Source organism: Antrostomus carolinensis, unplaced genomic scaffold (assembly GCF_000700745.2).
Source record: "Antrostomus carolinensis isolate BGI_N321 unplaced genomic scaffold, ASM70074v2 scaffold15818, whole genome shotgun sequence".
NCBI classification, from domain to species: domain Eukaryota; kingdom Metazoa; phylum Chordata; class Aves; order Caprimulgiformes; family Caprimulgidae; genus Antrostomus; species Antrostomus carolinensis.
The window spans coordinates 13,531-157,709 of NW_010335227.1; the positions used below are offsets into that span (position 1 = coordinate 13,531).

The 144,179-nt window shown below is 37.8% G+C and overlaps 1 protein-coding gene across 1 annotated transcript; it reads left to right on the top strand.

Annotated features, from left to right (window-relative positions):
• Nucleotides 1-11,858: 11,858 nt before the first annotated feature.
• On the top strand, nt 11,859-111,838 carry SUCLG2 (succinate-CoA ligase GDP-forming subunit beta). The gene is made up of 10 exons (XM_029086613.1): nt 11,859-11,994; nt 41,433-41,532; nt 41,660-41,750; nt 47,550-47,702; nt 48,681-48,770; nt 51,198-51,294; nt 56,005-56,166; nt 57,644-57,786; nt 103,853-103,973; nt 111,397-111,838. The coding sequence occupies exons 1-10, from the start codon at nt 11,913-11,915 to the stop codon at nt 111,510-111,512; spliced, it is 1,155 nt and encodes a 384-aa protein (XP_028942446.1). The 5' UTR covers nt 11,859-11,912; the 3' UTR covers nt 111,513-111,838.
• Nucleotides 111,839-144,179: the final 32,341 nt, after the last annotated feature.

A 144,179-nucleotide genomic window follows, 5' to 3' on the forward strand; every position in this document is an offset into this window, starting at 1 on the left:
TATATCCTTGCTTTATTATGTTGCATTAGAATAATCACTGCTGCCTGACGATGGAAGAAAAGAGTTTCTCTTAACTAAAAAAGATAAGATGACTAAATATACCTTCTTTAGCTTTCCAGTTAAAATAGCTTCCTTTTATAAAATTGACATGTTACTAGTTCAAGAAAGCTCTTCCCTTTATTTCTTTGACGTTTGTCACCATCTTGATGTTTCCTGCTGTGATGCACTGTGATTCCTACCTTCCTATCTCTGTTTTGCAGTGGCTCCTATTAAAAGAACCTTGCAACATGACAAGAGAAATTGGCTTTTTCTTGAACTACGTGAAAGTCTTCAGTGAAAGATGTAACCAAGTGCTTGCTTTGGTTGCATGAAGTAGAATTAAAATGGTGATGCAGACACCTAATATAGTAATAAAAAAATAAAACCCCTTTGTTTTAAACTGTAGACTTCTGAACTATATATTTTCTGGAGTGTTACTGTTCTCTACAATGAATTGCAGTGAATTTGAGTAATTGCTTCAGAAGGAAATGTGCAGTTGAGTTGTTTGCATGTAGTTTCACGTTGTCTTCCTCAGGCTTGGTTTGCAGCAGGCAGTTCAGTTTAGTGTCCCTGCTGGTCCTGCCCTCACCGCTGCTCTACTGATGTGTCTCTTGCACTGGATCTCATCTTTACCTGGTCCTCTGGTGGGTTGTGTCACCAAGCTAACTGGGCAGTAAAAGAAGCTTTCTGCTGGATTAGCTCCACTTCAGGCTGGGGGATGTGAGGGAGGGTGTAGGAGTGAGCAGCTGGGGGGTTGTGGTGGCAGCTAAACTTGGGGTCATCTGAGCAGAAACGGGAAACCACAGCCCTGTGGTAATGTCTTCTTCCAGTACTTTGGCTTCTTGGTTTCTAGTAATACAAAGCACTTGGCTGTTAGAGGGGCTGTATAGCTGAGTGAGGGTACATCACCAGTACAGTGATGTACACAGTGCTGGTGAAGTCTACACTGGTGGCAGCTTTGGCTGGAAAACTGCGTAAGGCAGCCGGGTGTAACACAGCTTTAGTTCTCCTGGATTGTAGAAGCACACAGGGAGCAATTGGTCAATTGTTCAAGTGTGCTGCTATTTAAATGTCATGAAACTGCCTATGGATTGAGCTGATAGACTTCTCCTTCAGTCTAAGCATGACCTGAGGGTGGATTAGTGTTTTCAGAGGCTTCACAACTGCTCAGTTTTAAATAAGCTCATTTGGGTAATTGAAAAACAATATTAAGGCAATGCCAGGCAAAGATTTTCCAAAATAGGATTTAACTTTGGGCTTTTCTGTCAAGATTTGCTCACTCAACATAATGTCTAGATTTTCAGTAACGTGGACTTCTGAGCAAAAATGGTTACCTGTTTCACTCTTTGGAAATTTTTAAAGTTTACATACTTAAACAAAACTTACACTTTCCAAGCTCTTGTCCATCCTCTCAACTGTTTGTCTGAGACTCATTTTTGTGAACAATTTAATAGTAGAAATCCTAACAATAATATTAGCCATGTTTGTGCTCCTTTTATAACCAGGCCCCCCATTTTTTATTCTTTTGTGCATATGAAGAGAATAATTTAGATATTTAGCACAGACATCTTATTTCAAAGAGTCATATAGCTGGTAGGAAGAGTAATAATTGTCCATCAGAACAGACTGTCCGGCTTTAGTAAGCAACGTTGTAGTGGCATATTTCATATTTGGGTTTTTTTTTTTTTCTCATTTGAAGTTGAGAGTTACATAAACCTTAACAATTCTAGCGACAGATCTTACTCATTCTGAAAAGTAAGTGTATGGTTCAGTAGTATAAAACACTAAATTGCCCCTACAGTTTATTGATCAAAATGTTGTAGCCTTTCAAGGACTGTGAAGTGTGATTTTATTTCTTTTTTCTCCTCCTCTCTGAGACATACTGCATTTTACTGACAAGATATTTTGTGTGATGTATTTTAAGTAATAAATTTGGGACTAGAAATTATAACTGGAGTTTGTGTGTTGCCTTTGTTTTAATTCATTTAAAATTAATTGCAGTTTATAGGAATAAATAATGGAACTTAACTCTTGAGGTGTTCAGCTGTACCTGTGAAAGATTTTACAATAAGATGCTGATGTTTAACGTTGAGATTGCTTGCAGTGTTTCGATACAAATTATAACAAGAAATAATCAGTTCCTCACTGCTGTGGACAAAATTTTGGGAACCTTATTTTTTTCAGAAGTACACTCGACGTCTTCCTAAACTAGCTTGCAGAATCAGTTTATCCTTTATAAAGGTATCTCAGATGTCTAGATTGAGACTTTGATCAAAATTCTTAGTGTTGGATGAAGCTGGTGGTCTCTGCTGATACCAAAGGGACATGGCTGCCACCTTGTATCTAATTAAATTGAGCAATTTGGGATGCTGATGGAAGATAGTTTCCTCTGTGGCTGGTTAAATAGGATGGTCTGAATGCTAACTCCTGCTTTGGAAAATTACTGATTTGTGGTAGCCAACAGGACTTTACTTGGGAAGGACATTTGCTGTCCTGTTTTCCATAATGCCACGTAGGAAATGTGACATTAATCATCTTTGGAGAGAAGAGGATGTGTGGTTTGACTTAACATGGCAGACTCTGTGGCTGATCAGTCTTACCATGAGTCTTTCAGTTTTCTTTTGTGCTTGAAATACTTGCTTTGATACAGAACAAAGGGCAGTAATCTCTGTGTGTTTGCTTTTTGTGACTTAGACTTGTGATAAACTTTTCCTATTTAGTGTAGTGCCCTTTTTCTGAATTTTTGTTTCTTGTCAGGCTAACTCTGTGGATACTTCCTCTGCGTCAGCACTGCCAGCAACCTGAAGTAATTGTTTTAGTTTGTTTTCAGTGGCCTATGTGGTATATTTCAAGTATATGACCTAATAAAATGTACCTGCACCCGAGGTGATTTATGTCAAAGTGCGCATTTAGTTGTATTTCTGATGGTTCCTTTTTGGTAGGAACTTCTCTTACAACTTTGTCTATTACAGTAGCTGTATGTCAATAAATATAATAAAGGTTTATTTCTTATATTGATGAATGGTGTGCTGTTTCATTACTGTCATCTTTGTGTATCTGTTTTCTTTCATATGCACTTGGAATTGTATTACAGGTCAGAGCACATAAATTGAATAAACTGTAATACTATAGAATGTGTTGGGTAAGCAAATAGATTTTTCTGGTTAGATACTTTTATTTTAGATAAGATACACTAAACACGTTTCCTTTTTATTTTGGGTACAGGATGTATCTAAAAGGCTTCCCCACAGACATCACAGTTTTTTCTCCCCAGTTGACTTCCAGCATAACCATTACAATATAGTTCATATTTATAAAACTTGATACTATGTACATTTGACATAAAATTTGCATTCATGCAGAGATTATTTGTTTTGGTAGAGCTGTTTTATGCCGGCACAGGATCTATTAGCATCGTTCCAGCTACATTACTTTAGTGGAGCAGCAGAAGGGGAAGCAAGATTATGCATTTATTTGACCAACTGTACTGTCAGGTGCTTTTAAGAGATCCATCTTTGTTTTTTGATGTTAAAACTGGCTTCCGTTCATACTATGAATGAAAAGGGAATGTTGGATGTCACTAAAATGTGTCTTCCTTTTAACAGTTGTGCAATAAAGTGCATTAAGCTAGACTGATGTAAATAGTAGAGCTGCTCAAATTATCTAGTTCTATCAAGGGATGTTCACTTATCCCAGAAATTTGCTTAGTGGTAGTTCTGTGGTTGGTGGTTTTGTTTTCTTTAATCGTGCTGATTATCACTGCATTCTCTTCCCCCAGCTAGAATTATTTTTCACTTTCCAAAAATATAGACTCGAGCTGAAGAGACTTGCTAAGAGAAAATAAGTATTTAAGGTTAGAGATTTTTAAAATAAAATTATCTAAACATACTTAGTCAATGTGGATGCTTAGCCAAGGTAGTTCCATGTGGAATTAGGTGTGAAATTGCACAAAAGTTTTTTGAAATTCATTTTCTTAAGACCAACAGGTCTCAGTTGTAATAGAGATCATAATTTGAATCTTTGGTTGTTTGTCAGACTTGGCCTTTCAGATCTTTTTGTCAGTTTCTTCATATACTTGTTACAGAAGAGTGTTAGTGGTTCATGCATTTGTAAAGAAAATGTGTTGCTTAACAGTTAGAATTCTACAGATAAGTATTGAGGTGTGCCTGAAAATGCTACTCTCCAGCCCTTGTTGCTATTTTCAAAAATTACTTTATTTTGCTCTTTGGAAGAATGCTATTATCTTGTAGTAGTATTTTATTGGATTGAAGGGTAAGTGCAAAGTTACAGTGATTGGTAATAGTGCTGGCTAAAAATGTTCCCAGCACGAGCTTCAGTTGTTCTGCTGTGAGCAGATTTGGCTTCAGGAAGATTTTTTTACATGAGTGCATGTTGTCATGGTGTTTTTCTGGTTGTTTGTTAAAAGTTTTTCTCTTTATCTTACCTGCTCCAGTGTGACACCATTTGATACCTGCTGCATACATGTTATACAGCAGTAGTTATGTGAAATCATCAGTCTTGGAGCCCAAGGAGGGGGACAAAGAGTGAAAAAATCATTATATTGTGCTTATACCTCCGCATATAGGTTCAGATGAAAAATAATCAGTAGTCTAGATTGATGAAGCTTGCATTACTGCCACTGCTCTTGTTTTGTGCTTATATGGAACATTTATTTCTGAGCAGAGTTTCACTGAAGTAGTTAACATGCAATTTGCAAACTTCTTGGCGAGAATGTGAAAACAGTTTCTCCTGTTTTTATGTGTGTGTGTTTTCTTTTTTCAAAAGGAAGCACTCAAAAGATACCTCCTGGGTCATCTGAAAGATGTTGCACATCAGAGTAGTTAAAGCTGCCTGCATATATAAGGAAAAAGACATCTCTGTTGCAGTGTTTTCTAAGTCGTCTTGCTCATATTGAAGCAGATTTCTGCTATAAAATGTACTTGTAGTTCCACTCCTGTTTAGCTGTGTTGTTACCATTTAGCCTGTATTATTAAAATAATGCAAATTATTTTTTGCTGCCATGTGACAGCTCAAGAATTGGCAAACTGAGTAGTGGAAGAATAATGCAACAGCTCTCCAAGTACATTATTCATGCAGAGCTCTTTGCATTTTATTAAAAAAAAACCAAACCAAACAAAATGAAAACACCCAACAACAAACAAAAAGGTGGCAAATTAGAGATTATTCAGGCTATATGAACAGTCACATTTTTTTTTCTAGCAGTAGTCAATAAACTACTGATACAGTTATGTGACACCTGGCTTTATTAAGATGGTCAGAAAGAGATGTTTAGTTTCTTGATGCATATGCCACTGATTTTAATGGTGCTTTACATATATAATTGGACCAAACGTGGTGTCTAGTTATATAAAGAGGTAACTTTGAACAGAAGGCTTGTTCAGAACAAATGATGCAATTACTAGTAACAGTAGTTTTCTGAAATCATTGCCAGTCTATAGACTTTTGGACCGTAGGTAACAAAAATCTTGGGGGTGAAGAAGGGAGGGAAGATTAGAGGTGAACCCCAACCATATGAATTCTTTGTGCTTTTGGAAAATGCCAAGTAATTCTAGCCAGCAGGAGAGAATCCAGTGTGAAACTTGTACTTGATTAAATAATTCTGCCTTCATCTCGCTTTGTGTTGCTGTTCGATTGAGGCCTTTCACTCCACTTATTGGAGTTTTGGGATTTTTGATGCTGTTGTCAGGCTCTAAGAAAATGTTATCAGTTGTAATAGAATCCTGTTTAAGTATATTAATCTCTTTGATAAGCACTTATGTTAGAAATTTAATCTTAAGAAATATCTTATTAGGAAGAATTTAATTCCTCTTTAAAACTTTATTATTTTAAATAATAAATTATATAAAACATGGATATGTGCTACTAGTGATGTTTTTCTTATTTTTATGCATGGATTTATTCTTAAAGTTTATTTGTGATTTAAAATAAAAAAAAAAACCCAAACCCTTTCAACTTATCTGGTATATCTAAATCTCAAATAAGAGCTACTCTTGATCTACAATGTGTATATCAAGGCACAATACACATAAAGAACTCATATGAAAGCTAGTTGTTTTTTTTTTTTCCTTTGTAGTAATACAAGGTCTATTGGATGTCTTCAGCAGAACCGTGAATGATATTTATTTTAGCCTTTTAGGCTTTCAAAAGACTAAATCCTTTAGTTTGAGTTTTTCTTTATTCCATGAAAACATATTGTCTGCGTTTTCATTTAGGCTCACTGGAGTGATTTTAAGTTGTTTTTTTGTTATAGAAACTGTAGCTAACATGCCAAGAAGTAAAATGCCACTAAAAAAAGGTTTAGAAAGATGTATTTAAACCTGCAGCCCCGCTTTGGGCTCTTCAGAGAGTAAGTTAACTTTCAAGGTTAAGGTGGATTTGTAATGACAATGTGTGTAAGTTCAGTAAGATGTTTTAAAACTTTCTTTGTTGTTAGAAAAAATGTCTTAAGGATAACAGAAAAATGCCACGAATGGAAAATTTTGTAGTTCTTGCCTGTCATCATCACACAGGGAGTCAGGTTTTACTAAAGTCTGCGTATTATTTCCAATCTCTTCTTCACAGGCTGGTAGGGCAGAATATAGTCCTTGTACTCCAATGCAACCTTGCAATGAAGAAAGAGATGAAACACAGATATTTCTTAAACTGTTGGAACATAGTTTATTTCAACTGTAGACAAAGCTGCATGGAAAGATCTCTGAGATGTACGATGTTTTCCAGTATGGTTTTCTGACTAGTATATGGGGAGAGGAGATAAAAGTATTCAAGCAGGGAATAAGCTGGGAATAGAAGGCGGCGAGAATCAATAATGAACAGAAATTCTTAAAAGGGAGCCTCTGCTTTCCTGGGCTTCAGTTTCCCTTTTACTTGCTTCCCTCCTGCCCCTTTTCAGATTGAAATTATTTGTCCTGATGGTAATTTACAACCTAATTCCTTGGTCTGTCTTTAGTGAGAGAGAGGACTGCATTGGTGAATCCAGCAGTGCTGCTCAGTGCTGCTGAGAGGAATTAAATTGTCGACAAGAGTAGAGCTACCGAATGGGAAAATAAATAATACAAAGGCTCGTGATGCTGGAGTTGATTTCTGCACTGTGTTAAAGTGTCCTCCTAATAAGTCTCAAGGGGAAGGGATGGATTGTGGCTGCCTGTAGAAGACTAGGTATGGGAAATGGCTTTCTTTCAAAACTTTGCAGACTCTTGTCTGGTCTGTCTGAAGGCTGTACCTCTGTGCAGCAGCACTGTTATGGTCAGTCTCAGGTGTATGTTTATCTGCAGGATGCATGAAAATTTATAATGCCCAAGAAACTTGGGCTATTTGAAACCCATCTCAAATTATTGTGAATGTTTGATTTAAATGTATTTAAGAGGGTTGGGAACTTCATCTGGCAAGGATTTTTCAAGGTTCTTGTACTAATTGATTATTTTATTGCTGTCCCTTTTAAATCATTCAGACACATATTTATTGCAACCAAAACATCTTTGAGTTGCAAAGAATAATCTGTTTACTCACATTTCTAACATCTCATGGTCACTTCTTGTTTTTGTGCCTGAAGCCTAAAATGCATATGTTTGCAACTAGTTTGCTTTTTCAAGTTGGTCTTGAAAGAGTAGTTGTCTTCACAGATTCAAAGCTTTTGCTTTGTTTCATCTCTTGTAACTCCTTTATTTTGCTTGCTCTTCTCAAGACATATGGTGTGTACACTGCAAGTCCTTTAAAGCAAATTTTTCATGTTCCTTGCTCTTCAGAGCTTCTAATACAGACTTTGTCACAGTTGGTTTCTTAAATATATTGTACTCCTGTATACAGTGGTAGGCTGTACTAATTCATTTTATTGAGTAGTTCATTCACAACCAGGAGTTTGTCTTTTGTGGAAAGTCTTGATTGAAAGTCTTCAGCTGGCACTCAGTAAGATGATCTGTCTTAGAGTCAGGTAATATTGGAGAGGAAAAAAAAGAGTACGTGCTTACTGACGTTAAGTTTGTAGGGTTTGCTTTTCTGTGCCAACAGTGCGTGGCCAGATCTTTGTTTCGTCACCCTTAGGACTGCTTTGACAGTTCTTTCAAGTTAATTATTCTCTTACTTCCTTTCTGTGTTCCTCAGACCTGTCAGGCTCATAATTTATGAAGGAAATATTCTCATAATCTCTTAATATTAATTGTTTAATTTTTTTAAGAGAACAGGCCTATGTCCATATGCTTCTGTATATATGCACTGTATCTATCATATGATTTTTAACATCTCAGCAGTGGTTTGGAGTATCCCTGTGGAATGGTTTGAGTTATATTTTTAAGTTGTAAAACTGATATATGCCAAAAGCTTTTGTAACATGCCAAGAGGGTGGTTGGGAACAGAGCTTATTGCAGGTTCCTGTTGGAGCTCTTAGGCTTGCTTTACTCATTAACTAGGCTGGAGCTGAGTTAGCACTGGAGTTTGGCACAGCGGATGGGTGGCACCGGACATGACCTTTCTTCATATAACAAACAGAGCTTCAGCTGCTTTTCTTGCTGCCATCTCTGTTCCCCATCTGTCATGTGTTGTGAGTTATCACTGGTGGCCTTTATTAGGTGGTGGCCCTTTGCAGTCCATGTTATTTGAGGGTCCTTAAAAGATTTTATTACTTAAGCCTTGCTGGTTTGAAGTAACAGCAGCGATGTCTGTTGACACGCTGTGCTGCATTGCGCATTCCCTAACTACCCAATTCCTACCTGAACTGGAAATTTGAAAACAGGTTGTGTTGAAAGAGGCTTTTGTCAAACAAAAGCAACAAAAGTCTGCCCCAGAATAAGATTGTTTGAATATTTTCCATTTTGTTTATTTGATTTAGATCAGTTTAGTAACACATACATGTGAAACTGATTTATTGTTCTAGATGATGAATGAAAGCTGTTTTGAAGACTTCTTAAATTGTAAACCCAGTGACCAAAATTTTATCAGCTGTATTACTGAGTTGTAGAAAACATTATGTAAACCAGTTAGTTGTAAATAAACACTTCAGCACAAGAGAAAAATAAATTGTAAGTAAACATATTTAAATATTTAAGAGAAATCCTTAGTAAAACTTTTAACTCAGCTTCTTATTTAATACGGCAACTTTAACATTGTTTTTTCTGTATTTATTTAATTCTATCCAAGATCAGCTTGACATGTCTCAAAGATTTATGAGTATATAACAGATGAGCAAAAAGTGTTCTCAAACTTAGTGTAGACTGATCCTTTGTTTCAAATCAACTTCCAGCTAAAGAAAAGTAACCTTTCTTCTCGGAAGTACAGATACAGAATTTAAGTATAATTGATTTTTTAAATTGAGGTATTTTCCTTTCAGATTTAAATTGGAATTGATTATTTTTTTTAGTTTATTTTATTTTGGTACAAGTCAATCCACTTTAACTGAAGGTGTGAGCTTATTTTTCTGAACCCTGAAAGTCAGATTAGTATGTTCTTTTTGTTGGTAAAGAGAAATGGATTGAGAAGTGTCTTTGCAGGTGTTCTCCTGTAGCACTGAGCTTTGAAGGACGACTGTGCACATCAGATGCAACTTCTAACTAGAGCAGAATGGCAAAAAAGCAGTTAGTGGGATGGAGATGTGTATTGGTTTTTCCTCTTTCCTCCCCTCCCTCCCTCTGCAAATGCGGTCAGCTTCTGATCCCCTTCTGGATGTTTTTTTTCACTGGTGCTCTACAGCTGAAAGGAAGGTCTTTGGAAATGTATTTTACTCTTGTGGTAGTGGTCAAATAACACGGTAGTAAGCTCCTGGCTCCCTCTGGAGATTCAGGTGATGCTTCTCTGCGTGTGTGTGTATATACCTATGGATTATATGCATGTATCAATAACGTATTCTGAAGTCCTTGTAATAAAAATAATATTGTTGTTATGAGGTAGTAGAGAAACAATGAAAAAGAGAAGGTTATTGATTGTCAGGGGTAAAACTGGTATTTTCTCCAGCCATGCTGAAAGCTCTCTGTAGCTTGATAGAAACTAAGGGCTTGTGGCATCAGCTTTTGGTTGAAATTCTTTGTCCATTTTTTATATGAGGCTAGAATTAACCTTCAGAGTCCTCCTTCGCTCTTGGTGTTAATCCCTTTGTGTAAATGATCATGTAGTAATAGCTGTTAGAGCGTAACAGACAACTTCTAACAGGAAAACAAATTAAATGTCAACAATTATGGAAGTGACTTTAAATTTTGACCCTACATTTGAAGGCATTGCATAAATGTAATAACATACTGTCTGTGAATAACATGGAGGATTATAAAACCTACCTGAGGTGCCTGTATGATGCCTACAATTAGCCATAGGGCATACTGACAATAGGTTGTTTTATTCTTCTAAAATATGTTAACCAGGTTATGGTTAAAAGAATTTAAAATGTGTCATTCTGAGCTCTTTGGAACTGTTTAAGTTCTGCGGGAGACACTTTTACAGAAAACATGTGGTTATATACTGTAAAAGATGGCTTTTGTATTTCCTTTCTGCATCAATCTTTTGTGCTGTGTTTCAAAGCAAGTAGGAACAGAACGGAGGTTTGCTTTTGATACAACACAGCATTTAAAACTCTAGTACTGTGAAAAGGGTCTGTATTATTGAAAGACTTTAGCATGGAGGCTTTTTGTTTCCAATATAAAGCTGCATTAGAATAATATTTCTTTATCATGCTGTTAGGGATCAAAGCATTAGTATAGTAAATAATCCTCTTTGTCTAACATATTTAGATATGTTATGCTAGCTTGCACACTGTGCTCAAGTGAGCACAGCAAAAACCAAGAACTTCAGCAGAAACCAAGAACTGATTGTGGGCTGCCTGCAAGTAGGACAACAGTTTGTCTCTCCATGTGGGAAGAACATCTTTTGTGGCACAAAATGAGATTATACTGTTGCCAGGAGTCAGCTCCACCTTTGCCATTATACCATTGCCAGGAGTCAGGGACAGCTCCTTGACTGCTGCTTTTCTCAGTAACAATTTACCCTGTGTCCTTTCTTAAAATCATTCAGTAATGATCCTGTGGCTTTTATAGTGTCTGTACTCGATGTTTATGGCCAAGACAAACAAATGTGATGTCTCTCTGTGTGTGTGTAAGGTTGCCATATCTTTGTATCCATTTTTATATATATATATATATATATGTATGTGTGCACAGCAAGTATCTCAATTGGCATGTTGTGAATGGAAGGTAAATTCTTCTCCGACTCTTGTTGTCCTTGCATAGCTGACATGGTTGTGCTAACATCCTCAATAAAATATATTTAGAAGTGCAACCAACTAAACATAGATAACAGACCACTAAAAATACATATATTAATATATAGTTTCCTACAAGGAAATTTCCTACAAGGATGCAAATTCCATATTAATTGTTTTTCTTTTCAGATATACTGAGAAGCATATAAAAATTTAAGTGTGAATAAGGATATTTAGCATGAAGCAATGAATTTGTTTTAAGGTGACAGTCTGATGGTATTTTTATAGCACAGGATAACATAAAAACATAAATAGACTTCAGAGTTCAAGCCAAGTTTGTCAGTCTGCATTAATATTAAATGCAAGAGGTTTTGTCTAGCCAAGATCACCTAGTGAGCCTTGTGTAGCTTTTTAAAAACATCTTTAGCTTTCAGAGTACTTTGAATGCCCAAATGTTAAGAAAAGGCACTTAGGTAAATCAATATGTATTTTTCCTTTTCTCTGAAACAATGTTGTTTAACTGCTGGTTTGAGATAACCGTGAGGCTGAAGGGCTCAGTTGGCTGTCTCATGAACTGTTCTTAATGAGCGTTGTTATTTTCCCCTCTCGTTTTTTCTAGGCTGTTCAGTTAACCCCCAGACGATGGCTGAACCTGCAGGAGTACCAAAGCAAAAAACTAATGGCAGACCATGGGGTTACAGTTCAGAGATTCTTTGTAGCTGATTCTGCAAATGATGCCCTGGAGGCTGCTCAAAGACTAAGTAAGTTGACTGATAATGGGAAGAATCTGCTTCACCAGATAGCAATCTGGAAAATAAATTGCTTTCTAATAAGTTGTACACAATCTTCAAATTGATGCTTATTGAAAAGGTTTGATATATTAACCAGACCATAAATATATGCTTAATTTAATATGTCAACAACAGTTTATAAGAGCAATATTTCTTTAGAACTTTATCTCTAAAATGTTTTGTATGCAGCATGTAACATGAAGTCTTTAATTAACATTATTTATGTCATTTTGATTAACTCAGAGTTCAGAATAACATGAATGGTTTCTGAGGAATATTATATGCTGTTGTATACTTGATATAACTTAAGGAACTGAAGTCAATGAACTTACATAAAAAGTTATTTTCAAATAAAAATTTTCTCTGTTAAAAAGCAAAGGAAGAAAAAGATTCTGAACTTTCTTTTTTGGAAGATATTCAGAACCCAGTTGAGTGCAGTTCTCTTTAGCTGACCCTGGTTTGAGCAGGTGGGTCGGACTAGGCAATCTCCAGAGGTCCTTGCAACCTCAACTGTTCTGTGAGTCTATGACAATATAAAATATGTAGGAGATAATTACATAAATGTTTGTTTGTTCATGTGTATATTTGTCCATATGGAGAGAAAAAAAGTGAATTGAGTTACCTGCCATCACAAAAGGACTTGACAGTGGCTGGAAGAGATGACTGACCATGCTTCTGGAACTTCATTTTGGTTCTCTGGTGAACATAAGATGATAATGTGGGTCAGAAATGAATTTATGTAATACTTTTTCTCTCAAAAGGAAATGCCTTCAAGCAAGTTTCTCATCCAACACTAATGCTGAAAGAAGTTTTCTACTTTAAGTTAATAGTAGTTTGCATAGTTTTCCTCTTTTCATTTAGCTTTTGTTAATGTATCGTACGTCAACATGCCAGAGCACAGACATTACTGTAAGTCTGATTGTGTAGTAACAGGAAGGTTTTCTGTTTTATGTTTTACATAACGTACAAGCCACTTAGTTAAATGCATTTCAGTTTTGCACACTAGAAAGTAAATTAACACAACTTAATCACATCAAAGATCTCATCAGACCTCAAGTAGCTGAATAGCATTAGCATAATGGCTTGCTAAATCTCTATGACGTTATTAAGGTGATATATTTTTCAGTAATCAAAACCTTCTTATGTCAACCAGTGTATTTGAAATTATATTTGAAACAAAAACACTAAATGCTACTGTAATGGTCATTTGGCAGTGCAAACTGAAAAATGCTGACAGAAAGCAAAGGTCATAGAATTGGAGGCTTTCCTCATGTCTGGATGTCTGAGGAATACAAGAAATAATAACTGAAGTTGTGGCAAGTTTTTCACAACTCTTATAGCACTTAAGGTCTCCTCTTCAACACTGAACTTATAAATGGATTGGTTTATCCAATAACTATTACTGTTCTTCATCTCTATAACTATTTGGAGAAATAAATTACTCCATGAAAGGCAGTGAACCTTTTCTGTTTTATGATGCCACGTTTATTTTAAATAACCTCTGTAGCTTAACTTGCTTTGCAAATCACAGAAATATTGGCCTGCAAAAAAACCTGTTGAAGTTTGTATAACCTGAAGTAAAATATAAAACCAAATTAATTACTTGTTCATCAAACTTTAACAGATAAATTGTATATATTTTAACTGGGTTGGCTTGTTAACACTTCAAAATATTATCAGCCAGTGTACCTTTCTTCATTTTATGTAATTGCGTTCAAGCATGCTGCATTGCTGGGCATTAATGAATTGTGGTTTATAGTGTGGAAGCTGTTTCATGTTGAAATGATTTACACACTCCATTGATCCACTAAATAATTAACAACATTCTTGTAATCATTCTGATAATGTGCTGTCCTTGTACTTCTAACACGCACTTTGAAAACTTAGCATCAAGAGCACAAATTTTGTTGCCATGGTCATTGTTGTTCCAAGATTTCATCAGATTCATCTTCTTTATGATCCTTCAGACTAGTAGTATCTCTGTCACTCAAGTTTATCTGCACAATTTGATATGGGCTGCTATCTTTTGAATACGTAACCACGCAAAATAAAAAGCTCTGAGTGAAACAAAAAACTTCAGTCTACAGGAGGCACAAGATATTCCAAAATAAAATAAGCAATTGAGGTAGTTTTGGGATCTTCTTGATAGACAGGCGTTCTGCAGTAAAACATGGTGAGAGGCAAATCACCCCTGCCAAGTCCTGCTCAAAAATCTGGTGGTTTAGATACTGTGTGCCACGTTGCAGCTGTCCTTAACTTTAGTGTCTGCAAACAAGACAGGATGCTTGCCAATGTATTTTTAAGATGTAAATAGAATAAAGTTATCAAAACTTGAAAGTCAAAAGTTCAATATTTTTCTTGTGAAAGAAGGTTCTTTCTACAGACCTTTCATCATGAATACAGGAGAAACGGTTATTTTTCTTTATAATCTTACAGCATTACATCACTCACATGGGTCTGTGTGTGTGACAAAAGAATACAGATAAAGGATAGAAATTCCTGACATGGAGGTCTTTACAGAGTGTGGTATTCAGAAATTAATTTCACAATTTCACTATATAATAGAAGCTTGACAGAGCTGTCTGTACTGCTGCAGTGCCTGTGGTCACCAATTTTGCTGTTATTGGATTTCCTGTTCATGCAATGGAAAGAAATGGGATTAGATCATTTTTGTTGCTGTCTTTGCTTGTCAGGAAGGTGTTAATGCATGTGTTCTTGAAAGGGTTTGCCTTTACCCAGTATCAGCAGTTTTGTTATAGTTTGCTCATTTCCTCTGTTGCTCTCTCTGTTTTTATTAATATGTACACTGAATATTAATTTTCCGAGAAAGATTTTCAAAACTCACCAACAGCACAAAAAGGAATTTTTAATGGAATTGAAGGGCTGGGTTTTTTCTTTCTAAGTTAAGAATGGCAGATGTGAAGAAAATTAAAATGACATCACTAATATTGACTTCAAAAGAAGTTGTACACAATAAGGAATACAGAATTAGGCCCCAAGGAATTAATTACCTTGTACATGCTAAGCATTTTTCAGGTGTAACTCTTGTAGAGAAGGCAATATTTACAGAATACCAAGAAATGCAGTTATAAACTATTTTGTGTTTCATGTTAAAATTCCTGGGTTTTCAAGAGAGGAAAGAAAAAGATGTTGTGGTGTTTTGCTACATCAGTATGTCATTGCTTGATCTGCCATCTGAAGAAACACAACCTGAAAGCAGGATCTTACAGTTCTAACGCAGCTGTTTAGCCGAATAAAGTGAAGTATTTGGGAGCTGAGTCTTTGTCTGAAAAAAATGATCATCTGGCTGTTCCTACATTGTCTCACAAGTCTTCTGATCTGTTTCTCACTTAATGCAGTGGTATATTAAAGGCTTGTTCATCCAGCAAAGGCATTTCCTTTCTTGGTGTTTCTTTTCCTTATACTGTAGTTTCGATATAAGGAAAATACATCCTTTTTTATGCATACATGTAGCCAGACTATTAGGGTGTGTGTGTTTTCATTGCCTGTATTGGGCAGATGCAGTGTGCATCACTTCAGGGTCCATCACTCTCTCTAGCCTTCCCCACCAGAAGCCCTTAAGTCTGCTTCAGCTCGTGTGCTCTTCTTTATGTTCTACCTGATGGAGCAATTATTAAGAGAACCATCATTTTAAACTTGAAGGTGGCCAAAGCTGAGAGGGATTATAATTATGCTGGAGGGTGTTACTATGTAGTGTCAATTGGCTCTTTGAATCAGTAGAGGACTTACAGAGGTGGTTGAAAATGCTGACAGTCCTAAATGGATGCTGGAAGCTTGGCATACTTTTCTCTTCTGATTTTTAACAAAAGCAATAGAGTGCTGCCCATTGCCACTTAGAGTGTTTCATTACATTTAGGAATCAGTCAGGTGCAGTGTTCACACTCTATCACGGAGAAATGCAATTGAATTGAGTGCAAGGCTTTTATTCACTCTTCTTTAAAAAAAATGTATAACAAAATATAGTCTCTCCATATCCTATTTCTATTGCCTTATGCATGAGGGAACTCATAAAATTTGGCTTTGGACTAAAGGCATGCTTTTTATAACAGGCTGAAGAGGTAAACGTGTATTTTGTAAAGAACAGAAAGAGGTTTATTGAAGCCTCTTTCCATAAGGTCATTTACCTGTCACCTATTATTCACCAGTTTTTAGAATATTGAAAGTGCTCTCAGTCATTTGATCACCAGTCTCCTTCCTACCTTAGCCCACTGGCTTTTTTCTTGGCTATGTTTAATCTAAATGGAAGGCTGCATTTTTAGATGCTGTTTTAGATCTGTTATCTGAAAGTTCATCTCTCCAGTACAAGTTGGGAAAACCACTTGATAGCACTGTATGTGTAGAACAGATCAAAAATTGATCTTTAGCTTGATAATATCCTTTTTGCATAGATTATGAAGAAATTCTTGGTGATAATGCTGACTGCATTTAATCTATGTGTTTAATTTATATTAGGAAAAATGAAAAGATTCTTGAACCTGACATTTCTGAGGCTATTAGAAATGTGAATTTAGGTTCTTTTTTGTTATACCAGGAAGAGCTTTTCTATGAGAATCCTCTACGGACCAGCCCTCAGTTAAAGTTATCTAAGATAAGTAGCTTAATTTACTTCTTAATCTTTGAGTTTGTTGGCTACTTAGCTGATCTTTTTTTTTACTGTCATCATGTACTTTGTTTGTGTGATTTAATTTCTTTTCTTCTTCTCTCCATCAGGATAGGTAGAAGAGGAATTACCTCCTTCAGTGTTTCTGTGATTTCCCTATTTCTTTCCATTGTATGGTTCACTATAGTAATAATTTTTCACCTGTGCTTAATGAGTTATCTTCCCCCCCCCTCCATGTACTTAGTGGTTGTAACTAGTTATTTTTGAGAGGCCTTGGATTATGCTTCCCTGCATATGTTGAAAAATCACAGTTGCTGAAATAGTGTTCCATGGAGCTGTACACAACGAACTTGCTCGCTGTTAAGGAACTGCTCTCCCATAAGTCCTCTTATTTTCTCTGACAGCTTTTATTAAAGTTCTTTATACTTAAATTACAGCTTTCTGAAACTATCCTTTCAGGCAAAATAATGCTATAAGTTGTTGACTAATATGATTCTATTCTCAAATGGGTAAGTATTTAGAAAACAGCCTTTTAAATTTAATAGAAAACTAGTGGTGGATGAGCTGCCTTTGGACCGTGTTCAGCATTATTGAGCATGAGAATTTCTCTATTGCATTTAAGCAGGTTTTCAGTTAATGGATTTTGCCTTGTCTGAGTAGTGAAATCTAAGACTAGAGGGAATCTGCATTTTCCTGCAACTTCTCAATAATAGGAAATACCTGTTAATACTTTGTGTTTTGTCTTTGCAGGCACCTCTTGAATGCACCCATTTCATAACTCCACAAAATTTGCCAATGTGTGTGTTTTTAATCTCTTTCTGTCCCTTGTCCAATTTCCTATTCTTTCTTATAGCCCTTTCTTCATTGTATCCATTTCCTTCCTAATACCATCTTCCACTTTGAGTGCTGATTGAGAAAAGCCTCTTCCTTTTTTGTGCTAAAAAGTCAGTTATATCTTACCCTACTTAAAACAAATATTTAGCAGTTGACTACAGCTAAAAAGCCACTGTGTGCATACTGTTTTGGTTTTTTTTGCTTGCTAAAGTGGTTTGCTTAGACCACTGTGGTCATAGAAATTAATGTTTCTGTGTATGATCAGAAAACAAAAAATGATTGCTAACAATCAAATAATATTTTTTCTGTATTTTTTTCACTTTGAAATAGTTTGATTTTTGGAAAAAAAATTCCAAGTGTAGTTGTTGGGCCAACAGTTTTTAAAATTTCAGTCGTGTCTGAAAATGAAGAAGATAATAAACTAGAGTAAAAGTTAAGAAGGCAATGCCTTGTTGCTGTTGTTTGAAGTAATTTTTTTGTGGGAGGCTTAATAATCAGTATGTCAGTGCTCCAATTTATTTACCCCATCTACTGAAAAAAAATACTGAAAAAAAATCAGTCATGGAAAATCGGAGGGGTTAGTAAAGGTGTTAAATGGCTGTATTCACTGAAACCTGCTTTTCTGAGGGTTTTGTTAGAAAGTTGTGGCGAATTTGCTGTGATACAGCCATAGTGCAAGGCTGGCTGTACCTATTTGATAATAGCTCTTTTTGTGGACATTCTTCATTTCCTCTCAGATTGCTTTTTAGTGCTTTAACTTAATCTGTCTTGGAAGCTAAACCACACAAAGCTACAATTGAGGTGGAATTAGGGTTTCCATTTGAGGATTTCCTACACAATGGCATTTTGCACTGTTGTGTGCCAGGACCTTTCTCCCTGGACATGAGTCCTAAAATACTCCTGCTTTCTCCTCTTTGCGTCCATGTTTTGTTTGGTTGGTTTTGAATCCTGTAATTCCTGCTTGTTGTCTCTCCCCCTTACTCCCCTCCTTCCTCTGGGTTTTGTGCTAAGAAACATTATTTCACAGAGGTTGCTGCTAAGTGGCAAAATTTTAAGCACTGTTTAAGCAGTGCATTATCCTTGGTAAACCCAGCAAGGGGACTCTCACATAGCTTTGCTGCTTGCCTTGTTCCCCTTCTTCAGCTTCCCAACTTCTTTCCACATGAGCCTTTGGCATCTGTGTGAAAAACAGGCAGCTGTCTGACAGCACACGCATTTGTTGGTAATGGCCACATGTTTTTCATCCTGCACGCCAGAAAAACACGCAGCAAAACTTGCAGCTTGCCAAACTGTGATTTGGAGTTTTATTCTTTTTGAAACAAAATTAATAAAAGATTTTGTTGAAGCTTACCAGTGGGTATCGTGTTGTTTCAAGTTGAGCCTTTCTGTTTCAAGTTAAATTAAAAATTGTTGCTTTTTTAATATTTTAGATACGGAAATTCTGTCAAGGTCTCATGAGGAATTACAGAAATAGTTAATTTCAAATGCGTTGTTATGAAAAACAAATCTGTTTTGTTTTTCTTATCTGTTCCCTTTGTTAGAAAATTACGTGCTGAGTGTGAGTCAGTAAATATAAGCTTGAGACTGCTTACAATAGTTGGGTATTTTATAACCATTCTTTGTCACCAAATGTCTTCATACTCAATAAATTTATAGTAATATGAGTAATGGCTCGGGGGCTAACAAATCAAAATCTCATTTTGGATGTTTGACACTAATGTTGTGCTGACTTATTGTTCTGTGTTGGATTTCTGATCAAATTACCCAAATAGCTACTTGGAAGTAACAACACAAAGTAAAAAATACTCTAGAAAGGGGCTACTGAATTTTATATTTAATGTGTGCTATAGAAAGCAGTCGTTTACAAATTCCAGTTGTGTTAAATATATTAGTGGATTTTTGTTTATAAAAGAAGGAAGTGACAAAAACCGTAACTCTTGATTCCAGAATTTTAACAGGCGGTAAAAAAATGTAACATTTCATAAGGAAGGTACAAGATGACTCTTGGTATTTATTCCTGACTTGTCACACCATATTTTATAGTTCTTCAAGGTAGTTTTGCAACTGCAAAACAATAACCAGATGCGTAATTGAGAAGCAGCCGCATGAAATTTTCATTTTTTTATGCATAAAATCGGAACCATTAGGCACACTTTATGTATAAGGTATGAAACACTAAACAACATGGTTTTCTCTGCAGTACTAGCAGCTGTGTAAGGGAGAGAAATCACACCTTGTACATTCTCTAGATGCCCATCTGCTTCTAGATATTTGGGGACTGATTACTGAAACCTTTTTTTTTTTTCTTTTCTGTTTCTTTGTTTTTCCTTGTTTGTTGCTCTGGCTTGCATTGAAATGTATGTGATAAACCATTTGCTGTGGTTTAAATTTTTAAAAACCTGTTGTAAAAAAACCACCTGTGACACTAAATAGACTTCTTTTTTTTGTTTTGTTTTTTTTCCCCTCCCCCAAATCACCTGTACTTATAGCTGCTGTTTTTATCTGAATGCCACAGCATATTGTCTTCTGGGAATGTTTGTTCCTGATGGAAAATAAATGAGTTGTGCTGTTCTCTTAGGATTCTGCCATCACTGACAGTATGTGTTTCAAGGCAGAACTGAATCAGAATTTTTCATTTGATAGAAGGTACAGCACTGTTGAAAGAAATAGCAAGTTGTTTGAACAGTCATTTAGTTGGCACTTGTATTTGAACAAACTATGTGGGCCAAAGTATAAAATAATGGTTATTGTCCAGAAGCCATGTGTCACTTTAACTTGAGAATTCTCCTATTTTCTATGAAGACTGATATATGTATTTATTTAAAATAAATCTATGTATTGGTAGTTCCAATAGCTTAGCACATTTTTTATAACAAATACAGCAAATATTATAGGTTTAACTTGTGATGGAAAAGATCAGATTCTCAGGTAGCAGTCTGCAGTTTTTCCTCCCTGGACCTCATTACTAGGGCTGTATTGGTTGAGTGATCTTTGGAGTGACTGTGATCAGCAGAATCACACTTTCCTTTACATGATATAAACCCTTACCAGGGGACATGTTTTAGGTATTAATTTTGAAATACTGTTTATTAGTTAGAAACTTGAAATGAGATGACAAAGCTTGTGAGATTGATGGGTCTACACTATGTAGTGCTGCATCTTCTATGTGATCAGCCTGTCAGTATGTAATCCCTTTTATAAGGGTGTCAGAAACATGATGGACACTTATGTCTGTAAAATGTGGGGTGTGGGGTTTTTATTTTAAAGCTTTTAATGGAAGTACGAGTAACAAAATCATGTTGAATTGAATTAGTAAAAAATCTAAGAGTAGAATGATGGCAGTCTAGACTCAAGGATAGTTTATAATTAGCCCCTTTTTGAGGGTCTCTTAGGTCCTACTAGCAAAACTCTTTCATATGGTCAGTAATTTGGTAGTAGTTTATATGAAGAAACAGATCATCTCTTCCCATGTCCATACTGTGGACATTCTTATGCTTGAAACTGATTTTATTTGAGGCTATGGTTTCATCTGCAAAGGGAGCAAATATGACATTAGCTCTGGTTACCCCCTCATCGCTCCTAGGTGCATGGAGAGACCACCTGTAGTCAGGCCTGAGATGATTGGCACGGTGAAGAACAGGAGGAACTGGGCTACATGTAGAGCGCAAAACTGGGAAACTTTACAAACGGTGAAGTTTTGAGTAATGCTAAGTTCCTTCAATTTAATAGTTAAACTTATGCTGAAGAAAAAGCTCTTACTCATATACTTTTCTTTAACGGAATCCTGAATTATTGGTTCATCTTTTACTATTTCTTTTGTTGAGTGTTTGAGACAACAGTTCTGGTTATTGCCCTACTTTGATATTGTTGTGATTTCCCTGATCTCCACTATTGTCCCACAGGTGGGACATGAGGAAGGTATTGTTGTTAGATAACCACTTTCTGTATATAATTCAATTGAGGAAGTTGCATTTTTTTCATTCTGTCAATTGTTTCTGTTAAATTTGTTATATCTTTTGCCTTTATGGAATAGGTGGTGGTTTAGGATGGGCTGTGATTGATGTGTAAGGATATTAGCTTGTACATTTGCTATCAAAGCACATGGTTTTGAACCAAGCCAGAAATCTCCCACTTGCTGGCCTTTCAACTTGTACAAAGCTCAGAGAACACATAGCGTACAGCCTCCATACTATGATTCCCTTCCCCTCTTTTCCTCCCCCAGCCTCCTCCAGTCTATGAAGTAATCTTAACTGGTATTTTGCAAAGGTTAGTATGACTTGCAAGAGCTTGTGTTATCTTCAAAGATGGGAACAATTTACAAGCTGATGTTCTGAATACATCAGCAGTTGAGAAGTGTGATCAGAAGAAGCTGTCATTATTTTTTTTTTATTTTTTGGTAGATAATCTCTAGCAAAAATGGTAGAACAGTTTTTGAAGCTGAGGATGTTCTGACATTTCGTTAATCTGCTACTTCATATTTGAGAAAGTGCTGTGAATTTAAAATATGTTTATCTAGATTTCTTCAAATATTTGCAGTTTAAGGAAAGTAGAATATTTCAACACACTTATGAATATGAAATGTGTCTTTGTAACCCTGCTGGATTCAATTGGAAGATTATTATCTGACTTCCTGCATCACAGCATATTTTAAATGAGGCTTTAACCCTTGAGAATGCCATTAAAAAAAAAAAAAAACATTTAGTGAGAATCATGTTTGGGTTAGTTCCAGAAGTTAGATATACTTTTAATAGAATCATAGAATGGTTTGGTTTGGAAGGGACCTTCAAAGGCCATCTAGTCCAACCCCCCTGCAGTGAGCAGGGACATCTTTACTAGAGCAGGTTGCTCAGAGCCCCATCAAGCCTGACCTTGAATATCTCCAGGAACGGGGCCTCCACTACATCTCTGGGCAACCTGTTCCAATGATCCACCACCCTCATATTGAAAAACTTTCTCCTAATATCCAACCTAAGTCTACACTTTTCTATTTTAAAACCATTACCCCTCGTCCTATTGCCCAGCTTTCTTTTTTCTTAAGTGATTTTTGCTTTGTTAAGAAAAGGCTGAAGTTGACAGTTTTGCCTATTTGAGGTATATTCTACCCTGTCCTACAGTTAAATTCAGCTATTGTTTCTTGCGTCATTGTGAAGGAGAACATTTTTCTTGCACCTCCCCTGGGCTTAGTTGGACTGCTCACCTGAGTAAGATAAATAAGGCCAAACTTCAGGCTATACATCTTAAATATATTTATTGTTCTAAATGCTTAAGAACAGCCCCAGGATTGTTGCAGAGAGGGGAAAGAAAGGCAACCATGAAAAGTTTACTGTATAAATAGTTAACAATATAAAGTCACTAGGAAGAGGCAGCATTTCTGCACTGCACTTCCCTGTGCTCCCTGCCAGTCTTATCGCTCTATTCCTCCCGTTACTCATCTGTGTATTTTAGTAGCAGCTTTCCTAATCTTATCGTGTGTATTGTGCTCCACTGAAGATTATTGTCATAATAATCCTGATACTGTGTCTGCATGCCCAACACCTCCTCTTGTTCTTGTTACCACAGATAACTCTTTTACACAGGCTTTTGTTTTAGCTCATTAAATGTTCAGTGTGGTTGATTTATCTTTTGACTTTTGACCTGTCCACATTTTACCTTGAGTATAATACAGCTTTTGTTTGGTATATGTTGGAATAAAAGTGGAACAAGAGAGACTTGAGGCTGATTACTACAAATTTAACTTAGAAAATATTATTCTTTCTTATAATATTTTTCCCCTCTACAAATACATGCCATAAATTAATCTGCCATTTAAATATGGTAATTAACGTGTGATATAAATAACTTGCTTATTTTTATCTTTTGAGTGACATTCATATATGATGTGCATATGCAGATAGTATTTACTTAGTTATTTCTTTGATCCATAAGAAGCTAAGCTAGATAGTTAGAGATACTTCCATACTGAAAACTTATTTTACAATTTTGAGGTGAAAAAAAATCAGTGTATTTTCATATTTCATGTTGTCATTTTCCAAAATGAGACTCCTGTGTCTTTTGAGTTTATTCAGCTTTGTATCTGTTTTCACAATTTTAATGTTAAGGGTTCTGATTTATTACTGTTTTTACACTGAGTTTTTGACATTTAGTATCCTGTAGTCATATGTCCACAATTCCATAGACTGCAGTGAGCATTCCTTCAGAAGACTCTAGACTGATGAAGAAAGGAAGTAAACCAGTCAACTTCAATACTAGAGAGAGATTTTTAAGGGCTAGGGTTCAGAAGTAATTTAACAGGAGGTGCACGCCACTGAAGTGGTCTATATGATGTGATACTTGGCAGTTGTGCAGAAAGGAATGCAATTAGTGCTGTTGACAGCAGGTAGGGCAACGTTAATTATATATTCTCTTGTCTCTGTGAATTGTTTTAGCTATTTAGATCCCTATTCTTTTGTGTCTTATTAGGTAAACTGTACCACAAGAGATTTTCTGTGAGTTAACTGTAACCATTATTTGCACAGGTGTAATTTATACTGTCTCAAATATAAGTTCAGAACTGGACCTCAAAGTGAGAAGGTTGGAGTGGAAGAGGTGGCAGAGGCATGAACAAAACATCATGCAAAAATTTTTCTTTCTAAAGAAAAATTGGACTATTCTACACTTGACACTTCAATAAAATCTAGAACTATTTTCTGCGGCATAGAGAAAAAGAATAGTCTACTGTAGCAGTAGACTTTTTTCAGCAGTTACCTCTTTTAATTTGTAAATCAGGCAGACACGATTAAGTGACTGTGCAGAAGCTGAGAAGTGGATTTTCCACTGTGGTAAAGCAGCTTGCTGACCTTAAGTTAATGAAATATTAACCCGTTCTTAACAGTAGTTGGGATGTCAGAGAGAGCATCTGTTTCTGAAGATTCATAGGAGGGACCATTGGGATGGTGCTTATGTCACGCATTTGTCATTTAAATGGCAAACTAGCTGCACCTACAAACTCTCAGCTGGACCATGGTTATAAAGCTGGTGTACAGATATGATCATCTGCTGCTGTCAAGTTCAACGCAGATTTAATTCACAGTCCTGCTCATCTGAAGCTGGGGAGTTGCTGAACAGCACTGTGCATAAAGAATGTGAACACCTGAGATGTACTTGCTCAGCCCTAGATCAAAATGAAACTGTCAACCTTAGGACCAAGAAGAGCACTGGAAGGATGAGCGTAACACTCACCTAACAAACACCTTCCATGTAACACCCTAAACGGTCGTATGACAATTTTAACTGCATTATTATTAAAACTTTTTCACACATAGGTATTCTTTCTTGTTCTATAATAAGTAAATCTGGAATAAGAATTATTTTTATGATATTGTTAACATTATGGTTATACTTACAATCTATTATTTGCTTTATATGTATCCATATCTGTAAGCTGTGGTTTCTTTTGCCCATAAACAAGGTTTTGAATGTAACATTGCTAGTAGCATAGGTTTATGCAAACACCTAACAGGTATGACTGCTGCTTCCCTGAAGCTCGGTTTTTGTAACTCCAGAAGGTTTGTGAGATGTGTGTGCTCCTCTGTAGGAGGCCAATATTTGAGATTTTTAAACACATCCCTCCCTACCCCTTTTTTTTTTTTTTTTGTTATGAAACCACATTCAGTACACTGAGAGTGTTCCCCACTTGAAAATATTTTTTTTACAAGACAGTTTCTTTTGTATATCAAGAAAGAAATAGGCTTATGTGCAGGAGTGAAGGATCTTAAATAAAACATTGTCCTTTTTCTACTTTAGTTCAACTGGGAAAATAAATTTTTGGTTCTTCAACTGCAAAGAAAGATCAAAAGGAAAAACTGACAATCTAAACAAAGGGCAAGGTGGTATGGGCTGCTTGCACTCCTGTTCCCTGGTGTGCTTCATACAGACACTTTTCCAAGCAGAATACATTTACAGAAGAATCAAGGGTATTTTTTTTTCTCCTCTGAATCAATGATATTGGGAGTAAAAGTGACCTGAATATAAAAGTAAAAAAAAAAATACTACTTTATGTTAATTTTGTGTTCTTTGGTGCTAATACAGGCAACAGTTCTGAGATGTGTGAGGTTCCTCATTGCAAAATAGTTACGTTTTAAAGAATTGTCATTGATTTTCCTTTGCTAGAACTGACCAAAGCTAGCACTTTTTTTTTTTAAGCACATTATGTAACACAAGAGAAAAAATGTTCAGTCCCATGTACAGTTAGAGTACTTTTATTCTTGCTTAATTGCCTTGCAGGATGCATATTTGAATCTTCATATAAAAACTAATTTCAGTCACTGTTGAGGGAAACTTTATCGAGATTGGCTTTCCTGCTTTGTATTAAATCATATTTTTACCTTTAATAAAACGTGATTTATTCTTATAGGCTTATATTTACAAGAGGAGGAAATTAAAGAAAAAAAAAAACAGAAGAGAGCAGTGTGAAAAATTTCCTTAAAACAGACAAACAAAAGAACACCCCAAGCTGAAAACCAGCTTGCAAGACCTTTTACAGAGTATATTCATTATCTTCTGCATAAATGTGAAAATTTGAAAATAATTACAGAACTGTTTGACTTTAATGTATTTCCACTTTTTGGAGAGAATTATTGTGTAGATATAACTTTTGTAACCATTCTAAATGTTAATTCAGTGGATACTATAAGTATAAAAAACAAGCAGGCTGCTTCTGCCAGCTTGCAAGACCTTTTACAGAGTATATTCATTATCTTCTGCATAAATGTGAAAATTTGAAAATAATTACAGAACTGTTTGACTTTAATGTATTTCCACTTTTTGGAGAGAATTATTGTGTAGATATAACTTTTGTAACCATTCTAAATGTTAATTCAGTGGATACTATAAGTATAAAAAACAAGCAGGCTGCTTCTGACTGGAGGTGCATCTTTGCAGGAAAATATTTTTGTACCTCTGTTTCATATCAGTATGTTTGGGTCTTTACCCATGCAGGCAGAATGCATTTACATTTGAGACTCCGTACTTTGGCATGTCTTGGCATGGTAGAGATGCAAATAACTATCTACAGAATGCTCATTTCAAATACAGATGGTCTGAAGTTTCAAAAACAGCAATTGTAGCTGGCAGCTCTTGGGATATTTTGGCAAGTCTGGTGTTTTCAGGGAGGGCTACTCTGCACTGTAGCATTTGAAAAACAGAACCTTTAGAAGATGCTTCTAAATGATTGTCACAAATGATTTATAGTGATTTATAAAGTTGAGGCCTGTGATTTTTGATCAAGCACCCAGAAAGCTCCAAGACCTCCTCCTTCAGGTTAGGTGTGTCCAAGGAAAGCGTTGAAAGCAAATCCACTCATTTTAGAACCTAAAATTTGGGTGCCTGTGTAATAGCTTTGCAAGGCTGATGTCAATATTATATGAGCAATAAAAATCTGGCTGCATGTTTGATCTATGTAGATTTTGAGCCACTTCAGACTAATTGCAGCTTGTTTATTGTAGAGTTAAATCTCCACCTCTGATGACAAATAGTGTTCTGAATTAGGTGAGTAGTGAAGAAGCCACGTAGAAAAATGATGTTAGTAGTAATGAAATGTGCCTGATTTTCTAACTGTGCTCATTTGCTAGGTTTTTGGTTTGGGTTTTTTTTTCTTTCTTTTTTTTTTTTTTTTGTCTACTCTCTTAATTTATTGTGTAATGGGGTACTTCATGGGAAACATCTACAGAAAACTGCCAACTCTACCCGCTCAGTCTGCAGTGTCATGGAAGTGGCATTGTGGTACTTTGTCACTTCACTTCTTGGACAGGAGAGCAGGAGTTTGCTGTGGTGCTGTGCTGAAAATAATGCACTCTTAATTTTCAATTTTATTTATTGTCCTATTTCTTTCATTAGGCTAGGACAGCTGAGAGCTTCATGAGAAGTTTATTGCGTGGAGCATACATGACTAATATGGGTGGGCAAGGTCAGAGCCTCAGATGTCTTGTTCTCTCTATCAACACCTTTTCTGCACTGCTGGCGGAAGCTTTTCTCTAGAGCTGCACTGTACAGAGCTATGAAACAACCCACTCCTAGGGGAAATTACTTTATTTCACAAGATGGTTCAGGTTCAGCACTGATATTCTTCTCTTGCTGCCAGATCCCTTGTCCCTCTGCATCTTTCCTAAGTTACAAGCACGTTGACAGTGTGTTGCCCTGGGGACAATGGACCTTTATGTTTTGTTCTGTCTTCTGGTTTGGCCTTTTGGGACACCTTGAAGGGTGGAGCATTTTGTTTTACAAGGGCCATTTTTCTGTGACATGCTAGGGTTCTGTTCATATCTATTTGCCTTCTAATAATGTTCCTGATGCTGAAAACCCAGGAAATTGATATTTCAGCTTCACTGCAGGCTATAAGTCAGTAGGACCTAACATCAATTTAGTTGCCACTCCTTAAAAATTCTTTTAGCAAATGCAGACTTGGTTCTGCAAGAGTCAGCTGAGGTAATGTCAGAAAAGCAGTTTGGTGTTAGTCAGTTGAAAGAAAAGACATGATTGTAGATGTTCAGTTTCAGATCAGTGGAAATAAAGTAAAAGAAAATTATTGTGTATGTTATCTGATTTAATTTCTCCTGTATCCAATATGTTTGCCTTTAAAACTCTAGTCCAGAGGCTGTGCATCTGATTTACTTTGAAGAAAAAGCGGTTGATATTGGAACAGCTACATTTGTGACAAATTTGAAAAACAGTCTTCCCTTGTGAAACAATAGGAATTTGTATATACAAAGATGGGAAGAAAAAATAGATTATCTTAAAAAAGAAAGTGACAAGAAGGAAAATAAGGAACAGCTAAGATTCATGTGGATTTGTTTAGAACACATGCTAGAAATAATGTTTCATGGGGTAAAAAATTGTGAAGTTATGAGTATGGTTGATAATTACTTTTATGTCTTTAAATGAAATCAATGATCACTCTTAGAAATGTCATTTTTGGATAAATGACTGTACACAGACATAGAATTTTAGGAGGAGTGTTTTGTCAGTAATCTAGCACGTAAAATGCTATTTTTCAGTATTATTTGGGAGTTAAAACATTGATGAGGTTTATAATGTCACTAAGGGTACAAATACAATATACAAAGAGTAACCTTTAACCTCCTTGTAGTTAACATTTTGGTTTTTTAAGGTATAACTGTTTTTTTACTCTGGAATTGTTAACAACACTGGGATTGTATTACTCTTTTATGCTTGGGACTACATATTAACAGCCAAAAAGAGTGTTACTGATTCCAGCTTTGCACTGTAAGCAGACAACACAGGATTTGAGTTCTTGTCGCTCTCTCCCCAGCCTGTTTTAAAGGACAACCCCTATGAGAAAAGTGCAAAAGTGTGTATCCAGAGTGAATCAGATCATAAATTCAATTCTTAAAATTATCTTGTAGGATGCGCGCTTTCACATGGTTTTATTGGATAGGTAAAACTTGAATTATGAAACACAGTTATTTTTTTGTATAGCTTTAATCAGCCTAATTAGTTACAGACCTTTTAAGAAAGAAATCTTCAGGAAATACTTAAATCTATCCCCCTGTTAATTGCTGAAAATATGTACTTATGTGGGCTGACTTACAAAATTGCTGTCTTCTTTCAGACTTCATCTGTTTTCTCTAGCAAAATATGGTATTTTAGTTTAAATACCCAGAGAACTTTTAAAAGCAATTCTGAAAGGGAAAATGGACAAACAGTTATGACTATCTTTGAGGTAGTGTATCCAGTGGTTATACAAGTTGGAGCTCTTTGGAGGAAGCATCTGCAGAGAGCTGTTTTGCACCCTGATTGCTGACACATATTTTCTACTGTTGTATGTCTGTGTCATATGTCCTAGCTTGGATTGAATGATGTGGACCATGTTGCAGATTCTTGAAAATCTAAAGCAAATACCAGCATGAAATGCCCAGTGGAATAACCAAGGAGAGAAAATGCAAGCAGTGGACTGCACGAGTTGACTCACCCTCTAAAGCGGATGTACGCTTCAATTGTATCAACTGCTAGAGAGAGAAAGCAAGAGAGATATCTATATCTCTGTCCAGGAAGAAAGATCCCAGTGCCAAACCTCACTTTCCTGTGTCTCCAGCAATGTACCTACAAGATTATTGATTTAAATTAGATTGACTTTAATACAGGATTTCAGGTGTTCATAGTAACAGGAAGATGCACACATCGCTCGGTAACAGGGAAGCTTTTTACAAAACGGACACGCTATTTCTCACACCTGTGACATACTGTCTAGACATCTCTATGGATCTGCCATTGCCCCTTTCTGACCGAGCAGTAAGATATAGCAGTAACTGTGCCTGTTTGGCTTGATGCAGGTTGGTGGGATTGTTAGACCTCCTGTCTTGTAGTATGTTGTAGAAATGTAGATTTTGGGAAAAGATTGTTACACTGGGAAGCAATGTTGTTGAGTTGTTGGTTCTCTTAATAGCTAAATTTGTAAGGGGTGTGGGTATATGTGTGTGTGTGGGTGTACATATATATAGATTATTTTGTAATACTTATCTTAATAGTCAGACCTGTGAAGTTCTTGGGTACGCATCCTTCTTCCTAAGTGCTTATTTTAGCACTAACTGAGGTTACAGACCTGATTTTAATTGGATACTTCTGTATTTACTTATGCAAACAGCAGTCAAATTGAGCTCTTTTTTAATTAAAAAAAAAACAAAACGAGAGAGCACACTTTTTCTCCCATTTGTCCCTTCACTCACCATAATTTTTATACTCTGTGACTTAAAGGATGCATATTCCATTTTAAGTTTTTAACTTAATGAAATCTTTATGCTGGTAGATCTCCATATATGTCTGTGTATATAGAAGTAGTATGTTGGGGAGGGAGGGAATTTCTGTGAATAAGAATTTGAAAGGATGTTAGATTTTCTTCTCTTTGGCTTGTCTTCAGTGTAGCCTCAAAATGTCTTCCCATAAAAGATAAATTTGACAAAATCACACTCTTGAGAATTGACAGAGATCATAGCATACAGTATTTTTGAATGCAAGAATTCTGCATATTTAAAGATAAATGTATTTTGAAAGGGATACAGTCCCCGTGACTTTAAAATAGGACATTGGTGGCTAACTGAAAATATATTTTTTTCCTAATCCTTTTTGTTTAATAAAATGGCTTGTTAATATTATCTGCAGGAGATGTGCAGGTGATAAGAATGATTTATATTATGAGTGAACATGTTGACATCTGGCTGTGCTAGAGGTGAATATTGCTTTCTAGGTACCCAAGACCAGTGTGTTCTCTGCATGTCTGGATTCTCATGCCAATTTGAGTTCCAACAGTGGGCAGCAGCAAAAGCAGTTATCCAAGGTGCTTCTAGGGAAACTTCTCTTATGTATGTTTTATTCCAAAGTAGTCTGATGAGGGGGGTAGCCCTGTTATTTCCGTTTTACAGTAAGAGACATAAATTTTATCTAACTTCAAGTATTCCCAGGTCTAATTGCTCTACAATCAGCAGATACATAAGGCATAATAAAGAGCAGGATGGAAGAAGGTGGATGTTCGGGGATCATTCAGAGCAGCAGCTTAAGTTTCATTTACTTGAGGCAGAATTTCTCAATTGCAGTTCCCTGCCTATGTTGGACAGTGTGAGTTCCTACTAGCTGAAAAATGGCAAGGTCCTATATTAAATTTACAGGCTTCCAGATACTGGTCCAGTCTCTGACACTGAGGCGTGATTTCTCAGACTGGTAGAGCTCTGTAGGTACTTATGGCTGGGTAGAGAACAAAACTGTTAACAAATCCGTGAAGTAGGTAAAGGTGAAGAGTATCAGAATCACAACACAAACTGTGCTACACAGATCTTCATATGAGCTGTTGTTACGAAGTTCCAGTTCCAGAAGAAAGATTTTAATTATGATGTTTGAAGCGTGCACTGTGATTAATTGTAACATCAGGGGCTAGAAATGTGTGAAAGGGGAAGAGACTGAGGAAGTATTTGGAGTTTCCTGGATATCTGCAAACATTCCAAAGCTTAATTTCTTTCATATCATTGCAACCATACATATTTTTGTGGGATTTTTTTAGTGCCTAAAGATTAGAAAATAACTTTTAATTGTTGTTTATGAAGTACCATATGGCTCTCTAATTTTGGTTTCTCCTGGAATGAGGAAAATGAAATTAATTGGAAATCACACTCAAAAATCTATTATTAAGTTAATAGAGCTAACAGCTTGTCCAGTGTCCCCATACAGAGCATGTTGTAGCTGTGTATAATAACAAGCAACTCTTTATAAATCCACAAATAAAACTAAGGGGCAAAGAGAGGCGGAGACAAGAAGAGAAGCTGCATACAGTACAGTGCATGGTCATGAATAGCAGTTCAGCTAACAAGCTACTGGTTAAAATCAAGTATACAACATATATTTTGACAACTGCTTTACAGTGTGATCTAAATCATTAGTATCATCTTCTAGATTCATGAATTAAAAGCTCATGTCAGGGGATAAAAGGCTTTTGTCCTGTGTTTTGTTTTCGTCTTCCTTAATGCTAAGTGAGTAGAAACTTGTTGGGTCCACACGACTAAGTTGTTGCAGGGTTGTGTCTCTTTCGTGGCTTATGTTCAGTGCGTAGTGGTAATAAATGGAACTGTGAGATTTTTTCTCTTAACCTCTCCTAATATGAAGTGAGTCTTCAGAGCTGAATCTGTAAAGTTTGCAGTATATTGCTTCCACCAAACAATCAGAACTGAAGGCGTTTAATACACTGGTGTTAAAAAGAAGAAATAACCAAGATGAAAGACTGTAAAAATTACCAAGCCATGAAAAGCACAGTGGGACTTCCTCCCCTCCTTAAGTGGAACATTCCCTAAATTGCCTTTCTCTAGTGTTTTTTTTAAAAGTGTCTGCAGATGGCATGGTAAGAAAAATATCACAGAACAAAAAAGAAATCTAAAAAAAAAAAAATCTAAAATAAGTTATTTTTCTTAGAAGGCTAATTAATATTGGCAGAGATGCATTGTTAGGGATGCATTCTGAACGATTTTATGTTGAATGTCTTGGCGTACCTCGTGTGTAAAGGAATTGTATGGGTTGGTTAACTTTATGGGGCTGTAAAAAGGACGTTGTTCAGGTAATAAAGATTTGACACTTTATCTTCTAAACAAATATTTTTTTTTTTTTTTGCTTTGAATCTAAATTCACCAGTTTATCATTGATCAGTGAGATGTCTCTTAATGGAATAATTAGCTCTCAAATATTGAATTAAATATTAACAGACTCTTATAATGGATGTCCTCTTAACCTTTTTACAATATATTTTGGCAATTGCTTCTATTTCACATATGCAATGAGTAAACAAAAATAGGAGGATGATAGTACACCCTTTCCCTTGTTAGCTGTTCTTAGTGTATTACTGGTATTATCTGACATTAAGTTATAAAGAGTTGTGTTTACCACAGATGAAACTTCATCTGCCTACAGTAGTTAATATTTACCAGTTGCCAGAGGGCTAAAATGTTTCTTTTTGTAGTGCTTAATGCAGTAGGGTTTTTTTATAAAATGAAAAGCTAGATACTGTGAAAATGTAACATCAGTAATCCTTAGAAGGATTTTAAGCAAACTGTAAAGGAAAATATATCCAGGAATAAATATAGTTATTATTCTGGTTGCAGTGTTTCTGTGTTTTAAATAGATATTTCTTCATTTATTTTTGTATTCCGTTGTTTCTTGTAATCTTTAAACCTTTATGGGGTGAGCTTTCTATGTCTGTTTCAAACTTAGATAACTCTCTTTTCTAGATCTGGAGCTCTGGAGAAGATTGAGTGTTTGCCCAGAAGTCTCCAATTAGTTAACCTCTACTTGACAGGAATGAAATATCAGAACCAATTTAGATTGTCTTCTTCTTGGTTTTTCTTTTCTCTCTGGGTGAAATTCATTGCTACTCCAGATGTCCAAAGCCATACCTGTTCATCACTTAAGTCCTACTTATATCTGCAAAAGAACTTAAATGTCATATAGCCTTGTGCCAGTCCTCTGGCCAGCATCTCTGTTACTTGATTTTACTTCTCCATCTGGATTGTACACCTACTATCAGATGTCTCTTAGAAGCCATACTGGAAAAAGATTATTTCTTTAAGATGAGGTAGTGTTTATTTTCATTGTGGAGTCTGATATTCTTTTCTTCTTCAAATAGAAAATACCTCAGTAAATGAGACTGCATTTGAGTGGTAAATATTGTGGTCTTTAAAATGTCCTCTTCCAAGTATGTAACTCCAATCCATAAGTAATGCTTAGCAAAGGAGTAATTATCAAGTCTGTGCTCAGACGGGGTTCACCAGCCACATATATTACATTATGAATTTAACTCTTTTTAGGTAATGGTGGTAACATTGTGGTTGTCTTTACTCTCTGTTGGTTTACTTGCTTTTTTACCATGTGAATTCCCTGGTTTCTTGCTTAGATTTCTTATTTTCTGCTCCATGCTTGGAAAATATCTTCTACTACACCAACTCTTTTATGCTTAAAACTGAATTCTGAAAAAACTAATGTATGTTTCCCCAATTTTTATATTTTCTACACTATGTACAAATTTTATAAAATCATCCCTACAGTTTAATAATGGATAAAGGAATTAGAATCAGTCAGAGAAGACTTTTTGTCTTTTTGTGCCTTACACATAATCACAAAGAATGAAATTTTGAAAGCGTTCCAGGAAAACAGGTGTGAGTATTGTTGGAGCTAGGGGCGAGAACAGTGTTTGTTCTTAATGACTGCTTAACTTCAGCGCTACAGATTGCATAAAACCTGTTCTCTGAGTTGCTTTAAAACAAACTGTGTTATGGTATTCAATCAAGAATTTAGGACACAGTTGAACTGCCTGAATCTGCTAACTTTAAAATATGTTTTATTTAAAAAAACAAAACAAAACAAAAGTTTGCAGGATATTTTGACAAGGAAAACTTGAAATCCTTGTAAGCTTTAAAAGGTAAAGATGCAAAGAAAACTCAGTATATTCATTTCAGTATAACTATTTTTTTTCAGTGACAGTGGTTTTAGAAAGCAAGTCTTGTGATGTATCTCTGTATTTTGTATTTATGAGGAAACCAGGTCTACTAAACCACAGTATTTTGCATGATTTCTCAGATTGTCCTGAGAAGCTTTAATGATGGTGTCAGGTAATAGAGATCACAACTAATACACAAGGAAAAGTATTCTTTGCTTACTTTCATAGTCTCTTAAAGTGACATTATCAGGAGAAAAATAGTATCGATGTGGGCATAATACAAACAATATTATGAAGTCTAAAAGTTGCAAGATTGCAACTGGTGGGTATGATAATGGAAGAGCACTGTCAGTTTCCATTAATTTTCTGATTTTGTTCAGTATTTACTGTACATGATTCAGGATGCCAGCTTGACATTGCAGGTTACAGAAAGTGGCCTTCGCTGTTTTACCCATAGAATGGATGTTGCTCGAGAGTTGGCAGAAGATCACTTGTCAGTAGACTTCAGTGCTTTTCCACCAAATGAAGAACTTGTTCCTCTCCTGACTGAGTTTTCAAACCGCGTCTTCTCTTGAGTTTGTAAGCATGTGTGACAAATAGTAGTTTTTCTAAACCCTGTGTCTGTTACAGAGGAAATCTACATAAAAAATCATGAGAATTTAGGTTGAAAAAAGGAACTGTTAAAGGCTGGAAAATGTCAGAAATAAGATATCCCATGGAGTTTTAAACAAGCACATACAATGAGCACTATTTTTGGGGGATCCCTACCTTATTGTGCGTATTTTTCTATGCGTTATAGTGGTGCTGCTGGATCTAGTGAGGCTCAATTTGCTGTATAAGTAATTTTTCAGGTTTAACTTGAATATAGGATTGGTGAATACTTGATTTATTTTACTCTGAGAAGGTTTAAGAGTGCAATATTAAGAATGAGCTTAAGCTTAGCTGATTTTATCTACCTTTAAAATTTTTATCACTGGTGAAGTGTGTAGTAATGGTTATGAAAGCAATTAATAACAGTAGCGACAGAATCAAGAGACTGACTAATTTATCATTATAGATTTTAATGAGGCTTATAATCTAGCAATAAATATACAATATATTCAAAAGTATGGAGTTATAAAAAGGATGATTTATTTAACTTTAATTCTAAACTAGTCTGAAGACCAAAGGTGGTGGAAACTAGACATGTAAGAACGTAATTCTTTTTGGTGTTACAGAGCAGAAGAATGAAAATAACAGGAAGAGAGTTTAAATAGAATTAAAGGGGGGCAGGGGAAAATAAATTGTTTAACTTCATTCTAAAGACTTTTAAGCACCTCAATAGTTTTGTAGCTGTGGGAAGTATCTTCTTGTGGACAGTTTATTTTCCCATCTCAATCTGCTTACTTGGCAGAGTGTGGGAACCACCTTAGATGCTGCATCCCCAGAGTTCTCAGAAGATGAGGAGCAGTGGAAGTGGTGACAATAGATGCTCCTTGGGAATAGCTGTCTCAGATTTCAGAGAAAATTGTGTAAAGAGACCCAAATGTGAAAAGTTATTAAAGCAACTTTAAGATTCAGTGTTCAGTTTGGGAATTAGGCTTTATTACCCTTTTTATTATTGTATTATTTCATTGTATTATTTTATTATTGTTTATTATGATCTTCCTTACAGCTTTTATTCTTCTCCCTTCTCTCTTGTGCTGAACTAAGTATACCAGAGTGTCTCTGGACAGGAGTATTGTTAAAAAGTAATAAGCACCTGGCAGAATCTTGCCTGAGCAGGATATAACAGGATGGCTGAAATTGGGAAAAATTAATTATAGCCTGTCTTTCCCAAAGGGAAGCTAGAAACTGGGGTGGTAGTGATAACATTAAAACAAGAAAGAAGCGAGCAACAATAGAACAGGACAGATGAGACTCCCAAAACTAGTTTTCCTTACTGTTGGATCAGCTAGAGGTAGGTAAAAAAAAAAACCCAAACCAATCCAAATTTGACCCTTTCAGGGTTTGTAAGGGGAGCCCCATGTTTTGGAAGACAAGCTCTGATCTAGAACTTCACTATTTGTGGTTTTGCATCAACTCTGGTGAGGAAACTGAAGTAAAATGGCATGTAGGCGTTCTGGGTTTTGTTGATATCTTTATAGTTCTTGTGCTATCCAAAATGAAGTATAATTGCTGTCAGAAAATGTCTGTAATGTCTGTCTTGTTTATCTTTCATAACATGGGAGTTGAGGAGGATTACAAAGGAGAGTCGGGGGGTTGGGGAAACCTTGCTTTGGGAAGAGAAGCACTGAATTTACTGCTGTGTTTCAGGAAATCAGTGTCCAGCATAGGTGGTTGGGGGATGGAATTGGCTTGGGAGTCCCAGCCAAGCCCTTACTGGAGTAACATTCTAGACAACCATGAAAAAGATGGTGACTAAAGCTTGGCTGGCCAAAGGAAATCTTAAATTTGCACGTGTCCAAGCATAACAGCGATTTGTGTCCCCTGGGGAGTGTTACCAGGTAAATACATCATTAGGTTGGCCTCTGCCTCTTTGTGGAGGTAGAGAGTTTGGAGCTGGTTGCAGATTCATGTACCTCATCCAGCTCTTTCAGGACTTGGGGAAGGAGGATGTGCTTGAAGAGTTCTGCTTGTCAAGCAGAGCTTAATGACTTTAGGTAAAGAAGGATGACTAGCAAGGTTCTTGAAGCTAGTTAAGATCTTCCTAGCCACGCTGCGCTGGGCTCCTCCTGTGTGTACTGAGGGATGGAGGAGTCTTGTTAACCCCTGCTGCCTTTGCAGTGACAGCTCTCGTGTGGTTATAAACTCGGTGTTTATGCTCTCCTTTGGGTCAGTAAGGAGACAAGTGCATCTCTAAGAGGTTGATTGGACATGTCCTCAATTTGTCTTCATTGCACTGCTCCCATGGCACTGGGTTGCTTCCATCTATTTTGCAATGTGTGCAAAGCTCATTACAAGAGAGATCGGTGCATTTTCCAGTGGCACTTTGCTGCTGTGGCAGTACTTACGGTGCTGCCAGGGTTTGGAGTCAACCCTTCTGGGACCAGTTGCTTTATACTGGGGTAAGAATACACTAAAGTAATACTGAATCAGGTTCTATATTTTTAAAAGAGGTGCAGATGCTAATTAATTTTCACAGAGCCCCTACTGATAGAGAAGCTGAACGGCTGAAAGTCCCGTGGTGAGACTGAAATGTGATTGGGATTTTGTGTGAGACCTCCTCCCTTTCAGTCCCCTGCTCTCATTCTGTACTGTAGGATGCCTTGCCAAAGTAGTCCTGAGTACTCTCTGACAGAAAATCTTTTGTTCATAAATGGGCAAGAGTGAGGTCTATTACCATGCAGTCTTACCATTGTCTGTTCTTTACGGTAGTTTATTTTTGATAAGCTACAGCACATTTTAATGTAATTGTTAACACGCCTAATTTGCAGTCACACAGTCGTATCAATAATAATGGAAAGTTGTTCACAGGTAATAAATTAGCATACCATATAACTAACAGAACTCTGGTTCTCAGTATATTGTTTCATGATCAAGAATTCAGTAGCTAAATATACACAGCAGTGGGCTGAGAACAAGCTGTTCATTTTTGCTGCAAGCAGTACCAGTGGACCAGAGTAATCATAGCTCCCAAAAGCAGGACTGATTTTATTGATTTTAAATAGGCTTTCATTATAGAACTGAGCCTATTACAATTGCAAGGAGTATCCCAGCCTTTTGTGTTCACAGCACTGACTGAAGAGGAGACGCATTGTTGAATGCAATGTAGAGGATGCTTGTCCCTTCGTGTGTTATATTCTGTTCTGCTGAAACATCTGAATTTATTTAAAAGAAAAGTACTTCGAGTTGTTTTTGTTTTTTTTTTTTCCATGTGGTTAGATTTATTTTATTTTATTTTTTTAGAAATGTGGTTAGACCCAGCTACAGTTGTGAAATGTTAAACTCTGAGGAGTAAAGGTCTTGCTTACTTATTGGCATCTGACTTTGGGACAAGCTGTATTTTACTCCATATTTTTAAGGACTCTTTGGAAATGTCTCTATTTTTATGTAGATTAATGTAAAAAAAGACAAATACAAGATCAAGTTAAGTCTAAGATATTAATGTATTCAAGTTATAATTAGTTAAGAACACATGCTGTTACCAGAAACACATTATTAATCTGCATGGAGCAGTTTGTGGCTATTTGCTGCTAAATTAGTGACACTTAAAAGCAGTCTTTTTTGTATTGTTTTGAATAATAAAGAAAATTTTAAATCTGTGAGAAAAATAATTATGCACACTTAAGAAGCAGTCTGTTCTGTTGTTTGAGTTTGTTTTTTGGGTTTTGGGTTGGGTTTTTTTTTTCATTTACACAAATGCTTGTCAGTCAATGGACATAAACAGAAGTTCATCCAAGATTTAATTACCAAATGCAATGCTGTTGAAGTACATGTCGTGCTGTACTTCATGGTGGTGTAAAGACATGTTGCTTGTGCTAGTGTCTCTTCAAATCCAGTATTCATAACTACTCAGCCTTGCTGAAACATTTTTCTGGTGTTACTAGGGCAGTTTGGAAGGGTGATAATGGAAATTAATTACAGCTTTTTGTTTTTAATGGGTTTAATAAAGACTTTGCATGCTACTTTTTAAATAATTTATTTATTTTTATTAGGGCCTACAAGTGAAGATGAATTACTTTATATATTCCAGCTCAAACAACATTTTTCTTTTGGGATAGTCTTTCATAACAAAATTTGGGAATTCAGGCGGGAGATAACATAAAAGCTTTGTGTGAACATTTCTGGATATTTGCTCTTTAAATAAAATGATGATGTTAAGTAGCAAATCAGCTTGGTAACTACTGAATGATCAAACCCAGTTACTGTAAAAGAAGATTTGGCTGGTTTACTTCATTTTACAGAGCTTGGGCAAATAACTATTGTATTAAATTACTTCCTGTTGGTTTTCCCCAGGGCAAAAGAAAAAACCCTGCAGTACTGTGCTCTGCTGAACTGTATTGATTAGTTCTTCAGGTCTGATCTTTACATGGTTGTGCTTACTTGCTAGTATGTTTGTTTATGTTTTTGATAGTTGTTTTTCTGAAGTTACTGTATTGCCCTGTTAGTCCTCTCGTGGATTATAAAAATTTGTACATTAATTCCTTTATCTGGCTTCATTTATTAATTCCTTTATCTAACTTCATTTATTGTAGCCAAATGAAGATAATCAGCACTCGTGTAGCATGCTGGTGAGGAGTGAGGGTAATGATCACTCACATAATTGATGTCACATATCACTGACAATCAAAACTCACATTGTCGAAATGGTTGGCACCTAAATCCGATCTAATTAAATGCTTGCAACATCTATTAACTATACTGTATTAGATTCTTTATCACAGCAGCTATTAGAGTTTGCTGCTGCAGGTTGGAAAGTGATATACAGTTTTAATTCTTCTTAATAATTTGTGTGCTTAGGAAACACTTGTTACAAAACTTTTTGTTGCATTTAAATTTCCTTGTTATCTGCCATGCAGTGGCATGAATAATAGGGAGCCCAGAACATGAATATATTGGAATACATGAAGTATTTTCAAGGAGAGTGCTTTTAAGGTTCAGAATGATATATGTCAGATGTTACTGAATGGTTAAAAATGTGGAGAGATTTTGCCTTGAGAAGGGTGGAAATCAGGCACCTCTTAGTACAGGACTGCCAATAGCTATATTGAAAATTCGTTTCTGTCTAAATATTCAATACAGGAAATTGAATATTTATTTAATAATATTTATTCTATTCTAACATCCTACTATTTTTCTAGTTGCTGAAATTTATTATACTGGAACTTTGAAGTAACACAGTGTCAGAGCTGATCTGCACCAAAAATTGCCACACCTCTAAACTTATATTTAATAATCTGTAAAATATTTTTATCTAATACAAGCCTAAGAACCTTGTATTTTTTGAATGAAAGTATCCTCTGTGCTACTTAAATAGTAGATGTGTGAATTTAACTACAAATTCTCATGTTTTCTTGCATACTTCCATAGAATATTGTGATTCAAGGTGTGACCTAATCCAAACATCACAGAAATCAGAGATTTCCACAGACTTCAGAGGGAATTGAGTCAATGACAAAAGGATAACAATGTTGGCTTTTTCTAGGCACTGCTAATAATATGTTAATATTAGGATCTCAGTTTCCAGTATACCTGGCAGTATTATGATAAATGTGCAAAGTGACAGCATTCAGTATTAATTAACCTCTTAAAGCCACCTGGCAGATCTTTACGGTTCAAGAAACTGCTACGGTCCATGGAGCTGCGGAGATCATGAGTGATGTTTTGGGTTGTTTTTTTTTTTCCTTTTCCCCTTTCCCCCCCTGTTTTACTCTGTAAGTGTGTCAGGATTGTTTCCATTGGTGCAATTACTTTTGTCAATGTGTCTCGCTGCACTTTCTTGTTACTAAGATACTGTTACACTCATATCGCCAAAGATTCAAGTGATGCCTCGCAAGCAGATGAACATGTTTTCACAGCTACTCCCTTGCTCTACCTTTGGTGACAGGAATTTCTTCTTTTCAAACCACATCCCTAGCTTGTTTACATGTGTTCAGAGCAAGGAATGGAATTTATTTTCCTTGGTGAACTTTTGTTTGTCGTGCATTCAAGACAAAATACGATCTAATTCATGTTTTAAAAACTGTGCCAGGGTCTAAGATGTCAAACTGTGTCGTGGTTATGTGGTTTGTTGTGTAGGCCGTGTAGCATTAATAGCATGGTTTTGATCTAAATAATGACATTTATCCAGCTAATAAGTAGTGTATATTTATCCTCTAACTTCCTTGAACAATTCTTTTTTGCAAGATTGCTTTATAAAAATGCTGAATTGACTCATGTTTTATTGCTTACTAGTTAGGAACAACTTACTGTTTTTTTTTAAGAGTCTAACCTGGAAATGCTTTTTAAATTTACACTAATAAGCTTGATAAATGACACATGATAGAATAGCAATGTGTTTTTCTTTTACAGAGGCAAAGGAAATTGTTCTGAAGGCACAGATTTTGGCTGGAGGGAGAGGAAAAGGTATTTTCAATAGTGGCTTGAAAGGAGGAGTTCATCTAACTAAAGAGTAAGTATTTAAAATTGAAAAAGCAGAAATAAATTGCTTCTGTTGTAATATTAAGCTGTTTACAATAGCTATGTGACTGTTTCTTTTAATACCTTTCAATAAACTAACCTTTTTCCTTTGTTTATAGCCCTAAGATTGTTGAACAGCTTGCTAAACAGATGATTGGGTACAATCTGTCAACAAAGCAGACTCCAAAGGATGGTGTGACAGTTAAAAAGGTAAGATTTTTGCCTCTTAAAAGTTGAGGACTGTGTTCAGATGCAGTTTTGCATTATTATACTGGGGTGTATGACAAAGATTTGGGTTTTTTCATTCCATTTCCAATGCCTAATTGATGGCATCTAGTTGATAAAAGAAAAAAAAATGATACTTTTATTTTCTCTGTGCGTAAGTATTTTGTCTATCAATTTCAGCATACCTAGTAATGGAAAAATGAATTCAGTTTTGCTACATGTGTTGAAGGGAGCCTTTTTCATAGCTTCATCCTTCATCAAGTATGTGCTAAATGCTGGCATAACTATATGACATTAACTGTACATGCTTATTGGCATTCTGTTTAGAAAAGTAATATATACTTGATTATCTGTAGTAATAATATTATCCGTATTTCATTCATCATCAGCTTTGGGAAGCTGTTATTGAAAGTAGTGACTGATGTCTTTGAGAATGATCTCAATTTAAAAAAAACAAGACAAAACAGCTTTCTAAAAGTAGATTCTTCCTAACTTGTTGCAGATACAGAGTAAAATGTGGTTCTGATAGTGGTTCAGCTGACACATGGTAATTCATTTAGCTATGATGGTGCATACTGCAAGGTGCCAAGCTTCACTTCTGCGTAAACATATTGCTCTGTATTGGCCTAAATACGAGAAGCATCACTAGTCCTTCAGCAAGATTCTCCTTTACCTTAGTAAAATTCTGTAAGTCAGGAAATCCTAGCGATTGCCTGTCTACTATCTATATTTTTGATCTAAATCTTGCTTTGTTTTACTAAGCAAGGATCTTCATACAGGTCTGTAATCAAGAGCCACATTGTATTTGATGCCAGGAAATAATTTGGCATGAGCTGAAAGGAACTGCAGTTCACTTTTAATATATTGTGAACAGCTTGGTATATTAGCATAGAAGGGGAACACCTGTCTGGAAAGATACTGTCTAATGAGGGCTGGAGGAAGGTGCTTAGGCAGTTCTTCTCTTGGGGAGCAAAGAGAGCAGATTACCATCACTGCTCATAGTTGTTGTTAAAAAGAAATACTGGATATTAAAAAGAAGGAACAGTATTACCATTAAGGCGTGTCTGTCAGAGATCATGATAATAGTAAGGATATGAAAAAGGATATACATTTCCCATATTAAGGCACTCTTCTTTGAAAAATTTGTGTTGTAAAAACAGCCTTATTTTATAAATTCTTCGGTCAACTATGGCAAAAGAATAAAACCAATTTTGAATACATCAATACAGGAAATGTCACTCTTTTGTCTGAGTGCAAGTCTATTCGTTCATTTACATATTCTGTTCTGAAAAAAACCCACTTCTGACTTTCTTTGAAAGGGTGTTGGGGTTTTTCTGAAATGGATTATTCAAATGATTTATTTAAGTTTACTTTTGTACCATGTATAGAATAGCTATGGAAGATTTAAGTTGTAACTGCTTTTCTCCCCATCCACACGTTGCTTGTATGAATAAACAATAGTAAAAAGTAAGCAGCTAGGGCATACGTGAAGTTTGTGCTACTGAACTTCAGATACATATTGTGGTGGTACAGGAAATTATATAGCCTTGGTAGACTGTATTTTTCCTCTCCTATAGAATTACATGGAAACTTATTAGGACACAGCTTGCAAGTATTTTAATATTGATGCATGGTAAACCAGTGTGATGCTTTTCACTGGGAGAAGCTGATCATCTGTTGTCATAGATGTCCATTCTGACTATAAAGCTGGCTTTTAAAAGCCCTAGACCAATTCATATCTTCATCACACGCGTGTGCAACAAGGTAATAGGATGGTTTATATTTTTGGTGTTGAGATCGTGATCCTTGGTAATTTATGGTAAGAGCATACACCTTGTTTTAAATTAATTAATTATATAAAAGTTTGACCAGTGGCGTGCTAATAATTTCCCCATTGTTTGATAGTGAAGAAAACATGTTTAAAATTATGCATCTAGGTTATCAAAAAGCCACGTCACAGAAAAATTAATGTCTTTTAAAAGCATTTATCTTTTCCAAAGTTAACTCACTCTAGGATCTTCAAAGGAGTTAAAGCAGTGGAGGCATTCAGGTTTGTAGTATCAAGGGGCAAACTTCAGTAATATGATTAAAAGTATGAGTTTAGCTCTGTCTAAGATGTCACTTAATGCGGTGGGTAGTTAGCGCTCAGAAAATGCAGGACAGACTCTTGGAGCTTGCTAAGAGCAGTGGAGAAGTTGAGAGTTCACAGCTGGAATTTTTGTTCTATTTCAAGAGACATTCTTTCTGTATGTAGGAATACATGTGTGCACATGTTCTCAAAGAAATTGCAGTTCACAAAGAAAAGAAAAAGAATGTTTTTAGGTTTTGTGGTTTTTAAACTTTTTGGTGTTCTGGAATGTTTGAGAAAACTCATGTTTTTAAAAAAAAATAGGTAATAAACACTTTTCAGAAGGAAAATAGTTATAAATCACTTTCTGTGAGATAAACGAGCTAGTGTCAGGTTGGGGAGTGGAAGTCACATACTTTTTACATGTATTTGTAAGGAAGGAATAAAAGAGAATTTTATACAATTAGAATAATTATGGAGCAGAATATGGAGTTTTCAACTTTCTTTCTCAGCTTGTGCACCTTCTACAGAATTTAAAGAATGTTTGTGCTTCTTTAGATTGATGCTTCTTAAATAAATAGCAGTCTCCTCAGTTCCCTTGTAACTTGGAAGCTATTTTGTGAGTTTACATAAAATCCTCTTATGGCAGCTTGGAATTTGGAGAGCCTGGTTATCTGAGAAGACAGTCTTCTCTTATCATGACAACCTGAGAATTTGCTACCTGTGTTTTCTCTCCAAGCAATAACAGAATTAACATTTTGAATATTTGATTCATAATTTAAAAAGCTGTTATAGTTACTCTCATGAAATTAGATGTGTGACTTAAACTCTTAGGTAATGATTTGTTTTTAAGAAGGAAAGCTTGAAGTTATTAGGAAGTTTTAAAGAAAGCTGATTTTCTCCCCCCGAACTTTTAAAATATAAACCTGATGTGGTAAACAGGTGGTGATGCTTCATATTCTTTATCATAAGCAAAACAGACAAAATAGGAGAAAAGTCAACAGTCTGTAAATTCAATTTCACTACTCTTAACTGTTCATTAACGTGTTTGCATGTGAATGACAGGTAGACTTTACAAATAGTGTTTGGAGACCTTGAACACCTATTTCCCTGGCTTTGTTCTGCATCAAACAGGGAGGATGGTGAAGGAAAGTGACTGGTTTTTGGTAGGAGAAATGAGAGGTATGGCACAGTCTGACAATTTTTACTCCACAGTAAGCTTGCCTACGACAAAGTAGATATACTCTCAATAGTTTTGTGAATTAACACAGAGAAGCATTTGACAGTGTTGACATTGTTAATTAGCAATAGTGAGGACAATCGCTTGGGTCGGAAGTAGCAGTTGAAAAGATACCTGATTTAATAATGTAAGTTCCACCTGCTGTGCTTGCAAATATATTCCTCAGGGCTTGCTGAGTGGATTCCCATCCTGTCTGGCCTTGATCTTGAGCACTCTGGAAACTGTCTGAACAACTCAGACACGATCCAGTAGGACCAGCTGGTTTTATATGACCTATGTCTAAAGCAGTTGACTCGCATTTTTCAGATACCTTGACGCAGGATATGTAAGAAGGTGAAAACATGCATGCAGGTAACAAGACTAATAGTAGCAAATCAAGGATGCTTTCTGTATCTTTGCTTGTTAATTTGACAAATCTTGGCAGGTAGCTGAGCTATGTTTCTGAAGTTGGCTTTCAGCATCCCTTTATAGTAGCCTAAAATAGGCAGATGCTTTTTAGTAGTATGGTAGTTTTCTACATTCTTAGTTGTCTCCTTCACCCTGGTTTTCTTTAGTTTTCTTTTGAACAGTCATATATTTGAACTATTTCTTTACATCACCCTATGTTCTATGAATAAAGCAAGATAAAAGTAGAAGGAAACAAAATTACTATAAAGAAAATTTCTTCCAACTCAAAAAAACCCATAAAGAAATATCTTTCTTTCCATTCTGAGCACAGAGGGTTTTATTTAATTCCCTGTCTCTTACTTTTTTTTCTGTTCTGTTAAGATGTACAGCCTGGCAGAAGGTAAGTAGATTCATTCTTATGTACTCTGGACTAGAACGTCAGAAAAGCGAGTTGGATGAAAGTAGAGTGCATCTTTCTTGTTTATAGTCCTTGAACTATGAAAACCCCAGGAATACTTATTTGATGGAGCACATCTTGCCGGGTGGGCAGGGTTTAAGACTGCAGGTATATATATGCCTCTCAGATTTAAGGAGTTTCAACTGCTGACTGATGGAATGAATTTCACCTTATGTAATCTCAGAGTGATAATCTTCGTCTACAATAATTGTTCAAAACTATCTCTTTATAAATAGACCATGTTAGAAAGACGTTGCCACTTAATCCTTTTTAATTATATTAATCTTAAGGAAGTGACTTTCCTGATTTCTACTACTTCTGGTGAAAGATAGGAAATATTAGCTCTGCTAAGGAAGAATGTAGTTGATTGTTGGAAGGAGAAGCTATCGTGCTAATTAAATTGCAGAGGTGGCTGCTCGACTAACTTCCAGATTGAAAAGCAAAATTGTAGTGCAGAACAGAACTGTAGCCTTTGCACCTGAGATTGTGGCACCTGTTATGAAAATAAGGAACAATTAGTAATGATCATATGCAGATTTTTTCTTTTAAGATGAACAACATCTGTGGTAATTTAGTATTCTTGCATCAAAACATTATTTTGTGAGTCCTTTACCAAATGTAAAACTACTTAATCTCTGAAACTAATAGCTATTGTTAAACTACTGCAAAAATTACCAGTTCAGATGAAGAGAGAGAGAAAGTTATTGTAATACTGAAATATTCCATGCTGAGCTATCTGTCAGATATCAGTATGAAAGGGCTTTGTAGCTTATAGTAATAAATATAAACGAGTAGCTCTTTGGAAAAATAAATTTTTGTGTTTCTAGAATCTGAAGGTCATACATCTGCTTGTCTCTCTAAACTGAAACGAAAAAGCTGGATGGCAGAATTATCTGTAAACCCATTTCCTTAGGAAATACTTAGGCAGGGCAGTAGTTCAGTGCTGACATTTTACTTGTGGAGTGGCCTTCTGTCAGAATGGGGGAAAGAACTGAAGCCTGAGGCTTTACTGGTAAAGAATGGCACTTCTGATGTGATGCCTCAAAAAGCCAACATACCCTGGCTTACATCTGTGTGATTTGCAAGGCTGGAGTCCCTTGTGACTCAAGTTTTTCTGGAAGCAGCATGTTAAAATGCTTGTTGGGAATAGAAAGATAATATGAAGTTCCCCTTTATGGACACAGCAGCAGCTCTTATTCTCTTATTGGAAAAAAACCCCAACAATTAGGTGTTCCTGGTTTATGCTGCTTGTTACATTCCCCAGTGAGAACAGCAGCATCGGGGGAATCTCTTATTTAGGGAGAAAGGATTTATTGGGAAAGAAATCACTGGATTGTAATATCTTGCAAAAGGAATGAAACATTTCTTTTCAGGATAGCAAGTATCAAACTGCTGCATTTTAAGGCAGTGCAGAAAAATGAGCCACAGTGTTCTCTGCTTGATTACAGCAGAGGGAAATACTCACTGGCTTTGTTAGATTTTAATTGCTTTTTACATTGCAAAAGATTTTACGACATTCATTACTCTAGACACCTCAAGGAAGCAAGGCTATGTTCAGGTTAAGTGTCACCAGCTAGATGGACTAGTCACAACTGTTGCTGGTTTTTTTTTCTTCCCTGTATTCATTTTTAGGTGATGGTTGCAGAAGCACTGAATATTTCCAGGGAAACATACTTTGCCATTTTGATGGACAGAGCCTGCAATGGACCTGTTATGGTTGGCAGTCCACAGGGTGGTGTTGACATAGAAGAAGTTGCAGTTACTAGCCCAGAACTTATCTTTAAGGTATTAAAATAATATTTTGCACTAAAAATTTTCCTTGTCAGTTATCCAAAAATAATACATTCTTCCCCCTTTTCTCCTTCCCTTTTTCCTTCTTCCATGCATGGAAAGAAGACGCTAAGAACCATAAAATTTGTGTTTCACTAAATAGGGGATCAGACCTGTCGTCTAGTAGATAAATGAAGCATGTTTAAAATCTGGTTTTGTTAGTGTTTGTGTCTCCAGCTCGATATAGAAAAAGAGCTTAAATCTCTCTGTTTTATGATATGTTAAACTTAATATCTGAATTTTATGAGTGAGTTTCACTTTGAGGGAGGTACACATTCTTTTCACACGTGGGTCAGTGCCAATATGGCTATTGTTTCTGTGGTTGTTTTTTTCTAATTGATGGAGTTGTTAATTATTTTTTGTACCTGGATGACTTTTACATCTGAAGTCCAACTTTTGTAATTTCTCTCTTCATGATGACTTCATTTAAGAATTTTTTTATGTTACTATGGCATGATAATGAGTAGACAAGTTATTCATCTGGGAAAATAATTGATACAATCAAGTATAATTATTAGAAAAATTGTAAAAATATTTAATGTGCATTTCAAAATTATATAAACTTCACAGTGTTACTGGGCAGTGACTCCATTGCCTTGAAAATATTCCAGAAGATGTCATAAAAATTAACAGACTAAATATTCGTCAACGCCATCTGTACAGTAATTAAAAGTGAAAACTGGTGTCACATTGTCTTGTCAGCATGCCACCCTGAAGAATTATATATTTTTTGGAAGGACTGTTTCATAGTTGGTGTGGTAATTATAACATACCCTATAGGCAGCTTCTATAGCCTCAGTCTCAGAGAACTTTGGCAAACAGCCATACTTTAATTACTAATTTGCAAATGTATACTAAGTGTTTTCCTTTTGAAGTTATAAATCTCCATTCAGATTGAATATTTACTCATATTTATGCTTGTTATTGTTACAGGAGGAAATAGATATTTTTGAAGGTGTAAAGGATTGTCAGGCGTTGCAGATGGCAAAAAATTTGGGATTCAAAGGACCTTTGCAACAGCAGGTAACTTGACTCTGCTCCCTTAGTTTTTACTGAAGACATTTTAGCTCAGCTATATGATGAATGCTCTCAAATAGACATGAAAGGCTGATTGTTCATTAGATCAGGACCATCTTGACATTTTAAATGCTAAATGGAACCTATATAATTGTCATCAGGCTTTAGCAATTTGAGTAAGTTCCTTATTTTTCCAAAGTGAAAGTCCCTGGTCTTTGAAGCAATTGATGATAACGTGCTGTTACAACATGTGGGATTATTTTTATTTCATTGGAATGCCATTGGAGCTCAGTGACTTACATAGTTAGAACTTTTGGGGGAAAATTTGTCCCTTAATATGCAGAGAAGTAAAAGTGTGTAAGTGTATCTTTCTTTACAATTGAAGCCTTTTTTTTTTCTTTTTTTAAAAAAAAATCTTCAACTCAAAACCACAAGACTGCAAGCTTGTTGTCTTTTAGTATCTCTTATCTATATATATTGGAATTCCACATTGTACACAAATATGCAAGACATTTTGCCTTTATGAATCATTTTGTAGAGAAGTGAAAGCTTGTTTAAGCTACTTTTGCCTGTTTTTTTTTTCTTTAGTATCAAACTGTCATTTTTGTAGAACTCCTTTATTTTTAATTCAGCAGTTTTAATTATTTTCTATCCCAACTGTGCAATTAACAAGTGCATAATCATTAGGTTGATTAACACACATTTGAAGATTTAACTGTATACCTAATGAGGAGGAATGATTATGTGGAACCTTTCAACCCTTGAAGAGTTCTCGTACTTAATAATTAAAAGCAATATATGGACTTTTCAACAATACATTTAAATAATGCCGCAGTGAATGCTTTTCTTTCCTTGTGCTGTCAACTCAAAGGAATTTACTGAAGCTTAGGGACAGTTTTTATTCAGACAAATCCTAGTATTTACTTATAAATTCACTTTTTCTAGGCTGGGATTTTATGCTTTGCCTCAAAGAGGCTCAGTGCTTGTAGACCATGAGAAAAAGAAATGTTGACATTAAGCTGCCTGATTCAGAGAGGTTCTGAAAGATGGAGAAGTCTTTAATAAAAGTTAAGGAATTCTGGGTTATGTGTTAAAATTACAGCAGTGTACTAGGGCAACAACAGCTTTTCAGGTTGCCCAGAATCAATGTGGGGTTGCACATTCCTCTCTGGTGTCACTGTTGATGGTCTTACCTACGTGATACTAGGATCATTTGTCAACCAGAGCATCCATGCCAAGGAAACTGCTGCTTTGGTGGGTGCAGATTTATAACTGATATTTCTTTTTAAGTTAAAACCACTGAGAATGCTTCAGCTCATGACTTTTGAGCAGGGAAGACTTAATGAGTAAGCAATTTGTATGCTGCTTCCAAACTGTAACTCTCTACAGAGTCTTAGACGTGTTGGTCCCAAAACTGGACACGGCACTGCAGGTGCAACCTTGCCAGCACTGATTAGAGGGAGACAGGGACATCCCTCACCATGTTCTCCCTGATGTAATGCAGTGTTGGGGTTGAGCCTTTCCAGTCATAATGTTTTCTTTCTTATGAATGTCATGTGAGAAGGCCAACTTCCATTCTTTTACTCTCATTTACTTTGCTTATTAGAAGAGATCACAAGTATTTTTGGTTTGTGTACTTCAGTTAACTGATCAGTAATGAAGGAATAAATTTGAGTGGTTCCGTATTAGTGCATTTCTTCATCTGCAAACTTATTTCAGCTAATAGCTTGCCAGTGTGTAATGAACCAAAGGGAATTTTTTTATGCACATTCACTGTTGCTGCTGTTTAAGTTTTCCTGTTAATGGAAGAATGTTATAGGAACAAAAGACTTGGAAGTTCATAGTCAGTCACAATATTTTGGCCAGAGAACCAGTCACAGAGATAGATGGTGAGGAACAATAAGGAGCAAGCAAGAGTATGTTGTAAAGAGTGAACAAGCATGTTTCTGACATAATTTCTTCGAGAAAACATTTCAGACTGATGTGGGAAATAGAAATGTATATTTTTCTAAAGTCACTAATGTGCACATACTGCTTTACATTTGCTGAATTTGGACTAGTTAATGTGAATGCAACTTAGATCTTAGCATACCAGAGAATATGTCATTATGAACTGTTAAGAGCTTTTCAAATTAAACTCGTCATAGTAATTTCATCATAGTCATTGTGCTGTTTATTTTGTAGAAAATCTCCGGTCCATGTAGTCTTTAAATTCACATTTGCTAAATGTTATGCAGTATCATAATGCGACATTATAGCTATTTTAGATACTATATAAATATGTTTAAGAAAACAGAAATAAAAGCAGTAATTATGTAGAGGTAGTGTGCAATTTAATACATTAAAAATAATCAATAATGTTTTACCTTTGCCTTGAAAACATTAACTTTTATTTTTCTGTGTGGTAATTGTAAATCACTTGATCAAATTTAGGCAGCAGATCAAATTAAGAAGCTGTATAATCTTTTCTTGAAAATTGATGCCACTCAGGTTGAAGTGAATCCCTTTGGTGAAACTCCAGAAGGGCAAGGTAAGAAATTGAAGGAAACAAATGAATGCATTATAATTCTTTATTTATGGAAACTATAAATTAAATTGCATAGAAGGCTGTAGCAGCAGCTTTGCATTAATTTCATTTTGTATTGTAATTTAAGCAACATTCATAAATATTCCCATGGCAGATTTTACATTTCAATACCTTTTGTTATTTCTTCCAAGTGCTGGAAGTATTGGCTTCTACATGTTGTGCTTGGTGGGAAACAGCAACATTTTCTGCTCTTCTGCTCTTTGTACAAAGTTGAGTTTTTCTTGGTTTTGTTTTGTCTTGGATATTTTGTTGTTGATGTTGCTAGAATTCCTGAGATTGTGCAAAAAGAAACTTGGTTATTTTACGTTTGTAAATATATGGGTAAGTTAAAATACCAAATGCATGACTCTGCACCCTACAAGAGGGCAGCAGAATTTCCAGCTGGAATGGACACTTAACTACATCATTTGGGAATAAAAAGGATAATTGATCTGCTTCCACCATGAATACAGGGCTAAGAAGGTACAGGGTAAATAAAAGGAGCTGGGTTAACTTTCATGTCATCCTAGTAGTTGGTTTTCCAGCTGAAACCCTTCCTCCCACTTGTCATTATTGTCCAATTAACCTGGACAAAAGAGGAGAGGGAATAAAGTTGACTTGGGTATATTGAAATACAGTAGGGCTGATCCAAGTGGATCCTAGTTACCACCTCGCTGATTCTTTTGATGGCAGACTATTTCTACCCTCACATTCATTCCTAATGCCAGTATTTTACAGTTTTCATGCCTCTGCCCTTTTTATTTCTTTTCTTTAATTTTCATAGATCAAGGTGAGAAGTAGGGGAGCTGAGACTTCATAGTCACAGGCTGCGGTTCACAAGCACAAGTGACTTCCTAGTAGAGGCCCTACCTAAAGTAGTATCATTTTGTGATTTGAGAGAAGTCTTTGATGTTGGGAAGTGCTAGTGGGTGTTTCTTGGCAAACATTGATAAAGAATACTCAAGAAAGACAATTCCAGTTTTTAACCAACTGTGTAAGATATGCCTACAGTTTAAAGTGGAAATTAGAAAAAGGAAAGAGAAAGCTTTTACCCATTTTATCAGACATTAGGAATGTGGCTGCTTAATTGCAATTCTGGAAGAAGATCACTGCTATGTCAGTTAAGACCATGAGCAACTCAGAGGAGTCCATACCAGTTGAAAGAATTAGCATTTTAAAGGTACTTTTAATGTGCCCACAGCTAGTTTGTAAAGTAAACAGCTTTTCAATAAAAATCCATAGTTTTGGCTCAGTTGGCCAGGAATTTAAAAGCTGAATTGTGGCTAGAAACTATGTAGTCTCTTCCAATTGTCCAGCCTTGTTTTTCCCTTTTTATTAACAAACCAAATGTGAAGGAATTGGCAGAGAATTGTCCACAGCTTAAAAGGAAAATTCTGCTGGTAGCATACTCTGAAGAAGCTCTAAAAGATGTAAAAGAAATCACACCCCACCCCATTTTATTGATGCATCTTATAAAGTGCTGCTCTTTGTTATAAGAAGGGCTCTGGGACACTAAAATGTTCTATTGTAAAGTGACATTTTAAAAACAAATACAAAAAAGAATATCTCGTCTGTTAAAGTATATGAGGTTAATTCAGAGACAATGGTAATAATGATCAAATGTATGGTTTTTGGGGGGTTTTTTTTCATAATGAGCTGATTTTAGGTCGAACTAAGTTAGAACATATTTATGACCTAAATGTATGCATTTTGGTTTTAGAACCCTTTTTTCCTGACCTTTTTCTAATTCCTTCTTGGTTGGGATTTTTGGTGTTCTTGCCACCAGAACCCTTTAGCTCTCTGGATAGAGTCTGCCTCATGAGAATGGTTCCCACCAAATGCTTTATCTGTTTTCATTTGGGAATCTTTCACAGCACTGCACGCTCAGGTTTCCAGCTCATTTGAAGTACCATAATAACGTGCACACTGAATCAATAGTTTCTGCATTGTAAACCTCACTCAGCTTAATAAACGTAAAGTCCAATTCTTAGCAACTAACTGTAGCTCCATTGGTTCTCATGCAATTTGCAAAATGTGTACTAGGGGAGAGAGACAAAAAGCCCTGCTGTTCACCAGGGTAGTTCTACTGTAGGCTGTATTTTAAATGGAAATGGACAATTTTCCTTCAGAACCCAATAGACTCTTGTTCTTCCCTACCATTTAAGTAGATCAATTGGCTTCATTAAAAACAGTTGGGAATGAGGTGAGGACATTTTCATTTTGTGTTGCACAGTGAAGTTAAAGTAGAACAACGATACAGGGCCTTGTAAAATGAATGGTCTGGATTTTTCAGGTTGTAGCAGTGTGCAGCACGTGACACTTCTGGCCTTTTGAGGATGAATGGGACCTTTGAAATAGGTGCAACAAAAACTGCTGGAATTTTCTTGCCGATTATGATGTTCACTTTGAAACAAATTCATTGGTATGTTTGTCTGCTAGGACTGCTATACTTACCAGGTTTATTTTGTGGGTTCAAGACCACTGATATTGTAAAAACAATATTTCCTTCCTTCAAACTTGTTGAAATAATTTTTTAATAGAATGACCAACCAAGATACCTTAACACTACAGAGCAGTATGGAAGGTATTCAGTAGTCCTTATGCTCAATCAGATGTCAGAAATTGGGACATCTGTGACAATTGCCTTCTATTAGGCAGAGAAGTGAGCTTGAGGTGAACTCTTTGTACCAGGTCTAGACTGTTCTGGTCTTCACACTTGCTGGTTCAAAACTAGGTCAGATGACTAGTATAGAAGTATTTTACTATTCTGTTATGGGTCAGATGACCAGTAGAAATACTTCTACTAGTATAGAAGTATTTTACTATTCTGTTATTTTGGCAGAGCAAAGGACAAAATCCCTGATTCAGTACTTACATCATCTCAACCTTCTAATCCTGCAAGGAAGACTTTCAAGTATGTCTTGGGTATTAGTGAGTGGACACTGTAGACTTGTGTGTGGACACTGAGAATTGAGAAGGGCAGAGACAGTGCAGTCAGAGAACAGAACAGGGGCATCATTGTGGTGCTGAGGACATATCTGGCTGGTTACCAACACAGAGGGGACATTGATAGAGGAATAGGGCAAGTGAAGGAGAGCACAGTTGGGATATGAGAGGAGACAAAACTGGTAGTCCTAAAAGGTCCTAAAGAGCCATGGTGGTACTAACTTTGTATCCTTGCTGGAGTACTGTGAGGTGGCACAGTGGAAAAAAGGCATTGATTTGGATAAGTTGCCAACTTAGCTTTTCTGGAATGGCTGTGCAGATTTAGTGAGCAGGGCTTAATTTGAGGGATGGTAGGAGTTTTTATGCTGTTTTCTCCAAGGTTTTTCCCTATGTGTTTCACATCCAGGAAGCTGAGGAGCAGAAACAGAGTGGGTTTCAAGCTGTGAAAGCCATTTTACTAGCAGACATACACAAAGTCTTCCTGTGCTTATTTCATTTTTGCTAGCAGTTTCTCCATCTGAAATGTCTTAAAGAAGAATAAAGATAAAACAAATGGAAGAACATTTGAGTAGCTTAATGCAGTTATTTCTAATGATAAAATATAAGTCTCTGTATGAAGACCATTATTCCTGTCAAAGTAACAGTTAAGATGGATTTATTTCTTGCTGTGTTTTGTGATTTTCACTTGGTGTGAATTTCCATAAGAAAATACATTGTTGTGTGTATTTCCTTTTGTTTAATTTTGTAGCGAATTCTTTAACACTATTGGGTCAGAAGCCTGTCACTGCCAATTTGTTTGGATTTTTTTGTTTTGTTTGCTCTCAGTGTAAGCTGTTGAATTGGCAGATGACAAAAATCCTATACTGCTAGCAAAAACAACAGAAATACTTCATTGAATATAAGTGTTGGAGCTTTCTTTGATATTTGTTTAGAAGAAAAATTCATTTGTATAATCTATCGTGCATGTAGCAATGTGCTTTTGATGGTGAAAATGGTTTGATAAATATTAATAGGTGTTTTTCCAGTTACTTTGTACAGCATGGCCTTTGTTAAAGATGAATGTTCTGCAGAAATGAGATTCTATTAATGTGACATTGAGGATGTTCATGGCTAAGGTAAACGGAGCTCTGCAACTGCAGTTTTACTCTAGTTTTGAGTTGTTCTAGCAATTTAAGGAACTGAAAGCTTGAAGAAAAATGGTACAGGTCATAGTTCATTGTTGAAAAGAATTAAAGCAACTCTAGTATATTAGAAGCAGATTATAAACTTCAGACATTTCTCCTTTTGGCAGATTCCCACATGATGGTTGAAAGGGTAAGATCTAAACTCGGAATGATTTATTATACACAAACACTCATGAATAGTTTTATGAAACTGCAGTCACTGAAACTAAATTTGATTCTGTTTTAATTTAATCTGGTATTGGTTACAAATCAAATGCATTTAGAAAAACCACAAAAACCACAAGCAAGGTCAGAAATCTCAAACAAGAAAACCCAAACTGTGTAGTTTTGAGACGCTTGCTGTACCTTTTCTCAATATAGGAATTGAGGAAAACTTACCCTTCTTTACTGGACTCAATGTTAGAACTTCAGCTGATCGTACGTTGAAGCAGCATCAGTCCCTAAGCAATCCTCTTCTCCCTGCTGTAGCACTTGGTGAAATGTTTCACAAGCTCTAACCTTAATCTCTAAATACCTGTATGTTGTTTTATATTTTTTTCTTTAGTTGTTTGTTTTGATGCCAAGATAAACTTCGATGACAATGCAGAATTTAGGCAAAAAGAAATATTTGCCATGGATGACAAATCTGAAAATGAGCCTATAGAGAACGAAGCTGCCAAATATGACTTAAAATATATAGGACTGGATGGAAATATTGCTTGCTTTGGTAAGAACAAATAAATCCAAAAGACATTTTGAAGACAAATTCATACTTGTTCAGTGTATAGACTTTGTTTACATTCTGATATTCAATCCACCCTTGACATTATTTCATTCTATTTTGCTGAGGTTGTCTTCACTTCCACAAGTTCTTGCAGGAATGAAACTAAAATTGTGTTTGAAACTGTGGTGAAGTCCACAGCAGCAAACAGGCAGGGCACGTGTGATGTCAGAGGGAAGACAGGCTAAGGGAGAAGCCTGTGGGGTTTCTATGTGCTGAATTTTTAAGCTGATGCAATTGGTCTTTCCACTAATTAAAACAAAACAAGAAAAGTCATCAAAATTTGATGATTAACTTTCAAAAATGAGACTCTGTTACTCAGAAAGCCCTGCAAAAGTGTGTGTGTAAAAACATGATATTTCCATTTCCAAATGAATATTGAATTCCATTTCCCTTTAAGGAAAGCTGCTAAAAAAGCTGCTTAGTTGTTAAAAGTAAAATACCAGTTTCTTATTTTCCTAAAGTTTCTGTAGAACAGAAATTACTCTTGTGTTTAGAAGAGATAAGTAAAAAAAGTCAGCTATACTCTAAATAATTCTCATTTTGTACAAATTCTTTTAGCCTGTACCACGTTTTATTACGAATCTAATTGAATTAGTCATTTTATCTCAGCTTGGTGAAATGGCTGGTTTTAGAAAATGTCCATTATTTACATTGCTTTGATGTGTACTCTAACCACAAATCTAGAAGATACTGATAAAGTGTTGCAGTTGATTCAATAAGTGGCAGTGAGATTTTAATCTCAATTAAAAAAAAAAAGCCAAACAATAACTGTCAACACTACAGCTTCTTTGTATTGGATGCTGCTGTGGAATTACAGGTGACATGGAAGCCTTACTTTGTCCAGCAGGAGCAACTTAATGGGGACAAAGAATTCACCTCTACTTTTCCTCGCTTAGAGGAGGTTTGTGCCCATGGGAATGCTTCTGGACTGGTACAAACACAAAAGAAAAGGCAGTTTCAGGAACCATCTGTCATCTGCCCCTAAAATTTAGTCATCTGTTTTACAATTATACAAAGCATCATCTACTCCTATCAGAATGATGGGAGGCAATTTGCCTCATGATGTGATCACTATTCCCAGAAGTTCTCGTGTTCTTGTGTCTCTTTTTTTTTTTTCCTGAATCAGAAGTTTTTGCATTTCCACAGTTCCTGTTCCAGTGCTCATACATGCTTAAGGGAAGATGCATATCTAAGTCCTAAAATTAATACAGTCGTAAAGAAACCTAAACGGTGCGTATGTACCAGATTTTTAATTAGTGTTGCATTGAGTATCCTTGAATAGGTACTGACCTATTTAGAAATAAATACTTATGTAGTGTTTTGAGCCACGTTATGTGGTTGTGCTGATGCACTTTAAGCCTTTTCACAAATCTTATATGCTTTTATGTGCAATATAAGCCCTTGATGTTTACAATTACAGTCAACGGAGCTGGACTTGCAATGGCAACATGTGATATAATATCCTTGAACGGTGGAAAGCCAGCCAACTTCTTGGATCTCGGTGGAGGTGTGAAAGAAGCACAAGTGTATCAAGCATTCAAGCTGCTGACTGCTGATCCAAAGGTAAAAAAAGGTGGATTTGGGACTAGAAGCTTCCCCATGCAGCAATACAGCTGTGTTACAGGACTATGAATAGTTTGCTGAAAAATACAGATAATGTGAGCGTTGAGGATGAGTTACTAAAGGGGTGATCCAAGGGGAAAATAATTTCACTGTGAACCACTGGACTGACTATTCAGTTCCTGATCCACACTCAGGTTTGTTGTCAATCTTGAGTGGGTGCTTTCTCAAGGCAATTCAACGCAGAATGCAGGTATGGTAACGCTGGGCATTGCCGTGCTGAATTTTGAACATCTGGGTCCTAAAGTGGAATTTCTGGAGAAGCTTAGATACTTCAAATCTTAGTCCTAACAGTTGTATTGCCACAGTAGAGTGAAAAGGAAAATGAGAATTAAGCAATTTGCTTATTCTGAAGGCTGATTTGTACTCTTTTAAGATGGAGTTTTCTAAAAGATCTGATTCTGCTCTGCAGGATAGTCTGTGTTTAATTAACATTCACAGGCTGGAGTTGTAGCCTGGTATGTTCTGACGCTTCCTTTTGCAGATGGAGGTGCAGTTGCTCTTTTCTTTTTGAACAACATGAGAAGACATTAGTCTGTGTGTATTGAGTAGAAGTTATTTCTAGAGATGCATGTTAGCATGCTGAGGTCATTGGTCCCTTTTGCAGACAGAAGTAGAATATTCTACTGAGAGAATATTGATCAGGCGTAGGCATTGGAGCGGAGCCAGCTGACCATCCCTGCCAATGCGGAGTTATGCTTTTGTGTGTCGCCAGAACTTAACTTACTGTAGATTTTTTTTTTTTTATTAACGAAAATCTGTCGAAGGGCTTTGATCATCTTTTCCATCTCCTGCACCTAAGCATCTCTACTGAAGTCCCACTTTCAACACTTTGCTTCTTTTTGTGGATCTGGCTTTATCTCCTTTGTCTCTTTTTGTCTGTGCTTCCGTCCATTTTCTTTATGTTGATTGTGATATTAACTTCTCTAAATATCCCATTCCTGTGAAGATTGCATCACTGTAATTGTATACCCCGTGCAGCAGTAAGTGACAAAATGTTGTGACTTTTCAAACAGAGGAGGGGGATGTTGTTTGCAGCAAAATTTTAAGGCTAAATCAGGAAGAAAATTTACAGTACAAAATAAGTTCAGGTCAACTTCATACTGTAAACACCTTGCAGTTGTAACTCTCCTTGCATGTTTTAAAGGCATGTACTACCTTGACAGTTCAACTGTACTGGAGACAGCCATCTGTGATATTTAAAAAATTCTTCCTGGATCATTTTGCACTCCTGTAGACCTGGGTCATGCTCACCTTTTGTTTGTAGAGGTCTAAGTTTATGTTCTTACCAAGACCCACAGGAAGAGAACTGGTTGTTTCCTTTTACTTAGGGATCTTAAAAGCTTCAAGTCATTAATATGCCTAAAAGAACACAGACCAGGAGAAGTAGAGAAGCAAGATACCTTGCCTGAGGCAGAAGGGAGGCAGGATGGGACTTGAGATTCATGCTAGAAAACCTGATATTTCCTTATTGTCTGATGCTAGTAGGCACTGTTATGCTTGTCCTCATTTGTGTGAGTTTTAGCTATTCTCTGGACATTACACAAAGATTTGTTTGTGTGTGTTTGAGTTGCTCTGAAGTGCGTGCTTCGTATGATGATCAAGGTTTGGCTGAGATGTAATTTAGTTCTGAAACTTGCATTAGTGCTGGAGAAGCAGGTGCAGTAAAGTCTTAAATACACAACTTAGCTGATTATCACTATGCTAAACAGCTTCTGTCTGCTACAGCACAAACAGCAGGTATTAATTTTGGTGATGAAACTTACTGAGTTTAAACAATTTTAAAACAAAAAGACATTTCAGTAGATCTCAACTACGTAACATATGTATGCCCAACATTTGACTTACAAACATCTCCTTCTTGTACTATGTATTCTGCTTATATATTACTGCTTAACACAAGCTGCTTATGCCAGGGCCAGTGAAACTGTGTGAATTGAGACAGTGGGGCAGTGTAAAAGGTAGCATGGAAAGGACCTGAAACAGTAATTTATGCTGCTGTCTATGGAAAACTGTAGCTGTGCCATTCCTGGCTTTGACTGGCCACAGATGCAGAATGCTGTAGCCTATATGCCACACAACTCATTCCTCTTTGATTTGTTGCCTCCTCTCTTCTTTTGAATGCCTCTTCTGATCTTTTCTCCATTCACAGGAAGAATCACAGGACAAATCCATTGCATTCTCCTTTTGTTCTCTTTATTACACTCTGGGGAAAAAGAGGGAGGATGACTGCTTAGAGTCCCACCAGACTCTTAGGTGGTATGGTGCAGGGGAAAGAGGGTGCTTCTGAATGCTGTCTGCTCCAGGGAATGTAGTCCATAGCAGATTTGGATGCACATATGTAAGTGACACCATTGTTGGCCACGGACATTGTGGGTTTTATTGAGATTTAATGGTGTTGCCCATTTTTAAGTTACTATCATTAGTTCTTTTGAGCCTACCCCTGCACGTGACCAGTCATACCACAGCTCTTATTCCTGAGAGGCTTGCCACGTTTTAAGTGAATCACTTCTGACTTGTTTCTTGTCAGCCCTTTCAATTTGACTGATTTAACCTTTATTTTATGTCACTGTGACCATCAGTAATACTGTTTCAGTTCCACATGACATCAGGTGAAAAACGTCTCTTAATAGTAACTGATGAAGTATTAGGTAGGAGATTAAATTAGGATTAGTGAAGATATGCTGATATCCTGGTACATAATAGGAGACTGTAGCAGTTATACCAGCCTAACATCAAAACTCTTGTTTTTCTTACTGTTCTGCAGTTGAATATTAATATGAGTTTACTAGCTATTTAAAAAAAAATCATGTTTTTTTTCATTCTTTTAAGAAAAGATAATAAATGTCTGTTTTTTCCTCTCCTCATCCACCATGTCCATTAACTTATTAATATACAGTAATGAATCCTCTCTTTTCTTAGCTGATAGTAGGTTTCAATCCTTAGAGTCATTATGGCTAATGCACCATTCACAGTTTGTATCTGGTCAGTCATTTCCCTGTAACCTTTAACCTGATGCCCACCTTGTTTGAGAAGATAAAAATTTGCTCTTGGGAACTTGATGGGCAATTAATTGTTGTAAATGTCTCCAAACAATGTTGAACCTCTGAAGAATGACTAAACAAACAAACAAACAAGTCTGCAGGACTGTAATAGGGAGAAGCACTGTCTTTTAGTTGCACTGAAATATGTCACTGGCAGTGCTAAGGACATTGCAAAAGAAATCTTCTAAAAGGAAATGTCCAACTGCACTTTGAAATAGATCTTTCTCGTTCTTTAGTTGTCTTTAAAATTTCTGTTTTGTGTTAAAGCAAAAAAATGCAGGTATGCCATGATTTGATTTAATGAAGCTGGGAAATACTGTTTTTGAGAAAAATGAAGATCTTGGCTGATTTGTTGCTGGTTTAATCTGGCTGTGGTCAGTGTCTATAAGTCTTTTAAAAAAAAAAAAAAGTTTTTTTTTTTTTTTTGGAAAAGGTCACCCACTGGCTTTTAGATGGAAATGCTGTCGCTGGAGTCAGTGACCCTTTTATACTGTGCTGGTCTTGTTTGGAGTCTGCTGTATACAGTACTTCCTAGGTCAGACAGTTCATTGCAATGGTTCTGAATTCCTTTCTTTTCACCATCTAATTTCCAGACTCTTCCCCACCTTCCCCCTTTCCTGCCTGTCTTGCTTCTGATTTGTGCTGTGCATCTGTTTTGGCTGAAAATTAACCATGTTGCCTATTTTCAAGTAGTAACAGGAAAGTGGAAGATGCCTTGATTATGGGTGTTCACACTGCTTCATTGCTTCTCTTTGTCCCACAGTCAAATAGAAGAGGTTGTTTCCTTTGATATTGCGGGGGTTCTGAGTGATGCCTGAGTTTTCTCTACGTGTATGAAGTGCTGTTTCAACCGTCCTCACTGAAATCCTCATCTTTGAGTACTCTTGCATCATGCTCAACAGGTGCTTGTTTTTATTCATGCTGAAGACCAGGACTGTTATATTTAACATATGATGACTGTTTGTAGGATTCAATTAGGTTTTGGAAAGACTAGAGCTGAAAAAAAACAGTCTTGTCAATAAATCTGCTGTCCAGGGCACTGAAGCTTGGTTGCCATCTCTGCCTTCTGCTTTAGCTTGGAGTTGTTTCACATCTGATGCTTCTAAATTCCTGCAGGTTTTTGTTTCAGCTTTTTTATACACATTGCAGAGAGTCAGCATCAGGTTTCAGATGTCAGACTGACTGAATCGTGTTTTTGAAGACCCTAGTGAGTATGAGAGCCCATAATGATGAGGCTCTTGGTGAGATGTATTTTGTGACTATGATTAGGCAAAGGCCAGAAGCATCTCACCTACTACCTGAGGCAAGTCACATCCTCTGTGTTTTTCTCCCATACTGTCTTGGTAAAAAAAATTATTGTATAGGTTGCTGATATATAGGAAAGTTGTCCGTTAATGCTGACATAAATGGTATGTGTACTTGAGATGTGACCCAGCTGTAGGACTGCATAGCCTTTCCTCAGGCTTTTGGCTACATCCCTTACCATTGACTGACTCTAGTACTGAACTGAACAGTTGAATCCTAATAGAAAGTAACACTTTCCATTAATATGGGCTGTTAAAGGCCAAAATTTTTTGTTGTTCTTGTTCTCCTTTTACCCCTAAAGCTCCTTTGACAACCTTTATTGAAGCCTGTCATTGATGATATGACTAAGGACTTATTAAATCAATTGATTTTAACAAGTGTTTGTTTGCCATGTAAGCAGAATACTATTGACAGATTGACAAACATCTCTGTAGAAAAAATATTCCATATTGACATCTCTTAACTCATATCCAGGAATAATTAATGTCAAACACACACAAAACTTAATTTGGTTTTGCTTTTTTTTTTCTTTCAGCTATTCTTTAGTCCAAATTCAGATTATTGTTTTATTAATATGCAATTAGCATTCTTATTCCGGTCACTTTGCCTGTTTGCTTATGTCAGATGCATCTTTCTGTCCACCTCAGTGATGGGAAAAGTAAGTTACGTGTGAAGCAGAGGCCTTGGGACTTTTATTTTCCAGGCATCTGAGAGAGTGAACAGAATTCTGAAAGAGGGTATCATTAAATCATAATTTTGCAACTCACTTATTTTCCAACTGTGCTTACTGTGAAAGTAATACAGTTTATCCATCCTTATTATACAAGACATTATCGGCGATTTATCCTTTTGGCTTGAGGGATTTTTAATATTGGTTTTCTTAACATTGCAGTCCGTTATGTGGCAGCAGAAAGGATAACATTATACCAAGAGGAAAGATTTTGAATTCTTTTCTCAGATTTCAGAAATAAAAATAAGGTTACCTTGTCTAATTTATTTGGTCTTTATTTTAGGTTAATTAGTTCAGGATTGTGTGAGCTATTTCAGTTAAGACAATTCAGAAAGTCTGCAAACATTGGGGCAGTTTGGCGTGTAGTGACTAGGTCAGGGTGGTACTGGATTGTTTGCTGTCACACTGCAACTTTAAGCAAAGACCTGCTCCCAATTTTAGGGGAAAAGGCTCTTTTGAGTATAGTTTCTACCTTGACTATATAGCTGAGAGTTTTGTCCTGGAAGTTGTGCAAAAATCTGTCTTATTCAGTGAGTCTGTGCCTAGTGTTTCACTGGTGGATTACAAAGTCTGAGCCAAAAAGGGATTTTGGCAGATAAACTTCTTGGAGGTTGCCAGGTGCCTATTCTGTTCCCAACCAATTACTCCCTGCAGCCTGGCCTCTGAGGCAACGTTTCAAACAGTCTGGGAGAAAAGAGAGTGGCAGAAGAAGAGGGGAATACTGTCACATGGTGTCCCTGATCCAGAATTGGGCACTGAGACATTATAATCACATCAAATAAAAATAATGTCAGCAGTGGCGTTGTGAGAGCAGGCAGTTTGCACAGCTGTTTAATGTGATCTGCAGAATGTCTCTTGCAGTATTAGTCATGCCAGTCAGTCAAGACTATCAAGTCTGTCTTGACTAAGAGGAAGAGTTGCAGCTTGAACATTAAAGGCAACACCAGAAACAAAGAACCAGCTCGTTTTAATTTCTTTTAGGGCTGCCTTTGCCAACTGATGAGAATTATTATTGCTGTTAGTCCTGGAAATTTTGTGCAGTGTGAGAGAAGGGTGCTTTGGAGAGTGGGAAGGAGACTATTAAGCTTTAAAAGTCATAAATAAAATAGTGTTTAGAGGTTTTAAAAATATAAAAATTAGAATAGTCACACTTGCTGTGATAGTGAGCTTTATCCTAGTTAGACTGTAGGCTGGTTGTGAATAGTTTGTCATGCATGTTCTGCATTTAACTGACGTAATTGTCAGAGGTGAATTTCTCAGCATTATAATAATGCAAAACCATAAATCAGTAGGATCAAATAACCTTCTCTATCACACATGCAGCCTGTGTCAGTGTGTGTATAACGTTGAAGAAAAAAATGAAAATGTAAATAGCGTTCAGTTATGGACATATAATAGAGTGTTAGCACTGGATTTGTTTGAATTGTCAGGTCACATGTCATTTCAGATAATAAGAAGAGGGAACCCTCTTCTTACATAGTCGTTAGAAATGTTTTTGCTTTCTCATTGAAGTAGCATGCACCCTTTACACACTTCATTACCCAGCTCTTCTTTACACAGCATGAAAAGTCTTTATGCCTTCTGTGTTCTTCTGATTCACACAAGAGGGTGAAGCATCATATGCTGGTTTGAGTACTCCAAAAATTGTGTCTGAAAAGTTATTGTAGTGAAAAATACCTGTGTGTTAGTAGTTAGTGTTAGTGTAGTGTTCCACAAGTGCAGTGCTGACACCTCTGCATAGTCCTTTATAGCTCCAGCTGAGTGTCTGAAAATGGTGGCAACTGAATTTAGTGGATGCTTTTGAAAGTTCAGACTTTGACTGTTCTGTTTTTCCTCCTTTCTGTGAACTGTGGGTTTTAATACCCATCTACCATAGATGACTGCTCTCAACACTGACCAAAAATTATATAGTTCATTAAAGAAATTAAGTGCTATGGAAATAATAAAAGATATTACATAGCCCTATCCTGTTGGCAGCTTTGTACTCAGCATTGTTTTTGTAGAAGTGAAATATTAAATTTTAAAAAAGAAAGTAGTAATCAATAAACCTGTTGGGTTTGTGTTGCAGTTTGGGCATTTGTGTAAGACAATGTCTAATCACTGAAGAATACTACGTAGTTTTTGGAAGCCGCATCTTAATAGTGTGTGGAGAGAACATCCCTTTTGCCTTGGGGGTGTTTAAACACGTGGGGAGAGAATATCTCTTTCTCTAATTTAAAATATACAAAAGACTTGTGATAAAAGAGGAACCAGACACAAAAAGGTGAAGGAAACCTTTGGTTAACCTGGGTAATCTGCCCAGTGTTTCAGGTCAATGTCTGCTCGGTAAGGCAAGAAGTAGTAAGGTTTAAATGTAGCAAAGAATTTAGGGTTAGCTGTTCTGAAAATTGTCCAGCAAAAAAGGTAGTTGAGTCCTGTAGCAATTTATTTTAGGAACTCATGGGCTGTCCAGCACAGCAAGTTTTTAAGAACTAATTAAATAAAAATTTATCCAGGGTCTTTCAGGAAGAATGGATCCTGCCTTGGGGCCAGTGAGTGAACTGGAGGCTTTTTTTCCCTTTTTCAGAGAACAACCTTAAAATTAAAACTGTGATTAGTAGATTTATATGGGCACTAATGCCTTGGCTTTCAAAGCGTGTCAGAGTTTAAGATTACTATCATAGGATGACAGTTTGGAGAGTAGAAAAGACCTATTAGAGCACAGAAATATGTTGTGAAGGTGGGAGAAGTTGACAAAGGCGTATTGTATTTTCTGCCTCAGAAATTTGTGCAAATGCTTTGCCTTTAGCCAAGAGTATTGGAACAACTCATAGTTCGTTTATAGAGACTGTAGAATTTGAGTTTATAGAAGTAATTTAGGAGTTTCCACACGTTTTTTAGTGCTGCATTGGTGAGAAAATATAGACTAATAGAACTTTAACAAAGATTTCTTCTAATGTGTCTTTACAGTTTTGTAGAAATGAATGAGAAATGACTAGTCATCTTTTAGAGCACTTAAAGTATTGGAAAGGCATTCTTTCATTTCATTGAAGCATTTTTAGAGACTGATAGCATATTGCCAATATTTATGAAAATGTGAGGACAATTATGCATTTAAAATGCATAATTGAATTGTCTTGATTTACAATCAAGAGTAATGTATTTTTCAAGAGCATGTGTAGTATTGAGTCCTAAGTAATTGATATGTAAATATACTTTAGCATGAATTTGCCATTATTTATAGGCACTGACAAGTTTAATGCCTTTTGGCATTTTAAAGTTGGCTATAATGAATCTTAAAAACTGGATATGAAAATAAATTTAGTGAGCAAGAGGAAAACTTGCAGAGATTTTGTAATCACTTCCTTTCTGGTGGAATGAGGAAAAATCACAAATGTTTCCTTAGAAGGTAAATGCTGAAAAAATTGTGGGAGAACCACAATAAAAATTGAGCTGTTAGGTTTTGGATGGAATTTGAAATGTTTGTGTGCCAGTTACCCTCTCTGTAGTGGTTTCCCTTCTAAAGCAGAGACAGAAGAGCAGACATTGCCATTTCCTCAGGAGACAACCTGCCTCACCCTCCTGAAATAGCTGCCGTGTGGTCAAGGATGCTTGTATTTTCCTGCTTGTTTGGAGGTATATTTGATTAATGATCAGAATAATAAAGGAATTTTTTTATTGGGTTCTTTGTTCATTAGTGTTTGGGACTAGAGAATCTGGACTCTTGTGAGATATCCACTGATAAACCAGTATGGCTAAGCCTGCAGTGGGAAGTGTTTTAAGAGAAGTACATGGTAATGGTTATGGGATTGTACATGTCTCTTCTTGTAATGTCATAGTGTAGTATTACCCCTCTCACTTGAAACCAGGACCTAAAGTGAAGGGTGATGGGTACAGGTGGTAAATATCTGTCTTGAAAACCTTGCCAGCATAATTTCTAACTGCCACATGCCTGACATCATATCCAGCATGTACAATATAATGTACAGTTATGTTTGTGTGTCTTAGTATTGCCTAGGAAAAGGAAATGCCATGTGTAATACTTCAGAGAAGTGTTTAATCCTTTACTATACTTTACACATAGATGGAATTTTGAGAATTTATATTACTCATTTCACAATTAGTGAGGATGAAAAAGGAAGATATTTTAGGAATCTCAATTTGGTGATTTGTCTTGGTGAAATGACTAATTTAGATGATCTATAAATAGATTAATAGTATCTAGGGTACTTACAGGAGAATGAAAGACTAATCATTTGATAATATAGGTAGGCTATAATATATAATAAAAAAAAGTTGTAAGTGTCCTTACTTAACTCTTCTGTAGAGAAAATTGCATTTTAATACTCATTATTTTTAAGTGGTTTGAGGTGTTATGGCTGTCTAGGAAAGTGTTTGTTCTTTCCATCAAAATGAAGAAAATTAATCACCTTACCTCCATCTGTTCCTGATAGAAACAGGTCTAGATGATGAACTGTATATTTCAAGTAGGTGCTTATAGCTATTTGTATTGAGTAAGACAGGCATTTCTTCTGACAGTGAAATGAATATCAACTGGTTTTACTTATAATTTCAGAAGCACCCTTGATGGCTGGAGCACAGGTAGACAGAGCATAGTGTAGTTAAAGAATAAGTTTCGGAGTTTCAGTTTTGGGAAAAACTGGTGAAACTTTATATAATATACTGTATACTGTCTATATGTATTAAAAAACCCCAAAAACCAAACAAAACAACCAACATCCAAAAACAAGAACAACAAAAAAACCTCCAAAGCGTGGGGGTTGTGAAGCAGTTTTTTTAAAAGTAGCTTTTTATCTCTAAGATGAAAGAGTGACCTAATACTGCAGTGTCAGGTTCAGTGATGTACTTATTGCATTAATAAATTATTGAATAAATACAGATGATGTACTTGTTTCTGCTGTGACACTTGTGCTGTGGTTTGCATCCTGTGTTGGTTCAACTTAGCTGGCAGCCAAACAAGACACAGCCACTCGCAGGCCCCTGCCCCCTTCCCCCTCCTACTGAGGGAATCAGGGAGAGAATTGGAGGGGTAAAGGTGAGGAGACTTGTAGGTTAAGATAAGAACAATTTAATAATTAGAGTAAAATAAAATAGTAATAATAATAATAACAATGATAACAATTATATATATCTGAGTTATGCAGAGTACAGTAGCTCACCACCTGCTGATAACGATCCCAGAGGAGCAAAAAGGAACCCGAAATTGCAATCCCAGAGAAGTGAGCCCCAGTAATTCCTGAGAGAATCCCCCCCTTTTCCAGTCAGTCCCAGTTAATATACTATCCATATGATATGGAATATCTTGTTGACATATCCAACTGTCAATTCTGGGTTTTACTGACTACTACGCTTTTCTTCTCCCCCCACCCCCCTTCCAGTCCTCTGCTCTTGCAAACTGCCCAAGCATAGTTTCCTTGTAGGTATCAACATTGTTCTCATAACAATCCCCACTGAAACCAAAACACAGCAGTTTCTAGCTACTAAGAAGAAAATTAACCCTACCCTAGCAAAAACCAGGACACATCCTAATATGGGAAATAGATTATGACAGTTGATCTTGTTCTAACCTATTACCATTAATCCCATATGCCATCTGAAATGACTGGCATGGTGATGTGATCAAGAATAATGTGCAGGTCTGGCAAATATGTAGCTTTTAAATTCATTGACGTCTTTTTAAGAAAAATGTCTGTTAGAACATCCATCTCTTTCTATGAAAATAGGATTTTGAGGTTATATTTTCTGTATTCTACTGTATATGCCTTCTTCCTCACCCTCCGCCAATTTTTTTATTGTTGAGGTGTGGAATATGTTTTTCTATAGTATGTAAACTTTGTTTTTTGGAGCAGGATACACTGTCTTCCAAGTCAAAAGAATGTATTTAGTTTATATTTGAATAAGAAAAATATTCCTTGGCCTGTGTTCATCTCTTTGTTCGCATAGCTGAGCACAGAATGATGAAAAAGCTTTGGAAGAGACAAAAATTATTTGAAATGTGGCTTAATGAAAAAGGGAAAAGCTATTTCTTTCCCTTGAATCTCTGTTTTGTTTCAGGTAGGACTGAATTATTTCACAACTTCATTATTCATGCTCCAATTCAACAAGATATTCAACCCTTTTTCAAGTTTTAATATTTTATTATCTGTTATTCTGAGTGGATGGGTAAAGCTGAAATAAATGAGCCTATTCACTTTTAAAGCTTGTCGTGTGCTTAAGTACTTGGCAAATCAAGTCCACATCTACCACAAATGAGTAGTTCTTACTCCTGTTGCTAGAGGTTTAGTTTCATCATCTAATAGAAAAACTACCCTTTTATGGAAACTTGAAAATTAGTCCTGTTTCTCAAAATGTCATCTCTGTTGTACCCTTCAATACTTTACCGTACTAGGCGGTCTCTAAAATCAGGTGGTTTTTTAAGAGTAGTGCAAAAAAAATAGAGCTTAACTCTTTTAGTGCTCATACTTTGGACAGCAATCTGCAGACAACTGGGAGTTATTCTGTCTCCCACTGCCCAGTTCTTTTATGTATGTAGTCTGAGGGGGTGAAGGGGTAGGAGGAATATTCCAGACAGACTCTGTGGGCATCTAACCACAGTTCCTTCAGTTGCATAGAAGTTCAACTGATTTAGATGGTTCCAATATTCCTGTTACCAACCATGAGTGGGAAATAGTGGTGCACAGAGTCTGTGTAAAGCAGCATGAGTGTGTAAAGGATGTGGTCCACAGGAATAACCACATCAGTCAAAAGCTGGGCAAGACTTGGGGGCTGTATCTGTGAATATATTGGATTTTGTGATGGTCACACTGTTATCTTCATACACCACGCTTTTGAACTCTCCTCTAGGAAAAATACATTATTATGTGCTGTTTATATCGGGTGCAGTAAATGAATTGTATTCACTTGATCTTTCAGTGACATTGGCTTAAATTAAATGTATAGCCCTGAGCATGTTTTCGAATGTTCCTTAGGGTCCTAGCTAATGCCTTTGGGGAGGGAAATAGTTTCCCTGTGGATTTTGTTTCTTTTTTAAACTTTTCTTTCCATCCTAAAAATCCACTTTTGTTTGTTTTGCACTCCCAAAAACTATAGCAGATTCTGGCATAACTCTGGAGAAAAGAAGGCAGGAAATTTTCACTCCCCCATATTTCCTCTCCTTTTGTAACAACTTGGAGAATGTTGCTTCTCTCTCCTCTTTTTTCAACAGAATCCAGCCTTTCTTTTCTCTGTGGATACCTTCAAAAGCACTGGACCAGAAAGAAATCTTAAATAGAATCATAGAATCACAGAATGGTTTGGGTTGGAAGGGACCTTAAAGATCATCTAGTTCCAACCCCCCTGCCATCAGCAGGGACACCTTCCACTAGATCAGGTTGCTCAAAGCCTCAAATACAAATACTTGTATTTAAGAAATGCATTCCATCTCCATTATTAAAATGATTATATGGATTCCTGTCTAAAATGGGGACAGAAAGTCTAGTGAAAACAGAAATTAATAATTCAACCTTCTACCAACATAGATTCATTTCTACAAATCTATAAGCAAAATTAGATACTCCTTTTTTTCAGTTGGGTAAAGTGTATTTACAAATTAGCTGGATATAAGGTTATGTAGCTCATTCTGGTGCTGGTACCTCTCACTGAATTACAGAGGAGTTACCTCTGGTGCTGAATGCCCGGGGAAGGAATTTCATATGGAGAAGGCAGCAGGTAGCCATGGAAGCTACAAACTGGGATACTGCGCTCTTTTGGCAGAGGTTACAAAGCTGGGATCCTATGTAGGCTCAGCTTGTCAAGAGAAAAGTGAATCCCAATTCCCAAGCATTTTCCTATGTCTCTGTTGTGAAGCAGAATAGCAGTAGTAAGCAAGGGTTTTTGCAATGGTAGTATATAAATGATAACAGAAACTGTTACTTTAACTGAAGGGTTTCAGTTGAAAATCTGAGATTTTTTTTTTTAATGGAAACTTGATTTTTCTTTGAATTGGTGGAAGACCACACATTTCTTCAAAGGAGGAGGACTGACTTAATGAAAAAAGCTGAATACTTAGGGTTTATATTTTTTAAATGGAAAAATGTTCAACCATTTTGAGATGGCTGCTCTTACACAAGTTGTGTGCACGTTTGCACAACCTTTGTTTGTATGCAGTGTTGGGGGTGTCACTGTACTTTAGAAATCATTTCTAATGATTTAAGGGTAAGCCTGAGCAACCAAAATTGCTGCAGAGCACCAGATGTGCGTTCCCAGTGAGCATGGGGGAGAAGGAGTGTTGTGTTGCTACTGGCAAGTGGCTCAGTGCAGGGGAGCAGCAGCTTTAGTTGTCAGGGCAGAGCGTTACCTTCCTCCAACCAAGAACCTCTGAAGTGTGACAGTGTAGGCAACACAACAATCCTACCACCAGTGCCATAAAATTGCATTTCTGAGTGGATGACATTTGGGGTGACCATGTAAGTCCATATTCACTTTACCAGTGTGGTGGTTTCGCTGGGCTAACAGCCAAACACAGCTGTGCACTCACTCCCCCATCCCCAGGGGATAGGGGAGAGAATTGGGGGGAAAGGTTAAGGAGACTTGTAGGGTGAGATAAGAACAATTTAATCATGGAAATAAAATAAAACTCAAAATCATAATGATATTAAAATAGTAATGGTAATAATGGTAGTAAATGAGTGATACCCAGTGCAATTGCTCACCACCCTCTTACCAAGCCCAACCTGTTCCCAGAGAATGATCCCAGAGGAGCGACAATCCTGAACCGAAACCACAATCCCGGGAGAGCCAGAGCCCGAGCAAAAGCCAGAGAGAGCAAGAGAGGAAAAGCCCCTCATGAATCTCCTGCCCATGGGGGATAGGAGATGGAATAGCCCCTTGGCAGAGCCAAATGCCAATTTAGCTGATTAATTTAAATATTCCTCACACCCCCTTAGATCTTGCACTTGTAGACTGGCAAAACACAAAGTCCTTCACTTCCAGTGACAAAAATGCAAACATTGGGATGTTATCAAAGTTTCTCTCATAACAAATTGCAGCTGAAACCAAAACACAGTGCTGTTCTAGTGACTAAAAAGAAACCCAGCTCCATCCCAGCTAAAAACCAGGACAACCAGAAAAGGGAAAGAAATCTTTATTGTACCAGCTCGGACAGATTTACGGACAGGCTCCAGCTGAGAAGGTTATTAAGCAAAAAAAACCCCTCTGTCCTTTGACAGAGTAATGCCAACTTTGTGATTAAAGCAGAAGCCTTTGTGTGAACTATGGATGGCTCTTGTGCATGGTAGATCTGAAATTAACAGTGATGACAGGGAAAAAGAGTAAAAGCATCTCATTAAGGAAATAGATTACATACATGCGTATATCGTGTAGACAAGATTAAAACTTAAAAATGCTGAGGACCCCTTTTTTCTTAACTTAATCTTGATTAAGTCACTCTTTCAGAATACTGTAAGAGGCCTGTAAGTGGCAAAAAAAAAGAATCAGTTATTGGGTAGAAATGAATGAATGTGCAGAGTCAATATTTTATAGTAGGTGGTGAAAGTTGAATGCCTGATGCCCAGCAAATCATTTGATTTAAAGATTTGGAACTGCAATGCTTGGCTTCTCATTGAAGAAATATAAAAGAGTGAATTACTATTTGCTGGAAAGTCACAGAAACCTTATCAGAATTGTTTAGTTCCTGCTGCTCCCTGGAGGTTTTCCACTTCAACCACTGATTGAGTATGTGCTCTCTGAATTGTGAAGGATTTGCCTTTAATCAAAACTTTCATGGGGCCTTATACAGTTGTTTTGGGTTTTTTGTGTGTATTACTTAGAATCTCAAGTACATTTTTGTTTTCAAAATTGTTTTTAGTCTTACAAACTATGAAAATAATTGAACTGAAAAGATAAAACAAAAGCAATTTAAGCAAAGAAGGTGCCTATGTTTCAGCGACGTTCGCTTAGCTCCCTTAATAATGCTAAAAACCTGTTGCGCTTCAGTAAGAAAAGCAGATGAGCTCAGCCTTCCCTCCTACCAGTGCAACAGATTTCCCCTTACTGGCCACTGCAGTTTTAGGCTTTTTAGCAAAGAACTTCCTTCCTCCACTTGTATTATCACCAGTCAGCTTTGTTGTTCCCTTCTGTCAAGGAATCAGGTCTGTGGCAGTTTCAGTGTATCAAAGTTGGTACTTCCATGGTTGCACCTTCCCTCCCTTTGCACCTGCACTCATCCAGCACTGCAGTGAACAAGCTCAAGGAACTACATTGGCAGGAGACTAAACCTGTAAAAACAGAAATAGATTGGCTGCTTGAGCTGGCTTGTTACTAGGTCAGATGAGTGGTTCCTGGAGAATAGTGCTGGTCTAGATAAGCTTCAGTCCTTCACACCTGCCTGCCATTGGTCCTGGTTGACAACAAGCTCTTGTGTTCTTTCTTACACTGGGTGATACTTCCATCTTTGAGTGTTCCTACGGAGTTCGGTGAAACAACTTTGTGGTCATATGTTGTTTGACATAATCTTTTCAAAAAGGAATATGGTTCATTATGGAAAATTAGTCATTTCATATTGTTGATGGGGATGATGTTTTATATATAAAAATCATCTAGTGTCAAGCTGCCCAGCAAAAAACCCCCCAAAATTATGCAGCCTATGACTAGATTTGGTTAGAACAAGCTTCCTTTCTTCATTTCATAAATCACAGGTAGTCTGTGTACAGGGAGTTTTGTCTCGGATCCAAGAAAAAAATTAATTTTGTGTGTGTGAATATATTTTCGTATTTAATATCCTCAGAAAAATGGAATTAAGCATTAATTCTAGAGAGAGATTTTCTGCAGTTCACTCTGATTAGTGATCCAGTGTTCTGTACACTTCCACCCTTTGTTTGACACCTGACTTGATATTTCATTTATTTGTTCATCTTGCTGAGTTCCATCAGTGTGTTTTACCACAGAGCACTCCCTAGTGTTCATGACCAAGAGCTAGTCAGCAAACCTGCATTATTCACATTTACCTTTTAAAATCAAAGGAGCAACTTTGACAGAAATTTGATCTCAATAGAAACTAGTATCAGTGTCATGCCGGTATTGGTGCTGCTGTTCTGTACAGTAACAGCTCTTCTCTTTGTATTAAGTTGAACAATACCAATATGAGATTGTCCCAGCAATCCAAGAAGAGCAACTCCACTATTGAATTCTCAGGTGCAGCATCTTGGCATGTAAATCAAACCTTATCTCAGTGTAGTGCCAACTTAGTGGTTAAAATCTTAGGTGTGGTGTTGAATTTAATTACACAGTAGAAAAAGAGCATGAAGTACTTTCATGTTATTTAGGAAATCGTGGTCATGACTACTAAATAGCTTGTATTATTCCCTGAACTTTCTACAGGGCTAATTGTTTATCACTCACAAAGTCCCTCATTTTCCCCCTTCTTACAGTCATTGGTGCTGTAAGAGCCCAAGAGAAGTCATAATACCACCCTCAACAGAAGAAGATTATATTAATCAGAAATAAGGGGAACTCAGAATTGAGCTAAAAGTGCTGTGAAGGTGTTGGGGTTTTTTCCCTCTCTTAAGAGAAGGAAAACTTCTTAGTGAAAATGTTTGCATTATCGAAGTTTCCCCTTTGTTTTTAATGTACTTTTATCAGCTGATTTGCTTCAAAATAAAATGCCTGAAGTGAGTTACTCTAACACAAAAGAAAATTCGGCTTTGGTTTGTTCTTCTTACCCCAACTGTGTTAGATGTACTAATGCAATTTTTTGGTTACTTTGGAGAACTGTATTTGCAGAAGGTGGTGAGTTGTTTTGAAAGTCAAATATTCCACTCCCTTTGAACACTGAGAAGGAAGGATTGGTTGGGTGTTGGTTTTGGGTCTTTTTTTGTTTGTTGTGGTGTTGTGTTTTTGGGTTTGTTTTTTTAAAAAAAAAGGCATTAGTCAGGATAGAACAGCTCTAGAGGCTTTAAGTAAAGCGCTGATTGCCCTGTCAGTCAGGGTGCTGAGGAACTGGGAACTTCACAGATTGATGCTTGACAGAATAATTAGAAAACTGTCACTTGAAGTAACCACTCTGGTGTTCCCTAAAGAAATGTGCCTGTGCCAAATGCGTGCTGTCCAAATCTAGAGGTTAAATGTTCAGTAAGACAAAACATAGCATGTCACCAGAGAAAATTACTGCCAACATACTGTGGAAATGATGCTCCTCAACCCCCTAAACAGTGACTACACAGTTTATTCAGTTTACCTGCTTTGATCTTGCTTGTGTATTCAAGAGCTTTTCAGCCCTGAACTAGGGGTTTTAACTTAGTAATGCACTGAGGCATTAGCTAACATTTTAGATAACAGAGGGTCTGAAAGGGTTTGAAGCAAAAGTACTTAAAGCTGTAACAATGTTTTCCAATTCTGGAAATGTTTATAGCAATTCTCCAACATTTTGAGTACTTTTCACTAAAATAAATGGTATCATGATTCTTTCTTAATCCTTAGCCCATGAAGGAAACCTAGGTGTATTTTTCTGTTTTGGATTGGTTTGGAGGCTGCTTTGAGGGGTGCAGGTCAGGGGCTGTGACATTTGCGTGCTTTGTTTTTCATTTGTTAGTGCTACATTGTCTGTGTGGGGGCTGGCATATAAAAAAAAAAATAGACTTGTGTTGGGAAATGTTGACTGTAGTTTGTCAGAGTCAGTTCTGGAATCTCAAACTGGAGGCATCCAAGGAAGTTCTCTCCCAGGAGGGATTTTTATGGTAGAAGGTTCTGTTCATTCCTCATAGTGGAGCTGCTGGTCCCAGCTCTGCTCCTACAGAGTTAGAAAAATCTAATTTCAAAGCAGTTTCTGCAGCTGAATCTGTAGATGTTGTTTCATAGTAGTGGGCCAGGAGCTGAGAAGTGATCAAGCAATGTTTGTTTTCAACTAAATAGTTCAACATGAAGGTGTCAGGTACAGTTTCTATATGGGACAGTTCTCCAGCAAGAACATAATAGGTTTATCTTATGCCAATCAGACTTGTGTACTCATTGTGTTGAGGTTTGTCTGATTTGCAACTTGGAGTTTATTTTAAGCTATAATGGGCTTTTCCAGAATTAGTATGTTACCTAAACTGCTTATAAATTATCTAAGTGGTTGATACAAAGGAGAAATTGAGATTTGAATTGGAGGCATGCATTTTCCTGTTGATTTGGAATATTATAGAAACACGTGCTTTATTTTGTCACTCTGATGCTTAAGATCACTTCATACATGAGAGTGGTTTCCTGATTAAGGCTGAATCTTGAATTGTGCAATTCTCTTGACAGAGGAAAAAACTGCTTGAATAAGTTAGAATGAATGAGTTATGGACAGTCAGGCTGCATTTCTTAGTGTTAGCTCTGGAGCTGCTGAGACTGTATTTGCAATGGATCTGTCAATCAGAGGTGGAAGTGTCTTTTCTTTGAACATCATAGATACTGAAGGTCAGTGCTTCTATGGATTTAACTGAGAATAATTTTCAATTTTCTTTTTTCAGAGTTATAGATGGAATTTTAAAACTGCCATAAGAAGAGAAAAGAATTATTTCCATGAGCGGTCAAGATCTGATTCTCATCTCAGTGAAATATTTCTATTAGTTATAAATCTGGAGTGTTAGTGCTTTTTTTTACATTAATCTAACTAAAATCAGATTGGGTCCTTAATACCTGCTCAGTTCTTTCTTGTGCAGAGTGAACAAATCTGATTATTTTTTTTTTCCAGGTAATGCACTTATGTACATGCATGGATACAGAGTCTTACGCAGTGTTGATATAACTGTGTGCCCTTTGAAGCCAAATATTGAGTGCTGGCTTTGTGATAGTTTGGGACTGTGGGCTTTGTTTTTGTAAACTGTAGATTCCTCTTTGATTTTATTTTCCAACTAGTATTTGTGACTGTGATTTTATAGTGCTTTTAAAGCTTCAGTTTTCTAGAAGGAAACAGATTGTGGCAGGGACAATAAAGTAGGGCCACCAAGAAGTTACTAAAACTGGCCTGGTGGAAGAGAGACTGGGGCCCTGGACACCTTGCTAGCACAACAGTGTTCCTATGGTCATGACAGTGCTGTAGCAGCACTTCTTGGAATATCTTAGCAGGAGGACAGAAGGACGTGTCTCATACCTTTCAAGAACAACTGGAGTAATTTCATTCAGATCAGAAAAGCAAGCAGGAATAGATGAGACAGGAATGATCGGGTTCTTGAGACTTAGGATCAAAGGCAGGTAACTTGTTGAATCAGGACTCCTCTTGCATAAGGTGGGATGTTAAGACAGAATCCTTCCTTTGGGAGTGTGTCTGAGAAGTCCAAATTCTACTGGAGTTGGAAATTTTTTAGATCCTTTCCCAGCAGCTGACTGCCTGCAGAGTGAAGGGAAAAGATTCCTCCAGTTGGATACAGGACAGTGAAGCTCTGACTGTCCACTGGGTAAAGGTAGTTGGTGCAGCCACAGGTATAGCAGACATTTTAGTATAGTTTGTCTTGGTGGTTTTTAACCCAAACCACCCTTCATATTTCAAACCAGTATGTAAACTAACTTCACTGACACAACTTTTCGTATGCTGCATCAGTGACAGGATTGTTTCTATAGAAACTGATTTCCTCAAAAGACCAACATCAAAAAGCCCAAACCAAATAAATGGCATCAAATAAAATGTGATAGTGCAGATGCTGTGTCTTTATGATTATTGTCACTCATGGGGGGAAATCCATGTAGGACATTCATATCTCTGGCACCCATAAGAGATATTGTCACTCCAAGCTCACCGTAGTGAAACATTTAGATGCTCCCACACCATCTCCTATTAATTTTTATTCTTTTTTTCTCTATCACACATAGCAGTTTTCCATGCATGCTCCATACATTATTTTTATCATAACAGTTTCAAGTAAACTTCCCTTATCTTGCTGCTATTCTCCAGTCCAGAGTTTTTTAAGTTCTATCGTACTTTTCCTACCCTGATGTCCAATAAAAGCTTTCACGCTTTTTTTTTTTCTTGTTAATATATTTTTAAAGGAGGTGGTGAATTTTGATTGCATTTTGTAAATATGTGAATAGGGAAAACTTTTATTTCTTACCTTTTGAAATCATTCCCATGTAGGTTTTGATAAACTGGACCTGGCATAAATGCCTTCATTTTCTCCTACCGTAAAATTTCTGTGTCTGAATAAATCAGAGAGATCATCAAAAATAGTGGAGACAGGGGGCGAAAGGGTTATAGGGAAGTGTTAAAAAATTATACTCCCTGGGAAGAGGGACATGCTGAGCATTTTGAAGTGTATAAAAGGTGTAAACATGAGGGAGGGAGTATAGTTATTTAATCTTAGTAAAACTGGAACTAAACATTTTTTAAAAACAAAGAGCAGTGAATATAATAAAAAAATTCCTGACAGCAGGAGCTCTAGTGTAAGACTTTGATCTTGAAATTAGCTTGGTATGTGCCCTTCCTAATTCAGGCAAGGAGTCTGCTGAGTAGGTTCTTCACTTACCCAGTCTGCATTTCTGTTTGCAAAATCCTGCCAAAAGGCACTTAATATCTGAAATAAAATGGAAGACATCTCTCTGGAAAACTTTAAAGGAAGTAAGCTGAAAAAGGAAAGATATTTCATGGCCTGTCAAGAGAGTAACTGGGACTCCTCATAGGGATTTTTTTGGTTTTTAATTGGTGATCCTGTTGCATGCACAGAAGATGGCAGGTGGTAAGTACTGGTTTTGGAGGCTGTGGCATTTGCATCTGGTAACGGGGTCTGGCTTCAAATGTGTTTTTTCAATAAGTCCAAACTTCTACAGGAATTACCTCTACTGTTCCTATCTCTTCCTCTGTGTCTTCATCCTTTGCCATATGGGAACCTGTATTCCTAACACCTTTTCATTCCTCCTTTACCAATTCTCCTTTCAGCCCCTGTGCTCTGGTTTGCACTGGCACTTCCAAATACGGAGCTTTATCCACCTCCTGGGTAGGGAGTGGTGACCAAGTGCATCTCTGCAGTTCAGCACCTCACTGGTTGAGTCAACAAGTATTACTCTGAAGAGTAGTAAGGAAATGGGCACGGTGTCATTTAATGCCAAGATGTGTCTGGGTGGAGGGTTGACTAGTTCCAGGTTTGGGTTGTGGGTCTTATGTTGGTTTGTATTCAGAGCTGTTAAACCCCTTTCCAGCTCTGCTTGAAATTGAGAACCAAATTTATTCAATATTTGGGTGATAAGTCAGTGTCAAAGATTGAATGGTCCCAAGATCAGAGTCCCAGAGTGTCTTACCACCTGCCACCTGTCAGTCTCTAGGGCAGAACCATGGCATAGGCTTGCCCATGCTGTTTTCCTTTGACCCATTTTTGATGTTAGCTTTTTTTAGTGTTAATATTTTGGAGTTAATCTCTTTTTTATGGTAGCTTTTATTGCAGAAAGGAAGAGATAAATTTCTGTCTATGCTTATTAATTTTCTATCATGTTTCCCTGGTCAACACACACCACATTTCTGCCTTATCTTAAAAGGAAGCTTTTTCAGTGCTGGAGTAAATTTTCTAATTGAATACATCCAGTTGGCATTCTAATAGCTTGTCAATTTGTGCGTGTTTGACAGCTAACCCGGTTGCCTTCACAACTAATGCTGGTTGAGTGCCAATATTAAATGAGTATGATAATAGTCTGATAATATGTCTAGTCTTTTTCTAAATGTAATGTCAACATTTTTGTGAATCTGTTGTGGCGTTTTCCTCAAAGAAAGTGATTGAGAAATAATAAAATCTTGCTTTGTGTCATATATGCAGACACTGAACCCTACGAAGAATTTTTCTTTTGAACCTCAGAGAATTCACGTGGTGAATGCTTTGCGAGACAGGTCTTATTAGCCAGAGCGTGACAATAGGAAAATAATGTAAATCTTGATGTCCATTTAAAAGAATAAGAGAAAGGGAAATAAAAAGGCAAATAAAGGCTGCCCTTTAAATGATTGATGGGCTGCCTAGATCAGGTACAGTCTAAATTAGACACATTTGGATAATTGACCTTCTGAATGGATACAGATTAAATTTGATTCATGATGTCACTATTTGAATAAAGACTTAATTTTTTTACCATTTTTTCTGGTTTATTCTGTTGATATCCGGAGACAATTAAGTAAGTACTTTACCTTGTATCATGATTTTCCAAAAGACTAATAAATAGTTTGGGGGAAAGGTAATTTTTACATGCTGTACCACTTTGGTGTGCAGAAGTACTTCCATGTGAGCTTTCAGTTTAACAGGCCTTTGGAAGAGATTTGCTGTAGTTATTTACATTGCAGCACTGAATAGAACCTTGGGCTGCAATCAAGGTCTCTTATTCAGCATCCTACAGCAGAGCTCGACCTCTCCTTAAGCAGTTTAATCTAAACAGGTAAAGCATGACAAGAAAAAACTCTGTGGAGGTGACAAGGCGTTCCCAAGGTTACCCAACAGTGGCAGACCCTGTGTTAGAAACCAGATTGTGTGGCCTTGAGTTGTGCAATGCCACATCCTCTAGTGTGGTCTCCTGCTGCAGATGTCACTGGTGCTGAGTTGGGGCGGGGATTGTATGTGTACGTGTATATATGTGTATAGGTGTCAAAGATCAATGACATATTCAGCAGAATATGGAATACGAGGAGTTCCTCCATGTTGTTGTTTTTCCTACAGCAGAAAGAAACTAAGAATAGTTCTTATTATGATTTTTTTTTCTTCTGCTGACGTGCTGGCTGAAGAAGGTTTGGTATCAGTGTTTTGTTAGGAAATTTACTGAACTGACAAGAAAGGAGATGTTATTTATTAGTGTCCAACTAATGTAAATAAACACAAATAAATGCTATTGTTTAGTAAAGCTGAGGAGAATCCCTATAAAACGAAGTCACTTTCATCTCATCTGTCTGCTTTGTTGAAATAGTGGCCTATGAAGAGAAAAAGGTTAGGTTTTGAGATTTAATGCCCTGAAAATTTACAGGCTTGATGCTTAAGTAGTAATAAGTGAAGCATTAAGGCATTTCTTGGGGATTAATGACCGGCTGGGAGGAGTTGATGGCTCGAAGAATAGCTGAGGACCATTAACCTCCACTGGTCATTAATCTTCAAAGGCTGCCTTGAATACTGAAGTCATTATTGCTATTAGAAAATAAATATTTGAGGAGGGGGAGAGAGGAAGGGTCATACAGACTTCTAAAATACATGGTTTGAATGGTTTAGTAGCTACCCTGTCTATCATCTGTCATGCTAGGGGAATAGTCACTAATATTATTAATCTACAGGATTAGATTAATCTACAGGATTAATAATAGCTTTTAAAATTTCCACTGCTCAGGTTGCTTTTATTTTAGTCACTAATTCAGGCTGTAAAGTCCATCAACATAAGGATAAATACAACTTTGGAAACATGAATGTAAGGTGTGTACAGCTGTGTGGTTAGAGAACAGGCCATGTAATGGTGCTTCCAACTTTGTTTTCATGTTTAAATGTGATACCATGGCTGCCATTAAACATCCTTCGTTCTGCAGCCCCAGTCCATGTCTAGGCATGTGGTAGGTACGTGCCTGTGTCTCATTTCCCTGTCAAGGGACATTCCTTGTCTTCCATGTTAAACAGTGATGTTCTCTACAGCTCTTTGCAGAATAGCACGGTGTAGCATTTTATTTCCTGCTAGTCAGACTTACTTTGTGTATGAAAAGGTCTAGAAATGGCCTTCTGTGTCTCAAATACAAGTGAAAATCAAGCTGGTAACGCTGCTGCTGTTCACAGTTTCTGTCCTTCAGCTGCAGGACAGAGAACGGTGTCACCTGGAATGACAGATGCCGTGTTGACTGGAATGGGGTGTTTCTAGCAACCTCCAAAATGCACTGCCTTTGTATGCTGGTTGTACAACTTTTACCACATGAGGAGTATTTTGCATCCTTACTACACTTTGTGCTATTGAAGGGATAATGTCAGATGAAAATCAGCTTATCTTTATCTTTGTTAGAGTTGCAGTGCCTAAGGTTACAAAACCGAGCAAATTCATGAACAAAACATTAGAGATTTTTTCTTAATCTTTTTGCTCCGTTCACTATAGCTTTCTTGCTGAATGCTTAGTTTATTTTCTAGGTTGAACTCCTCTGTTCTCATCCTATGTGTCCTACCATTACAATGAGCTGTCAAGGGAGCAGCTGATGGATATACTGATTATCGCTCATCTGGTTTTGTCTATAGGTTGCTGCTGCTTTTAGTGTTCGTTAGGATGATGCTATGTCACGCTTTTACTCTCGGTACCTTAAATTACTCTTGGTTTCTTAACTACTACATTTTGCAAAGATGATCACTGAAAATGTGTGTTCCTTTATATTCGGTACCACCTATGGGACAATGTCTCCAGCTTTCTAGGGCTACTGAAGGCCAGCAGAAGAATTTGAAGGGATGTCTTTAGCTATTAGGTGTAGTGATGCTGCTGAAAAGTGGGTTAGCCTTTGCTTGCATCCAGCCCTCATTTAAATCAATAGATTATGGATTCTGGGAAGCTCCAGGTGAGGGGTTTTGAAGTGGGACATAGAAGCTACATGACTCACTTCCTCCTTGTCTCAGCCCAGGAAGCACATGCTATGTGCTCTAGTCAATAGATATTCACCCAGTAGGAATGTTTAGGGAAAGCAAGGCAGGATGCTCCTAGGAAAAAGGATCACTGAGGTATAACTTGTAGGGTGTTGCCTTTATGTTTTGCAGAAGCTTGTACTTATGTGACTTAGTGTCTGCATTTCTAGATCATACAGACACAAATACTTGGGATTTTTTTTTTTTAACTTCACATTATTCATAATACTCACTTTAGAAGCTTGAAATTAAAACTTCTTTCTTTAGTGGTTTTGGCCTTTTTCTATTTGGCAAACACTGATTTCTTCCCCACCCTCTGTGTTTCTAATGAACCCTGAAATTACTGTAGCCTCTTCTGTTTCCTTCTTGATGCACTGTCAGCATCAGTATTGCAGAAGATGCCCTAGTTGTTTCTGTTTCTCTGACTTTGAATGTATATCCAGGGAAACACTAGCTTTGATTTACTTGCTTGAGAATCTCTTTCAGTTACTGTTTTTGTTATTAAGGTACATAATTTTTTTTTTGCATCATGTCAAGTGTCTGTTGTTCCAGTTCAGTGTTTTCTGAACTCAGTTTCCTTGTATACCTGCAGCACTTTAATGAGACAGACTTGTTTCAAAAACTGTGCATCAACTGTTTGTCTGGTACAACCTTACGACAGTGAATGCAGGTGAGCAGCCTTGCATCCGTTGGTTCTACACCCATAACTAGTTAAGAGGGGGAAGGCCAAGTAAAATATACAAAACCAAATCTGTGCGTGCTCCTTGAAACAGATTTGGAGATTAGGAAAGACCTTTAAGATCATCTAGTCTGACTTCCTGCAAACTCTTGACTAAAAATGTCTGCATTGAGTTCAAAGTCCTGTGATTGAATTATCCAATGTCTTTTTAGAAGAAATTCTCAATCTTCATATACATACTTCACTACCACACATACACCTGTAAGCTTCTCCATAGTTAATCTGTTTTTATGCTTGAGATTCCTTTTTATTCATTTGAATTTTCAGAGTTTATGCTTCCTATTGTAGTATGTTTTTACCTTCTAAAGTGTTAGATATCTCCTGTCAAAAGTTATTCTGTAATCTTCCATTTAGTAGTGTAATAGATTAAGTTTCATAAGTCAAGTGAATTTTGGAGATTCTGAATAATTCTTGTGGTTGCTTTCTCTGACTCCATTTTCTTGCCAGAAATCTGAGAATGAGAGAATTAAACTCAACTCTAAGAGAAAAAATTACTTGAGACAACCATTGCTTTGTAGTCCTCATATTTTGCACTTAACAGCTGTGCATAATACCAAGTTGAAAGTGTGACAGAGATTCTGAAAGTCCTCTTTCCGGTTCAGTTCGTAAAATCTGCCTCTTCCTCCTAAAACATTTTTAAATGGAAGACTTTACCACAAGTGAAAAATGAATTAATCAATTTAAGCCTAAGGCAAGACAAGGTATATGTCAAGTCACAAGTTTTTGGTGAAATGCTGTCTGCTGCTGTGGTTGATGTGTGCAAGTTGCATAGCAAGCAATGCAATGAAATTGAAAACTTAGGAATAAATACGTGTCTGGTGTTGAAAAGTGACTGAATCAGACTTGCACTGCCACTGGGTGCTCCCAGAAAAGACTTTTTCTTGTAGAAATGAAAAATTAATAAGAAACAGGCAACAACTTCAACATCATGTTATACTGAAGGAAACTGCTACCTGTAGTTTTTTCATAATTGGAAAACCAAGAGAGCTATCCAGAAATCAATAAAAAGGTTCTTGTTTCTTTGAGGGCTTGTATGTGAGTCCAAACATTTGCAGTTGTGTTCAGGGTTCAACTGTGTCCATGCTTATTTTTTGACATACGGATGCACCAACATGCTTCTAGAAGAATGTTCACAAATACATGCCATACAAGTGGAGGCCTGAAAATAACCAGTAAGTGAACTGAGAATCCAAATATCCTGGTGACATCTGTATTCAGCAATACATAAGCTGAATTGTTGCAGGATTCTGTGTTTTAAAAGAGTTTGTCCTGCCTGTGCTACAACTAAGAGTTGTAACTAAATGTAGATCCTGACCAAGGCAGTTGTCTGATTTTAGGAGTTGACAATAGGTAGGTTCTTAGTTGTTCAGCTGGAAAATATTTGATAGAATTTAGGTGCCTTCTTCACGTGGACCGTTACTAACTGGGAGCATTCACAGCTCTACCATTAGATGGGTTAGTGGAATTCATTCATCAAATAATAAATGTTGGGCATAAAGGATGGTTGCGATTCTGTGGTGTTGGGTATGGTAGAAGAGTTTGGACAGATACAAGTAGGACTTGCAAGGGCTTGCTGGGTTTGGATTTCAAAGCCTAAAGAGTAAAAAAATTATTTCAAAAATGGGTTTGTAACTCATGCATGAATTTTATACCAAAGGGAAAGCAGCAAGTTCTTGGTGTAGAACTGCTTCAGCATTTTCTGCCGGTTCCACTGTTTTCCAGAAGTCATCATGATAGCTGCAACCATAAGAGGAAATCAGTGACACTGGATTTCCTGGCAATCAAAGCCTAGCAGTTAACAATGGAGGCAGGCTATGATGGTGGTTAACTGGACTATAGTTGTTTTGCAGGAAGAGAATTTTTATGGGGACTTGGAGTCCAGGCAAGAAAATAACTGAACTGAAGACATTGAATGAGTACTCATTGTAAATAAGTGCAAAAACCAATGCCAGTCTGCGACATAACTGTTTAGACTAAGAATCTAGACATCTTGGGGACAGTAATACGTCATGTCCTTGATCTTGCCTTGCCAGTTTGCTTTAAAGGGATGATGTTGAATAAGCCTCCTTTGAAACATCAATATGGGGAGCTTTCTGTACCCTGAGTAGCCTGGTCTTCAAGGCAAAAGAATACAGAATCTATAAACACAGAACATGAGCAAAGGCATTACCAATTTGGATCAGAATTGTCATCTCTGCTAGTTATTGTGTCTCTGACAGTAACCTCTAACAGATGGCTACTTAAAAGAAACCCTGTAAGAGGCAATAAGGAACAAAAAATTACTCAGATTTCCTGAATTTTTAATTTTTTTTTAATTTACTAAAACATTGTATTGACTTCCCAGTGATAAAATCCATATGCTTGGAGTGGCTAAATATATTTGTTAAGGTTGATCTGATAATATAATTTCAATAGCAGTGATTTATTTTAAATTGTTTTCTGTGTTCTCCATACTTCTGATAGTGGTGACTACAAAAGAATGTTCTCTCTATGTGAACAAATAAATATATTCAGTGCATGAGGATTAATGAAATACAAATGTAGCTATATTGATAGCCTGGTGAAATACCACACCTGTTAACATTTGAATCCATTGCAAAACAGTTCTGCATGAGATTTTTCCTAATCTCTGCTTCGTTGAATATTTGAAAACGTACAGAAAAATGAGAGATTTTGCACATGTATTTCGGTGCTTTGTTATCCAGACTTGATTACTTGGACTTTGAGCAGGTGTTGGGTTTTTGACAGGATGAATAAAACGCTGCCATGTGCAATAATCTTACTGCTCTACTTGAGCAAGGGGATACATTTCCATATGAAAGAGTGCAGGAACTGGTAAATTGGATCATTTTAATATTGCTGTATTATTGTTCCTTCTGCATTTCATCGACTCTAGACAGTTCATTTGCTTTCTTTGGACCACTGGCTCTATGACTCTTCACCTTTCTAGAGAACTTGTACATATTTTAAATGAAACCTTGAGACATTCACTGCCAGATATCTGTCTGCCAAAATGAATGCTGACCCTTTCATTCTGCATTTTGCTTTCTGAATCCAACCTGTCTTGTTCTTAATCCATGACAAAGCTTTTTCTTCCACATCAAGTTACTGCTTTAATAATCTCTCACAAAGGAACGTTTACAAATGCTTGTGTATTTTAATTATAATGCATGTGTAGCCATAACTTACTGACACAGTTCATTCCTTAATTCTGAATTCCAAAGCCTCTTCATATATTGTTAATCAAATATTTGGTGTTTGTCATCAGACTAGTTGAAAAATCAAGAAATGGTGACTGTGAAGTATTTGAGTATTTATGAGAGAGATGTACTGGTTGTTTCAACAAGGACCTATCACACTTTTCCAGTGCTTCTCATTTCTTATTTGCATCAATTTTGTCTGCAGCAATATTTTGTCTGGAGTTGTCATTGGTAATTGTTGCATTTCTGAGATAGATTTGATCATGATCTCATAGAGGATTTTGTGAGCAAGCTGTCTAATTCTGTATGATCAGAATAATCCCAAAAGAAAGGAGTGATACAGTAATCGCTTTAATTTTTTTTTTTAAGTATGTATTCTTCTTTATGCAGTTCCAATAGTGTTTCACTCTTGATTTTCAAACCAAGAAGAGAGTCTGTAACTCTAAAAAGGAGAACATTTTTCTTCGTTGATATGAACAACCATTTTCAGTCTGGTTCAGCATTTATGGTGAGAAGAAATTAAAGGCAGTGGAACAGATTTAAAAGCAAAGATATATATTTTTTTACCTCCTCAGTGAAAGTCCTGTGGACATTCAGATATGCTTCTAATTTGGATCAAAATTGGAACAGTTCAGAAGTTTGTAGGGCAAAGAGATTTTTTTTTATACTTAACTTTTTATACTTCTTAAATTTTTCATCCAGGTTGTGTTTAATTCTGAAGAGAATCAGCATTCCATCAAATGCCTGGTAGTTTTTCTTTTAGGTGTGATATAGGACTTTTTGGGTGTCTTGAAGGAAAGTGTTGAAACATATCTGAGTCGTTTGTGGGAAGAAATAAATACATAGGCTCATGTTGAGGGACTAATTCAAGAGACTTTACCAGTCTGGAACTGGCAAAGGATTATAAATTGGTATATCTGTCAGCTGCACACACTGAAGACAAATGACAAAGTGAAACTTTGGTAATTAATGCCTTATTATCTGTGGTTATTCAAGAATCATTCAGTTGACTTCATGGATTATGAAGTTACATTGTTTCCTATGCTTTCCCACTCCTTCTTCCATCACAGCAAGGAAAACTAGTTTGCAGTACTCTACAGGAGTTACAGGTATCTAAACGAAGTCGTTGATTTTTAAGTTCCTGTACTAGACTTCTGGAGCAATCTTGTATTAAGTCTGTAAGAAATTTGGTGTTCTGTTAGTTCAAATGTTCACTATAACATAAAAGAGCGTTTAGAAAGAAGTGTCATCACGCTATTCTAGTCTAGGTCTTGGCACATCTTTTTGTGTCTTTGATTGTTTGTGTTGTAGTTTTTTGTCTGTTTATTTTACCAGCAGAAGTTTTTTTTATCTGTCAAAGATGTCACTTGTGCAATATGCCTGCATATTACTTCTATTTGAATGCAATGAGCTTGTAAAAATCTTGTAAATTTACTTTTGCCATTTAAGTGGAAGCAAAAAGCATACAAATGCTGCCATTATATTCAAAGCTGTATTCAAGCAGCCGATTACATATCTGGTCTATTTTGGATTAATATAACATTCCTCCAGAGAATTTAATCTTTTAACGTAAGCAACATAGTTTGCTCTGTCTTCGGAGTGACTCCTAATTGTTGCCTTTCAGAAGATGAAAATGAGGTTTTACAGGAAGTTTAATCATACAGTCTTTCAGATCGAAACATCTGTTGATATGGAAAGCAAACTATTCTTGCAAATTATTTAAGACTGTGAAATTAAATAAGCTCTAATAATTTTTTTTTATATATACCTGAAACTCAGCCTTTGTGTTTTCAAAATAAGACAGGATTTCAGGCAGTTAATTCCAATGGCAACTTTTCACAGCTGAAGAGTTACCTTATTTTTACAGAATTAGTCTTAACCCATGGCCTTTAACATTTTACCCACTCATGCAGGCATTTTGCAGTTAATAAGAGGGCTGGCATCTTAGCAATGAATATAGATAGGGAAGTCTGCAATCAATAGATAACCTGAAACAATAGTTTTAATAGCCCATGATTGAGCTTATTTAATATGTAAGGAGATTTTCCCACTTAAAACAAAGAATAAGTGAACGTGTGTGAGATTACCAGCATGCACTGGGGGTATGCCATTGTCTGGGCTGAAAAGAGCCGCGCATCTGTAGATAGTTGATAATTTAGATAATTACTCATGTGTGTGTAACTGACTATTTCATAATAAGAGACGGGTACAAGTTTGAGTTTTTATTTTGTCTGAATTAGATAGGGAAATGATTAATTACAGAGCTGTATTTTGTGTCAAGTTGTGAATAAATATGTTTAGCATTCGTTTGGCTGTTTACAAACAGGAAACCCACACTGCTTGCCAACAGTTTGATTAAAAAGAAAAAAAAATAATTCAATTCATCACTAATTCTCTGTAGGAAAGATCTTTACATTTGTGTAGTTTGGCATGTTGTAATTAAATTCTTTTAAAATGTTTTAATTAGGCAGAAGCAAACCAGAGTCCTTTCGTTTTCTTCTTGTAAACACTGGAAGGTGTTAGCAAGGTGAGAGCTGTTGAGAGTGCTGCAGGGTATCTTGGCTTTTGGAAAGTACTCAGCTTGAGTTTTTTAGTGTGTGTCCACACTTAGTTGGTAGATGGCTTTATCAAATCACATCATACATTCAAGAAACCATTCTTCAGTTAAAGTTCTTCAACTGTGTTTTGGTGCCCTAAAGACCAAATGTGGTAGAATACTTTGGACTGACATCTCACAAAAATGTATTTGTGATGTTTTCCACCCAAAAAAGAAGGGCCTTCTGGAACAGGGACTTGTTGCAAATGTGTTCAGTTTGTCCATTATCTCTTTTGCAAGCATCACTGAGAGCCACTGAGTTCCTATCCCTTTCAAAAGACATGGATAAGACCTTATGAGCATACCTCCATGTGTCATCTGCTTGCTTCCCAGGGCTAAAATCTGTCTCTGTTTAGGACCAGCACTGGTGAGGATACAGCCACACATCGCTGTGCCGGGCGGCTGCGAGTGCCTGCGCTCATTTCAAGTGCTTTCCTGGGGAGGTGAATTATAGCACTGAAATGGCAGCTACAGTGAATTAAAAGGCAATATCTTGAAGCACATGTGGATTTGCTTTCAGGGCCAGTATCCTAGTTCTCGGTGGAACCACTGTCATTTTGCAGCTGCTGGATTAGGTTAATTTGCTGTTACAGTCCAGTGTCATTGCTGCTGTTGTCACTGGTAGTATTTCTCCTTTTGTATTGGCTCTTGATGGACCAGGATTTCATTGTGCCAGACAGTGCATCAACACAGCATAAAAACCAAGTCTGTAATGCCAAGAGCTGGCAATCTTAGGAGATGACTTTGTATTACAGGTAAGTAATATTAAGGGAAAAGCAAGGTCTTGCTCCTCTCTCCTTCCATTCATGCTTTAATTGGATTAAAGCCATTATAGGAACCTGTGCCCAGAGGCTCCAGAAGAGTCCCAGGTGGAAAATGGAGACCGAAAGCTGCTATATCACAGTGGTTTCAGGTTGCCAAGTGTCTTACCTTTGTCAGTCCATGAGGCTTTTGGAAGGTTGTAGATGTCATGACTAAAAGGTGTCAGTGAAGTGGCGCGAGAGAATCTTGATGGAAAGCTTCTTTCAGACATGACAAAGTGCTGTTTAAGTTTGGCTGGTGGCTGCCATCAACTGACAGGACAGAATCTAGGCAGGAACCTACCCTGTTGCTGCTTGGAAAGAAAAGGTGGGAATGAGATTATGGTGGGCCATTAAAGACCTTGAAAGCGAAGGCAAGACTCTCCTGATTAATCAGCACTGCTATGGCAGACTGTGGCTCAGCGTGAAACACCCACTTGGAAACGTTTTTATGTAATTTCTCTTTCAAATTCTCTTTAGCTACTACTGTGCTTAAATACTTCAAAAGTAATTAACAAAAACAACATGCAATGTATGCATTAAACTGTTTCTACCTGCATTAATTTCCCTGCTTATAACCATTTGTATTGTTTTCTTTTGAAATATAGACTTTGAATTCACTTTTATTTTTGCAGTTTAGCCCAGATCATGATTGGTCCCTGGTACTGTGTATATCAGAGAACAAAGGGTGTTTCTCAGGTGATGAAATAGATTCTGACAATGGGAAATTTCTCCTTTCCATGGATCATCCAGCAGTGAAATGAAAAATAAAGTCACCACAAGAAGATATAAACCTGTAACTTCACTTTCATGCTCCCAAATTGTAGAATAAGTAATCTGCTTTGGATGTACTCTTGCTTATCTGATTTTGAGATCAAAATGGATGAGAAACTGCTAGACTTATCTTTGCTTAGCGTTAAATATTACAATTGAGTTTTGAAATATAGTGAGGTTCTGAAATAGTTTTTGCTTGGAAGTTGGCTCTTTATTTGTATCTTTGGATTCCTACACTAAGGAACTACTGTTAACTTGCCAATACAATACAGTATTGATCACTGCAGAAAATCAGAATTCAGAAAAAGTCTGCTACTGAAGCCAAGTGACAGCTTTTGGCTGTGTGATAGATGGTTGGTTGGTTTTATAAGTGTATGTTTGCTGGCCATTTGTTTGTTTTCATCATGCTCAGTTTCAAGTGTTATGACTGTGTACATTTCACATTCATTCTGTCATTTTTTGCAATTTAATGTGGGAGTTTTAAATCCTCATAAGATTTTTCTAATTCTCACTGAAGTTAGCAGGAATCTAGGAAAGCCATTTTTTTGAGACATATATTTTCCTTATCCATACTGCAAAATCACTTGTGAAGCAAGGGAGTTTGGTTAACAGGGAGACCTACAATTCCATGTGGTGCTCTGTACAGAAGTGGGTTGAGCTATAAGCATTAGACTGTGATTTACATGCATCTCCTGTTAATTTTAATGTGTATGACTCCCCATGGCTGCCTTGAGCATCTCAACCTTGATTAATCTAAAGTTAAGTTCCTTTATGGTGGCTTATCTGTGATTGTTTTATGCTCACTCCATCTGTTTCTTAATGTAGCTCTGTAACTTCTTTCACAGTTCAGATTTGCTGATTATATCACTTTGGGGTTGTGGTTAAAACATTCAGCTCTATTTTTATTACAAGATGCTTCGATAAATTTGTGAAAAGTGGCTGGTAGATCATTATCGAATAATTATTTCTCAGAAGGTGATTCCCTTTTTTAATGCAGAAAATAGCTGAAGAAAAGTTTACTGAAAATGAAGATGATAAATTAAATTATTAGGAGGAATAAAGTGACATCACTGATTTGTACTTGACAAAGAGTCAGACCAAATTTTTTTCTTGTTATAAGGAAAAAATGTTAAATTGCATTTTATGATTTTGCAAGTAGCAAGACAATCCAAGAAGTACGTAGAACCACTTTGTCAATTCCTGAGTCATCCCATTTTGCAATAATACAGTTCTTAGCCTAGCGTCCTATTTGCGGGGATGTTATTACTGGTCATTAATTTTTAAACTGTCACTTTTTTTTAGTTTAAATTACTTTATATAAACCTTGCAGAAGATAAAGATCATTATCCATCTTTCAGCAGTCCTGTTCTGAGCTGAATGTCTTTAATATATAATGCCAAAGTAGCCATTTCTGGAGCAAAAGTTCTCAGTAACGCCTAGGTGGTAGCAAGTCCTGATAGTCACCTACTGCTGGTGCAGACTGGGAAAGACTCTGAGCTGGTGGGGAATAATCTACCTCACATCTCCTTCTGCCGGAAGGAAATGTTGCAAGCTGAGCTTAGCAAGGTGGGAGGAAAACATCGTAATTCTACTTATGCTGTCTTCTATCTAGGGCTTGGTACATCCCAAGGAACTAGCCCTCTGGCTCAGCACCCGTGGCTTAATGAGTTGGCTTAATGAAGCAAGAGGAAGAGGGCATACTTAAACTATCCTTAGGCTTGTTTCCTATGTGGACAAAGACCTGTGTATGAATTTCAGTTCCCATCTTCTGACTGGACTCTCTTCCTTGAAAGGTTAAGAAAGATCAAGGAATTAATTGTATTACAATGAAAAGAGAAGTAATCAAAATCACCCACTCTGATTGCTTCTCAGGTGCCACATACCTGAATGATAATAAGTGGTAACTGAGATTAGACGGACTTGTAATCACTCAAACTGATACAGGAACGTATGACTCAAGCATCAACTATTTTGTGATTTCATTTGGACATGTGGGTGCATAGGTGTGATAAAGAAATTATGGATATATGTTTTGATTTAATGGAAGAATGTAACTGCGTCGAGTAAGACTGGGATCTGTCTTGATGTGATATTTTTTCTCTAGTAGTAGCCAAAAAGAGGATCCTAGAGAAGAACAGAAGAAGACAACAAGTGTGTGAGGGTACTTTCCTGATACATTTTCCTTGCTTTCTAGTGATGTTTGATATCCTTGCATTTATGGGTGTTTGGTGGCTTTCCTTCCATGACTTTGTTACTGTATATCCTCAATTCATGTAAGCTTTTGACATAAACAATATCATGTGGCACTAACAGTGAAAGGATCCCCTTTGTATTTTCACCATCTCTGGCATTACAAGAACTAAGGACTAAGAAATAAAGTTACCCAGAAGCAGGTACAAAATCCTTGCACCCTGTTCCTTTTTTCTCTCACTACTTGCAGTCTTTGCTGTATATCCTCCTTCAGCTTTCCTTTTCTGCGATGGAAAGTCCTAGTTTATTTAGTCTTTTTGTATACAAAGCTTGTTCAGTATCTTTATCACTTTTCTTCATACATATCTCAGTTTTACTATTTCTATTTTGATTTACTTACATGTTAATAGTTAGCTGATTTTTATGCGATAGTAATTCGGAACCTAATGAGCACAGTAATTCATGTTTTTGATGACTACAATGTTACCATAAAAGAACAAGTTTTAATTATTTGGAGATTTCAGACGTGTATATGCAGTTCTGTACCCATGACAATGCATTTTTATAGTTTAATTAAGCTTCTTGAAGTACAGAATTCCTTTTTAAAAGTTTCCATTGTCTCAGTAAGAAAAACAGTGTGACCTAGATAGGAGCTTCTGTAGCATTTAATTCTCTTCTGCATGGGGAATACATGTCAGAGATATTTCTCAGGTGACAAACTAGGAAGATCTCAAGTCCCTGTAGAGCACAAGAATAACTGTTCTTCGCTTCTTTTCTCCCTTGTGATGGATACGATCGCTGAGTATTTTGATACTCTAGATAAATACAGTATTTATGTTTCTAAGGCTACTTCTAAAGAGGAAATAAAGATAGGTTTTGATGACTGTTGGCTTCAGGAAATAAATGCCTTGCCATGATGGTTTTAAAAGTGGTAGTTGAGCCTGTCCCTTACCTAAAACAAGGTGTAGAGTTTAACATGTAATGATGGGAAAAAGAAATCACAGATGACTGTGTTGCTGTGAAATCTTACAGTGTCAGTGTTTCAACATGTGGAGTATCTCTTAAAATTCCAGCTCCCAGATTCCTGTGCCTTCTCTAAACAGTAGATGAAATCTTCATGAGTGAGTTCCCAGCTTTCAATATGGGGAGCAAATCAAAGTCTGTTTTAAAGATTAAGAATTATTTATTTTCTTTTTCTTCTGAGCAGAAATGCAAAGTCACAATGATTGACTTACCCTTTTTTTAGGTCTTCCTGGGAATTAGCAATATTCATCAGACTCTTTGATTGTTAGTTTTGTACACGTGGCCATTCCTTTAGGACTTTGTTTTCCCGTCTGTGGAAAGTGTTTCTGATGCTTCATTTGGATATTCTTTTCAAGGTTGTGTTACTTTTTTTGACTCCTGTTTTTGTTTTGGGGCTTTTTTTTGTTTGTTTATAACTTAAGAAAAGTGTAAGCATCAAGCATGCTCACAAAAAGACCTTTTAATTTTGTACTTGAGATTTTTCTGGGCACAATTTTTACTGTGCAGACAGGGAAGTCTAAAAATTGCCAGACCTAGAACAGACCTGACGAAACTTGTTTTGCATTAGTCATTGCTTTGAAAGTAGCCACTGACAAATACTTTATAGAAAGGTGTAGCAGTGTTGCAAAAAACAATTACCATTTCAGTATCATTGGTTTTGTTAATTTGTCAAGTGTCTATAACACACAGCAATGCACTGACTGGTGTAACTTAATATTTGAACAATTCATCCAACAGCAACCCATGCTGTGGTTTGTCTACTGCTGCAGTTCCATTTTGATCATATATCCATGTTCTCCAGGTACTCCCTCCTTTGAGAAATACTCAATTTTTTGAGTTATTTATTAAGGAATATTCCATTTTTTGGAATTTATTTATTTTAAATAGTTTGGCCTTTTGCCTTTTAACACATCATAAAACATGATGAAACTGTACACAGATGCACCACAGGGCATAGCATGTTGCTGAAATAAAAGAAACACATGCTACCTGCTGTATCACATTGCTTAACTGATGATCACATTGCTACGTTATTTTTCAGAGAGGTGATTATTGTTTAGCAGAAATCTAATTTGAACTTCGGACACTAAAAATGTTGGAGAAGGTGTACTATGTGCCTTTGAGAAATTAATCTGAAGTGTAGAGGCAAAATTCAGCAAATATTGGATCAATTTTAATAGACTTTCTGCAGTTGTTGTGGAAGAAATACTTGCAGTCATGCTACTGTATAGACTATCTCGGGTGAGTGGATTTGGAGAGTATCTCTAACTTATGCTAATATGGATCAGTCAAATAGCATCAGTTCCCTAAGCACGTAATGACTAGTGTGTAACGAGTATGTCTACAAGACTGGTGGCATGGGTACATCTTGGTTTTGCTAAAACAAAATGCCCCAAATCAGACCTAAGCATGCAATTACCTTTAGTTCTGGGTGCACAAAGAGGAAATTAAAAGAAATCTGAAATGTTGTACCCTCATCTGACACAGAAGAATGGATCATGTGTTTTTTTCACTTTTGCAATATGAGGTTATGTAGGTAGTCGTTGTCCCTTAATTTTGTAGTGCCAGGGCTTGATCTCCCTGAAACTCAGGTACTTAAAGGATAGTCAGAGCAAATTTGTGTACTTTTATTCCTGTACCCATGATCTGCTAGAAAAGCAATCCTCCCATATTGACACCAAAAATGTCATTGTTCTAGCAAGCACTTAGCTGCATTTTGTCCCAAAACAACACTAAAAGCTGTTGTCTCATTCTCAAATATGCTTCAGAATACTACCTTGTGCTCTCAACGTTTTTCTTTCCCTCTCTTTCCTTATTCTTGTCCCTTATTAACATAAATAAGGATTACATTAGGAGGTATCTGTGCTTCCTATCAGTGAAAGAACATGCCTGTGTGGTTGCAGGCACTCGCTTGCTCTGCCTGTATTCTGCAGTAGGATTAATTAACTCACACTCTGAACTGTATTAACATGGTGTATATGGTTCCTGGACAGGAGCACCTGCTGATGATGGCAGGTGGTAGCACACACATAGAATGCATGTGATGGTTTGCATCTTCCTAAATACATTTGAAGTGTGATCACATACCAAGGGCTCCACAGGAACGATGGCATTATTGTGATGAATGTCTTTGTGCCGGGGCTCAGGGTGTGCACAGTGCGTGTCCTGCAGATGAGGAAACAATCCCAAACATGACTCGATGTGAGACTTGCCTCACTGAAAAGTAATATTGAAATGAAGGTTCCCAAGGTCATGTTGCTGCCTGCCATGATATTTTGGAATTTGAAGGAGACTGTGTGCCTAGAATTGGAATATTTCTGTTCCCAAAACATGACTGCTCACAGCTGGGGAAAGAAAGGTCTCCAGGGACTGTTTCAAATGCCACCATACTGTGGTACATAATCTGCCAGTCCTCATTTCATCTCGTATCATTAATTTAATGAGCTCTGAGCCTTTAATATTTTTATTATGTCAGTGCCACAGAAGAGTAAGACAAAATCCCAGGACAGAGATGTTCCTGGTGGTCCATCCTGAGAGCATTGGTATTGGAGGGCACCAGAGCTCTCCCCACTACAGAACCCTGCTCACCAGCATGCTTTCCTCATCCCATCAAAGGGCTGCAACCAGGATCTGGTCAATCAGCAGAGGATTGTTGCTGAATCATTTTCAAACCAGCAAAAGCCAGTGAAATTGTATCCTTTTCTAGATCCTGAATTTGCTATAAGCAGGAAAGACTGAAGACCGTAGGAGGAATGTTTTAGCACATCAGAAACTGGAGTTTTGATTCTCATAAAGTTTTGATTTTGCCAAAAATGTGGTGTTTGGGACTCTTAGCGTGGCACCAAGGGAGTCACGTTGCTAAAAGGGCTTTGTCCAGTGCTGGGCCGGTACACAGGCCAGGTACTGCCATCTCACCAGTACGTTAAGCCATTCAAGAAAACAGCTTAACATACAACAACTGGTGTAGCAGAAACAGGGTGTTTGCTCTCTGTGAGATTTGCATTCCTCAGGAACCCCTTGAGTACAGGCCAAAAAACAGCGTTGGATAAAATCCTTAATCTGCTTTTCCTACCTGTCAGCCAGTCCCTCTAAACAGAAAAATCTGAATTTTGTTTTGGGGACTCATCAGTGTTCCTTTCCCACTGTGGCGTGAGGGTGCATTACTAGTGAATTTTAAACCTTGACCTATTTTAAAATAGTAAAAAACATTCAAAATTGCATTGTATCAGTGTTTCTTCACCTGGCTGCAAGCTTTCTTGCTTTGCTTTCTGTTGATTCAACCTCCTTAAATTTATCACCTTCAGACTTTCAAAATTCCATCCCAAAGAGGCAAAATAATATTTTGCATCATTTTTATAAAGGAAAATGAGATAGTTTGGCTTTATGTAGAAAAGATAACCCTGCTCTTCTCTCCAAGGGGATTTTTATATTCCTTTTCCACATTGAATTGCACTGTCCTCTAGTGGATATTTTAAGCAATTGGTTTTATGTTTGTAAATTTTTCATACTGCTCTGATACAATAGGTGTAATCTTTATTTTCAAATGAACCATGAATGCTGTTTGATATAAAAAGCTAGAGGATTAGAGTAATATTTTTAAAAAAATATAATAAAGTTGCATTTGATTTGCAATCTGAATTTTAATAATATAGAGACATTTAAAAATGTTTGTATCTGACTTACCAGTTGGAGCAGGAAGAGAGTGGAGGCACAACTGTATGGCATCTGTGTTTTATTATGTTTTTATTACATTGTATTGAGAGTTGGAGATTATCTGTTTCTTTCACATTAGAACACATTTTTATAAACTCTGAATGAATGAATAATAAAAACCAATGGAATAATAGGATTAAATGCACCTTATTAGATTTAAAGTGAAAGAACTATGCATCCCATTTTATCCAGTGGTTTGGTTTTTTCCATAATATTGCTGCCTACCTCTTAGCAAGCATAGAGAGTAGGTCTTTGTCTGGGACACAAGAATATTTGACTTGTAATCTGGGTAAACTCAACCATCTCCAAAGGGTTTGGAAAACGCCCTCACTGCTCTGCCTTAGTGTCTGTGTCTCCAGAATAGGTAACAGAGAAACTCCCTTTCTCCTTGCTTGAAGATTTCTTTCTTAATAAAAACAATGTGTAGCCACTAAGAAGCTGAACAAGAGAAAGCTCCTTGCTGACCTGTAGCTACTGAAATATAAGTTCCTGGGATTCTCTAGTCCTGGCAAAGTTGTGTTCATGTAAGTGTGTCTTGCCTTGCACATCCCTAAACTGCAGCAGTTCTTGATGCTTTGCTGTTGGTAAAGGTTCCCACAGTCTCCCAGCTCTGTGAGAAACAAGCTCTTGCAAAGTACAGCCCCATTACCTTCCCTTTATGAACTGGGAATACAACATCTGCATCTTCAGAGCTTGTGTCCTAACATCCTGCAATATCAGCTTCCCCACATTCTTTGAGTTTAAGTGATGTGAGATATCGTCCTTCCACTGGCATTTGTTGAAGGAAGAAGAGAAGAAACAAATGCCTGGCAACATGCTGCTGGCTTGCTTTTCTTACTTATTTTTCGTCAACTTAACTATTTAGTTCAGAAAAAGAATGTGTTTTTGCAGACACAAAATTACCCTGCTGACCAGAAGGACTGGGAGACAGGCTACATGTTTTAACCTCAAAAATTGCTAGAAGCCTCCACGCAGGAACATGTTTGCCGGCTGTACTATGCAAACCTACTGTCTTCCCTGTAGATGTGACCTGTGGCATCCTGGAGAAGAAAACCTGACAAATGCAGTCAGCTTCATACAGTCTGGGTACACTTGTAGCTGATGAAAGAGTTAGGAGTGGTCAATAAATGAATTTGGTTAGCTTGAAATGTAAAGGTAGATTTTTTTTTTTTCAGATTTCAATCAAAGCAAACTGTAAGCAAGTTCTTTGCTAGTGTAGCTGTTAATTTGCTGCAGATGTAGTGTTCCTGACAGTTGCTGAATAGCTTGTTTTCAACTAAAATAAATGGATTGAGCTTCAGAGCAACAATTTACAGCAGGGTCAGAGATTATACTGGTGATTTTACAATAATATTTGTAGCTTACTTTGTGAGTGTTCATGCATTTGTGTGCGCAGATAAGGGAAAAGATGCGTACAAAGTCACCAGGCGTGCATCTGACACTGATAATAGTGGGAAGACTGTTGCAAGTCTTTCCTGCTGTCATCAGATGAGATAACGTGGTGTTTTTTTGAAAGAGCTTTTAACAAAAAATACACTAGTGGAAACCTTGATTAAAGGGATTTGAATGTTGGAATAATTATGTTTTTGAGTTATATTTATGTCAGCCATCCTGAAATATGTTGTTAAAACACGTGTTTTAAAACACATTCAAAAAAACCAAAACAAAACAAAACCACTTATGTTCCAGTGTACATTTTCAGTAGTATTCAGAAGAGATCTGCTGTACAATCATGGTCTTGGTGATTTGGGGTTTGATTTTTATTGGTCGGTTGTCTAGTTGTATTTCTGGCCTCACCTCTTTGTACATAACTAATATTCATTCTGATCCTGAAAGGCAGTAGTTAGGAAAGTGGTTTCTCAGTTGTCTTACACATTCCTACCTCATCCCGGGTCTAACAGCATGTTGGGGGTTCTTCCTCGCTTCAGCACCAGCGTTTATGTGTCTGCAGGGTCAGTCAGATCCTGGAGCTGCTTTGGCATCCGCATGGCTCAGATGCTAATATGAGCACAGGAGAGGGGTGTTTATGTGCAGGGGGAGGGATGGAAAAGCAAGACAGCTTCTTTGGTGGCTGCCCATACTTTAGATCGTCTTCAAATGAGTATGAAAGCTCAGCCTAAGTTAATTTGCATTCATGTTTGGTTTTCTCTTTTATGTGAGATTCAGAGCTTTACCTTGTATGAAATATCTGCCACTGTTCAGTGCTACGCTACATTGTTATCCTAAACCTGTTGTAATTGTTCTGTGGTAATAACAGAAGTAGAAAATGAAAGAGAAATAACAACTTGCAAGTGTCAAGTTTTTGTCCTCTCTCTCTTTTTACGTGTAGAATTTGTGGTGTTAGGGTGGACTCTGAAGGATATTCAGCAGACTGGAACGCAGCGGCTGCAGACAGCGAGACGTCCTGTGTATAGATTTATAAATGGGCTATAGGAAAGGTGGAATGCTTTATAGATGCTGCCTGTATTAAGTGTAGGATGATCAGATGTCAGTGTGCATTTTGTTAAGTCTAAGAATATTTTAGGGGTGGGGGGGGAGAAGAAAATATAGTAAATGCACACATACTATATCTGTTTTTTAGGGTGCAGACAGGTACGCTAAAGCTGTGTCTGCTGTATATAAAATACCTTTAGTTGTGTGGAACCTGGCAGCCTTGTGGGTTATGTCAGTGATCCAATACAATTCTAACAGTAATCCTTTAGCACCATTACTTCAGTTAGAATGCAATTACCCTTACTTGGGGTTGGGTTTTTTTGGTGCCAAACATTCAAAATGGAATTGCAGACTTTGTCAAGGCTCACTTTAACAAAAGTCACTGTAAATTAAAACTGTTTTATTAATAAACCAACATAGATTTTATATAGATATAACTGTGCATAAATATATTTAATTTTTTATATAAAGAGAAAAAAAAAATGTCTGTGTCCCTGCATGTATGTGCATATAGAATTTAGGAGCTGTGAGATTAATGGATATTCCAGCATTTGCAAAGATTTAATACCGTATCTAGTGTGAAGGTCGTGATAATGCAGCACTCGCTTAGTTGTTATCACTTTTGCTTCCCACCATTGGCACTTAGACCTGGCAGACTCTGGTTGTGAACTCTGTTGATGATCATGTCTCTTCTTGTGGGTTCCCTTATTTCTCCAGAGCAGTCCATAATCAGTCGTGAGTACATCTGATGGTGGTTTCACATCTATCAGTTGTTTTGGTGGATGCAAAGCACCTAACCTGTGAATACACTGCTATCTTTAGTTTCCTTAATAATGTCACTGAAATAGAAAATAATTTTATAAGGCATGTTGTTGGGTAAAAAGGGCTATTAGAATAATAATGCTATCAAGTAAACTGTCCTGTATGTAGACAGTTTACCCTCCTTTTAATATGTCAAATGTTCCATGTACACTAGATACTGAGCACGTTAATATGTTCTGGTATACAATGGGGATTTTATTTTTCTTATAGACTTAAATAATACAGAGATTATGCATTCTCTGTGCACATGAAATAGTGAAAACCTTTTTATCTGTCTACTGAGTCTGAATGTTAAAGTTCTTTCAGCTGGAAATGGAAGATCTCGTCAGGCTACAGAAGCATATATAAACAACGCTGACGAATTTCAGCGGAGTTAAAGTGAATCTCGGCATCTTTTGGACTGATCTTTTGGCTTATTTGGAAGATTACAATAAAACCCAAGATTGAATTCTCTACCTGATTCAGTTTCTTATTGATTGAATCCTTTTAGACTCCTCTCTAATTTAGCAGTGTATTTTTATTAAAGCCAAGCATACAAACATCAATTATCCAAGCTGCATCTAATTTCCTTCAACATTTTTTTTTCCTTTTGCTGCTGACGGATTAGAAGACCTGATTAGAATTCAGCTTGAAAGCTGAAAAACAGATCCTTAAATGAGAATGTCTGCATTAGGAATTAAAATATCTGTACTGGGCATAAAATCCTCCTCCTTAGCTCTAATAATGTAAACACACTTGGTTAAGTTGATCTGTCACGTGTCTGGTGCAATGTCTCTGAATTAGGAACTTGTATTAGAAAGGGCTGAGCAGTGTCTGTGGCTTGTCCTGCTGATAGAACACATCACTGGTGTGTGTTAACATCAAAGTGCTTTGCTATAGGCATTTCTTTACCATAAAAATGTGATAAGAGTTTGAAGGGCTCTGTCTTTACTTTACGTGTTTTTACCTCCTAATGTTTGCACACGCACAAGCAGTAGGAGCAAGTCAGAGAAGGGACCTTCTAAGGTTGTACTGGTGGCAGCTTCTACAGAGTTAAGGTGAAATAAATAATTGCAATGGCATCCCCAACTTAATATCTAGAAAACCCTAAACTGGTGAATGCATGCATTTAACATGACAGTAAAGTGTTGACTCATGTCTGAACTATAAGAAAGAGTTATAAAATCAATTAAATTGTATGTTGTGTTTTGACTGGATTATTAATTTCCTTCTGATACATTCTGATGCTCTCGCTGTGATGAAGAAGCCGTATCATGACCCATATGCAGGCTGTTACTGTGCAGACTTTGATGAACTGAAGCAGTTGGTGTCATGTATACTGAATAATCAAACCTAATTTCAGAGGGAGAAATTTGTATATCAGGATTTTTTAAGGGAGTTTATTATTAATTATTGTTCTATTTATATAGCATTAGGGATGTTTTTTTTGCTTTGAAAAGACACATGAGAATTGTGTTTATAGTATCAGGATGCCCAGAAGAGTGAGCAAATCTTAATTGGATGGCTCCACTGCAAATAGTAAGAGACAAGTAGCAGGGGTAGGCAGCATCAGCACTGGAAAATGAGATGAAAGAGTTGGTGTTTAATAAACTTGAGAGGAGAAAAAGGGGCTGTGTACCGTATGGTCAGAGGGGAACTGTTCTGTCCACTTTCGGGTGGCACTGTGAGAAGTCTCAGAGCTGGAAGGAGCAGTAGGTGATGAGAGATGCCAACAAGATGGTCCCATTGCGTCTTTGTTTTACAACTGGAGTTTGATAGTGCAATGTAAACACTGCATATGCTTATAGTAAGTTATGTTTTTGCAATCTAGAGTACTGCTTAAGGACTGAGCTGATTTCCTGTGGGAAATAAAGTATTTGTTGAGTTTTGGGGTTTTTTTTTCCTTTTTTATTGCTGCATTGTGGACAGCAGTATTACTGACAGTGGTGAGCTTTCAATCTGTGTGACTGCACATCTCAGGAGTTAATTGTCACATTTTGTCTGCAGAGAAATATTAAACCGGATTGTGCAGAGTTATAAACGTGTGTGACTGCAGGGAATTTTCTTGGTGCTGGTATGAGTCGGGCTACCTGGAGGTGGGCAGGGTGAATCCGTTCATCTTGTGCAATGAGTTAAGCATAATTGTGGTTGACATCATGCACAAGTGAAATCCAGTGATATTTAATTCCTTCAAACCTAACCCCCTCTTTGTCTTGTCTTCTTTTGAGTCAACATCATTCTGGCAAAGCTTGTTTGTGACACCCAGTGAAGCTTATTGTAGAGTAGCCTGAACATTGTGGATTAGCCCCACTATGGAATGAGAAGCAGCCCAGCTGCATCTGTAAGGTGTGTCCCTGGACTTACTAGCCGTAGTGGGCAAGCCTGGTATAGAAACTTGGGTTCAATATTATACAACCTTACCAAGTGGAGGAAACCATATTAACATCTTGGATGTGTTAATGTCTTGTATGTTGTGAAAGGTGACTTAATTGTGAACTGGGTGCAGGAATTTTAGTTTCCAGAAACTGATGAATAGCAGTTTTTTGAGATTGTCATTTAATCTGTTGTAATGAATGTTCTTCATTACATGCCTATCCTTGTTAATTAGAAGGGGTTTTTACTCCTCTTTATCAAGTCAGGGCAAGTGTATCATCTTTTCCTCTGTACTGCATATGATGAAGTGCATATCCAGATTGTTTTGTGAAGTGTCCACATGAATATTTCATTGCATGTCCATTCATTCATACACTGTGTTTTCTGAGATCCAACATCTGATCATTATTCAATACATTAAAAAGACCTAAAATATAGTTTAATCTTTTTTATTTATACTGATCAGTAGAAATTCCCCTTTTCTGCATAATAATGTGTTTATGACATTAATTATCATGCCAGTTTAGACCAAGGCAATTAATCACTGCTACACACTACAGAAACAACACGCTCAGAACCAAGTTCTCCGAGTACAGAGGTGAAGCTTGTACCTTCCATAATTGAGAACCTGCTTGACAAAGGGGAATTTGTACCCTGGTTTAAATCTTTTACCTGTGTTCATTTAAAAAACAGCCAAAACAAAAGACAAACAGAAAAACTCACCTGATTTCTATTCCATTCCATCTCTCCTACAGGTTGAAGCAATACTTGTAAACATTTTTGGTGGGATTGTGAACTGTGCCATTATAGCCAATGGTATCACCAAAGCCTGCCGAGAGCTGGAGCTGAAAGTACCGCTGGTGGTCAGACTGGAAGGTGAGTGCTGATGGTTTCAGACGAAAATCATCCCTCAGGTGCGCAGTAATCCACTGTGGCTTTCTTCAGTCTCTAAGCTCTAAACAAATTAGTCTCACACAATAAGAATATGTCCAATTTTTCATCCATAGCATGACCTGAAGTCAATAAACTCTTTCAATACATATTTCTTTATCCCTGGTCCCTGGTGGTACTTGAAGCAACGAAATTTTGCAGTGCAGGCACTATGGTTCTGCTTGTAAGATTTGCAATGCAAATAAAATTATTTTGATGCAAGTTTCTATTTACAGGAAGGTATTTCTTTTTCAAACGATTTTTTACTGAATGCAATTCTGTTATTGCTACACCTGCAGCAATGTATAGTTTTCTTAAATTTACTCCAATATCACAATTAAAAGAAGGATATTAGAAACAGTATTTGTGAGAGATTACTATAACATGTTCTTCTGTCCAAGTATCCAATCCAGCTAAAATCCATTAAAAACCTGAAGATTTCATAATGGTAAGGAATATTCTTTTTTTTTTTTTTTTTTTTTTTTTTTTAGTACATCCAACATTGTTAAATTAGAAACAAAAAAGTAACAAAGAGATAAGGAAGAGCACCAATTACTGGCTTTAATTTAATGGCAGTGGATATGGAATTCTCTCTCTCGTTTCTGAGAAGTACCCTGAAGGAGGAAGGGATATTCTTCCTCTGCCATTGAACGAAAAAGTGCTTTGGTTGAAATCAGCACAACTCTGGTAAACTTAAAACATTTTTTTCTGTTCAGTAGGTTTGGAAAAAAGAGGGTTTCTTCTGTTTGTTTCTTTAAGACCTGTTCTTCAGAAACATTTATATTTGTGTTTGGGTGTGTGACAAGTGGGTAAAATTGTCCTGTCACTCAGCATTGGTGGTGAAAGGGGGAAATCCATCGTTTGATGTACCTGGGATACAAAACAGTAAGGTGGTTTTTAACACTTACAGTAGAAGGAGGAGGAAAAAAATTGTTCTTACTACAGCAGACTTCTTCCTTTTCAATAAATAAAGTCACTAGGACTGATGAGGATGCAGGTTACCCATGAAGCCCTTTGGGTAGGTGGGTACATGAGAAAGCAGGGTTTTCTCACCCATTCTCTTGCTACATTACACATTATATATAGTTCATATCGGGTTACCCGCAGCCTGTGACACATTTTTGTCCTGTAAAAGTTGTGCTGTGTGTTGCAGTGCAGGGTTTGAATGCTTTCCAGAGTGTGTTCTTGGTTTATCATGGGTTGCCTTTTGCTGTAGCAAGTGTAGGAAAATTTATATACTTTCAAATGGATTTTAGAAACAAATTCTGAAAATTTTCTTTGGATGATGTAGCACCACTAAGTAGAGTAAGCAGATAGTTTCATATGGATAAAGGAGAGACTGATGTGTGTTGGTTAGAAGCCAGAAAGTTTCATAATATAGAATCTTGTTGTTTATCAGATCTAGGCAATGTTATAGCTTTTTGTCATGGGTAAAAACCTTTCCTGTCTGTCACAGCTAGCAAAAAGTTTATCAGAACCAAAAGACTTGCTTGACTATTACAGCTGTTATTTTTTAAACAAAGATGTTGGAAAAGCTTTTCCTTTTCCTTACAAACAAGATAGTTGCAAGTTGTTTCTTAGGCAGTCTTTGAGACTTGAGTAAAAGAGAAACAAGAAAATCAGCTTGCTTGTTTTAACCTGCAGTCTGCTAGGTCTGCCACTGGGTTTTCTTCAGCTTTCTGCAGTACTGTGATTGTACACAAGTAAGGGTGAATTAGGTTTTTTTAATGTGATTTCTGGGAGATTGCAAGAGGTAAAGTAGTCCCTGGACTGAATGAGGAGAGTCCTGGTGTTACTGCACTGTTGAGGTTTGTCTAGGGGAGAAGGTGAGAAGCGGGGGAGCTTCTGCCTGGGGGCTGCACAAAGCCCCGCAGAGGTGACTCCATGGTGCCTGTTCCTTTCATGCCTGTGACCTTTATGGGAGTTGTGTGCTGCTTCATCCACGGAGGCCTATCAGAATGTCTAACAGATTTTAATGCAAACATCTTTTCTTGGTCATCTTTCTATAATTGCTTACTCTTTATCTAGGTGATACCGCATTTTCTTTACGAAACTCTGTCCTGGTATAATACAGCAAACTTTCAGTTTTGCATATTTATCTCAAAAGGTTTTTAATTCCTTCCTTTATTCCTAGTGTTACCCATCAATTCATCCTAAACAAAGAGCTGTGATGTTTATAGCCTTCAGATGATGTACTTAGAAACTGATAGCATGTAACTCCTGCTTTCTCTGTGTCCTTAATCACTCAACCAAGCAATATATATATATATATATTTGATTCCTTTAATCTTTAACTCAGAAATCAGTCCCTCTGGATCCTTAATCATCTTCGTTGTTCTTCTTTGAACTCACACTGGGTTATCCAAACGTGAGGATTTTGAATTAATAATGAGTACTGTGGAAGTAATAAGGCTACCCAAGATTTTAAAACATCACCAATAACATTTTACGCTTTAAAAGGAGAAAAAGGGACAAGCACTTTTTTGGATTTTCATTTTGAACATTTTTCCAACAGAAGGTTCATGGTTTATTCCCATCAATGTAACAGATTTGTGACCTGCACTTTAAAGACTCTTTGCCCACATGCACTGTATTACAAATGTCTTGATGACTAGAGTTTTAATCAGTCAAATCTGTCTTGATTTAGCAGGATTCTGTGGACAAATCTTTGTTCTCAGTTGTATAATAATTACAAGCTGTTTTACCAGTGGATAAAGAAAGGATTACTCTCCTCTTTGAAAATGGTAACTTTATAATTACATGTATTTACTTGCCTTATCAGTAAAGAACTCACCAGCTGAGACGCGGGATTATTGTTGTTTAAAAAGCTCACGGACAAATGGAGAAACTACATATTCCAAATTTTATCCTTTACAGATGTAGAAAACTAACGTCTGCTGTTTTATGCAGCTTTTTTTCCTCTTTAAAGTGTAATGTACTTCAATTAAGTTTTGTGAAAACTAACTAGGAGCCCTGAATGGAAGCCAAAACTTGTTTCTCATTTATGTAGCTCAGAGTTAGATGAAAAGAGGAAAGAATGAAAAAGAATTTTGAATTAAATCTCCTTCCTATACTAGAAATTTTACATTCTCTTTCAACAAATTAATTCTCTGCTTCTCTGGTCGTAGGACAAGAAGAATTGGGAGGAATTAGAATGACTTAGTATGTTGAAACGCAGCAAGGAGCAAGTTGGCTTTTATTCAAATGTCTGAATCCAAAATTTCCTATTAGATTTTCAGCCATGTGATTCACCACCTTCTGTGTTCTTCAGAATTTAATGATTTCTTTAATATATTCAGAAATCTTTTACACGCAAGTGCAGTTTTGCTCAAGTCTGTATATCTTGCTCACAACTTGGTTTAGTATGTATGCCTGTGATTTTTACCATCCCAAATTGCCTATGAAGAGAGAAGAACAGGGTATTGCAAAATCACTTTTAGAACTGTATTTGTATCAACCTCTTTAGATATCTTGGGTTTAAACATTTAGCACATATTTAAATGTGCTTCAGTCTTTCCCAATTTGGATGTAAACATAGGGCAGAGAAGGAGATTAAAATCTTCTTTAGGAAAAGTTTAAGATAGAAAAAAGGCAGATTATGTGAACAGAATAGAAAAGGTTTAATTGTCTCTTATAAGTAGGCAGTGAAAGTGGATTTATTTTCAACTGCAAAGCCAACAGCTACATGGATACCCAAGCTAAAATCATGACTTAAAGCTTACCCCTAGTCAAACCTCAAATCAAATGTTGACTGAATGTTTGCTCATGATGAACTTCAAACCTTGTCTCTTTTTCTCCAATACTTCTGTCTTTGAGACCTGAGCAGGTATGGGTTTCCAGCTTGTGGGCTGGCAGAAATGACATCACCTGTATCCATGCTGGGGTGGGAGGGGAGATTTGTCTCTTAATATGCTCATCAGTGTAGCATATCAAAACAGAACCATTGCTAGTGATAATGTAACTTGGTCACAATGTGTTCACATCAATGATATTGTCAGACACACTGCATATTGTGAAATATTTTGACATTTTTTGGGTGGATCAGATTATTTTTTACATTAGTCTTCTATTTCTTAGGATGTAACAAATCTATGTAACTGTGTCTTCTCCCATTATTTCGTATTTACCTGAAAAGCTAGAAAGGGCATTGCATCCTCTCCAGCAATCAGCATTAAACAGTGGAAATTTAGCCTGCTCTTAGTGATTCTATGACAGTGCAAGTGAATAAATCACTAAATTCTGTTGGAGTATAGTTGGGGATGTTTTATTTGTTTGTTTTTGTTCAACTTATATAGTCTTCTTGACTCATTTGTAACGATGTGTGCTAGTGTAATCTTACAATTTATAGAAACACGCTTAGATAGAATATTTATTACTAGGATTTTTAGGTAATGAGTTGAATAGATTCACTTTGCTGGTGAAAGCAGAGATTTCAAGGCAGTAGAAGTGTTAATGTGAGTGATTGCATGTGCACAGATGGAGAGGTTGTTTCAGAACCCATGTTTCAGAAGGAGGATATTTTAAATTAAAAAGCTTGAAAGTATCTGCTGATAAAATTATCTTTCCTGTTTTTCCATGGAATGTCATTGACAGTAATATGTGTCAGAAGGAAAAACTTATTTTTCTCATCAGGAAACCCTTCCTTTAATAGGAATCAGATTTAAAACAAAACAACAACAAAAAAACCCACACAAAAAACCCCCAAATTAACAACAATGACAAAAAAACCCCTCCAGCAACAACAACAAAAGCCCTGTAGCTTTCAATCTTGTGAATTTTCACCATTTCTCAGGTGGCTACAGTGTAGGTAAAGGACAGGTTATTTCGATAGTCTCTGTATAGGATTCTGTTTACAGTTCTCTGACACCATCCAGTGGCAGGAGGTTAATGTTAGAATACTGGGATTATTTATTTGTTTATTTTAACATCGACTGCAATAAGATGATACCCTTTGTAGATTCTTAAATGTTTCCAGGGTTTTCTGAATATTTAAATTTACCACTCTTATTACCTCTGCTTTCAGCAAGATCTCATTATAATTTCTGTAATTCTCCATGTATCTAAAATAGTTATCACAATGGGATAAAAAACTATCATTAAAAAAAGAAAATTACAGCAAAGGAAATGTTTGCTGAAAAGTATGTTTAGTTCTATGGCCTGCCTATAGGACAGTATTTTATTTAATAAATATAAAGTGTGCCCTTAATCTTTTGACTGCAGTGAGATTTTTTTAAGCTTTCATATTTTCATTTGTCTGCATAAACTCCCCCCTCCCTTCCTGGTGGACTGTGTTTTGTATTGATTTTGTAATGCATGTTAGACAAGTGGTGTGTAGAGCAATCAATGCAGTGCAGAACAGATCCAATGTATTGCTCCCACTCTGACCTGTTAGTAAATTAATATTGGCCACTTAGTGAAGAGCAAAAGTTAGTTTTAAATACATGGCTATCACAAACAGCATCATATTTTTCTCTGTGGGAAAATTTCCAGGAATTTTTTTCCCCTCTTTCAATTTTTTTCTCCCTACAACACTTTGTCTTATAGAATCCTATTTGAGAGATCAGTACAATCTTGACTGTTTTAAATGTTTATCACACTTGTATCTAAATAATAGATAAAACCTTGGTGAAAATTGCTGTATAAATGTGAGGAGCTTAACAGAGAAGAGAAGTTTTCTAATGCCTTCTGACTTCCCTATACAGTTCTGTACTGGCAATCAGCAGCTTCCACATTACTTTATGTAGGATGGTTGGGAAAAAATCAAATAGTATGTTCATTTTTGCCCATGATATTGTATTTTTTTTCTGTAGGAAAAGTCCTGTACAGTTCTGGATGTTACTATGCAACCAAATCCCCCTTCTGTCAGAGATTTCAGATGTCTTTGACCTTCTACACAAGTCCCACGGTGTGTCCTCTGCATATCGATGGGAAGCATGACCTCTTCTACCAGGGCTTTGAAACAGCTAGCAGATGGGGTCCCACGTTCCTCTCCCAGACACCTGCCTCTCCTCTCACAAAGTGCTGGGACCTGCTGTGGCAGACATGGCTTTGGCCTCTCTCAGTGCTGGGAGTGGGAATCCTGACTTGAGCACACTGATGAAACAGACTTCTGAATTTTTCTACTTCTGCTGTACAGTTTCAGACATTTTATAAATTCTGCCAAAAACCCAAAATCACCCTTTAAGAGGAGCATTCCAGATGTTGCTTATTAAAGAGAATGCTCCTTGCTTGGTTAATAATTAAGGGTGTAATTAGTGTATATCTCCAAATATAATTAAAATTCATTTTGCTAGGTCTAGGAATTACAAAATAATTTACCATTTTGACATGGCAAATAATAAGAAACTTGATGTGGAGGAGGGGGCTAGAAATTATCCTAAAGAGGATCAGCTCAGGGTCTGGTGCTTGGGACTAGTGTGGGATCCTGAAGCATGGATTCCCCTTCCTCAGTAGGATATCTGACTCCAAGTTCTTCTGTGGTGCAGACCGTATCAGTGATGAAAACTGTTATTTGGCTTTGCTGTGGAAAGCTACAGAATTTACATTTTCTGTTTGTCTTTTGTTTTCCATCAAGAGTGAGCTGGAGTAAATGGGAGGGCAATGCACTTGTCTTATACACGTGAAAAACATGCTTTCCTGACATATCTTTTTAAATTTATAAGGTTCTTTTCCCCCTTTACTGTGCATTTAGTCTGTTAACTAAATTTGAGTTCTTTATGTAAAAAATGGAGCACTTGCAGTAGCAGAGGAGGGAACGGTGTCATGCTGAATGCTTCAGAGATCTCTGTTCCCCCTTTTATCAGAAATGCAAAAAGAACCCTAGAGCAGCTCGAAACCAGATTTTCAGGATTACTCAAATATTTGACTTTCAATAGCCCCTTTTGCAACTCGAAACCAGTTAGATTTTCAGGATTACCCAAATATTTGACTTTCAATAGCCCCTTTTGCAGCTTTCAGTTGACATGGGTGAATTTTAGTTCTTGTTGATTCACTAACTGCTGATGAGCTGTAGCTGATTGTTACTAATAAATGTGTTAAGTCTTCTGCGTGTCTTAAAGGCCTGATACGTGACCCATTATCCACTGCTCTTGTTGGATGTCCCTGCTGACTCTGGTGGATGGTGGATTGACCCTCCCAAAGCTCCTCTTGTGGATGCAAGTGCTATTGCCAGATTGCATTGTCTGTCTAAATTGTCATTGAAATTAAGAGTTCCTTCTTCTCAACTCAGTCTAAACCACTCATTCAATCTGTTGTTAAACTGAACTGATGTGCAATTTGAAGCATTAACTGCTTTCCTAGAGATTTCATAGAAGATGCTAATTTATTCATTAATATTAATTACGAATTCTAGTCAATGTTCTTTTTTTAGGAACGAATGTTCATGAAGCCCAGCGTATTCTGAATGAAAGTGGACTCCCCATCACATCTGCAAATGACCTTGAGGATGCAGCAAAGAAGGCAGTGGCTAGTGTGGCCAAAAAATAACAATCTGAAGATGTTCTCATGGAAAGTGTGTGTGTTTCACAAGACATCATTCCTGTTGGTATTTCAGAGAGGATTAGTGGAGTTTTTCGAAGCACTTGTCAGTGTTGGTGGACTTAATTTGTGATACATGGCAAACTCAGGCCATAGGTTTGCAAGTTAGGCTTCAGAAATTTTGCAGCTATGTTCTTGAGAGGTTTGTATGTCTTTGTCTAATTTTGGTAATTTTGTTATTCAGAATTTTAATAAGTAATAATGAACTCCATAAAGCTCTTTCTCTGCTTTCCTTCCAAAATTGTCACTGATAAACTCATGGTAAGATACAATAATTAATAATTGACTTCTATCAACATGATTATTCTTTAATCAAACACATGTAGTTCACTTAATTCACAGTATTTTCATTCTTTTTTTATATTGTAAAGAGTCAGCAGACTAATAGTGGGTTTATATTTTTATGGACTTTTACAATAATGTAAAAAATTGTGCTTACAATATCTATTTTTATTCAAATTATTATTTTTTTTTTTTAGAAATCACACATTTTGCCTTAAGATTATTTTCTTTTGTAGATGCCAAAGTATACCTCACAATAGGAAAAGGGATTGAATAGTTGGTAGTGAAAGGACCTTCCATTCTTATACTGTGCCTATAAGCTGTCAAAATGTGATTCATTTTATTTTCTAGTTGTTGGAAATAAGGTGCAGTATTTCTAGGTGTAACAGTGCCATACAGAGAGCTCTAGGAAGATGTGTCTGCCAGTAAGAAAATGGCTGCTAACTTTTAAAAATAACCTCTTTTATAAGTATGTCACTGCTGTGAGGTTTTAAAATATGATGAGAACCTGAAGCACTTTTCTGTCAGGAGCATGGAGTATTCTTCAATTGATTTAACTTCCAAAAACCATTTCTGATGTATTGGGAATAAAACACAAATTAACTTTTCCATTTTTAAAGTATTTGATTTCTCAGGCATCAGTAAAAATATGTACAAGGAAAAAAAAAAAAAGTTTCAGTACTCAGATATTGACCAAGATTGATTATATATTCTTTTGTAACAGTCAAAATTCAAGCTGTTCGTTACACAAATCATTCATTCAGGGAACAGAAGGCAATACCAAATGGCTTGTGTAACTAAAGAACTGGGTACATATCTCACTCAGCCCAGGAATTACGTACTGAAAATCATCAATAAATTTGAACAGTGTACAAATGAGTGGATATTATGATCTGGTCTTGTAAATGGGCAGAGAGGTAAAAATTTGTCTAATAAATTCTTAATTGTGATTTTTGAGCAGCTCTAATCAATACTGTGTCCTACTTAGAAAAATGTAAATAAATTTTTCTTGACGTTTCCATTAAAACTGTTACATTCAAAATAAATTATCTACACTAATCTCTGGCTCTTGACACAAATGGTATAGATAGTGCTATCATCAATTACTGTAGGTGTTTTCTTCTCCATTCCTTTCTCTACATATTGCTCAAGGAAAAAAATGTATGACCATTAGAATGGCAATAAATATGCCACTAGGTGTGTACTTATTGACTGCATGAAGAAGGGTGTCGTTAGCAGTTCTTGTGAAGGTGCGTAGAAGCACGCTGCTTTGAAGGAAAAAAAATGTTTACCTCACCACAATAAATAAAAAAGTCACACTATTTTATATATTTTAATACTGGAAATAGAAGCATTCTGTGGTAGAACTGTTTATGCAGTGTTGTCGCACACTGCGGACCTTAACTTCTGGTCTGAAATCCATTCATCATGTGTGTAAATGATTATTATTCTACAAAGATTAACACTATTCACACTGTTTCATCAAATAAATGTAAAAATGAACCCATTTAATGGCTTTGTCCTTTCTGTAAAATAGAAAATTGCTTCATTTGTCTGTTGTATTCTGTGTTCTTCCATTTAACATTTTGTTACAGGTGGGTGAAATCAAATGCATAGGAACTTAGTTTCACTTGGATAATATTGGTATATGCATATACGTGCTTTTTATCTAGAAAAACTTTTCTCTCTCTTTATATATATTTTCTTATACGTAGTAAAAAGACAGAACATACAAGTTTTATTAATCTTAAGCCATATACAGAACAGGAAATTTTTTAATTTTCAGGTGTCCCATGGAAAATTTCATGAGCTCTGGATTTGTATTTTTTTAATTTCACTTGTGCCAAGACACTGTGTTTGCTGTCTGTAGCCAGAGACTCTCTGTGTTCAGCTCGCTCGCTGTGATGTTGTGGACTGGTTTGTTTTTATTTGCATGGGTCATTTCTGTGTATGGAAATGTGTAAAGTTAGTTTGGATCTCCCTTGGAAAGGCACTTTAGTGACATTTCCTGGGATTTTAGCTGTTATAGATGGCAAATATACACAGTGCCTAGAAGGGATGCTTTTGTCTTTGCTCAAGCACGCAGTGTAGCAGCCTGGCAAGAGTGTGGTTTGCTGTCTCCCTGATTGCTGGGGGGGCTGGCTGTCAGCTCCCCTCCCACCAACCTGTTAGAGCTTAAACCCAAAAGGCACGTGCATGAGAATTGCCCCTCCTGCAGCAAGGGAACAGCAGTGTAAGCAGCGGGTAAGTTCCAGTTAATCCCATTTGTGAAAGTTTTGAGTAGGATTTAGTTAGCCTTTAAATCTTGAAATTTCAGCCTGTATTAATAAAGCTCTGTAGGATTGGGCACTTAGGAGGTAAAACAGGAGGAAACTGTTAATGCTGACAGTGTGTTACGTCTTTAACAAGATACCTTTAAATTCTCACAGCGCAAGTGTAACAGCTGGGAGTTCTGGAGTAATGTCCTTAGCGTGCTTTTACTATCCTATTTGTCAGGGCTGTTCTTCCCTACATCCGGAAAAGCAGCTGGGATCATGCAAAATTGCTGTGATTGGAACAGCATGTCAGTGCAAATCAGTCACCAGATGAGATCCTGAGCAGGGCTGTCCCTTCGCAGTCGAGTCTGCTTCCCCGGTCAGGAGCAGTGCTGCACCGCTTGCCTTGCCTGCTCACCTTGGGGATTTTCAGACCTGGGCACCTACAGTGACCTCTGGTTGTGTGTCAGGTTGGCCCCCGATGGTTCCCTTGTGCTGAGAGCTGAGCACAGAACTAGTTGGGTGTACAAAGAGGGGCCTGAAACACAGGTCTGAGCAGCCTCGCTGGGCTAGAAGAGCCAAGAAGTCTGTGTGCACAGGGCTAGGTGCTGGCAAAACCACGTCCTATAATAAAAGCTGTCAACTTAGTTACGGAAATCCAAAAACCTCCGAGGCTTAGCGCTTTATTACGTGACATGTAAAATGCTAGTACTAGATGCTGCTGTAAGCCTCTGAACTGACTGTGGTATTTCATGCCTTGTTTTTGCTGCCTTTCAGAGAAGTGGAGTTTCTTTTGAAGTCAAAGTCAAGGAGCCAGTGGGGGAACGCAGGTCATTGCACGTTTTGATTTATCCTCTCAGATTCTTTCCCCTTCCTCTACTAAACTTCCTAGTTTTCTCCCCACTTCCTACCCGCATAGCTCACTCCCTGTGCTTCCTCTCTACTTACAGTGTCATCCTCAAAACTGACAGAGTCCACACTGCTGAGCTTTGCTAGCTTTGCCTGGTTTGGGTGGCTGATCTGGACGTGGATGTGTTGTGTGAGCATCCAGCTGCCTGCCTGGGAACTGGGTGTGCTCTGGTCAGCCCATCTGCCAGCACCAGCCTAGCACCATGTTACCAGCAGGCATCAATGACCAGGTGTGACTGGTGCATGCCAGCCCACAAGCTGTCCTAGAGTCATCTCAATACCTCTTCCTTACCCGTACAGGGAGGCTGAGACCCCAACCTCCTGCGTTCTCCACTCCCTCTATACAACAGGAATAAATGCAGGAGCAGAAGTGGGCTGAGGAGCAGTTTGACTTGCCTGTTAGGAGTGCTGGGCTCTGGAATGGAGCTGTGTTTCAGGAAAGTTGTAGATGGATACACTTGTAAAAGGAGTGAAAAGTATGGGAAGGCTTGACACACATGTGAACAGCTGCTTCAAAGAGAGAAGAAATACTCTTCTTCAAGGAGAAATAGTCTTCCTGAGTCCAGTGTGGACAGTGTGGAGCTTTGACTGTGGTAAGGGACATTTAGGTCAGACTTGTAGCCATGAGGTAAGCCAAGGAATGGGCTGTGAAATCATCAGTGGGTGTTTTTTAGAGTTAGATGAGCATCTGTCAGAGATGGCTTAAGAGCTGATTTTTGCCTCAGGGCAGAGGGATGGATGAGGTGACCTTCCAGCCCGATCTGATAGGATTTAATGCTTGTTGGTAAGGTTTTGTTTTCTTATTTTCTTCTTAATATATAGGTGCAGGAGGAAAAAGGACAAGAGATCTGGTGGATTCTTGAAAGAAACTTTTTAATTTAGTCACTAAGAATGATCTGCAGCTGCCAGGGAAATGAAAAGTAGATTATGCAAACTCAAGACTTTCCCTAACAATGGGAGCAGTGTTATTGCAATGCATAAAAGGCTGAGCAGAGAATTAGGGGTATCTATCAACTTTAATATGTTTAATTTAAAAAGGAACAGGTTGTACCAACAATTTTTTTTCTACTTAATGAGGCCCATTCATAAGTAGAATAACAGGATTTGCCTGTCACCCAGAGGAAATCATGGTATGTGCATTTGTACTTTGGTGCAAAACTTGTGTTGATCGCAGTGATTTAAAACTTTTTTCCATCCCAGCTGCAGTCGGTTTGATGTGCTGAAGGATCAGGATCCTTTCATCTGGAGACAGATGCACCCTCGGTAGAATCCTGAACACGTCTATGTCTTTGTTCAGCCTCATGATGTACCAGCTAAAGATTAAAAATAAAAGTATACACAGATTATTGCATGTTATTCCTCAGAGATCACTGCTATGAGATGAGGTTTGACTTCCCCAAGACCTGGTAACCCTCTCCTGCACACTGCAGAAGGAAATTTAGTGCGTATGTGAATTTAGCCTTTTGTGTTTCTGTATTCTGTCCATGTTTGTGGGTGCTGAGTAAAGTAGGGACTGTCCTATTGGACCTAGAGCATTGAAGAGGGAAAAGTTTTCTACACATCTTGGATCCCAGCGCCAGGCTGGAGACAGGACTCACCTCCATTCTGGTGTGTGGATAGAGACAGGATGCTTCTGATGAGCTCCCCCTTCTGCGTGCTCTTTACGTAAGTACGAAGTGGCCTTGATGGGCAGGCAGAGGGCAGAAAAACTGAGGGGAATCCACAGGACTGAGTGGGGATGGCAGGTGGATCCTCACTGGGCCTCAGGGAAGATTCTGCCCATTCTGTATCTCACACTGCTTGCAAGGAAGAAGCTCCACATTGGGGTTGTGATGATTTCCCACCTCTGCCCTCCTTGTGTCTGTGGAGTACTCCCACATCATCAAGAAGGATAAAGCAAGAGCAATGCCATGAGGAGAGTATTCCCTTCTCTCATCATCTTGGAACAGGACACACATCGTTCTGGACCTCCTTGTGTCTGCATAGATGGGGAAATAGCCTGGAGAGAAGGAAGCAACTGACAGAAATAGGTTATTCCATAAATTAAGTGCTGTTGGGATGTGCAGCATGATGGGATTTGGAAACCGGGTCCTCTGTATTTTCCCGAGCAACTCTTCTGAGTGGGTGCACGCCTGCAAGCAGGACATCATCAAAGAGGTGACAATGACAAAGTGTTGGTAAGTGAATCTGGGAAAGGAGGGCTTGGAGAGATCAAGTGTTAAGTTTTTGCATTTCTCTAGATACAGAGATGGGAAAATGAGAAATTTGATGTTGCTATTATAATCGACATAAAGAATTACAGGGCAGCAAAAGGCCATGCAGCTAAACAAAGCTGTTCCCTTTAAGTTTATTTCAAATGTCTCTCTGCTTCGGCACTGTGTCCTTCAAGACTTTCTCTCTGTAATTGCATGTGGCAGCCTCTTTACAGCTAGATGCTGGTTGCTGCTCTCCAGCCACTCCAAAACAGAAATAAAAAATACCAGGCAAGAAAGGGCATTGCAGCAAGTACTTAGGAGAGACAAACCTCCTTTGTCTCACAGATGGGTCAGCAGAGGGGTTTAGAAAATGCCATTTTGCTCATGAGCACTGCTCTGTTTGGTTCCGTGACCAAACACTGGCCAATACTCAGCAGCTCAGTCCCTGTAACAACTCCCCTTCCTTGTGTTTCCATTAAAAGACTTTACCCTGCAAGGCAGCACAGTTCAGGAAATAAATGGAGTTTTGTGCCCTGCCTTACCTGGGCTGCTTGCTTAGAAAAACTGACCTTTCACCCCAGCGATGTTTGACCAGAGGCTTCATTCAAAGGATATTGGCAGCAGCGTGGTGTTAATCTCCTACAGCTGTAATATCCTGGTTTGTAGGGGAGCCAGGGTTGTGAAAACAGACAACCTGCAGCTTTGGAGGGATTCGTGCTGTTTCAATAGGAGAGCAGCAGCGCTGCCATTGAACATCAGAGAGCTCATCCTCCCTCTGCCACCGAGCAATGGGTGAGATGAAGTTTGCATAGCAAATGCAGACCAGCATGTCTCCTGCCCTTACCTGCCTCTCTGCCATGTACAGACAAGCTCAAACTTTACTGTGAAGGTGTCAATCCTTTCTTTATCATTACAAGGTATTGAGCCTAAAATCCTCTGCTCCTGTGTAGGTCGTTAGGATGTGCTTGACTCACCTAGAGATGTTTGAGCAAGCCCAGTTGTGAACTCACCCTCTTTTTTTGCTCACACTGAGGTTAATGGGGTGCTTTTCTCATTGTCCCTTTTTCTTTTCAATTTGCTGAGGGAAACAAATATGGAATTCTTTTTTACAAATTCTGACTGTAGCATTCCTAGAAACATCCTTGACTGATGTCAGTAGAAATTACTAGGGCTGTTCCAAAGAAACCAGTATTAATAGGAAGTCAGACAAATTCCTAATATACTTCTTGGACCTTCTTGACCTGTCCATTCACTGAAGTTCTGCTTCATTGATTAGCACTGCTCAGCTTAAACCCTGAGTTCCTGAGGTATGGAAAACCCTTAGTGCCAGTGGCTTTTTCTACTGTTTTCCCAAGTGCTTTTCCCATATTGTACATTTTCCCATATGAAAATATGTATTTCCCATACCACTTCAGACATGAAGATGTTAATCCTCCTTGATTTGTGCTCTAAACAAGCATGTGCAAAACATGGGGGAAATGAAGCAATATATTATTTTGCATTTAATTTTCCATAACTATTGTCTTGTACCCCTAGTGAAATGTTTGACATAACACACCTCCCCGTCCACTGAACATCTGGTAATCAGTCCTTAAATGTGCTTCAGAGAATGCTCAGAGCAGAAAGTAAATTTTCTCAGACATGCAGAATGTCAGTTGCAAGAGAATGAATCTTTTTTTCCATTATCACTGTGATGGGTGCAGGATACTGCTGCTCTCATGCCGATGTCCAGAATGCTGGGTGCTTCCTCAAGACAAAACTTTTGAGAACAACAGCAGATTAATGTCAGTGTCAGTTCTCCATGTATACAACTCAGCCTTAGACCTTCAATCCTATTGATTTCCTTAACATTATCCATCTATTGATTTTTCCACTACCCTCTGGATTATACTCATTGTAGAAACTGCTGCTCGCAAGCTGAAAGAATTCTTGCTGGCATGCTGCATCTGCTGAAGCCAGCCTGTTCTTGCATGACAGCTGCATTGGCTTTTCTAGTTGGGAAATTCCCATCTCCATCGTCATGAGGCTGCCCTTTGCAAACAGCTTGCTTGCAAAGGACACGGAGGGGTCTGCCAGAGCTGTGCCTTCTTCTAACAATTGATTTCCAGGTTTCATCATTAAACTTAAGCTTTTTCACATCACAGCTCGAGTTCTTCCCCAGTCGTTTCCTGATCTTGCAGAGATCTGAAAATGCAGCAAGAGCAGCAGAAGCAAAGCCTGTGTTTGCAGCCTGTATGGCGGGACTTTCACGTATCATCGCTTTTATTCTGCTGTCTGTTGCTGGTGTAACAGAACCACCCACACACTTTGTCTGAGTCTCTTCTAAGATGGGTCTTAAAAGCAGATAACTCAGAAAGTGCCTGTGTCACTCCCAGCCTTCAGGACAGAGCTGTGTAATATCTGTACAGATGTCCCAGGCCACCCCATCCCTAACTGGGTGTATGTGGTTCTCAATGAAACATTCATTTGGCAACTCCAGAGTCGGTGCTACTTTACCGGTTTGCAGTAACTCCCTTTCCTCTCCTAGAGCAGCACTACCCTGTCTGCTCTGACACTGGGGTGGGGTGGCTGAGACCCACCATGTCTGCAAATGCCGCCTGGTTCAGTGAAGCTGAGCTGCCTTGGAACTGGAGATGTGCTCACCAAGTCTTTCTGCCTGATATTTTTACAGAGTGGGCGATGGAGACTGTGGAAAGATGTCTTTTGAATATGTCCTTTGGTTGCAGATCTCAAATCGAGTCACAGAGGAATATCTCTACTGGAGAAAACCAATGTTAAAATTGCTGTGTGTTATTGAATGAACGTAACAGGCCTTTCAGCTGTGGAGGTCAGACAGCGGAGTTTACTCTGAACATGCTGTTAATACACCGAAAACATTTTGGGTAAATATTAGCTAAATCCTGGCATGTTTGCAGCATTCAATCAGGGGTAGCAATGGAGTTGTTAATGGGACTGCTTGAAGGATTTTGTGACCCATGCAGTCAGGTATTTGCTGATTGGAAATGTTTGCCTGAAAGCTTTTACCAGAAATTTTGGTTCTTGGTAAACTGAAAATTTTGAAGTGTGAAAATTTGGCCAACATTTAGATTTCTTAATGCTTGAACTGTCAGAACTGATCTTTGGAGCTGAAAGAAGCATGACCACTTCTTCCTCTTGTCTAGGGCAGCTGCACAGAAGTGCCAGGGGTTATGATGGAGCAGATTTATATAATTTTGCTTTTTCCCTATTTTGTTGCAATTCCTCAGCCCATTTACCAGAGGAGAACCTGCTTCCATGGGTTTAGTGCTCACCTCCAATAAAGCTCATCAAGAGATTTATAAAAGTAATGTATTAAGATCATGGTCTGTCAAGTGTCAATAAGCAGAATAAAGAGCTCAGCACTGCAGTTATAGAGATCCAGCAATTAAAGCATTTGATGAAAGTATTTCATTGGAGTGTATATTACCATTTGGTCCAATTATTCTGCCATTAAACATTAAGAATAATTGAACCAAATGGTGCCCAATAGAAGGAATACATCTGCTCTGATGAATTCCTGCCAAAAGGCACTGAGAGTCTTAGTACAAGCATTTTGTCAATGAAGATAACAGTATTTTTCTCTCCAGCTGATGAAGGAGAGCTTTTGAATCTTATTTATGACGTATAAATTGGCTAATTTGTTACCAATATCAAACAGCCCATAAGAATCAGGCAGTGTAATAGCTAACGAAATACTGACAGCTCCATCCCTTGCTGACTGCATGGAGCACATTATATGTTCAATTAATAGAGAGTGCAATTATCATAGAAACTGTGAGTAGGAACTAATTATACAGAAGCCAATCAAAAACAGCCCAAAGCAAGGCAGGGTATATTTCAAGAAACTTGAGAGTGATTTTATTTTTTTTATTTTTTAATTTTTTTTCTTATCTCCATGTTTGCCTTACCTCCATGAGAGGGAAGGGGATATGACATCAACAGGAAAAACAAGTGAGCCAAGAACCTGGCTTAATGCTCTGAGTGAGCTCTAGCACAGGTTCCAATTTCTGTATGCAACAGAAAATCTCAGTCTTTTTTCTGTTTAAACACATTGCAATTACGGTGTAACTGAGAATAACCATAACACAGCTTTAGCAATCCTTTCCCTAAGGCATAAAAGACTTGAAGTCAATGACAGATGAGAACACTTTTGAAGGGAATTTAAGAAGAAAATAACATCTTGATATGTATATTGAAAAAAAATGGTGCACTCAAGGAAGAATCTTTTAAACCCTTAGGAAGGGCAGCTTTTTATTTTGGGATAAATACAGCACTGACTTGTTAAATTCCTGATGGTCTCTTAAATCCTCAGTAGTTGCTAAAATAAGAGGTCATTCTGCTTTTTTCACTTGAGTTGAAGAAAGAAAAAAGTATCTGTATGAAAAGTATTGATTTAAGCTATTTTCCTTGGCCTTGCTTCCCTGTAGCTCTCAGATCTAGGGTAACGTTGGTCAGTCTTGGAAAGAAGTCTAAAAATATAGAAACCTGGAGGAAAAACAAAAAGAAAAACAAAAAATCCCACTAGAGGCAAAATTTTTGAAGGGATAAAACATTTCCAGTATTTCAGGTACTGAGAATATTTCAAATGATTCTAGTTATCTTCAGAAAATAAATAATCATTCCTGACCTTGGAATTCTTTAAATTTCTGTTAATGGGGGTTTTAATTAGAAATGCTAACCTCTTATACACACCACCACACTTCTAGGTCACAAAAATAAATATAGTACAAAGCAAAAAAACCCCAAAACACCAACCTAAAGCACCTCAAATCCATCACCTGGCAGTCCCAGATAACCTTCTGCTCAGAAGAGTCCTATCTAGAATTAGGAAGCAAAGTGTTTTACTCACAGGTGGCTGGAAAATGTTTTGGTTTTGTTGGGGTTTTTTGTTTGTTTGTTTTTTCTACAAGAACAATAACCTTTATTTGAAGTACTGTGGTTGAAGATTTGTTTTTGCACTTGAAGACAAACAGCCATTCAGAATGGATGTTTTTCACTAAAAGTTAGGAAATAACAGTTTATCCTGAAAATAAAAGAATGTTATGCCAGGTTTGCTTGATTCACATGACAAAACCTGAGCTTTCCCGTGGCAGAGTCAGTATCTGTTTTTTTCCTGGATGTTTCCTGGTTTTGATAAGAAAACTTTGGATGCACAAATTGTGCTCTACCGATTTGGAAGCTGCTCTGTGTACTTTATTGAAAAATAAGTTGTTGGTCTCCAAGAGATGTTAGAGGAAGGGGGAGTCTACATTTTATTTTCTTTCTTCTTCTTTTTTTTAAAAAAAATAATAATTTAGGCCTAAGTTATTCCCTGAAGTTCTGGGCTTGCTGCAAAACCTTTTAGCCCACAGCCTGCATTTTTGCATCCATATTCTGTACTTGGTGATAAACAAGGTTGTTTACCAGTGGAAATGATCAATGGCTCCTGCAGGCCTCTGTTCAGCAAAGACATCCCGCTGCAGGAAACCACTTAAGCATGTGCTTTGCTATAAGCAAAGATAGAAGGCAGAAGTTGTGTTCCCTGACAAACGATGGGTGGATGCTGATGGTTTTGTTAGTTCGTTTTGTCCTCTGAGGGGTTTATTAGACTTTTACCTACTTCCAGCTGCATTGCAACTAAGACTTGCAGAGGAGTTTATTGCTTCCATCCCTTCAGAAGAAAGTGCCTTGTCCCCCTGTATCTGCTTCTACGTGCTGTCACCCAACACTGCTGCTTTAGGATTAAGCCCTGGGCTATTTTTGCTGGAGAACTGATTCTGGTAAGCTACACCCATGGCTTAATATTTGGTTACCTGACCTGGTGAGGGGTCCCCTTCACAATATGTGTCCTCCATTGCACAGCACTCCCCATGCTCTGGCATCCCTCCAAGCAAATCCACAGGGCTCAGTGATTCTCCCAGTGAGCTGAAAAATTTGGTACAAGTCCTGAGACAACTAGGATTTGGAAGACAAAATTAGTGCTGCCCTGTGGCTGAGAATTAGCAACTGTCAGCACTTGACTGGCTCAGCCTGCGTGCTTGTTCCAAAGAAAGAGGAGCACCAGCTGGCATGAAACCAGGGCTCACCGGCTCACCCCACCGCAGGGGCAATGAAGGAGCTTGGTGCCTTGCAGAACTGGGCTCCTTTTTATTAGTTATCATCATCAGTAGTAGATACAAAGCTGTGTGGATGGGCAGTGTTGCTTAGTAAGAAAGGCACTGAAATGCTGTGCAGAAGACCTGCCTTTTGTTCATGACTCCCAGCCAGTCTCCTGGGGGACCAGGAGGAAAAAAAAGATTTCTTTGTACTTCAGTTTGCTATCTGCCAAAGGACATTGGTTTCTTTTGTAAAACCTAGGGCTAAAAAGTGATATTCCTATTTACTGCTGTTATGAAGTTCACCATTGTTAGCTTATTCAATGCAATTTCTCCATTATTTAAAAAAAAAATACTCTGAGAGTTGTATTTATTATCTTCAAACCTTTGGAGTTCTGAAGTTTTGAAGCCTTTTCAGTTTTTCTGACAGCTGTTTAAATCCTGCTTTTTTTAGTTTCTGGTATAAAGTTCCAATGCATAGAAATGCTGGCATGCTAGTTTAAATAGTTATTTGATGCTTAATATCTTTACACTTGCAAGTTCTCCAAGAGCAACCAATAGCACACCTTTAAACCCCAAAATTACTTTTCCTCGGTCCATTTATGACTAATCACATTAATCTTCTCTGGGTGTGATACTGATAACACAGCATACCTGTGCTCTTCATGAGAAAGTAGATCATCAGAGCAGCAGAGAGTGTCATGTATATTAATGCTCCAAAGGCTTTAGCCCCCTGATCTGCCTCTGCCAACAGAAAGTTCAGGGTTGCTACACTTTGTATGGACTGTGAGGCTTGCAGAGTTGAGAGGATTGGGAAACCACAGTTAAATCTTCAGCAAAATGAAAAAAACTTTTTTCACAGACTTTTTTACTTTGCCTGGTTCCTGGATACAGCTGTCCATGTTGCGTTCAGAATACAGAAGTCTCCAGGGCTGGATCAGGGCCCCTCTGCAGACAAAACCAAAGGAGAGGTGAGACCATGGCTTGGTTCCTTGGGCATAGGAAGGGGAGAAGTACACACGAGAGAGCTGTGGTCAGGAAGGAGAAGGCAATGGGTGTTGTGGGGATCTGCTATAGCTGTTCTTTTATTCCCAGTGCAGCTCAGAGCTGGTCTCTGCAGAGCTGTTCCCAACTCAGAATTTGCAAAGTAGATATTGGACTCTATTTCCTAATTTGAAAATAGTATTTCACTGGCATGTTTATTGGGTGCTTGCCCTGCCAGCTGGGTGCTTGCCCTGGGAAGAGCCAGGCAGGGCCAAACCCCTGTTCATTTATCTACCTGCACGTGAGTTCTGTCATTGCAGTCAGTGAGCCTCGCTATAAACAGGTGTTAATGCTTTACTGGGTCAGAGCTAATGTAAATCTTTCAGTCAAAAAGGGAATATAATAATTTGGTCCAGACGCTCATTAGCACTGCCACCATTTGTCAAGAACATCTTGCACTTCTCTCTGTTTGTGATATGCTCTGTGCATATTCAATATTCATGTTTCCACATGTGTCATTTGTTCTGTGGACAAACCTCTCCCAAGGTTCAGAGCCTTGGCTGTGGGCAGCTAATTCTTTGGGTTGTCTCCTTCTATTGGGTCATGAAGATGTATGCTTGATCTATTTAAGTACTAATCAAGGCTTGAATGACTCCCAGTATCACTTTGAGTTGGGAATATATCAACTGCAGAGCAAAACGGTGTTTCTCAGCAATGTGTCATAATGATTGGTTATAGGGGTGTCACAATTCGGCAAGAAATACAGTAAGTTCAGTTCTGTTGTCAGGAGTGCTGCCTCACAGGGAGGCATTTGTAACTAAAACTGTTGTTCATTTGCAGAATCTGTAAGAAGAATGAAGCCTTGACTGGAAATATGCTGAAAAGCTGCCATAATAAATTTGACATAATATGCATGACGTGGATGGATAGATCATTGTTCGCTGAGCCTGGCGAATAAAACTGGTGTTACTGAGCCAGAATTACAGGGAGGGAGAAACATTGTTCTACAAGGCATGCTTCAGATAGGAACCAAATCTGAAAGAGCTATATATTTTAGTTGTACTTAAATTGAATAATAAAGAAGGCTTGCTCAGAAATCTTTTTGTGCCTTGGAACACACATTGATTTTGTGTTCTTGTGAACTTCTAAGGAAGTTTCTTACTTGTAAATAGAAACACCTGCATAGTTTTTATTAATTTTTAATGTTAGTAAAAGATATTTAAGAAGCAGGTATGAGACACTCAAGAAAGAAAGCAGAGAAACAGATGTGTAGTATTGGACCAGGGAGAGTTCTAGCACTAGCATTTTAAATTGCACTTGGGAGATCTTGCTCCTGTTCTTGGTGCTCTCCCAGATTCCTTGTATGTCTTTGGCAAATTACTCATTCTCTTTGGCTTGTGCTTTCAAAAGTGATTTCCAGGTGTGATGTTTGAATTTCCAGTTGGGTTGTTACTGTGGTACCTATATGAAGCGTATATGTGTGTGTGTGTATATACATATATATATACTTATACGTGTGTATATATATATATAAACTGTATGCAACAGGTCCACTTTGGATTTTTGTACCCTGCCATTTATCTGTCTGTGTCTTTCAAATCACAACGGTATCTTATTATGTGCACATACAATTCCTATCCCAAAGGGAATTCAGTTAGATGATATATAGTATTTATAAGTATAAACCTCTCAGTAAAATAGCATAGCAATGGATAACAGGCATGAATTTCAATAGATGGGAATCTCAGCTTGCAAAAAGAGGCTGGGAAGAAGCAGATAGAATTTAGAATTTTATGGTAGAAAATAACAATTTTCTGTTCTAAAGATTTTAGCAAGATATCCCTGGGAATGAAATACCACTTCTGGCATGTACAGGGCTTGATTCTGAAGTGTGCTGTGGTATGTTACACTCTGATTTAAAAAGCAGCTGTGGGGCCATCCCAGCCATGTCCTGCCTCCATCCATGACTTCTAGCTATGAGATTTAGGGCAATGGTTTTTAGAAGTTTTTGAAGTGAACTAGGCTTAAAAGACATCTTTAAACTGTGTCTTTACTGGGAACAACTGCATCTTATATGGGGGTGAGAGCTTTTGGCAGACAGCTCTATCTGAACAGGGGCAGCAGGAGGACAAAAAGTATTCTTCCCAAAGGAAGGACAGATTAATTTTGGCACTGAGAGTAGGAGATGCGAAATGTAAGCAAGCATGGAAGTTGGTCTCATTAAACAGCAAAACAATTTACTGAGAGCCAACTGCAACTGATGACATTTGGGGAGAGGTAAGTTACTCTTGGACATCTGAAAAAAGGAATACACACATGAAAATGTTCAGTGAGCAAAGGCAGGCACAAACCCCTTTCCTCTCCCCTCCTGGTGTTTGATGCCCATGTTGATGAGGGGCTCTGGGGCCATGCAGCCAGAGCCCAGCCCAGACGGAGCACCATTAATATTCGCGACTCGTGGCTCTGTGCTGCTTTGACACTGAGGAAAATGAATCAGTAAAAGAGAGGCTTGTTTTTCCTGTTTATTTCTACATTTGAGAGCGCAGTGTAAAAAGCAGGTTTTTTTACCTTGGAGCAAAATTTCATGGAAATGTCCAGACAACAAGATTCTGTGTGATTTCCTCTGTATATTACAGCTATTCATTTACCTGAGCCTGGGCAGGCAGCCCGTACTGTCCCGGGGGGCCTTAGCCGTCCCTCACCCTCACACTGAGGAGTCATCTCATTTTTCCTGTCGTGGGTTTCTCTGCTAAAATTGCCACAGAAGTAGGGTCTGCAGTGGGCACTGGGCTCCGGCATCTCCTACCGAGCATGGCTAAGCCAGTCTCAGACATGGGGACACCAGGAGGGACTGCGCAGAGAACGCAACTGAGGGCTTAGAAGGAGAAATTCAGCAGCATGTGACTAGGACGGTGAAATAGCAAATGCCATGTTCGTTGGGGGACATGCACATCCCCCCAGGTTTCTCTCCCTGCTGCAGAGCCCTCTGCACGCTGGTGGGGAGCTCATGTCTGCCTCAGGTTCCATGGAGGCCAAGACAGGGGCCAGCCCCATGGATTCACTGGTGACAACAGGGATAGGCATGGCCGCTGAGGCCCTGCTGACTGACCCAGATGCTGGAGCCATACAGGGGAGAGACCTAGGGGCCCTTCCTTCTCATCTAGAGACATGGCAGTGGTTTCAGTAGCCATGAGGGTTGTTGGCTCTGCCTTGAGCCACCTGGTAGGGTGACCAGTGCCGACACAGAGATGTCTTTCTCTGAGCATTACACCCACAGCCAAACAACACCATGAAGTCTGTAAGACCCAGCTTCCCGCCCCGTGCCGTGCCCTGGCACGTTTCCTCAGCCTTGTGCCGGTCCCTGGGGCAGGGCGGTGACTGCCATGCTGCAGGGGGGCAAAGGGAAATGGAGCCCTTCATGTCGATGTCAGTGTTTGTCTCTGCGTGACTGCCAGAGGGAAGACTGAGCCTCCAGCTCAGCATGCAGGCGCTGGGTGTTTTTGTATTATTAATGTCCTGTCTCACCTCTAATTTAATTATAATCAGTTAATGGCCCCGTCTAGGACTTGCTTAATTGCGGTAAATCATGTCTTTGAAAGGGGGTGCAGACATGAGCCAGGCTCTCCAGGGAGTGAGGGATGTAGCAAAGCTGTGAGGGATTCTACCCCTGAAAGACTAATATTCTGCTTTTTGAGGAAAAAGGAGCAGTATTGTCCCTTACTACCTGTTTCTCTGTGTCCAGGTGCCCAGACTCATGCCTAGGAGTGGGAGGAGGCTGATGGGAGAGGTGGATTTAGAGCTTTGGAAGGTTTCATGCTACAGGACTCTTTCTGCTTACAAACCAAATTTTGTGGTCTTACCAAGGGGACTACAAATCATCACAGACAGTAAGTGTTTGGGAAGTCTGAGGGTAGCTACCATTGTGCTCATTTGAAGGCTACCATCTAACCAGTGTGCACAGCAGACATGGGCTCATCGATGTTTTCTCAGCAGCCCTGACTGCTTGTTACGTGCCCATGGAAAATGGGGAGAGACAAATGTTTTTTCACTCTCACCAATAAGCTGTCTGTGTGGGGATGAAGGTCACCTTGCAACAACTCAGAGCAATTATCTGAAGGAGGTTAGATCTCTGTCCTCTGTCTTTATATTAGTCTCATAAGCTGCATTTTTGGCGTCACTTAGAAGCCAGGAACATATCAAACCCGCATATGTCAAATGCTATTGACATCAAATACCTTTCATCGAGCCCCAAGCCTCTTGGCGTCTTTTGAGCTCTGCACCCAGGAAAGTGGCTTGTCAGAGATGATTTTTCCAACTGAGGAAGCAGGTAGCATAATGAGACAGTGTAGTTTCAGCATACACCTTCCAACTAGTTTCCCAACTGCTCAGAAACCAAACATGAGCCTGCATGGTAACTAGCCCATAAAGAAAACTGGGGATACAATGAATGCATGAACTGTATTAACAAACTCTTTATGGCTCCTCATTACCATTCTCCAAGTGCATTTCTGTCTGCATTTCCCATTTTCAACAGCCAAGATCATCTAGAAAAACAAACAAAAAATCCAACTGTGTCAAGCAGCACAAGCATGGTTGATGCAGGAAATATACTACCCAGATGTGCCAGGAGCTGTACAGATGTCCTCAGCACTCAGGAAAGATTTCAAGCTGCCTACAGATCTGTTGCTTCTGAACTTCACAGCAATTATAAAGTGTTTTGTTCCACCCAGGATGTCACCCTTCACTGGGTGGTGCAGGCACACTGTGGTCAAAGGAAAATGCCCATCAGTTTCAGCACAATCTGGATTTTCTCCTAAATTACTTTTTTTTTTATTTATTTTATTTTCTATCTAGAGAAATAGAGGGTGAGTGCTGACCTGGGAAGATGCTGGCACCAAATACCTCTGTCAGCAAAGTCCTTGTAACGAGGCCCCTTTTCTCATGCCAGCTCTTAGCTCTCCAGGTGATGGGAACTGCTCATCTGAACCGACTTTTCAAGTATTATCTGAGCAGGTGAGATACTATTATAAAATCTAAACTCACACAGAGAGGAAGTCTGAAGAAGTCCTGCAACACCTGCACAGTATATCTCACAAGTATTTTATTTTTTCCATTTTTTTCTGAATTCACATACTTTAGGTATTTTACCCTTTAGTTTTATTTCTTCTCTTCACAGGATAGGGAGGGCAGCATATGTCCCATGCGTGCTGTTCAGCCCTCTACATCCTTTCACTCAGAAAGCCCATTCCATGGCTCTTCCCCCTCCAGGGTGCATCTTCCACATCTCTCCTCCTCTGTCACTTGTACCTGCACTGAGGAACCAGCCTGGCTGCACTGCCCCCAGCTACAAAGGTCTTGTCAAACCTTTACCCAAGGCCAATTATTTTTATCACATCCCCAGGCCTTCTTAAATGCCACAGCTATAAAATTGTCCCCACATTTCCCTTGTTTAATAGCAGGGTGCAGTTTCTTTTAAGTCCATGTATTTGCTTTACTATTTGCTATACACTGGAGAGAGATTCATGGACCAAAGTTTTGAAAAGATGCCTCAGTTCTGAGAAAAGAGAGATAACAGCATCAGGTTCAAATCTAGAGGGGGATGAATCTTTGCTAGCTGAAAAGCACGTACATCAGCAAATCCACCTGCTTCCAAACCCTGCAGAGAAATAGCGTGAAGACTATGGGATGAAAGGAAGGAAGCTGGAAGACTCCTTTAGCTTCATCTATTGAGCTCCATGTCTACCATCTCTCCTTAACAAAAGTTATGACAAGAAGTAATCAGGAATGGAGCAGTTTTATATGATATTGAATTCCAAGTGCACTCCAAAAATAGAAGAACATTTGCAGATGAGGAAGCACAGGAGTAAGGGCTATCTATCCCTGCCTCCTACCCCTGTAGCACCTTCCACTTCACAGCATGTCTGTGAGTTATGACTGATATTACTCAATGGCTACTATTCCTATATTTGCAAGCAGGACTGTGCAGCATGGAAAGTGTAAGCAGCATGCCTTATGTTTCACAGAAGATCATAGCAGAGCAAAGACTGGAAATTGGGTTTCCAAAAAGCAGACTTAGCAACTAACACAGAAATCTATGGATAGATTTGTGTCTTTCAAACTGCCCAAGCCTTAGGCAAAGTCCAAAATGGCTCTGGCCTGCTCCAACCTCTGCAATTGCTCATAGAAATACCCTTTTCATCAGCTAGAACAGAAATCCTTACTCACCCTCTACTGCTGTGACCTGTTCATTCATCAAGCTGCTGGAGGACACTTTGCCCTTGCCTTTCCCCAGCCACCAAAGGTTCTTTCTTCTCTGCCCTCCTCAAAGCCTAAAACCATAAAGAAATTATATATTCTCTCTAATTAACGTGGTGATTTTTACAGAAATAATTTATGGCTCCATGTCCTTTACTGCTGTGAGGCTTGTGTGCTCATTACGTTACTCCTTCCCTGTCTGAAACAGTTTGACTGGTGGTTCCAGTGGTGGCCAGCACTCCCCTTAGCAGAAAAGTGGTATTCGCTCCCAACAGGGAGATGCTGAGGAGATGCTGGAAGTCTTGCTCTGTGGGGTTTTGGGTGTCTGCTGGAGCTTGTGTGCAGTGCTGGGTGAAGAGGAACAGGTAAGCAAAAACCAGCTCTAATGCGTGCCTGGGGTCACTCAGCACCCTAAACACCAACAGCAAGGACTAAGGTACCTCCTAAGTCCCTGGCAATTCTTTAAGTGATTGCTTTTGTATAAAAATAACTTGAAAGATCTGACTTCAAGCTGAGTTACTAATAACATGTAGAAAGAGCAATAATTCAATGATCTGACACATTTGAAATAATTGCTGTCCCTACTTATTGCTGTTAACAAGGATTCATCAAGGTGTGAGGTGGTGGAGATGCAGGTCCTTTTCAGATGTGCTCAGAGTACCTTTTCCCTGGATGATGTGAAGTTTTTACCCCGATCCAATACAAAATATTCACCTGCAGTTGCCAAACATTTCCTGTATCAGCCATTAAATGAGCAATGCAATGTTTAAAAAGTAGTTGTGTTCTGAAACCCTCCTTCAAGGACTCGTTGGATAAGTTATTATTAAAACTGTAGAACAATAGCTCTCTGTAATAGACTTGTGCTGGGAGAGTAAGTCGCCCTACTTAATGTATTCATAGAAAGCTACAGTTGTAGGTTTCTCTTTTATACAGGTCAAGCAGGGGGAATCGCTGCTGAATCAGTGTATCTAACTCCTTCAACGCCCAAATTTACAAAGAATACATTAAAAAAAGATTTCTATCTGCTTTTTTTGATTGTGCCTCATCAAAGCAAATTCACATAAGGTGAGCCTTTAAGAGGAGTGATTTTCTGCTCCTCTTGACTACACGAGACATTCAAAAATTAATGAAAAAAGTGACACCCATCTGGCTTCCAGGGCATCACATTTATTTCTGCATAAATTCTCCCAGGTCAACTCAAAAACAGTTCAGGGTCAAAATCTCATCTAGTCACCTAGATTAAAAACTAATTTCTCTAAAGTATAGCCTATATTGAAGCCTTTTCATGCAAATAAATAGCCAAGGGCCTCATTCTCTCCTTCTCTATTAGTTGTGCATGTCATGAATTTGAACAGAACGTTTTGTCCTGTACTCTAATTACATGCATTATAAAGAAAAATCCATTCCTTGCATACATATTATTAGGAGCAGTTCGGAAGCGCCGTTCCATCAGGGCAGCCGTCATGGTGGCTCATCCTAATATTGACAGTTTAATCTTTTTGTTTCATATGAGATTAAAAGTCATATGATGGCTGTTCCTCTGTGGAGCAGGCGGCGAAGCCAATTGGAGTCAATCCGTGTCTAAGTGCCATTTCTCTTCTGAAAATGGACTTGCAGTTTACAAAATATATTAGGTAATTATCAGTGGTTATGGAAGAATGATAAAAAAATACTGGGTTGATGGTAGAGCAAATAGGGTTACTGTTTAAAAAGAAATACTTATTTTACTCACAGCTGTGCTGCAGGACATGCACATGAGGACTAACTTAGTTGCTGTCTAATGTATTCATGTGCATGATCATTAGCAGTTTCAATTCCCTTTGCTTTATATCACTGGAGGAGAGAGTAACTGATACACCAGGTGGCCACCTACACCTATTGCAATTAATGTTGTCTTTTATCGAAGCAGAGTATAAACTCCTTGAAAAGATGTTGAGAGTTTTCATAAACATAGCAAAATATTAGACCTCTACCCTTGTTAATTTTTGTTTAAAAAATCCTCAATTAACTTTCAGAGGCAATATCTGATTTAACCTCTGTCTTTCAAAATGGAGGCCAGGAGTAAGCACTGGTTCAACTGTATGCATTGTTGGCTCCTCAATGTGAGACATGCAAGGGTATGGTTTGGTTTTTTTTAGAGGACTGGATAATGTTCTTTAAAGATCAGTCCCCTCCAAACTCACACACTGGGCACCCTAGGTCACCTGTCACCTGCACAAATGTTGACTAGAATAAATTCCCAATGGATCCTTCACCTCACTGAGGCCAGGACTGTATCTAGCATCCCATGAAGTCAGCAGTTGAAATTCAGTGTGGGTCTCAGGTGAATGAAGCTCTAGTGTAAATGTCAATAATTTTGTGCCTACAGCAGGTAATATGGGAGTGCTGCCAATGTACGTGCATATATATCTGTCTAGATGGCTGTTGGTTCAACTTATTTCTAGTCTGGGTTAGCACGAGAACTTGCTTACTGTATTTTGCTTTAAATCACTCAATTTAGTCTTTTTATCTAGTATGTTTCAGACATGATAAATACCCTGTAACTTCCAGTGATGTCCTTAAAAGTTTAGAAAGATCAATGACTGTCCATCAAGAAATTTGGAACTTGACTCCTTTGAGTGCTTTCCCTTGGATGGAGCATCTTGAAGAGTTTAAGCTAGTATGCAGTAACTGTCTTGTTACTGTGAGTGCTGTATTTGAGGTCACAGCTAAAAAAAGTAGTAACTGACAAAATATTATGTCTCTGGCTGCAATTCCTCTTGCAGTGGATAAAACATAATTATTTTTATATGGTAGAGGGCCAGAGAGGTACATTTCAGCACAAAAAGGGGATTCAGAACTGTTGATTTTCATTGTTCCTAGGCTGTTTTGTTGGGTAATGTCAAGTGTGCATGAGGCAAGCAAGACAATGGCTCTGTGCTTCAGCACTTGCTTTCTCTTTGAAGCCATGCTTAGCAAAGACCTGGTACAATGGCTTAACAGTAGCCGGGGAAAAGGTTTTATTGCACACTGAATGCCTTCCTGCTGGAAGAAATATTCTGGCTGTAGTTACCCAGTATTAACCTTTCACTTGGCTAAATCAGACAGAATTGCCTGTCTGCTGTCAATGTTTGCACATAGGAGTAGTAATTATGAAAGCAGGATCATTCCTACTCTCTAGCAGAGTGCAGTCCTTGAGTAAATGAATTGTGATTGGGAAACAATTGGATGGTGGAGATGTTTCTAAGGAGAGCACCTTATTGACATTATTTTCAAACTAACAGGACACATCCTTGCAGTGCAAATACTGCTTTCTTTTGCAAATGTGAAAGAGTTATTACTTACCACTCTGTAAGAGGACAGACCTGCCATCGAGATAATAGCAACTTAGTATTTTATTGTGAATCTTTCCACACAGTTTCTGTGATATTTATCATAGCAATTGCATAGACAACCCATTCTTCATTTCCAGTCTAACTAGATTACAAGTGACAGCAATATAAAGCATGATATTTAATTGCTTCAATGAACATTGACTTCCTTGAACACATATTATATACTCCCTGGCTGACACTCTCCAGAAGTACGTGTCATTCCGAGGAGCTGCATTTTGGGGTTCCCAGGTTGAGTCACTTGAAAGAGTTCTGACCTTCCAAAAATGCCTATAGTGAAAGACTTGTTATATGGTTTTAAAATGAAGCCTTTTGTAGGTTCTCTGTTAAGGTCATGGCACAAGCTGAGAAGTTTTTGGATGCTACTGTTGATTCACATCTTCCAGGCCATCTGTAATCAGTGTCAATTGACAGATACTAACAAAAGGAAAGAAGCAGCATCTTTCAGACAGATTAACTGTATTACTTTTATGAGAGTTCTTCTCCCACTTAGTGATGTACAACCACATGCATGTATGTGGGGACAACTCAGGTTAGCCTGCAAATAGGTAAGAAGGGTGAAAAGAAAAACGAAGCCAAAACAAAACAAAACAAAAAATGTTCTTTGTGCTGTTGTAATAAGAAGCCTTGTCTTACTAGTGCCAGGCAAGTTGGTAGTAGGAAAAGCCACCTTCTCACAAAGATAGGATGAACATCAGATTCGATTGCTTAGGGAAGATGGGACCCTCTGTTTTTGGAGGTTTTCAAGAACAAATTAGCCGAGCATCTGCCACTGAGTTTGTGATAGGATCATAGATTCCCTTCCCAGAGCCATTGATTTGGGTTGTATGGAAGACCACACTGTTTAAAGCTCCTTCAAGGATTCCCTTCTCTGACAGCAATTCCAAGTAGCCCAAAGCATGTATAAGTGGTAAGAAATACATTTAGAAATTGGCTCAAACCCTTTTTTAACCTGAAAGTCTGAGGATGCCTCTGAGAATAGTAATGTATCTGCCTGACATATCAGCAATCAGTGCAGTTCCTTGTGCTGGGGAGCCATTCTGGGTCTCTGGCTGGTTTTTACTGCTCCTAACGACCCTGCTCCTGCTTGCACATTATGCACACTCCTTTGCAAACTCTGTGATAATAATACACCCCTTTTTTCTTTCTTTAAAAAAAAAAAATATATATGTAAGAAAGCTCAGTGATGATGGAAATGGAGGATTTCTTCCTCTGTCTAGGTCTGAATTTAAATAGTATTACTCTGTTTTTCTTAATCTCTCTCCCAAGCTGTCCAATCATATCTTAAAATTCATGGAGTGGTTGCCAAATGCCAACTCTGTTTTATAAATGCCCCTATAAGTCAATAAATCATTGATATCTCTTATTCATCCCAGACCCTTTAAGTCCTTCTGCTAGGAGAAATTCTAGGTATTTGGAAGCCTAAAGCATAATAAAGCTTTAACTTTTTTTTTTTTTTTTTTTTTTTTGAAAAGCTTGATTAGAGATTACTGGAGCTTTAACATTTGAGAGCACTGAAGTTTAAACTGATGTCCTAAATTATTTAAAGTCACATAAAGTGTAGTGCCAGTAATTATTTTCAAATTTAAAATAACACTTTTAAGGAATATTTTGGTGATGTCTCATGTTCAGGCTGTGCATGACATGTTCATAATACTGTGAAGTTATAAAACTGTTAATGAGATCATTTAATAAATTCCAGTATGTGTTTCTCTATGTATCTTATATCTATATGTCTATATCAGATATAGATACACATAGTATTTTAATTGGAAAATATTCTTATACTAGCTTGTCTACTAAGACCTCATTAACTCTAGATACATGGTAGCCCATTTTAGAATGTGGATGTACAAACTGATTTTATTCCAAGAGCAGAGAGTTCTATAAATGTCTTCTAAGATTTATCTGCCCTAGATACTGAGGGTTTTTTGATTGGTTTCTAGAATTCCTGAATTAAAGAATTTAACAGATAAACTCAGTTTGCACAAACATTTGGAGATTATGAGATCCTGTTAGACACAGAAATAAAACATAAATAATTTTAAACCGACTATTTTGGTTTGTTTACAGCTTTCTACATGGAAGGGATTTCCCCTTCTCTGCTGCATATGTGGTTGTTTCAGAATAATTTATTTCTGAGAAAATTGCTATAACCCTTTTGGTTATGTTGCTAGTATGAAATCCAATCTGAGAACAGGTAAGTTCCCAGCACTCGTCATTCTAGTTATACAGTTTATCGGTGGATTGAAATAATATTGGATGATGTTAGGATTGCACATTTTTTTTGTCATGGAAGTGAGGCACCAAAGCTCTCATGTGTTGTATATAATGTTCTGTTCTTAATGAGGCCTTGGAGTTTTCTGACTTATTTCACTATTTTGTAGTTCAATCAGCTGGCAACTGTATTATCTTCTTGGCTCGAAACAGAAAAATTTAGAAAATGGGTGGCAGTTGCAAACTCTGTGAGAAGGAAAGCACAGAACTTCTTTCTCAGTTGGATATAGATCCGTTAATTTGTTGGATTCATTTGGTTTAGTCAAGGTTGGACATATCTGCTGAGGAGATGTTGCTGGAATGCAAACCAAATTCCCACTACAAAGATCAGTATGTAAATAGATGTAGGCTGAGTGTGTCTGTCACAAATGTTGTCACGGGGAAGAGAAACAGAAGGAATTTCACTGTGCCTGAATTCCATGAGGCTTTAACTGATTTTCTGACCCTAGCACTGTTTTCTTCACCTCTTTTTGCTTGAGAGAACTTCGTGTTTCTGCATTAAGAAATAATCCTGGACAGAAGGATGGGTCCAACCTTCTACTGAGTTTGTCATTATCAGGTTCTGCAGAGCAAAGGTAATGCCCAGCTGCTGCTCAGGACTGTTTCTCAGATGTAAAAGCTAGGTGGCTAAACCTGTATTTGACACACTGTGACAGGGTTTCATCCTCAGCATTTCCCCTGTGCTTGGAGTGGGGCTGCCTTAGTCTGTGGAATTAACCATCTTTTGCCAGCTGTGTACTTCATGCTTCACTTGACTCAGATGTAATGTGTATGTCAGAGAGCACGGTGCAGGGTAATGCCTGGTGGAGAGATGTTGGTGGATTCATTCTTCCTTCAAATCCATTGGGGTGATAAAAGATCCACATTTTTTATGACTTTCATTGGTGTGAAACCTCACATTAATAACACATTAATGTTGGACATGAGCCATGCACTATGGACCAGAGATGCAGTCACGTTACTTTGCACAGTGAAGTAACCTTAACCCTGGTTAACTGACTGAGCTGAGTTTGAGCATCCTTAGGACAGTACAGACCAGCAGTGTTTGCTGGCAGACTCTGACTCTGTATTCAGAGCCTTGATTTCAGAGAGTTTCAATCCCAACAGTTAACAGCAATTCTGAATCTGGGAGATCTCTCCCATTTTTCTTCAAGATACCAGTAACTTCAAGCAGAGTAATGTGCTCAGATTGAAAGATGCTACTCATGGAAGGAAGCTGCACTATATATCATTTTCTTATTGAGGAGAAAGGCCTACACCTTGGTGCTGGCTAGAGCTGCTTTAAATGGACAGTGAAGGTTTCTCTTGTTGTGGAGGGACATTTAGTTGGTGCAGAACCACATTTGCAGGCTTTGCTGTGTGCTGTAAGGGATACTTTGGGAAATTCTGGAGGAGAAAGAGATAGAGCATCTTCACTTTCCCTGACCAGTGTAATAGATCTCAGTGTAATAAAAGTTGCCCACAGAGATGGCTTCCACTGCACTGCTGATCTCAGTGGTTCTTGTCCAGTGGCTGAGCTACAAAATGGCAATGAAGAATTTTATCGTTATTGTAATAGTTGTGCTCGCTATGGCTCATTTCCTTCAAGTTTTATAAAGGCTTTGCTCTAGACAGACACTCAACCCTGGCTGTAGCTAGAATGGCTGCTGTTGTTTGGCATTTATTTCTCAACATCTTAGTCTGGCTGAGGACTCAAAATACTAAAACGCCTTCCTCTTTGGATGTATGAAGCATTGACAGACTCGGTCATGAAATGATGGCACACACCATGAATTCTCTCTGTATGCCATTGTCGGTGCAGGTCTGTTCAGCCGGGTATGTTCTGTAAAGTTCAGCCATGGGATTGTGTTAATGCCATCATCAGAAATAGTTCATATTTGAGGTTTTTGGGGTAGGTTTTTTTTTTTTTTTTGTAGTTTTTATAGTTTTTATAACCATCTGCCAAGGCCAGCGTTCTGTTGTTTTGGAGCCACATACAAAGACTTATTGCCTGCAGTTTCCTATCTAAAAGGTGAAACAAACAGGAGAGTGGAGCACAGGTATCAGGAGCCCATGGGTCTTAGTCAAATGCAAGCAGCAAGGCAATAGCAGAGCTGTAAGAAAATCCCTCTCTTCTAGTCCACTGTATCACCTTATTTGGTGGCTCATCATCTCATGACTGGATTACCAAACCTAGTCTTCATTTCTCTGTTTTTTTCCCTGGAAATAGCATGTAGAAAGCTCTTTTGATATATCAGCTGAAATAAAACTTCCTCCTATTCACTCCAATTTTTGTTAGCCTCAGTGAAAAATCACATCACACTTATTCCTTTTGTTCATATCCATTTTTCATTCGTAGAAGAGCTAATTTTCCATCCTTAATGGAATTAATATTTCTGCTTAGTATTTTGGAGCTAAAGCCCTGACAAAACTCGTTTCTTCATGCAGACTATGAGTAAGTATAAACTTAATGCTCTATGTGCACTGTAGGATGTAGCAATAGGTTTGATTCTTAGCACTTTGCAACATTAGTGCCCAATTATATCTCGCTTTCTTCTGAAGAAAGGAAAGTAATGGATACACAGTTAAAATGAAAAGGACAATGAAATCCAGTTCAGAGACAGCAACTGTTACTGGAGTTCTGATACCAGGTCTTTGGGACAGGAACCTTGATTCTTCATGTTGATCTCTCCTAAAGCTTACAAGTCTGGGTGTTGAAGCTGGAGGTGTGGAGGCTCCAGAGCAAAGACTGTAAAGAAAAGGAGAAGTTTGTAAGAAAACAGGAACTGGTATGACCTGAAACTGTGGGGATTGGGAACAATGGCAGCATACTTGCTTCGTTGGACAGGATGCTACAAATGAAAAGACTAAAAATTCTTACTTTTTTTTTTTTTTCTTCTGTTTGTTTTACTGGAGGGAACTTAGTTAAGCTTGTGGGAATTGTTCTAAGTAAAAGCCAGCAGCCCTGGTCTTACTGCTGTCTCCTTTGCACTGCATCATTGTCTTTGCTCTGGGGACTCTCAGAGGAAACAGATTTTGCAAGCCACTCTGTCATTTTGACATGTTACACCTCAGCTGGGATCTCAGATCCATCGCATGGAAGTGAGAAAGGAATGTTTAGAGGTAGTGTGTGAGCAAATTTTTTTTCCTTTAAATATGCATGTAATTTCTACAGGGCTTTGGAAACTTTTACTGTAGCTTCCAAATGTTATAACTCTAAAATGCCAACTTGATTGTAATTATAATGCCCTTTTCTCATGTAAGCTGGAGGAAAATAATTCAATTTAATAAAATCACTTACTGTTAAAACAAATGAGGGAGTAATTAAACGTAATGGATACCATGCTTGCTGTACAAGTATATGCAGTCTCTAGCAAAATCTACAACTCCATCATGAAGAAATGACAGATTAAAAATAAAAGGGAAAAATGAAAAGAACAATAGTAATTACTTTTGTGATCTTCAACAAGAATGTGCTCTGCTCCACCTGCTAGTTCTGCAGCTGTGGTTAACTAATAAACAGTATTCCCAGTTCTGCACTAACTGCGTTTGATGTGGCTGGTACACAAACAAAGATGCCTTGGCAGAATAAGGTGCTGTATGTGTTGTTAAAGAACAGCCTCGTCAATTTTAGAAGCGATGGAAGCAAAGGAGAAAGATTTGCCTTTTCCATATGGAAAAACCAAACAAGCCAAAAACATTTTACTCTCAATTTCCTGAAACTGTAAAACAGATAGCGTAGAGTAATAATAAGAATGTGCTGGAGGCTATGGAGGACTAAAGTTGGCTTTGAAAGCACTCACAAGCTGTGGTTTTCTTTTTCCTCTCTGTTTCCAGTGGCTTTATCAGGTACAACCAGAGAAAAGACGCTCCTGAAATGCTCCAGCAAATTTCTTGGCTTACTCCAAAACCTTAATCTTGGATCTCTCATTGCTCTGCATAGAAGGCAGCTTGCACAGGAGACTTCTGAATGAAACAGATCCGCCTTTGGCCTCTTCCCTGCTAGCACCACGCTCACAGCCTCAGTGGAGCTCCCAGCACTGTGAAGCTTGTGTCCAAGAGTGTTGTTGGAAGGTAGTCTAGACACATGTGAAGCCCACTGAAAGCAAGACTTCAGAAGGTAGGATCTCTACTATGGTGCTTCTCACAATGCCAAGATTTCTAAGCAAGCAATTATTTTTCAGAGCTTTTCCCTCCCACATGCTGAAACAGGAATTGCAGGTAACAGATACCACTGGAAAGCAGAATCTCTTTTATGTTTGCTCAGTTGTGGATTTTATAGTTTAACTTTAATTCACAAAGTTTAAAACAATTTGGCCTGGATGTCTTGGTTCAGGGATATACCAGACCTGCAGGTGGAAGGTTTCTCTTTACTCTTGTTATGCATGGTTTGAAATGGTCAGTTTCAAGAGTTAATTACTCTATAGTTGTCACAGGGTTGTGCTTGAAGCATCACTGAGATTTTCTCTTCTAGTCACTGGCAAATATTGCTATGCCAAGGTGGCTATAAGTCATGTTGGCAGCCACTGGTTCAAAACTGGCACAAAGCTTTGGTGTGATGCTCGTCAAAATCAAGGGGAAAATGCTTCTCATAGAAAACTGCTCAGTAGGAAATACTGCAGAAAATAAGATGTAATTCTGTTGTCCCTTGCATTTGTTCTGCAGCCACACAGAACCAGAGAGTCAATATACATAAGACCTTGTCTAAATGGTTATTTTAGTATTTCTTTTGGGGAAGAATGATCACTACCATCATTAGAAACCAAAATATTTATACTGACATAGCTACAAAATGAGTCTTCAATAAGTATTTCTTAGTATCCGATACCAGTGAAGTAAGGGCTCTTTACTACTTTTACTGCTCTAAGTGTGTGTAGAAGAGCACTAAATGAAAATAGGGAGCAGTGAGTGAACCAGGTAAAGTAGGACAAGGTTGCAGGCAGGTTCCTGTACTTGCTGCCATTGTTGCGGTGCCAATAGCAACTTCAGGGTATTTGTGCCTCTCCCCAGTTCTCCAGGGCAGGACTGCCTCGAAAACACTGTGCTGCTTTCCCTCCCAAATGCTTCATTAGTGTAGAAGAGCACTAAATGAAAATAGGGAGCAGTGAGTGAACCAGGTAAAGTAGGACAAGGTTGCAGGCAGGTTCCTGTACTTGCTGCCATTGTTGCGGTGCCAATAGCAACTTCAGGGTATTTGTGCCTCTCCCCAGTTCTCCAGGGCAGGACTGCCTCGAAAACACTGTGCTGCTTTCCCTCCCAAATGCTTCATTAATCCTCTAGCCTTCAGCTGCTTACACCTGATTTTCTTTGCCTTTATGAATCGCTTTGTTCGGCTCATTGAACCAAGACATGTTTAGGACCCAGACCTCAGCTTTCGGGCTCTCTCTGGGTGCAGAGCTCCCCACCGAGCAGCAACCTGCCTGAGGCTGGGAGATGGCATATACATCATAAGAGACGACAGGGCCTTAACAAATACAGATGACATTTAAATTCTGAAATTAGGAGGCAGCTGGGGGAGAGCTGTGTCTACAGAAAATATAGGCAAGCTGAGACATGTATGTATATATGCAGCACATGCCCACCCAGACAGCCGTGTCAGGCCTCAGTTAGTTTCTAAATTGTGAGTGAACCTCAGGAGGACCCAGGTCCTTGGTGAAGTAAATCCAGCAAATTTACATCAGCTGAACACACAGCCCTGGGCCTTTCCTGGGACACAAAATGGAAAGGCAAAAATAAGAGGAGATTGGTCTTTCTTCCCTTATGAATTCCTCTTATTTGATCTCTCAAATGTAAAATTACAGCTCCTCCAACACACTAATACTACCATACTGATGAGGCCACATTTTTGGTCCCTCGCTCTGCACCAATTTACACTGGAGAAGATCTGGCCTTGTGTTTGCAAACAGCACAATGATACAGCTAATCTAGGGGAATGCACAAATGAACTGTATTCTGTATAGCCAGTAGCTTGCTAATAACTTTCTAAAATTGTTCTCCAGCATTAATTGAAATAATAAATCCCAATCACATTCAAAGCATAACTACTGTATGCCATTGGCTCACTTCAGTTCTTAATCATAGTCTTCTGGGGAATTTTCTTGCTGCTTCTTCCTTCCCTCAGGATCAGCCATATTTATTATTGCAGTTCAAATACCTGGAGATATTTCAGTTGAAAAGCCATATAACATCTTTCTAAGCATGTCAATACGTGTTCAGCTTAATATGAATGTCTGTGCCTTTCCCGCTGGAGAAAAGTAAAAAATGTCAAGGAAATATATTTAACTTGTTTCTGCACAGATGCCTGCAGATATCTTCTATCTAAAGAATATTTAAATTCTGTTTTGTTAAGACAGGATACTTACATTATACAGTGGAGCAGCCAGGAGGTTATAGTCTCCACTAGACAATTTGCCAGACAAGAAAGATGGCTTAGTTGCAATGTTGACAGTTTTATTCTTGTGGCTTTGGCAGAAAAATAGGCAAAAAGATTGCAGAGGCGGCAGGATAGAACACAACATGAAAGTTCAGAAAAATATTAACTGGTTGTAAAATGAGTGGGTGGATGCACTAAAGGAGATGGCATTTCAGTTATATAACAACACTTATTGCAACATTTTTATGGCCAAATTATGCTCTTTTTCCGTGCTGTATTTTTGCATCTGCCGCCCAGTTCCAATGGTGAGGGATGAAATGTTTATTTGGCAGGAGAAAGGGCAGTAGACATTTATTATTTTCAGCTGAATCATCCTTTTGGTCTCAGTGAAGATTCCCCTGAGAATGTTATTTCATTTCTAATATATTATACACTGTGATTTTACAGATCTGCTTTCATTTTCTAAACTAGCCACTTGCATAAGGTCCCTACAAACATCCCTGATGTGAATGTGGGTTTAGAAGCTCTACTGTGCATGCTGAATGTAGGGTACAGCAGAGGAGGGGGCACACCAGTGTGGTCTTTATAGAGAAAAAGCTCTGTTTACTATCACCATCTTTCTGCCTGAGGAAGACCAGGCAACCTGAGGCATTTCCACAGTCATGTCCTTGGGCCATCCAGAGTGATGTGCTGTTGAGCATGACAGAGCTGATTCCTCCCCAATAGGCTTCCTAGTCAGAGCAGATTCAGAGATGCTTCCAGGGGTGTGTAGTGACAGTGGCATTGCAGGTTGTTTGGACTCTCATTGCAAGCATAACTCTGAAACAGCATTTCTTAGCAATCACTCCGTACTCCTTGTGCACATCATGAGGAACCACACTGGCAGTGTGGTCTCTATTCTAAAGAGCGTTAGGCATGAATAAGAGGAAAGAAAATAAATATGATTGCTCTCACTTTAGAAATGGAAAGAAAGACAGTGAGGCACGTTTTCTTTTTCTTCTCCTTCTCACAAGTGTGGAGGTTTTCAGTAGAGGACCCTTGGAGCAATTGTAAAAGTTTTTGGGGAATATTGTTTTATCTGTGCTTCAGGTGGGGCCTCAAGAGATATGTTTTATATGATGAATAAACAGAAGAGTTTGGAGGGCTCCATAGCCCAGTCCATTACATCATGCAATACCCAGAAGAATAATCTCTGCAGCCTTGGAAATAGTCTGAGTTGTTACCTCAAGTCCAGAGTTTCTAGAGCCAACAGTTCAATCCCCTGTGCCTCCCTTCATCCCCTTGAACTTAATCTTTAACTGTCCAGTGCTACATACTACATCTATTCTGATTCTCTCAAGATCTGCCTTGCTTTCCTGGGCTAAGTTAAAAAGGAAAGGCTTTCAAACTAGAAAAAATGTTTACAAGATTTGGAGGGGGATAATGAAAAACCCTGCCCAGCGAGATCAGTCAGAATCTTGTAATTTAACGTCAAGGATTTGTTTAAAACTGGGGCATAGGGGTAAGGGTGGCAAACCTGAAGACCTTAGAAAGGAGCAGGGAATTTAATCACTCAGTTACACACATGCCTAAACCCTAAAGGTGACAGCTTTCTCAAAGAGGCTGTGTTTTTCTGTCTCAAGGATTCAAAGGTTATATGGGAAT

Excerpts from the sequence above, each read along its gene's own strand:
- SUCLG2 (XM_029086613.1), top strand. The coding sequence starts at position 11,913 with ATGGCAGACCATGGGGTTACAGTTCAGAGATTCTTTGTAGCTGATTCT. Across the intron at positions 11,995-41,432 it reads GGAGGCTGCTCAAAGACTAA|AGGCAAAGGAAATTGTTCTG; the intron begins GTAAGTTGACTG and ends TTTCTTTTACAG. Across the intron at positions 57,787-103,852 it reads TGCTGACTGCTGATCCAAAG|GTTGAAGCAATACTTGTAAA; the intron begins GTAAAAAAAGGT and ends TCTCTCCTACAG.